General features: G+C 39.2%; 3 protein-coding genes and 1 long non-coding RNA gene across 6 annotated transcripts in view; 1 reads left to right on the top strand and 3 right to left on the bottom strand.

Annotated features, from left to right (window-relative positions):
• Positions 1 to 21689: 21689 nt before the first annotated feature.
• On the bottom strand, positions 21690 to 55389 carry ERCC8 (ERCC excision repair 8, CSA ubiquitin ligase complex subunit). Of its 3 annotated transcripts, XM_039567801.1 has the most exons (13): positions 55247 to 55389; positions 53120 to 53215; positions 52869 to 52970; positions 44555 to 44678; positions 42918 to 42999; positions 42232 to 42300; positions 38368 to 38434; positions 37026 to 37129; positions 35862 to 35986; positions 32093 to 32290; positions 28681 to 28724; positions 26069 to 26155; positions 21690 to 24397 (listed from the first exon to the last, which is right to left on the bottom strand). In XM_039567801.1, exons 1-13 carry the CDS (start codon positions 55321 to 55323, stop codon positions 24376 to 24378), a joined length of 1197 nt encoding a protein of 398 aa, XP_039423735.1. In that variant the 5' UTR covers positions 55324 to 55389; the 3' UTR covers positions 21690 to 24375. The 3 variants fall into 3 exon arrangements, with proteins under 3 accessions (XP_039423735.1, XP_039423734.1, XP_039423736.1); XM_039567800.1 differs by lacking the exon at positions 28681 to 28724 and having other exon boundaries at positions 55247 to 55388; XM_039567802.1 differs by lacking the exons at positions 28681 to 28724; positions 42232 to 42300 and having other exon boundaries at positions 55247 to 55388.
• An 86-nt stretch (positions 55390 to 55475) lies between these two features.
• On the top strand, positions 55476 to 119513 carry NDUFAF2 (NADH:ubiquinone oxidoreductase complex assembly factor 2). Its single transcript, XM_039567803.1, has 4 exons — positions 55476 to 55713; positions 93816 to 93905; positions 105775 to 105815; positions 119159 to 119513. Exons 1-4 carry the CDS (start codon positions 55587 to 55589, stop codon positions 119414 to 119416), a joined length of 516 nt encoding a protein of 171 aa, XP_039423737.1. The 5' UTR covers positions 55476 to 55586; the 3' UTR covers positions 119417 to 119513.
• A 730-nt stretch (positions 119514 to 120243) lies between these two features.
• On the bottom strand, positions 120244 to 122992 carry SMIM15 (small integral membrane protein 15). Its single transcript, XM_039567804.1, has 3 exons — positions 122900 to 122992; positions 122729 to 122785; positions 120244 to 122026 (listed from the first exon to the last, which is right to left on the bottom strand). The coding sequence occupies exon 3, from the start codon at positions 121997 to 121999 to the stop codon at positions 121775 to 121777; it is 225 nt and encodes a 74-aa protein (XP_039423738.1). The 5' UTR covers positions 122000 to 122026; positions 122729 to 122785; positions 122900 to 122992; the 3' UTR covers positions 120244 to 121774.
• A 9100-nt stretch (positions 122993 to 132092) lies between these two features.
• The window catches only part of LOC120411502, a 10283-nt gene continuing 3414 nt past the window's right edge, over positions 132093 to 138961 (bottom strand). The window contains exons 1-5 of the long non-coding RNA XR_005603834.1: positions 138390 to 138961; positions 137708 to 137793; positions 136600 to 136656; positions 135007 to 135198; positions 132093 to 133999 (exon numbers count right to left, since the gene is read on the bottom strand). The exon at positions 138390 to 138961 is cut by the window's right edge and continues 3414 nt beyond it. This is a non-coding gene — a long non-coding RNA (uncharacterized LOC120411502). The remainder of the gene's footprint in view (positions 134000 to 135006; positions 135199 to 136599; positions 136657 to 137707; positions 137794 to 138389) is intronic.

Below are 138961 nucleotides of genomic sequence, written 5' to 3'. Positions count from 1 at the left end.
ACCGGATGCAAACCAACAGCTGTAACACATTTGATGCCATCAACAGCTTCTTTCCATGCACTTCAGGAGCGAAGGTAATCTGACCATCAAGCAAGTCTGTGAGGGTTGGGAGAGAACAGAAATAATGGTTGACCTGTTCAGGGCAGGTAAATCATTAATGTGCATCGGGAAAAAGGCAGCATGAAGGAGACAGCTGTGCCCTATACTCACAAAGAAAACTGAGACACACAGCAAGTCAGAGACATTTACATTGTAAAAGAGGGAGCTAGCAGCAGGTTTTCTCAGTTCTTAGCATGTGAAAGCTGCACATGATATTTACTGTAAATTTAAGTAATCTTTTAAGTTCCCTACATGCCCCATCCAAGAACAGGACAAGACATAAACATAGACTCTGGAGACAGCTCACCGGACTTTACAAGATGCTAAAGACATAACTACTGGTGTATGATGCATGAAGAACTGTGCTTGCTATGAATAGTGATAGCCAATGCTCTACCTTATTTTTTTGCCTTACTAGAATCCAGGTAGCTCATATGCTTTAATAGTCTTTTAGAGATAAGTACTCTCTAGGACTGTATTTGAAGCCTTGAACAGCTGATCAGCAGGAGAACCACAGGAACCACTCCTTGGTCCAGCAACAGTGTTAGGTGCTTTTGCTGACACAGTACAAGGCAGTCATCCCAAGAACAACAACAAATATCTGCACACCAATCTTGAAGAGACGCAAGGGTAACCCAAATCTTGTTTGCAAGCTTTGCTTTTCTGGAGAACATCTGGTTTGCCTGCACACTTGTACCAGTGTTCTGAGTCACAACTGCCAAACTTATCCCAGGCAGGTTCTGCTGCAGGTGGCCAGTCTCCCACAGCTGTCACAAGGCAGTGTTTGGCAGCTGGATTGGCAAAAAAAGGACCCTCTATGCTCCTTCTCATTTTCCAGTTGGAGTTACTTTCAGACTCTGCTTACTGCTTGTTGCAGAAAATGTTGCTTTTTTTTTAATCCTCTGAGCCAGAACAGTGCCTTTCATGCAGCTGAGGCTTTCTGGTCATTTTTCTGCCTGGATCTCTTCCAGAACACCATGATGGACCCTTGTGTAATGCTGGCAGTGACTTTCCAGGAGCAGTTTCCACACGACAAAGGAATTCTTCCTCAGACATTTATCATCAATTTTGCTGTGGGACAAGGTGAGAAGATGACTCAGTCCTGCTCGTATCTCTCTGGATGAGCTGAGTTTTGCAGGGAGGTTCCCCCCTCCATCTGGGGACATACACTGCAGGTGACTGTACAGAAGTGAGTAGTCACTGCTGGGTTTGCATGGCTTCTTGGCATCACAAACAGGCTACTCCAGTATTGTCAAGTCAGCCTGTTTCAATAGTTACACGTTGACCTACATGTAGAGTTCCAGTTATGACATTTGAACAATAGTGAATTTGATGAATTCTTGCAATTATAACAAAGCTATTCAGATAGAGAACTTTCTGTGTAAACCCACCTGTCTCAAATAATGGTACTAAAACCGTTAGGTCCATAGAAAATTGTTTTGCTGTCATGCATCTGAGATTGATGCTAGGCAGGAGTAGTCTAGTAGGGTGAAAAATGACTTTTGCAAAAGTATAAGCAATAATCTTAAGTGTACAAAAAATGTCATGAAGGGGATGTTTAATAGAAGCAATGTCATGGTGTCATACATACATCATATACATATGTACTATATATATATTCTACTATGTATGTATATATTTTAAACTTTCTGCATAATGTATATAGTACAACACATATAGAATAACACGTATAGAGTATACTGTATATACAAATAAACTTAGAATGCATACACACACACATTATATAATGCACTTTATTATATACACACTGGGCTTCTCAAATGAAAACTGGTAGTGACTCACCTCTTCAGAGCGTATTGCTTGAATGCAGGCTGATTGCAACTCAATCTATACCAGGAAGAAAATTAAATCACCTGCAAAAAGTGCATTGCAGTCAATCAAAAAAGCCTGACTGAACATACCAAGAAAACCAAAGCCAGCACACCTGGTGAGCTTGTTCCCAAAAATCATAACCTTGCATCAGCAGATTTTTAATTTTAGTCTGCCCCATGTCTGAAAACAGTATATGGAAAAGAGTCAGTGGACAGTGGCTGTTCTGGATCCTACATCTTCCAGCTTTCCACAGCTGAGAATTCTAATTCAGATGCCATCTAGCAACTGTTTTAAATATTTTGTAAGTCAAATTTTACCTGTATGTGTTAGTGACAGGGATGGGAGCAAAAGTTTTATCCTGCAGGAACTCACACAGACAAAGCTAAAGGAAGTAGCAATCTTTTAGGGGTGCTGGAGGGCTGTGGGACCTGTTTGTTGTTCCTGGGCCGGAAAGCCTTACCTACAAGCTGGGTGTGTAAACATGTCTGGAAACATAAGTTCTTTTTAGAGAACAGGAACTCCATGACTCCAGAAGGATTCTAACATGTATCATTAAAAAACCCCCGCCAAAACCAAAGGTCAACAAAGAAGTGAATGCTAGCTTTGCAGAACACCTGCACTGTGCCAGTTAGGCTATAGTTGGCCAAGCTGGCAGGTGCATGCCATGCTGCAATCCACCAGAAGGGCATAGGAAGCTGTGGGAAGTTCAATAACAATAAGCTACTAGTACATATTACAGCATCTCCGAATCAGAATAATCAACAAGGATTTATACCAAATGAAAAGTTTGTCTTGTGCTTGCAGAAACAAGTGAGTTAATGAGGCAAGCAAAGACAAACCAGTATAGCTTATGGAAACTGTTTGGTGCTAGTGAAGATGTAGCTGTCTGTGTCATCCTCACATGCCATGTGCTGCACGACATCTGAAAGGATAAGAAAAAGTAAGATCTTTGGTGTAGGCTTGAGTAGGTAGGCTGCTGGTTTGCACTTTGAACATGAAAGAGACAGACTCTTTACCTAAAGCAGCATGTGATGACAGAGATGTGTAAATAACTCTCTCTCTCTCATACAATTTTCCTATTTCTTCACTAGTAAATCATCACACTCTAGGAGTTCATGGGCTGACATGTTCCTTGAACTGGAGACACAGGAATGCCTGTCAAAGAGATCTCTCTCTGCTATGTTCTGTGTCTGTGCAAAAGCTTCAGCTAATTTTGCCAGATTCCAGACATTTTGCTGTGAGAATGCATTACAAGGATGGTACACCTGTGTTAAGGAATGAGAACTGACCTTCAAATCAAAACCTTTGAGTTATTTTGTTTGTTATTTCATTCTCAGACCAACTAGGCTCAGGAAATAACTTGTAAGGCAACTCAGTGTCACAGTGAGAAACAGAAATCTACAAAACTTCTGAGGAATCCATTGAAAGCTCACCTACCTCTCCTTACTCAAAAGCTGACCATCTACTTTTTTCTCCTGTCCCTTCTCATATTTCTTGTGCCAGTGTCCACAAGGACTCCCATAAAAGCTACTAAATTGCATAACCTTGCTAATAGTGAAGCAATTTCTTTTCCCTTTCTCTGCCAGTCTTTGAGATATGAAGAAAAATGAAAGACCAGAAAAGGGAGCTTTACAATTAATTATAACAAATCCACAGTCCATTCTGCCTTGACAGATATGACATTTCTCAAGGAATGCAAAACTACAGTAAAATCATAGCAAGAAGTTACTTTCTAAAATTGTTTCTTGATCACATTACATGTGCCTAACAATACATTGTGGAAACCTAATCCTTTAATGGATTTTTATTTATTTATTTGTTTTTATAAAAACATTCTGCAGATGGGATTGGGAAGAAAGGCAGGAAAATAAAAGTAAAGAAATGCATAATCAAGGGAAAAAGGCATTCAACAAATTTCTGGGAATATGTTGCAGTTATGCCTGGTTGGAGTCCCCATCTGATTTCACACAAGTAAGGTTATATTTGTTCCCATTCTCCCCATGACAATTATGTCACCTGTGCTTGGTAAACAGGCCAGAGATTAGGAAGTTACTTCAAAACTGAAGATATAGCTGCTAATGCTCAAGGAAAGGTAAATCATGGAAAAATAGTTGTGCGGCAGACGTGCTGTTCAAGACACTCCGAAAAGGAGCTGTAGGCAAGATATGTTTCAAATGGATTAAAATAAGTACTGCCTCTTTCTTAATTATGGCTCCAATAAATTTAGAAGTGACCGATTTATTAAGTGTAAGAACTTGCTAATTTAGATTAATTTTTAGAGAAGATGCTAAGAAGAACAGGCTGGGAATTTCAACAAATTTTTAATTGTGTGGCATGTAGTTTGTACTGTGTTGTCATAGCTGGGTTCCACACACAAACAGGTTTGTTTTGAAACTGAGCATCTTCATTGGCAAAATGCCTGTAAGACAATTCCTGAAAAACAAATTGCATAAGCTAATTTCTAATCAATGAAACAGAAATCTTTGTTATATTTCACAGCTAATGACACTTCTGTGGTCTCCCATACGTGTAGTACTATCTCAGATCAGATATTTTAAATTAGGCTTTCAAAATTAAGGAGAAAGAATAAATGACAAAATAAAACCAACAAACAAACCCCAACCAAAACAAAAAGTGTGCCCAAACAATCAAGAACAAAATTCTCCACCCACGTACTTGTTTTTTCAGTAATTTTGCAAAAGGCATAAAGGGATATCTTCTCTTATGATGTAGAAATGTGGACACCCAATGGCTTTCCTTTAGGAAAGGATGCACTATGCAGGCCTGCAGTCACATCCACAACCTATTAGAATCACAAACCCTCAAAGAGTCACAAAAACTCACCGTCTTCCAGTGCATGTTCAGATGGCAGCTGTGCTGCAAAGTAGCACTGGCAGTCATGAAGAAAATGCTGGAGGAGTCGTAGATCTGTTTTAATCTCGAGAGTGGGAGAACACCGTATGCCACCCTCAGTGGGAAGGGCATTTATGCTTCTCTTTGGAGTGAGGAAGACACTGATCAGAGCAGTTAGATACTAACTGCATGGTAAGATCTTAGAAGGATTAACCTGAAGCATCTTAAAGATTTTTTTTTCTAGGACAAGTTACAGCCTTCAATCCCTTCAAATATTGAGCTGAAGCTGTGCAGGAAAGACAGCAAATAAGGAAAATACGTACAACAAAACTTTTGGAGAAAGTTAAGAAACAATTTCTTATAGAAACAGTATCTTTACAGAAATCAGACTTGAATTTCTGAAGAAGGAGGCTTTCAGCTTGACCTCTTTCCCCCATTATTTTGGGAAAACATTGTTTTTAAAGCAACAGGGTTCCACCAGACAATATAACCAAACATCTCAAAATTTTCTTTCTAAAGAAACCCAAAACCTTCAAGACCTTAAACATTGGCTGTATGCTGCACCATGAAGAAGAAGAATTTTCAGGGAGGAAAGCAGCTGAACAAGCTTCAGTTTCTGCTTATAGGTGGCATAGTGGATCCCCATCTTAGTTATGTCAGTGAGAATTTGGAGCAAGTTCATTGGTTCAGACAATTTTCATAAACTGTAATAAGCATCTGCCAGAATTTGCCAAGAGTTGGGATTATTGTATATTTTTATTCAGAAGGATAATGAAAATAATATTGATACACCTCTGTTTTGCTTAAGAGTGAGAACAAGCAGTAAGAATTAAACTAATAACTCATTCTGGTATCTCTTAATTTAATCACCTAACCCTGAAGCTGCAGCAAATCACACTTTCCCAGTATGAAGTGCAGCTGTTGATGCACTGAGTTTCTCCATTCAGTTATCCATCTGCCCAGTGCAAAATCCTGGAAAAATCACAGCTGTTACACTCAGCTGTTACACTCCAGATGGAGAAGATGACAAAGATTTCACCTCACAGTGTTGTTACCCAAACAAAAACCCTTTCACACTCAGTTCTGCCCATTGTCTTCTCCTTCCTCTTGGGCAACAAGCTCATCCCATGGAAATAGGTATCAAGACTGTAGTCCTTTCTTGCATCTTCTCTCTTTGGTGCCTTTTAAACATTCTCCAAAGGGTAGCAGAGAGTTTTAAGACCTCAACAAATCACATGCCCAAATAGCTAAGATGTACTCAGTATTCACTTACATAAAACTATCTCTAGCCTTCTCCAAACAAAGGATTCTGATCCTGCCTACATACTCCTGACCAGCTAAAACAGCCATGCATACTCTTCACTGTCTTTTCCTCCCAGGGGAAGAAGGCAGTGTTACAGAAACTTTTATTCCTGCATTTCTTGTTGTATCCCTCTTTTCTTTAACTTTTATAATCAAATCTGACATTTTCACAGGAAACAACTGATCCACCACAATGCTCCCAGCATGCCTGCCTTCCTATTGTGATTAAAGTTCTCCTTCTAAAGCATATGCATCTACATTTTACTGTCATGAAAGTTCACATAAACATACCTGAACTCCTTTTACTCTTCCCAGCTCAAGTGTCTGTAACCACAGCAACAATAAACCCAGAGGAAAGAACTAAAGCCTTCCTCAAGGACTGAGTAAACTCTCTTCAGTCTGCTAGCCTGACAAAGCTAAACTGTACTTTATAAGCACATGTCAGGAGGAGAGGTGACAGGAGAGGAGCTGACCCCATAAGGTTATCAAACAGTCGCTTGGGCTGTTATTTGTCTGTGTGTCAATCCACTTTGGGGATTTTACTGGCCTGACTTTATTATGGACTCAAGCAATACCCCTTTGCAGACCAACACAGATTCATTTACATTGCCATTATTATCCTTGATCTTCCAGAGAGCCATGAGAATATATTTTAAGAAGACACTACTAGCAGGCAGCACTACTGCTGATAGAGATGTGACATGCTTACAGAGATGGGATAAGTAGTCTGATTTTTTTACAAAGTGCTTGAAATTCTTTTATTCCATTCCACTCACCATAAATGGCACTTGGAACATTTCAGAACAATGAATTTTACAGATAAAGATGTCTTCTTAATCTGTCTAAATGAGTAAATCAGAGTTATCAAACTGAGGCTCCAGGCTTAAATATATTGATAGTTACATGACTAGAAAAAGACATTCTGTCCTGGAGAATCTGGACCTAAATCCAGTACTGAAGAAAGAAAACACACCAAACAAACTAGTGAAACATACAGTCTGAAATCAGAAACCAAATGGTTTCTTAAAAAAATAAAAAAAGACCATTATCCGTCTATTTTAGCTGAGCAATTAAACTTGTCCGCAAGAGACTTAAAATGCAGCGGGGCATATTTTTGTTACATCCCAGGCCTGTATTGCTGCTTAGGACCTTTTCCCAGGCAGACTTCTGTCATATTTCACAGCTGAATCTGGGGACATGTTAGGCAACTGCATGAGGCACCATTATGTCTTACTGTGTGCTTCACAGTAGTGTTGTATTTATTTCTCTCCTCCTACTCCTTCTTTGCTGTTGTTGAATAGATGTAGAGTAAAACATGAGAGGGGGAATGTGGCTTCATGACAAATGGTGCAGCATTATTTCACTTTTAGGTGTAGGTGGGAGCTGAGAAAAAAAAATCATAGAGTGGTTTGGGTTGGAAGAGACCATAAAGATCATCTAGCTGCAACCCCCCTGCAATGTGCAGGACACTTCACACTAGACCAGGTTGCTCAAAGCTCCATCCAACATGGCCTTGACACTGCCAGGGATGGGGCATCCACAACTTCTCTGGGCAATCTGTTCCAGTGCCTCAGCAGCCTCACAGCAAAGAATTTCTTCTGTAGAAGTCCTTTTCAGGGTGCTTGTTTTCATACCTCCACCCATTTTGACATGCCTTTACACTCACTCTAGAGTAACCACAGGCAAAGCAATGGGCTATAAGAACAGTTCAAACAGATTGGCTGAGATTAATGCAACTGTTTGCAATTGAATCTTATTTTAAAATCTCAACATTTCCCAAAAAAGCTGCACTTCCTTGATTGTTACCTCTGCATCAGTCTATGGACTGTTACGAGATAATACATAGTCTGATGTTTTTCATGTGGAGACATTTTGGGGGCTAAGTCTTCAGGGAAGTTTGCAAGTCCTACGTTCATGGAACATTTCTGCACCTCAGGTACTGTTTTCTCTGTGCAGGTGACACCCACAAACTCATAAAACTATGATTTCTAGACATAGGAAAAATTCAGTATTTCTAGAACTTAAAAATTTCTCTTAAACTGGATAGCAGAAAACTAATAACTTATGCTACTTGTCATTTCTGTGATTAAGACATGGCTTCTCAAGTATTTCTAAAGAATACTCTGAATTTTTCTGTTTAATCTTTTCCTTTCCTGACAACTATTGTTTTATAGAGAGACTTACTGCAGTTGAGGTAAACCTTTATTATATTTGTTGTGCTCATCTTTTCTGTTGAGAGATGCAAGAGAACAAAATGGAAATTCTAAACTTAGGTCAAGGTTTTCAGAGACATGTCAGGTTCTTGAATGCAGCTGAAATGTCTCTTGATAGATACAATTGTAACCAAAAAAAAAGGACTAAATTACCTACTATTGCTTTCTAGTCACTCTTCCCATTCTTAAGGCAGATTGTCTAGATTGTCTCTTTGTCAGATACTGAAGATGAGGAGAAGAACCACCTTTGGTTTTTCCTGGTGGCAATACTTTCATATATGAAGCCATACGGGAATAAATGCTCTTTGTCAGGACATGTCCCCTAACCCTCTGGTCTAAGATTCTGCAAATTGCAGAGAATACAGAAGGAAGTCATTCTACATACATATAGAAGTTAGTGCGACAACCACCACAACAAAAAAACAAATTAAAAATAAATAAATGAAAAAAACCCAACAACATTCCCTTTCTCCCAGTCTCTTCTTGGTTATCAGTTGGGTTAGTTCTTGTTCTCAGATATTTGGGTTTTGTCTCTGCTACGGGATCCATAAGCTTCCAGATCACAAATTAATATACAATAAAACTAATTACTTCTATTTTTAAGGCAAAAATTGAATACCCATGTTACAGTGCAGATACTGCAACACACGTATCAATCAACGAGGCCCATGGAAAAGAAATATACATGGACCGATTCTTGATAGCTGTTCCAGAGAGATGTTTATTTCCCCAGCCGCATGGCCGGGATCTGCCCAGGAACTGTTCCAGTCACGGGACCAAGGGTCCTTCTGCCCGCGCAGGGAACACAAACCAACCAATGGGAACGAGGCTGAGCAGGGGCAGGGAAACCCCGTGTCTGTGCCCTCAGGGCCCCTCTGCCAGGGCTACACGGCGGGGGAGGGACCCCAACACCTCACCCGTTTATTTTTAACAAAAAGAGATTTAGAACTTAACATTGAAAACAACTGGATAAACATAACAAGAACAGTTTTAAAACAAAACAAGCCACCCTCCTGAGTCTTTAAATGTCCAAACAGATTCTCTGGAACATCCTAAGGCTGACAGAAGGGAGACATGACTCTCCGAGCATGCTTTGTGGGGAAACTGACGCAGGAGAGGGTTTCTTCCATTTGTACCTGTTGGAACTCTAAACAACAATAGTTAATTTCTTCCCTCCCCCTCTTCATCCCCCACTCGGCATTGGAAAAGGATTTTTGGGGAAGCAATTGGCAAAAGCATGGTTTTGTGAGGGAAACCATGGGTGAAAAAACGGATTGGGAATACACTGGGGATAATAGGATATAGGGTAAAAGGGAACAGTGGGATTAGGAAAGGGAGACTGTAGGAGTGTCTTATAATGTGGATATTGTCTAACATGACTACAATTTTTAGCGCATATACTGCCTTTCACAGAAACACCATCAGGCCCAGTGACCTCTGCTGCTTGTAACCCTTTTCTACCTTGCACAATTTTGAACTCTACTACTTCTCTATCTCCTAAACTTGGGATGTATTTTTCAGGGTTATTCTTTTTAATAGCAGTTCTATGAATGAGTATGTCTTGCTGGTTGTCACATCTCGTTATAATACCACAATTTTGTTTAACATTATACCATTTTACTATTCCTAAAACCTTAGCTATGGTGATCTTTTCCTTTTATCGCGTGGTTGCTGTTTTCTGTCTCACTGCGTTTTTGCTTTCTCTTTCACTTTCGCTCGCTCCTGTATTGGAATTGCCAGGGCTGTCAGTGCTGCCGGGGCTGTCAGGGCTGCTCGTGCCTGCGTGCTCTTCCTGGGGTCTCATTCAGGGCCGTACGGGCTGGGCTGGGCCCCACCACTCAGCTCCCTGTGCTCCGTCTCCTCTGCTCTCAGCTGCGCTGCCGCTGCCTGGGGCCGTGTCCACGTCTCGGCCGGGCCCCCGAGCGACGACCCCCCCCACACCCTGCTCCAGCACATCGCTCCCACCGTGCCTCTCTCTGCTGCCGACACTGCGGCTCGCTTGGCTCTGCCCACGCGCAGGAACTGCCTCACTGCTGCTCGCAGAGCTCTCGGTCCATGTGGCCTGGGTTGCACGGTCCCTGAGCCAGGCTTCCCTTCACCAAGACACAGCTGACATTGCTCAACAGTCTCAGTAATTAAATAATATTCATGAAAATATTCTTCCATCGGCATATATTTTGACTCAGAAATTAACTGTGTCCAAACGGTCTTCCAAAAGTCTTTGGTAAGAATTAAATCCCAAGAAACATAGAAAAAGTTCTGAAACAACCATGCCAGGAAGTGTTTCAGTTCCTTTTGAACTTGAATTAAGCTAAAATTTACAAATTGTTGTTCAAGAATCTTTTTGCGTTTAAGATAAATGTCCATATGCAGCTCTGAGAGCCAAGAGTCTTTCGACAGTTCCTCCATAATTTAGAGAGAATATCCAAACCAAGACAAGAAGAGAGAGATCTAGAGTGGTTTTTACTCACGAATTTTCTGTCCTTAGGGATCGGTGTCTTGCCAGCATTTCACTACCGTTTGTTACAGTGCAGATACTGTAACACACATATCAAACAACAAGGCCCATGGAAAAGAAATATATATGGACCGATTCTTGATAGCTGTTTCAGAGAGATGTTTATTTCTCCAGCCGCATGGCCGGGGCTCTGCCCAGGAACTGTTCCAGTCACGGGACCAAGGGTCCTTCTGCCCGCGCAGGGAACACAAACCAACCCATGGGAACGAGGCTGAGCAGGGGCAGGGAAACCCCGTGCCTGTGCCCTCAGGGCCCCTCTGCCAGGGCTACATTGCACTGAAATTCCCAAAAAACCCCAGAAATTTCACAGTTCAGTCTAATTCAATCTAAATTGTGAAGTGGTTTCTACCATGATTTTATGATGAGATATAAATATATTAATATCACTAAAAGAGGACTAAGCAAAATGCCATGTAGGAAACTTTTCACTGATGTTGGAAACTGCTTTTCACCAACTTGTATACAGGAAAGGTCAAAATATCTGTTAATCCAGGTAAACTCAGATAAAGTTGTCAAGTTTTGAAAATCTGAACCACATTTGGCCCCCAAATTCAACATGTGTAGATACCTTTTGGAAAAATCCTGTCAACACCAAGGCATTGAGTGTCCTTGTCTGAAGCAATATTGTGTGATCTAAAATATTAATTTCAAAGCTTTGCTTTTCCAGCTGCACATGTACATCATTGTATTGGGTTTGTGTGTCCAGGTTCTGGTAGCAGGAGTGAGGGACTACAGGAGTGGCTTCTGTGAGAAACTGCAAGAAGATTCCCCCATGACAGAGAGATCCAATCCCAGCGGGCTCCAGGATGGATCCACTGCTGGCCACAGCCAAATCAAGAAGGAAAAGGAAGTTGTTGCACAGATGTTAATGCACTCAGAGCAGAGCAAAGTGAGAATATGAGAGGAACAGCCCTGCAGACCCCAAGATCAGTGCAGGAGTTGCTCCAGGCACTCAGAGCAGAGCAGAGTGAGAATATGAGAGAGGAACAGCCCTGCAGACCCCAAGATCAGTGCAGGAGGTGCTCCAGGCATCAGAGCGGAGGTTCTCCTGCAGCCCGTGGTGCAGACCATGGTGAGGCAGCTGTGCCCCTGAGCCCATGGAGATCCACAAGGATGGAGAGATCCACCGACAGGCCAAGGAAGAGACCCACGCTGGAGCAGGTAGATGCCTGAGAGGAGGCTGTGACCCCGTGGGAGGCCTGTGCTGGAGCAGGGTTCTGGCAGGGACTGGCAGATCCATGGAGAGAGAAGCCCACACTGGAGCAGGTTTCCTGGTAGGACTTGTGACCCCGTGGGGGACCCACACTGCCGTAGGTTCTTCTTGAAGGACTGCACCCTATGGAAAGGAACCCACACTGGAGCAGTTTGTGAAGAACTTAGCCTGTGGGAAGAACTCACGCTGGAGAGCTGTCTCCCATGGGGGACACTCCACAGTGGAGCAGGGGAAGGACTTTTCTCCCTGAGCAATGACAGGAACAATGTATGATGAACTGACCATAACCCCCATTCCTTGTCTCCCTGCACCGTTATGGGGAAGGAGACAGAGCTGGGAAGAAGAAAGGAGTGGGGGAAGGTGTTTTTAATTTTCTCATTATACTGGTCTGATCTTTTTAGTAATACATTCAATTAATATCCCCAAGTTCAGTCTGTTTTGTGATCTATGAGTGATCCCTTCCCAGTCCTTGTCTCAACTGATGAGCTTTTTGCTTTCTCTCCCCTGTTCAGTTGTGGAGGGGAGTGACAGAGCAGTTTTGGGCACCTAACATCCAGCAGGGTCAACGAACTACAATCACCCTTTCTAAAAGGCCCTTTTTCTTTTATGCCCTCTACCTGGGCCTGATTTGCTGTATTCATGCCTTTCCCTCTGTATACAGCCACTCATGCAACCCTCCTCTGTTCCATTCTGCAAGTGCACAAACCACTCTCAGAAAACTCAGTAGAAAGCTTTATTAAGATCAAAATCTCCAATAAATTGTGCCGCTGAAAGAAAGGTCCTTACACCCATTCATAGTTAGGGGCATTTGCAGCTCCCAACATTATGTGGCACGACATTAGCCTGCTTTTGTGCCTCCATGTCAATCTGGTAAGCGTGAACAAGCTATTGAAGCATTACAATAGCACAGTTTCTCAATGTGGCAGGATGGAGTCAAATGTCAGGGAAGTGTGTGCTTTTTCGCAGATGCTTTGCTGGTTAATCTTTAACAGTTAAAAGGCTTTTAGATTAGAGTTTATAAGAAAACACCTTATTTTTTCAAACAGGCTACAAGGAAAGGTGGGGAGGAGAATAGTCTGAGTAATATAAAAAGGGAAATGGATAAAGCAGAAAAAAAGGAAAGAAGTAACCGGAGCAGATGTAGTGGAAGAGTTTCCCTACAAACTCCTTTAATTATGCTGCATTTTATTTTTAAGAATCTACCAAGACATAAGAGGATTTTCATTCATGGAGAGCAAAAAAGCAATCCAATTCTGCACCAGACCTTGCTTTCTTGCCACCTGAGGAGAGGTGACGCACAGTAAATTTTAATCATTTTGAACTCTTTCACCCAGTTGCCAAGGACATCCCTGTAACCAACTGTACTGTCTTTAGCAGCCCTGTGGGATTCAAAAACTGCAAACACTGTGGTTCAAAAACTGCAGGCAGGCAGAGATAGCACAGACATGAACAGGGCTGACTGTCCCTGATTTTGTCATTTCTGGTAATACCTCTGTCTTCTTGAATAGGTGACAGCTCTGTCTGGAATAACATTTGGTGGATTTGGAATAATACAGAACATACTTGCAGATTTCTGTAGAGTCTAATCAAGGAAATCTTCTCTGGTTTGTGCAGCATGAGCTCAGATTTTGTAAGATTTGGGAGAACTGTTACTTTCCTCAAAACCTTTTTGACAATAGCTTTTAACAAAGCCAGGTGTCTCTGTCAAGGCACTGTAAAGCAATGCTACTTAGACAGTCCCTTTATTTCTTGACTAATTATCCCATAACAGTTTATAATAATTTATAATACAATTTATAATATTTATAATCTGTGGATGCAATAAAACACTTCTTTGCTTTTCTGCTAGTGTTAGATGAAGGTTTTCATCCTTTATGAAATCATTCATATGTTTAATGTACCTCTGCTAATAGTATTGTGTTGTTATGAGAACTGATACATTGAAGGGATTAAAGCTTTAGGATAGCAGAAAGGAAGAGGAGTGGATGATATGATCATGCAAAAGAAGCAAGGTCTAATGTTTTTCAGCTATGGTCAGTTGTCCATTTTCTGGGCTAACACTGGCCTGGGACACCCACTACAGTGGGATGGCATGGGATAGTGCTGAAAGCACAATGCAGAAACATCTTATAAATTAAATCTCAATTCTTCATGGAGCAGAGCTTGCAGCTCTGTACCATGGAAGCTTCTGTCTTGGACATGGTGACAAGAGACAAGGCAATGAAAACATTTAAGAGAAATTAATTCAGTTTGGACTAGTGAAATGGCATTTAACAAATCATGATATGAAAGCAGCAATGTTAATTTGGGTGAAGGAAGATCATCTACGAATGAGCATAAACAACAAATCTGACAGTTGGTCACATTGCAAAAATTACTACAAAACTGAGAAATACTTTAATATAGCTGTTAGTAGTAGTAGTGCTGATGATTTACAAAGATTTCTGTAATACTTCAGCTATACTTTTATTTAACTAAGTCTCTTTAGATGAACTAGACCTTGATTTATGTAATCACTTTTGTATATGACTGCAAGATTTTAAGAAGCTGCAGGTGACTGGGGAAAATAATGAACAAAAATCGATTATAAAATGAAAAAAATATTTAAATGCCAAGTTTTCAAGACAACATTTTCGACTGACTTTAATGAATAAATGCTCCAAGTGTGAAAACTAATGAGCTGCTTGTTCCCAGAAAAATATTGTACCAGGTCCAAGCGAGTTAACAAGCAGCCAGTGTTATTCCAGAAACTGCATGTATATGTTAATACTGGGTTATAAAAAAGCTAATGAAATCTCCCTCCCATTTTCCTTACACGGTGGTACATTTCTGCTCTAGCAAGGTCAAATGGCTTTCAGATCAAAGTTTTCATGTTCTTCTGGTCAAAACACTATTTGAACTAGCAAACCTCTATATGTATCTAAGCATGTAGCCAAATGGAAATCAAGAAGAAAGAGGAGGACACACCTAAGGACTGCCCAGGGAGGTTGGGTGATACTCCAAAAGCAAACAGAGCTACCAATTTTAAGAAGAACTTGATGAATTACATTGGATGAATAAAGGATCGAGGACTTTGGTGTACAGACAGGCCAGGATTATGCCCTGGCTTGGAGAGTGGTGTGGGCATGGCTATGTGCAGCAGAGAAAGGAGATGCAAATTAACAGAAAAGATTATGAACACCCTGCTGGAGAGAGAGGGAGAGGAGGCAGGAGCTGGGGACCATGAAGGACTTGCATTTAATTTACCCTAAATAAAGCAATGGAGATAGAGGGAAGATGGAGCAGTGTGAAAGGTGTAGCTTTCACAGCTGCCATGACCTGGGCCACACAGAGCAGGACTTTCACCTCCAGGTTTGGAAGACCAGGGCAACACAGAAGCAAGTGCTAGCCCTGGTGACGTACCACCATGTAGCATTGGAGGATTGCTGAACTTGCACACCCTATGTATCTTGTGGCACAAGTAGGGTTCTACCTTTTTATCTGTAAACTAGAATGGCTCCTTTGTTTCCTCTATGTGCTCGTTTTGTCTGGGGTAGAGTTAATTTTCTCCATAGTATCTATCATGGAGCTGTGTTTTGGATTTGCACTGGAAGCAGTGTTGATAACACCAGGATCTTTTAGCTTTCCCTGAGCAGTGCTCACGCAGTGTCAAGGCCTTTGCTGCTCCTCACCCCACCCCACCAGCAAGGAGGCTGAGGGGGCACAAGGGGTTGGGAGGGGACACAACCAGGACAGCTGCCCACAACTGACCACAGGGATATCCCATCCCATATGGCATCATGCTCAGCATATAAAGCTGAGGGAAAGTGAAGAGTGGGGAGGGGTATTGGTCAGAGGTGAGCAGTTTTTTTTATTTGCATCATCTTTCTTGAGTTTTAGTTCTATTAGTTTGTGGTTTGGTGTTTTCTTTGTTTAGTTGTTCTTTTGTTGTTGTGGGTTTTTTGGTGTGTGTTGTTTTTTTCTTTTTCCTTTTAATTACAATTTATAATTGTAATTATATTTTATTTCAATTATTAAACCATTCTTATCTCAACCCATGAGTTTTCTCACTTTTACCCTTCCATTGTCTGCCCCCCTCCATCCTTCTGGGGCGGGGGAGTAAGCAACCAGTGGTGTGGTGCTTAGTGCTCTCTGAGATTAAGCCATGACACTCTTATTTTTCTTGTGCCTGTCACACTTAGTGTTTGAGCAGTCTTTATGACCTTTTGACTTGCATAATTTTTCCTTTCTGGCAGGGAAAAATATTTGCTGGCACAGTTTTCAAGGCCACTAAAATACATAATAAACCTTCTTACTGATATGAGATGTACCAGTAAGACCTTTTACCTGTTTAGGGCACACAAAGCAAGCCTCCTGAAGTAGTGAAACCCATAGTCCAACACATGGGAATTCTGCTACACAGCAATATAATTCTTAAACCACAAGATTCTGCAATTATCACTGGTATCTACATTTAATATAGCAGCTCACTGATGAGTGTTATTTAAATTACTTTGATATACTTCATTAGTCAACCTAAACTTCAATAGTTAATCAGTGGCAGAACAGGATGAAGCAGCTATTTCAAACATTCATTTAGGCCCTCAGGTATATTAGCTGTCTGCAAAGCAATTAAGTGTTCTGGAAACTTACTTTATAAATAATGATGAATAGTGTTCAGATGTCAAAGTTCCATGCAACTCTAGAGACTACTTTTTTCTTGGGAAACAATTTGTGCACTACCCTGAGAGCATGCAATACATTCCAAGCACATGCCAAATGTGACCATTTCCCACAGATGTGTAGAACTGCTCAGTCTAAGGCTCCTGTTGCAGTAGTGACAGTTCAAAACCACTGAACAACATCAGACTGTTTGGACACTTAGCTTAACTTCAACTCGCATAGACCATAATGCACGATTCAGCTACAAAAATATATTCTCTGGGCTATATACTCCACCTGGAAGAACTAGTGAAGGGGAAAATCTATTATTTTATGAAGTCCCAAACCATTTTTTTTTCATCTTTGCTAGCATGAGAATAATCATCAGCTGATTTCCTGTGGTGTTACAGAACAGTGTAGGAGGTGATAGCAACAGTAATTAACTGTTGAGCAACACAAGACACTCCCTTCTAACTGCCACAAAACATGAGAACTTGATATTCTTAACATACACCCACTCTCTGGTGTGCCTTCTATCACAGCAAACATGGGCTCCCCGAACAGCTATGCTCACTGTGTCCTCTGACACAGTGTTCCTACAGAAGATAGGAAAGAAGCATATCACTAAAGCTCCATCTGTTGGGTCCCTCCCCTGCCGTGTAGCCCTGGCAGAGGGGCCCTGAGGGCACAGACACGGGGTTTCCCTGTCCCGGGTCAGCCTCGTTCCCCATGGGTTGTTTTGTGTCCCCTGCGCGGGCAGAAGGACCCTCGGGTCCCGGGATTGCTGCAGTTCCTCAGCAGAGCCCCGGCCATGCGGCTGGGGAAATAAACATCTCTGAAACAGCTATCAAGAATCCGTCCATGTATATTTCTTTTCCATGGGCCTTGTTGTTTGATAGTGTGTTGCAGTATCCGCACTGTAACACTATCCATCCAGGTGAACCAATGCAGCGTCCCCACAGAGGCAGATCAGCGTGTGGTGGGGCTGCTCACATCAGCTCAAGTTAACAGCTTTGTATCACGCTGTTGCCTGCAGAACAGACACGCCCTAAGTCTGACAAAAGGATTTTTTTTTTCCTCTCGTCTCTCTGTTTTCTTCCCAGGCTTCCCCCTTTCTTAAAATGGCAATGACATGTTAAAGATCCGTCATACAGACCAAGATACATTTGTGTGGATGAAATTAAAACACTGCAGTCAGGCATTAATAGCTATATTTCTTTCAGAGGCCATCCTGGACTACAAACAGAGATGATTAAGAATCTGTTTTAAATTTTATGAACAAATGGAACTGGCTGGCTACCAAGTTTAAGCTTATTCTTAAAACTGATCTCCAGCAAAATCATCATATATTCCTTAATTTATAATAAATATGTATTTTGAGCTAACTTTCCTAAAAATATGATTCAACATTTTCTTAGAAGGTTTTAATAATTCTGTTAGGACCTAAGACCTTTAGTTAATATAAAGTATTCTGCTCAATAATGCCATGCAATTATAAACAATAGGAAGGGACAATGCTCAGTATTTTCCTAATGTGAAGAGAACAGCCAAAAAATCTTTTAATAAGCCCCTTTTCTCTGCCTCCCGCGTTAATCCATTTTGTATTAACAAAGGCATATACATATAATTTTTGTTGCTGAATACATTACCCTATTCTTGCTTAAACATGTTACTTTAGATTATAAACATATGGTTGTAAAAATAACTGGTTGGACTGATTTAAACTGCTGATTATAATCTCCATTTTGGCATGAGGAAATTTATTACAAAACCTGTTTAGGACTGCAGACATATCTCTGCTTCACAGCTGTAAGAAAAGGGTGGATTTGCAATCTTCCAAGTGTACAGATCTCAGTGAGTGTCTGCAAGACTCCTCAGCACAAAGATAAAATGTGTCACTAAAAATATCTTGGTTTTTTTCTAACTAATTTGAAGGCAAATGGTGATAAAATGAAAATTAGGAACAATGCTGCATGCCTATGCAATTAAAATATTCTTTCATATGTAAATAGAATGCTGCCTTAATAGCTCCAAATATTTTTTTTTCAGTCTTTTGGGCTTAGTGGAATTTGGCAGGACTGGTCGTGGTTATGGGTTGCCAGCATGTTGGATGACATTGGTTAGCTGTCATCTGGGCAGAGCCTGTGGGCTGGTGGGTCAGGCTGACTACACACACCGATATGATTAGAAGGGATGAAGATGTGGGGAGTAGTTATGCACCTGCCTGAATTCCTGGCCACTCAGTCATCCCTTTTTATCCTCCATTCCCATTATTTTTATAAAACAGACTAAAAAAAAACAAAAATGGGGGAGGATAGAAGGCGGCATGTCCATTTCATAACTCAGCCTTAACCACACCAAAGGACTTTATTGATATGTTTTACACACTTTTGTTCAAGAGCTGGGTATTATAAGCACTAACTGCTGACCTCTGAAACTAATATACTGCCTTCAAGAACATCTCTCAGGTGTCAAAACCTCAGCACACGTCTTGGTGGCTAAGTGTGCAGCCAATACTCAAGCTCTTTCTTTAAGGACTGCTTTAATCATGTTTGCTCCTAAGCTTTACATGCTAAACCCCCCCTATTTGCCCAGTTTTTGTGGTTTAATTGATATGCCCATAGTGTGACTAAGTATTGCAAACTTTATGTGTACTAAGCTAGCAGTAGGCTTACCGATTCACTACGGCAGATCCTAGGCCAGTGTGCACTAAAGAGCTTACAATTCTCATCTACATGAACCAGACCCTTGCCTCCATGAAAAAATGAGGTAGGAACAAAACCAAGAACTCTCCTTCAATGGTGCCAAAGCAGAGGTATTTCAAATATTTTTATATCTTGTGTACATAGATATATGTGTATGTATACATTCAAGGTAGGACAAGAACTCTAATACAAGGATAAAAAAAAAAGGGGAAAAAACCACAACAACCAATCCTATTGATGTTGGCAAATCTAAGATTTCTTCAGGTTTACCTTGATGGGTGTCTTGGAGTGACTTTATGATGTGTATCCCATACCGCTGCCCTATGCCCAGAAATTAATTTTTGTGCCTTTCTATGCCTTTAAACTGAGCCTGAGAGGGGGAAGGAAAAACTGAGCAATGTTACAGTGCGGATACTGTAACACAATGTATCAAACAAGGAGGCCCGTAGAAAAGAGATATACATGGACGGATTCTTGGTAGATGTTCCAGAGAGATGTTTATTTCTCCAGCCACATGGCCGGGGCTCTGCCCAGGAACTGTTCCAGTCACAGGACCAAGGGTCCTTCTGCCCGCGCAGGGAACACAAACCAACCAATGGGAACGAGGCTGAGCAGGGGCAGGGAAACCCCGTGTCTGTGCCCTCAGGGCCCCTCTGCCAGGGCTCCATGGCAGGGGAGGAGACCCCAACAGAGCAAAACTTTTCCAAAGCAGTTTGCAGCTTGTTCAAGGTCACACAGAGATAGAGACTTTTTTTCCAGCTGGAGCAGGAGAGCGAGAGGGAAAGGAAGGACCCAGTTTGCTTTTCTTTCCAGCCAGCTTTCAGCAGGTATTTTTAGTTGGTTTTTTTTTTTTTCCTCAGCTCCTTTTCCTCCGGGGAGTTGAACTTCTGTTTTCCTGGGACTTCATTTTTTTCCTTTTCTCTCTGCTGGACTGTTTCAACATCAGAATACATTGGGAGGACTTTCTACCAAGACCTTGGCCCTGGAGGTGGGCCCACCACCCCATCCCAGCTCCAAGGAGGGGGAGAGAGAGATCTACAGAAGGACTCTGAAATTTTCCCCCAGGTTTCTCTCAGCAGAGGAGGCAGCTTTATCATTTTAGCATTATTATCCTTTTCCTGTGTGTTTGTTAAATAAATAGTTCTAATCTCTTTCACTTTCCTTCGAGGAAAATTTATTTTTTCCCAAACCTGGTGGGGGAGGGGTGGTTGTAGCCTGCCTTCTCTCAGAGGATTTATTTCTAAATTTGGCCAAACCGGAACAATGAAGTTCTTAAATTCTGGGTCCTATGCTGACTGAGAAAATCATTCTTGATTAAAAAAACCCAGTTGCCTTGTGAGAAGCCTGGCCTGACTACAAACCCAAACAATGCGAAAAAAAGGTGGCAAACTAATCCCTACATTTTAAGATTTGTCAGTCTGTGTGCAAGAGCTAGTATATCAGGGACAGAAAAAGGGCAAAGGGAGGTAAGCATATGGTGTTAACTCGTTATTCCCACTACTTGGGAGTTAGCTATACTGAAATTCTCATGTGCTAGTGCTTTCTTCCAGATCTGTGTACAGGAAGAAAAAAAGAACAAGGTTTTTCTTGGTTGTCTTAATATCAGATACTTTCTGAGCATCATAACCTCATCATAAATAATCAGAATTCTATCTTACTGCCTCCACAGAACTGAACTTCCACTTAAGCAGAAGGAGACTTGTCTTAGGCTCTTCTTATTTCTTCAGTTGGACTAGCTCAGTCTGACTCCACCTTCATTGTTTCCTTAGGCTAGAAGGGAAAGAAAACTCTTTGCTCTCTTGTAAGATCAAATAAATTCTCCTCCATCTTTTGATACTTACTGTATTAAGCTCAAATAAAAATCTCTGCCTTGGCAGACAAAGAAAGTCTTCTAAGCAATATTCAATTCCCAGAATGGCCTGAGAAGATTAAATTCTCGAGAATCTAAGATTAGATTCTCTATGTTCTCTGATACAGCATGACTACTAAATCCCAGTACCACTAGTGAGATAAGAATGTGGCTCATTCCAGCCTAAGTCCTTTCCTTAAACTTGTAACTTTTGCTGTTTTTAACAGCAAGAATCCAGCTATGAGCTAGTTGACTCTCAAGTGAATAATTTTATTTCAGTATGAACAGAGCAACCATTTTGACATCTGACTGGATTTTTAGACGTAGTTTTTTTCTGACTGATGGGTAAGGATGGGAAGTGTGATTAAGTCTATACCGATCTACTTGCTCCATTTCTGGTTCTGAAAGAGTTTTGATACTATAAAAATACATACCATAAGCATATAAGCAGAAAGGCATAAACAAAGGGGAAACCTCAGATTTAATTACAACATTTAACTTACACACAAGCAAGAGATTGCAGTTGCAACTGATATTGTTGGCTTAGTACCTAGTTCTTGGTAGTGAAAAATCATATACAATATACTTTCACTGCTCTTTAAAATTTTTCATTTTGAAGACACCAACACTTTACTTAGTAATTAAGTACAGCCACCATAAGAATGCAAATGATATAAAATAATTTTTTTTTTCTAGAAAAAGCTTAAATAAAAAATTTAACACAACTGCTGAAAACTAGAAGTACTGAAGGAAATAATAGCATAAATGCCATTCTTCAAAGCAGAATTTTCACAGAAACTGGTGTTTAGAGATTCTGGCTAGTACCAAGAGGTTTTAAACCTTGCTAACTAAATGCCACCAGCAACTGCCATTGTGTGGAAGGCTTGCAGGTGCTGGGTTGCAGAATGTGTCTGGATTCTTGCCCACATGAGAGACAGGTGTTTCTCATTTCCCTCATCAGAAACACCTCTCCTTCCAGCAGAGGACAACAGGCAAGAGGGAGAATAATACCACTGCCAACTGATATCAGAAGAGGATTTGGAAGCACTAATATGAAGAAGACAATAGTGGCCAGTAGGTGCAACAGACCCCCAAGGCAACTAATTTCTATTTTCAACTGTTTGAGACACTAAACCCAAAGGCATCTGGGTAAGAAGATATTTGGACAAATAATTCACAGCCCACTTCTTCTTGAGCTGAATCCCACACAGCATTCATTCATGGCGTAACTTAGGCAAAAACTGACATGTAAAAAGTTATTCGGCAACAGTGCATCACATCCCTCTCCCGATGTGATCTGAGAAATGCTCCTTAGGCCTTGGCCTTGACAAACAGCACCCAGACTGAGCCTCTCTTACCAGCAGAAACACTGTCTGCTCCCAGGAATTTATGATGTCTAACAAGCTCCTGTTTTTTAATGAACAGCCTGGGACACTTTTTTTACCTCAATAAGAACCCAAGTGGGATAATATTTTTTGTTCTCACACTTTCAAAGGAAGTTGCCAACCTGAAGTGTGGCCAGGATGGAACATTGTTATGACCAAAGCCCCCTCTCTTGCAGCCCTACAAACAGCGCTTCAAAGTGACACCCTTCGAGCTCTCATGGAGCAGCAGCTGTGACCAGCAATGCCCCTCTGAGTGGGGCCTCTCAGAGCCAGGGAACTCCCAAGCTTGCTGTACTCAGAGAATCCCTGAACAGTGATACCCCCAACTCCTCAAGGCTCCACCCTTCACAAAGGCATCTGAAATGGGTATGTCATTGCCTTCGAGGGGAATTTTTCACAGGTACCTTTTAGAGACCCTCTGTGTCTGTGTGCATGCAAGTGCGCATATTCTGTACCACATGCACAAGAAATGCTGCTTGCCTAGATTCCTAAGTATGTTAGAGTTATAAGTTAGGTCTGTAAGTAAGTTACTGTTTTGTTAGAGCAAATCCTGTATGAATCCTTTGCTCAATCATTTAACTTCAGTTATAAGTTATGTGGCATAATTTTTGGTTTATTTTGGATTGGACTGACTGACTCTGGATTTTTATTTGCTTTTCCTCAGTGTGCCCTTAAGAGTGGACCTTTCCAGTGAAGCTTGTGCTGTTGCTTTTATATTGGACCTTATTTTTACTGATACCTTTGCTGGTGATGCTTTAAGCAATCTGAAAACATTCTTTAGTGACAGAGACTACATTATGTCTTAAGCACAAACTAGTAACTTAGATGAGACAATAACCCCACAAAACTCTTCCCTTTCAAAACAGAGCAGGCATTAGGACCACAAAATGTTTTAGATGAAAACAGTTTGGAAGGATTACCTTCAATATTTTTAACTTGAAATGCGATCTACTGTCTGCCTTGTACTGTACCTGAATCCTGTTTCTGCCCAGGAATCCTTCATGTTTGCTAAGGATGTGTGATTCATACATAGAAGACTGATCTTAAAAACCTGATAACAGGAGCAACTAAAACTCTAAACTAGTTTTTATTCTTAGTTTTCTGCGGCAGATTCAGATATTAGATGATACGGTCACCATATAAATACTTGAACAGAGGATCCCAGCTATATCTCTTTCTGAACTGAATACTGCATTTATGGAAAAACATGCAAAATTGAAAATGCAAAAAGGACAGGCACAAAAATCTGTTGACTCCCACAGCACATAGGCACTTGAAAATGGATACAATCTGCTCCACCAAGACATTGATAGAAGTAAGTTAGAAGTATTTCTGAGCTAGTCCTCTTTCATGGAAAATCCTCTGTATCACAGGTCTTGGAAATGAACGGGTTATCTCCTCATGTACTAATGATAATAGAAACCACGTAATTTTGACTGGTCCCAAGGGCTTTTATTTTCTCTTTATCAGCTGTTCAACACTGAATAAAATATACCAATGTGTAAGTACAAAAGTCAGCAAGTATGAAAAAGTAGATTTAACTTTACAGTGACAAAGAAACACAGAGAACAGTGGAAACTTATTTGTGAAACACCTTGCTCTAACAGAACTGTACCTAAAATCCAGTTGTGATAAATCCAACAATGTCCAATTCTGTAGATAAAGTCTGTGAATGCAGTGCCTGAATGTCAATTTTATATCAGCTCATAATTTAAATTCAGCCTTCATCATCGCTGCTGCTCCATGCGTCTTCATATGCTGGATTTAAATGTTGTTGAGGCAGAGACTAGAGAAAATAAAAATTCTCAGTGTTTTGCCTAATTAAAAATACTATAATCAAATAAGGGTAACACTAAACGCAGTTTTAAAATGACTACATGTAGACAAACTATTCTGTCTCTCAGTACTGGATTACTTCTTTAGACATTCTGCTGATTAGAGACATGATAAATTATGAAAAGAAATAGCACTGTATTTAATTCCAATTTCAGCATAAATTATCTGGAGGACTGACTGGAAATATTACAAATGTTTGGTACAAAATATAACAAATATTATAACTGTGTTTATTGTGTGCCATTGTCTTAATTTAGGTCATAATATCCTTGGCCCATCATAACTGAGCACTACAGATTCAGGAAGCAGCCCTGGCCTCTATCCACATGCAAGAAATCTTTCTCACCTCAGCCCCACTAGGGTCCAACTAAAGGGTTTGTGTAGCTATGCAGTGGACTGAATCTCAGTGACTTAGGGTAAAATTTTTTTCTTTTCTTCTATTCGGCTTCAGATTCTGGTCATACAGGCACTCAAATGGCTATTCTAACACCTGAGAGGGAGCAGGAATTAGTGGCCTGTGGACAGCAGAACTGCTTTATTACAAAGACAGGACTCATCTGCAGCATTTGCAAACAGCAGCTGTAGCTTAACAAATTTCAAAACAATGGCACATATTACATACTGCCACTGTGTCAAATTTAAAGGAGCAGTTCTAATCAGAGCTAAGTAAATCATCTTGTTGCTGTGGGTTTGTTTTTGTTTTTCACACTAAGAAAAACACACAATAAGTTTACTCACATCAAAATTCTCACAGCAAAAATGTTAATTGCAGGTCAAACATTTTGGGTTTAGGGTATCAAACCTCTGAAACTACAGTTTTCTTCTCTGCTTAAGTGCAGGATAGTTTTGAAGTACAAAAACTTACAAAAAGCAAATGTTACAACTTTTTAATGCTTCTTCTAATTTCCCCATCTAAAATGGAACTATGCAGAAATTTTAAAAAGTGGAATTTTCATATGCTATGGGCCAAAACATTAATACACCCTCATTTTTCAACATCAGTACAGTTTGCCAGACTCTGATTCTGTGAATGGTTTCAGTTCCATAAAATATACACTTTTTCCCACTCAGGCTGTTCACTGAAATATTTCTTGCCCAGTTCTAATACTAAGAGAGAGAAAGTACTCTATTGGAAAACAATCTTACATATGATCCTCCCTGCAATCGCCCTGAACATCTTGCCTCAGGCACAAAATTATGTTATTTAGAAATTCCTTTATTATATCTTCACATCAAATCTAACTGCTTAATACACAGTATATTCTTAAACAATTTGAAATACAATCTAGCACCTTTACAATTCCAAAACAGCACAAACTACAGAAAGCACTTTGGAAATTAAGGAAGCAGAATTTGAAAGACCCATAGCCAAATGACATGAACTACTCTTATCTAAATAGGAAGCTAGAAGACTGCAAAAGATTTGACTAGGCCATCAGAGAAAACATCTTCTCAAGACCCTACAACAATCAAAAGACTGCCAAAAATAATAGGTGATTCTCCTCTTAATTAGGAATTGTTACAAATGTTGATGGTGAATCACATCATATTGAATTTCCACACAACCTCCCCAATTATAACAGCCATAAAAAAATACAGTTCGAACTCAAAAATTCACTACCTTTTCAGAAATATCATCAGGAACTGGCTCTCGTGGAGCTGGTATCCATGCAAGGATATTGCAGTCTTTGCTACCACTATAAAGTTCCTGTAAAAAAAAAAAAGCAAAAGTTACTTTCACACAAATGTACTGAATAGTGACATAGATACCATACTGGGCAGGAAAAAAGGTACAGAATCTCATTTAAAAATAAAGGCAAATAGTCGATTTCTAATTTATACTATAATCTGGATAAGCAGTACTTTAAATAATATGCCAAAATGAAATAAGTATGTTTTTATATTTTTTCCCAGATTGAGAACCAAAACAGCACAACCCACATTTAAATGATCTTTATTGCTTAAATACATTTTTCTTCTTCCCTCTCTCTTGTCTCCTGAAAAGATGCCTATTTTAACAGTTCGGAACCTTAAGAGATTGTTTATGGAGAAGTAAAAAAAACCTCAAAAAAACAACCAAAAAAAGGCAAATATTTTATTTTAATTAAAAACCAGGAATAAACCCAGAAGAATCAAGAGTCTAGTAATACATGTCAGAAAAGAGCATATGTATGGAACAAAGAAGTATTAAGTAAATGTAGTTTCACTGTGCCTAGGGAAGGAAAAGAACAAAGAGAGTACAGTGTGAGGCTTGTATCCTGTTGGGAAGGCATAGATCAGAAAGACCAATTTATTGCTTTTAATATAAAGAACTCTAGTTATTATGGTAATGACTAAGGACTGAGATCCCACTGCACAAGGCACCCTGCAACACATGGAAACAAACAGTCCTTACACCAAATACCTGCAAGTCAAATATATCTTCGTTTTCTTAGCTCTGTACTAAAGGAAATGCAGATTTCTATGTCACTTCAGGATGAGGAAATTTTGCTGATGAGAAAAACTAACACCATCTTTGCAGTGAATTTTGCACCTACAACACTTGCATTTTCCAAAGTCCTACTTAAATGAACAGGTATGAAATAGTCTCATATGCCTTCGACCTTGAATTATATTCCTGCCTGTTATATATGATGTCTGACAACACCTGAGTATTGTCATGTATTTAAACTGCCTGAGTGAAATATACAAAGTTCTTTCTGTGGTATTCAGGCTGACAGTATGAAAACCTTGCTTTAAGTATGCTCGCTTTTACACCTTAACTAGCAACTCTCTGCATATGCGCACATTATTACTATGTTGATTCAATGTAAGCTCAATACATTATCACAGGTCTGTCTTTGCAGTAAGTCTCCTATATAATTTATATATAATTCTAGAACTGCATGAATTATGTTGACATTTGGGGCAGAAACTTAATGCTCAATTCCTATAAACACTCATTTACTTGGGTAATCTTATTCTAGTGAGCTGCCATACTTCTCAAAAACTGGTCCTATGCATGAAGTTGTTCATGCATAAAACACATTCAAGATTAGAGTTTACAATTTTAAGAGAGATAACCTTACCTTGCTTAAAAGAACGTATGTACCTATATACCAAAGTATAGGTCGAATTCTGCTTTATTCTGTCAGCAGTACTCTACTTGGGCCTTCTTCTTTGATAGAATACAGAATATCACTAAGAACTTTGAAAGATCTTTCCATGCCAAAATAACCTTATGAGCAATGTCAAAGTGACATCAGCATACTTCCATTTAATCCTTCTTACCAGTTGTCTCACTTTCTGATCCTGGTATGGGGCAAGATCTTCAGTTAATATTCACTGCATTAAGCAATACTTACAATTATTACAACCTAAACTGGTGACTCACACCTTAAGTCAGTCAAAAGAAGAGCTAGTGACCTCTGTGTAGAATTATGGTACAATATACGACAGACACATATATTGCACTACAAACATGCTCTATCCATGTTTACGGTAGAATATACAGAAAGATTGAAAATAAAACCTGATTTAACTTTCAGTTAACTTTACGTAAGTTACTACTACTGGATTTGCCAAATACCTTTGCAGGTGTCACTAGCATTTCTTGAACAGTATGAGCAACTATAATTTAAAGCCAAATTGCCTCCTGTTGCATACCTACTATTTTATGACATGTTACTCATGCATGATGCTTTACTCAATTTCTTTTTCTGAAAGGGAAACACAGGTCTTCTTTGTTTACTTAAATCATTCTAAGCAGATAATATGGCACACTGGTATCTAGTGTATTAGATCCAACTGTAAACATCATCTAAGATATTGCACAATGAAGATTTTCTCTTCCACACCACCCTTGAAATTACTGACCTCCTATTAAATTAATGCCTCTTATTAAAGGGCCAAATTCTGCAGTTCTTATTACTCAAGCAGACTAACATCTTATTAACTTTACAGAGATATTTACATAGGAACAGTTTAGGCAAACAATAATATAGTGTATTTTATGGCTCTGTTCCTAGGATCAGAAAAGGCATACATACACATATTAACTAAAGCTCACACCATTCTGCGGAGACAGCTCCACACCATACCTCAAACATAAAAGGTATTACACACAAACATGCTAATTAATTTGGATAAGAACACATAAAGACTAGTATAATCAAATTGCAAATAGCTAGGTGCTTGGTTTTCAGTGCTAACATTTGATTATATGGTTCCAAGCAAACAGAAGACACTTCTTACCTCAAATACATAACTGGTGCAAAGTTTAAGCTTCTTTTTAGAGCCTATTCCAGTTATGAGGTGAAACAAAGATATCAAAATACAGTTAATGATCAGAAAGAACATGAGACACTGTCAGACACCAATATCAGTAATAAATTCTGAATACAGTAAAAAATAGTAAGAAAAACCTAAGGACCAGATTTGAGGATGGGTAGGACACAAATCAGTTACCAGGATTAAAGACAGCACAAAAACTTGACAAGACTGTTAATATGAAGAACACTCTTAACAATGACAGAGAATACTAGATGGAAATGGTCAGAACCGCAGAAAAGCTGTAGATCTTGTTTCCTATGAACAGTGTACAACAGTCCAATTAAATACTAACAAGTAACAAAAATGCTACAAAGCCATCTGCTACACATTTCACCAGTGGATACATAGCTTACACCAGAGAGACTTAAAGAATCATCAAAGAAAACTTCCAGCTTGCTTAAGTTAATAACATTTTGATAAGTATTTAAAAACTCCAAAGCTGAAACTGAGCATATATGCTATTCAGAAAGAAAGGAAAAAAAAAAAAGCAGAATGATATAGACATGAATGAACTGACATTTCCTTAATCTTAAACATGACAATGGAAAAGATTATTAAATGATTCAGTTACTGTAGAGTTAAAATAAAGGTATATAAATACCACTCAACGCAGTTTGCAGTAGAGCAGGTTTTGTTAAGCAAAATTGATTTTACTTAAAACTAGTAACAAAATACAAATGTACAGCTGTGAATAACTTTGCAGCATGTTGATTTAACAATACTTGAAAGAGTAAAATAAAACAGGTGACTATAAATTTTACAAACATTACATTCTCAGGAATGGAATTTTACTGGCAAAACTGTAATTTCTATTGGAATGTCTTGGTTTGAAAGACAGGTGTCTGCTAAGGAAGGCAGAAGTCTCCCTTGGAATGGCAGATGCAACCCCCTTCCCTCCAAGTTATTATAATTTTGAAATCGAGGGCTTTTAGGCAAAGATGTGGGAAATAGGAATAACAGTTCTTCACTAATATATATATAACCAGTCAAACAAACAGCAATAACTACGGCAGTAACAGTAAACAATCACAAACCCAGTCCCAGCCTTCTCGGCTGTCGGGCCCTTTCCCCTCGGGTGCAGTTCCGCTCGCAGCCGGCAGGGGCGCTGGCGGCTCCCGGTGAGCAGGGCAGGTGCGATGGTTCCCCCGCGGCTGCAGGGGGCGCTCCAGAGCGAGCTCGGGGAGCACGCGGCACCAGCGGCCTGGGATCCCGGGGAAGGATGGAACAAAGGCTTCACAAACCCCTGGGCAGCCGATCCCAGTGTCCGGCCGGACCCTCGGGAACAGCAGGCTGGAACGGCAGGGAAAGCACAAATCCCAGGTGGCAGACGAGGTGTATCCAAACGGGGAACCCCCCGGAGGTCTGGGCAGGCCAGGGCGAGCAGGGCTACAACGCAGCGAAGGCTCAAAGCAACGGCGGGGCAGGGCGGCCACGGCCCGGCTCCCAGCAGGGTGGGGAAGGAGGGCTTTGGGATCCTGGGGCTTCTCCAGCAGAAGGAAAAAGCAGCTGAAGAAAGCAGCCTCCCTCTCCGTCTGAACGCTGGAGACCAACTGCCCACGTACCCAGGTGAAACAAAAAACGTAGCCAGCTCTTTTGTTTTTCTTAAGTACCCAGCCATTTTGTTCCCCTAGCAACATGTATGGGGGAAATTCCTTTAACAGGAAAAAAAAAACCAAAACAGGAGAGCTCCTCAAACCCCAACATGGAATTACATAAAGACTGATGAATGCACTTAATTTTCTCACGATAGGATAAGATACCTCGAAGTATATGTGTGAACACAGTCAAAATAACAGTACCACTACCTTTGGTGTTGACACCCTGATTACAGCAATGTTGTTTCATCAGACCAACCATTTAATACAACTGAAAGCAAAGCATTTACAGAAAAAGAAAATCCAGTCACAGTTCTACAGTATAGAACTGAACTCTGAAAAAGGGTGCTTCTTAAAGAGAATTGGGAATCACATCAGATAAACAAATGAAGTTGTCGACATCACAAACCTCTAGATATAGTGACTGATGTAGTTCTTTCGTCCATACGCATATACAAGTGATCCTTTACCAGGGATCTTAAATGCCAAGGTAGAGACACCACATGTAAAACAAGTAAAACATGTTTTACACGGAGACCTAATTAGCCTCACCTCTTCAGTTTATCAAAAGGAACACCAAAGGTAACTTTATATAAACACACTAGAAGTTTTGTTGGGAAACTCTTCTTGAAAACACAAAGAGCTTTTCAAGAACATTCTGGAAAAGATGTGCTTTAGCTACAATGTGAATATTCCACCTTTCAGCTGATGTAGTTTCTCACTGACTATTCATATCAGAACTGCCTTCCAGGTCTAGCAAGGCCTAGCTTAGGGTCTATTGTGTGTCCGTAACATACCCGTAATTTTCAGTGAAGTCTGTGATACAGCAACATTCAGTCAAAGTTACTGGACTCAAAGCAGAAGCTACCAGAGACACTTCTATGACACATGAAAAGGTATTATGTGCCCCTTCTGCCTCAGATATTTCTGCCGGATACTCAGAAACAACACACAAGGAAGGAGGAGCTGAACATGAGGTACAATCCTTAACACATGAGGGCCACTATGTAATCCATACTATCATCCTTTCTGCTCTTGGCACAATACATGCCATATGAACAATCTGTTCTAAAGTATCTCACAACAAATTAACTTTTGTTATCCTTAACTCTTTTATTACAAGAGAAAAATACATCAGAGGGGAAAAGAAAAAAAGGCAGAGAAGAAAAAAAAAAGCTGTCAGCACCACAAGTCTCTGTAATGTTGTGGTATTTCTCAATTGAAATATCCTCAGATTAATTTAAGAATCTCTCAGCGTTGTCAACACTTTATCCTAAGTTTAACTACAGGCATTTGAGCAAGATCACCTTAAGCAAAGTACTTGAGAACCTTCTCAGTACTCACAGCAGTACTAATGCACTTCACATTCTTTCTTACTGTGGTTAGTCTCAGGTATCTCTGAGAAAGACAAATGACTCCTCTTCAGCCTTACAGAAAACAGGCAAAAGCCTTCATGCATATGATTTATTAATGACCACACAAGCCAAAAAATTACTAAAGGTATATTGAGAAGCTACATATGTGAGACAGAAAAAGCAGTGGAAGGAACCTAATCCAGAAAAAGTCATCCCAAAAACTTGACTAAACTTTTTTGGCATGACATGTAAGCCACAGAACTCCCTCTTATGATCTCTGATTAAAGCATACCCCTGAAAAATGAATGCTTTTAAAGTGCAAATGGTATGCCAATATGCATAAATATTCCTGTTTGTCTGGAATACTGCTTGTATTTTACTTACCTGAAAATGAGGTTGAAATACACAGCAGTTGACAGTACTATAATGTCCTCTAAGCACAGTTATCAGTTCTCCTGTGAAAACTGCATAAACAGCAATGGTACTTCCATATGGAACAAAGGCAAACTCTGGATTACAACCACAAGAGATGGCAAATTTGAGTCCTTTCCTACTTTCATTACAGACTTTCCCATAGTTCACCTGCAAAATGAATGATCACATAGAGTACATAGTCAGCTATTAAGTAAACCCACAGGAAATTATATGAAAAGGTTAATTTTACTTCATGTTTAATACTCAATAAAATTAATTTCAGGTTATATTAATATTATCTCTTGATATTTCAAACTACAGATGTCTATCAAGAGAATTATTTTTATGTCCATTAAAGTTCACTCCTGTTAATATCAATTTCAAGAGAGGAAAAGAAAGAAATGCCTAAAAATTAGCAATTCCACACTAAGAAATAGGATTTGCACAGGCTGTTGCATGCTGGATCTGCATCAAGCACCTAAATGCTCACTGAAATTACACATGGTTGAGGAATTACCACTGTTGTGGTTTAGGAATAGTATTTTCCAGTTTGGAAAATCTTTTGACTATAAGCTAAGAAATCTGTGAAGTCCATCAGGTAAATATTCCAACACAATACTATGGTTAGGTTCTCAATCCGTACTGCATCAATTGCTTGAGGCAAATATAGCATCAGCCAACCATGAGCCAGGCAAGAAAGAAGGTGACTTGTTGCTCCTTTTTAAAGTATGCTATTTCATAGCAAAGTGTAGCTATGTAAGAAAAATATAATAGAACGGAGAAAATCTCTCTCAACCATCATATAAATGCATACAAAGAGAGTTTAATTATCATAAAAGTAGGCTTACAGACTCACAGAATGGGCAATGCTGAAAGGGATCCCTGGAGGTCAGTCTAGTCCAACCTCCCTGCTCAAGCAGGGTGCCCCGGACCACACTACTCAAGAATGAGTCTAGATGGATTTTGAATATTTCTGAGAAATAAATATTCCACAGGCTCTCTGCTCAATCTGTTCCACTGCACAGTCATCCACACAGCAAAGAAGTTCTTCCTCATGTTCAGGTGGAACTCCCTGTGCATCAATTTCTACTCGATGCCTCTCATCCTATTGGATAGCACCAATGAGAAGAGCCTGGCTCCATCTTCTTGATACTCTCCCTTCTGACACTCATAGACATTGATGAGATCCAACAGGAGTAGGCCCATGTCTCTCTCAGCCTTTCCCCTTAAGTGAGATGCTCCAGTCCCCACAGGTCAACCAACACCTGTGACTTTGATGCTGCTTCAAGCTGTCAGTGTAAGAACTCATCCATTTTCTTCTGATCAGGCAGCCTGTAGCAAACACTCACAGCAGTGTCATCCTTGTTAGTCTGCCCTTTAAGTCTAACCCATAAACTTTGAACTCACACATCATCCTCTTCGAGACAGACCTTCATATATTTTGGGTGTTCTCCTACATAAAGGGCAATTCTCCCACCTCACTTTCCTGGCCATTCATGACACGGTTCCAGTCATGTGAGCTGTCCCACCATGTCTCTGTAACTATAGTGAGATCAAAGCCTTGTGACTGCACACAGGTCTCCGAATTTTCCCATTTGTTTACCATGCCACATGCATTGGTATACAGGCACTTCAATGAGGTATTTGAGGTTGATATTTTTTACATATTGAGAAGATACTTGCATGAGATCTGGTGCTTACATAGTTTGTGGATAATATTGCTTATTTTGTGAAGACAGTGTTTGTAAATAGTGACTGTGTTAAGTTTTGCTAATGCTAGCATTTTAAAGGCATTTTACTTTGCTGATAAAGAGCAATTAAGCTCCTTTACACAACAATATGAGCTGTAACACCAACAACTCCCAAGCAACAACACTATTCATAAAAAAGGCATGTAAAAAGAAAGAGAGGAGAGAAAGTTGAGAGAAGTTTATTAAATTGATAGGTTCTGTGTTAATATTCCTGGTTAGTAAAGGAACAACAGAAAGGAAAGGGTGCTGCGAAAACAAGAACTGAAGAAAAATGTTAAAAACTGGCTTTGTCTTTGAGCAAGCGAACAGAAAATCTGGTTTTTTAGAATCAGGATGTCCTGCTCCTTTTTGTGATAAAGGATGTATACAACATGTCTACTACTTCAACATTCAGTTCTCTTACTAATTGAAACAACCCATTAGGCCCCAAATTTCTTGTGTGGTTCATGGTGGCTGATGCTATATTTGCCTCAAACTTGGACTCAGGCAAGTGATATAAAATGGATTAAGAACCTGACCAAGATGTTGTGTTAGAATATTTACCTGATGAACTTCACAAATTTCTTAGCTCATAGTCAAAAGATTTCACAACTGGGATTTTTTTTTTTTGGTCTTAATTCTAGGCCTTCAGTTTTCGGTACAGAGAATGAAGATTAACACAGAGAGTTTTTCAAGCATTTTACATAAGAGTGACATTGTCAAAAGAAAATTGTATGTATGGCTTAATTTCTATACCTTTTGAAAGACAGAAAAAAATTATTTCGGTCAAAAGGACAGGCTAATCAGGGAAATAAAAGAACTATGTGAACTTGTATTACTTGTACATGCATTTATTTGTTTCCTGATGCCTTAAAATTATTTTAAGCAATACCTCTAGGCAGTGTGTGAAAATACAGTACTATGGACAATGTAACTCTTGATTTGAAAAAGCAAAGCAGGGTCAAGTTATTCCATACCGGATTAGAAAACTGTAAAATAGCCTATGAAACAAGTAAATGAACTAACAGGCACAGAAAAACAAAAAAAACAGTGATCCAGCTGGTAATAGGAGAGTGAACAAACTGTATTATCTACTTTGATGGTGATTTGAAGACAGAAAGATGTGTCTGTATGAGGTGCTGAGAACAAGCTGGCAAATATGGGTAGCATGGAAAAAAGTCTTTTTATTTAAATATCTATAAGGAATTCTTTTTGCTCTATTCTGAAACTAAGCAGCAGAATTAAAAAGATTTCTGAGGTAGAGTAAAAATTCTTCCTTTCCCGATAGCAATGACAGAAAAGAATTACAGTTGACTAAAATTCCATGGACACTGACTTACCTAGTATGTTCTTCTTTCAAAATAAACAAAGAAAACAGTTTTCTTTACTGAACAGAAAACTTAAAATAAGAACCTTCAGCACAAAAAAATCCACAAGTCATTGAAAGGACTGGAGTAGCAGCAGAGGTTTAACACATTTCCCACCCCTCATTCCTGCTGCTGTGTCATTAAGACACAAATCTGGAGGGACGGATAAAAAGATATTTTTAACACTGCCATGTACTCCACAGAAGAGATTCTACAAAAACAGAAAGAGTTGCAAGAAAGCCAGGCAGTCAGTGAAACTGTCAGGTATGGCCAACGGCTCTACAAATAGTACACTGGCAACTAATAGTTTAAAAAAACCCAAAACTTTCTACCAACAGTCACTGCTTATTAAAGTTTTTATTACTGTATGAAGTGTTTATAGCTATACTCTCAAATTCATGAACTTAGAGTTACCATATTCAATCTTTAAGTAGATCCAGGCATCTTTATACTCTTTATAATAAGTAGAAGAAAAGAAATCTGGAAGAAAAAAAAATTTTCACCAAATCTTCTAGTGATGAAATTAAGCAGTTACATCCTTTATGAAAATGAATTCGAAGTTCTACTGACAACAGCAGAAATTATAAATCTCTTAAAATTAAATGAAAGTAAAAATGTAACTGAAGTTCCTTGAAAACTTACTAAGGTGTTTTCTCCAGTGGAGCTGTTCCAGAGTCGCACCCGCTCATCTGTACCAATGGTTAACAGGTGAAGTCCATCATTTGTATAGCATAAACCATTAACTCTCCCATTGTGAGCAGTGTTTGCTGCCGGGAAAGAGAGCTGGCTCAGGTTTCTAGAGAAGAATTACTACTTTGTGTACATTTTTACTTCAGTGTGGAGCCCTTCAAGTGCTGTTTAAATGGTAACATGCAGTGAATTAATAATTTAACTTTTTGTTTATAAAAGCATCTGGCCAGCTAACAGGCACCAGCAGTGCTCCTCAGGGTGCAATTCAAGGGCCAGTTCTGTTCAATCTATCACGCAGTTGTTGATGCCCCCAGCCTGTCAGTGTTCAAGAGGCACTTGGACAATGTCCTCAACAACAGGCTGTAGCTTTTGGTCAGCTCTGAAGCAGTCAGGATAAGACCTCTCTGCATTATACTGCAGTACCCAATTTAGACATATCTTTTAGGTAAAAGTGTGACCTGCTTTTTAAAAATTTTATTAGAAAATAATTATTACCTGCTATTGGTTTTGTTCATATATATTTCAATAAATAAAATGCCCTAGTCTATATTAGTGATATTAGATTACCAAAAATTCATCTCGAACCTGTCAGACAAAAATAAAGTTGATAAGAAAGATGTTGTGATTGAACAAGTCACCATGTTATGCAAAGGAAGATATAAAATGCCACTAATTGTCTTTGGAGTTACATCAAATTTTGTTTTTCATTAAACAGTATTTCTCCTTTTTTGACTAAGTATTAGCTTTCTTTAGACCTTTTTCCTCTCAGTAATTTCTTGAATTTCCATCAAATTCATGGTTATACAGAGGCTAATACACAGCATAAATGAATTCTTCTACTCAAAAAAAGGTAACAAAATTTTCCTTTTTATAGGAAAGCCATTTAGAACAGATACACTGCTGTTGTTAAGGCAATCCCTCTAAACAAGATCCCAAACAACAAACGCTGACTCTATAACAGAACTAACTGAACAAAGCTGAATGGCCTCTGTTATGTACTAAGTAACAACTGGATTATCACTACACTCCTTGCTGGTCTTAGTATTCAAAACATTCATGCAATATAAGAATGATTCTAGTTACATATGAATTACCACCAGTTATATTCTGTATTACCTGCCTCAGAAGATGCTTTGGACTTTTCTCCATTGTGCTGATCAAGTGTACTCAGACATCCAGAAGCTCTCCTCACATCCCATAATTTTACTGTACCATCAGCACTAAGAAAAACAGATTTGCATAAATTAGGGGAATTGAATGCACCATGGCTCAGGAACTGTCTTTGGCCAACCCACCTGGCACTCCCCTTGGTCCAGCAACTGTTCTGAACCATTCACCATGTGGGCACACTCAAGTGAACAGAATTCCATTAAAAACACTTTCAGACTGACTTCAGACTTTCATTTACCGGTATTAATAACTATAACTGGTACACTATCAGGACCTAAGAGTGAACCTTCATCTGTAATACAATACACTTGTCTCTGTGATTACAACATACACAGACTGGGAATAAACTTGCTAATTCTTCCGTTGATTAAACTGTAGCTACAGGCTCCAGCGTTGTCTGTAATGGTGATCTGAGAACTTGGGCTTTTGCTATCACAGATCTATTGTATGACTGGTATAGAAGTTTTCTACAGGCAAACGATTTTTCATCTGCTACATCTGCTACAACAAAACAAACAACAACAACAAACCCACAAACAAACAAACCCCTAAACAACACACTGTTAAAACATTTTCCAACTTCAATGAGTCTTTCAGAAGCCTGACTTGAAAAACCGAAAGTTTGCAAATCTGGTATCAGGTTTCACTCTAAACTTATAAAACAGCCATTCCTCTCTGCAATTCAAAAGAAAAAAACCATGGCATCTAAAAATAGCAAGAAATGTCACACTCTAATCAAAAGCTAACATACACAAAAGTTAGAAAAAAGCCAAGAGGATTTTTTACATTAAAAATGTCTGGACAGAAAACAAAAAAGGCCCAGGAATATCAATGTACATCCATATTCACTGAATTACTGTAGCTTGGAAAGCTACTACATATCAGCTAAGCTACCCAAGCTACTCTCTTTGACAGAAGTAAGTGTGATTACCAGAATGGTAATTTGAGCCAGACATGTTTTACTTTATTATAAAACAGATTAGCGATGCACACACTCATAAACAGTAAGAAGCGAGTATCTCCTTAATATTCTACCATTTTCGTACACCTGTAGCTACAGTTAGTGTTTCAAAACTCAGTACAAACTTGCCATAAAAAAGCATGACTTGACCAGCTCTTCAGGTTTCATTTTTCTAGGGAGAAGCTATAAAACTATGAATAGGTAAAAGCCAATGAAGAAGATTAACTCTAGAAGTGCAGTTGAATTGTAAAAGGCCTGCATAAAAAATACATAAAATTTTTACCGACAAATATTTCAGTGCATGTAGCAGTTCACCAGCATCCCTACCTTCCTGTTGCCAAAATATATTCATGACGTGGGGACCAAGAAACTGCCAGCACTTCCTGCCTGTGACCTAAAAAATTACATGAAAAAGCTTATTATACACACCATTTTATGTAAATAACTGAAAGTAAAAGCAAGTATTCAGTTGTATAGGATTCACCAAGCCAGAGTAATAATTTGAATTGTAACACCAATTTGAATTTTGTGAAGCTGTATTATTTTGGGATAGAAGTTATTTCTCTTTCTTCTTGCTTGAGTGGTATCGCAGTAAGCAGAAAATGATACACACAGTATTACATGTATATAATTTTTGATAATAAAGATGGTTTTACCTATGCAAAACACATTACAGCACAGTCACAGCTTTTTGTGCAATACTGGTGTTCTCATACACAGAAGGAATTTGCCATTTATTTTTCTTCAAATCCTTCAATAATGTTCAATATAAACTGTATTTACCTTACATACTTACAATTAAAACTTTACTCATTTCATCCTTGAGAGTATTGTCCTGAATTTTTGGTATTTTTTCCCTTAACTATTAAGATATCAATGAAGTTGATGAAGGGTCTGGAGCACAAGACCTGTGAGGAGCAGCTGAGGGATCTGGGGGTGTTTAGCCTGGAGAAAAGGATGCTTGGGAGAACCTTATTGCTCTCTAAAACCACCTGAAAAGAAGCTGTAGCCGGGGGGGGAGGGGCCAGTCTCCCAAGTAACATACAACAGGAAGGAAGCAGCCTCAAGTTGCACCAATGGACGTTTCGATTGGCTGTTAGGATCCTGTATTTTCCAAATAAAATTCTGGCAGGAACAGGCTGTCCAGGGCAGTGGTCAAGCCATTACCCATGGAGATATGCAAAAGATGTGTAGATGTGGCACTTAGGGACATAATTCAGCGGTGGACTTGCCAGTACTGGGTTAACAGTTGGACTCAGTAATCTGAAAGGTCCTTTCCAACATATAGATACTTTTTTTTTTTTCCTTTTTAATACACACACACGCACACACACACAATTTAAAACTTGGAAAGTAATGTTAAATAAATACAGACAATGGGAAGGGTAAGATGTCCTAAATGGAAAGACTTCAATCATGTTTCATGTAATAAGAGAAGCACATTGTTGGAAAACAAACTAAATCATACAAATACATTTTTGCTAATGCAGTTTAGAGGCGGTGTGAACCATCTTGTTCCTCATGCACCTTCTAACAGGTGCTTTCCCGTTACCCGAATTAATCAAAGGACTCTGATGACCAGTATAATAGGAAAAATCTCCAAGATACAGGTATTACAGGATACACTTGGAAGGCTCAGGGCAGACAGATTTACTGGGATCCATTAATTAAACTACAGCCATGCATTTACCTCCACTTCGGCTGCTAGAGTTAGCCTGTGTGAAAATATTCATATGTATGGAGTCATAGGTTAGCAAGCTGAGTCTCGGAAGTGATGTTCTTCTTGCAGCTTCCCCCCATGACCTGACAGAACCTATCAGCTGGCCAGTTTGAATATGGACAATTCTTTAAGCCACTTAAAATTGTGACCGCCTCTGTGATACACGCTTAAGAATAGACAAACCCCCCACAGCTCTCTCTTGTTTCTGGTGCTGGGACAGGTGGCTGCAGTCCCATGTGGGGGCCAGCGGGCCCGGCCCAGGCCCTGCTCGGGCCAGGCCGGGCCGGGCCACGGCCATCCTGGAGCCGATGGGCCCTGTTCCACCCATGGAACCCCCCCCAACAGCCCTGCTGTGGGCAGCCCGATCAGCTCTCCCCCCTCTCCACTGCGATAAGCCACATTCCAGCTGCAAGGCCGAGGTGAGATTAACCCTTTTATTGCTGTGAAGAGCTGAAAACCTGAGGGAAGAGAAAGAGGAGATGCTTAAAGCTGAAATTCTGTTGTGAAGCTATGATATATCAGAGTATCCTGTTGTAATTTCATGAAGATATGGGGGGTGGAGTGTTCAACTCGTAAGCAAAAGCACCTGCGCTGAGATAGGCAGATGCTGACGCAGCTGTAATTTCATGAGAAGTTTGGACAGGGAGAGATGGAAGCGATGAGGACTTTTGCTCCAAAAGGGAAAGGAGAAAACCTCAATTCCTAGAGACGCTCCCAGAGACAGTCCTAACGATGAAGATGAGGAAGACCCTTTGCTCCCAGGGGAGGAGAAGGGCCTCTGTTCTCAGACATGAAACGCTCCCAGAGATGGGTGAAGAGAACTTTTGTTTCTGAACGGCTCAACCTCAAAATTGCACCCCAAAAACCTTCAAGAGTGGACCCTCGAAAGCAGTTGCAGGAAAAGCTGCAAGTCGGGGGAAGGGACTCACATGCGAGCAGAGAGACCTCTTCCTAAATGGACTGAACAATATTTGGAAGTGGGCGGCTGTCTCGTTGTGATAATGTTTTCATAGCATGAGCAAGAAGAGACTTCTCTTTCTAAATGGACTGAACAAGGTTATTATGGAAGTGGTAAACAGACTGAACATTTAAGGGTTGTCTTTTCACATTGTCAGTGGGAGAAGGGAGGAAGGTGGGGGGAGGGGGGGAGTTCTGAAGGTATGGTATAATTTTTTTTTCTTCTTTTAGGTCTGTTAATAAACTTCTTTATATTCTTTCAAGTTTGGTGCCTGCTTTGTGTTTCTCCTAATTCTTATCTCACAGAAGGTAAACAGTAATGAGTATTTTGGACCAAACCACTACATATGGTCAAGACACTACTGATGGCTTCAGTTCCGCAAAGAATTACTAGATTATGCTAAATCAATAACATATTCTCCTTCCACTTATTCCTCCAATACTGTACTTGAGGTAACAGGCTACTACAGGCTGTGTACAAAGACACAACAGAGCTTGTGCCTGGAAAGCATTAACTCTTGTGCTAAAATTAAGAAGCCCTGATGAAACAAAACAGCATCTTTAAAGAACTGTTTTTGTCATTGCCCTCTCTGGAGCTCTTGGTTCTAGAAACAGAATATGAGATGCCTGTTGTAGCTTATTCAGTTCATAAGAGTTTAATGGCATAAGCTCTGCATCACAAAAATAAAAATCACCAAGGCTCCTCTTACACTTAGCTGGCCAGTGAAGAAATAAAGCTGCATTTGCACATTACTGTGTCTGACCTAATGTTTCTCTACAATTTCCAGATCAGATCTGCCTCTGCTCTTACTCAGCTGGTTTGAAGCATCAAGATTTGCCTCCTAATTGTCTTCTCTTGAGCATAATTGCTTTTACTTGAGCATATACCAACACACCAAAAAGTACACATTAGAAAAGAAACACCAAAGGCAAATTCTCATTAAGTGCCAAAAGTAATGTATTATGGAACAATAAAACCTTATATTTAAATAAATTAGGAAAATGCAAAGGATTTGAGAACATCCTTTTATAGAAAACTTGTTCTACAGAAATCAGAAACTTCTAAACAAATCCATTCAAACACCTCCATGGGATATTTTGTTAAAAAAAGTGAAGTTTTCTTTTTGTTTTGGTAGGGGGTTTCTGTTCTGGGGGGTGGTAGGGAGTTTCTGTTGTTTTACTCAGTCTTTTTTTTTTAAATGGCACTCCATAACCCCCCAAACCAATGACTACACTTAACCATGTAATAAATAGTAATCAGTATTGATTAGATCACGAAAATGCTCAAACATCTGTAGTAACTGCTCATTGATTAATGTTTGTATTCTGCAATTCATTAGCACTAGAAAAACATCCAGAAGAACCTTTTGCCACTGTGTAACTTTCACAACTGGCTATAAATAAATTAGTCACGTTATTGACAAAGAATACATTGTATACAGTGTTTCTTTACTGGATTTGTTTTTACTCAAAGTAGTTATTGTTTAACATTTATGTTTCAGACTAAAAAGTACCCTGCAGAATGTGAGAACTGGATCCAGACTTCAAGTCACAGAGCTGTACTTTAGGGCTTTTGGTACCAACTGTAACAAGAGAAACAAAGACAGCTAAAGAACTCCCCTGCATTTGAGAGAACAACAACAAAAAAATCTTAGCAATGACAAAAAAATAGAAGAAAATTGCTAGCTGCATAACTGCTCATTCAGTCAGAGCAGTGCTTCTATTAATAGATTTGCATTTTTAGATCAAACAAATTTACCATGTAACAAACAAAATTTAGAAACTGGAGGTAGACAGGACCATACTTAGGAAACTTAAAAATACCTTCTCCAATATTTTTTTGCTAAACACAGTTAAACTGCGTACATGTAAGCAATACACAGATCTATTTATACAATTTACTATATTTGGATTTAATAACCTTTAAATGCTAACTTATGCAATGAAAGAATCTAATTATAGCTAAGAATTTTATCAGTAAGGAGAATTATTGATGCATTATTTCAGAAGAACAAATACGATACTCTCACTGACATCATCCAACTAATGGATAATGTTTTCTTTTATCAGCGAACTTACATCTTATGAAGACTTGATTTATGTAAAAATAAGACAGAGCAGGGGAAAAAACCCAAGTGAGTATTACTTATTACTATAAACCTTATCTATCTATATCTATATCTTTAAAACAGATACATACCTGCTATTAAACAATGCTTTGTAGCAACTGGAGACATGTGATGGCTATAGACTGTTCCCTCAAAGTGAAATATATCTGCAGGCTGATAATAAAAACATCAAATTAATGACAATGCAAGTATATTAGCAGAATGTAAATGCTCACCATTATTTTTCAAGTAACAGCTACAAGTAAGACTAATGCAATTACTACTATTTACACAGTAATAATAACTCTCCTGGTTAGAAACCAGATCACACAAACATCCCAAAGTAAGTCTGTTTCCAACAGTAGGACAACACCAGAGCTCAGAGACAACCCAAAAGAAAGACCAAGAAAATTGGCTAATGAGAAGTGTGAATGGAAATTGTTACAGTTATCAAAAATTAATAAAGCTAGTAAGTAAACAAAAAGGTTGTAGTACGGAAATAGAGTCAACCGGAAGAAGGCACTTAAAACTAAGTTTAGAGCCCCTTGTCATTCACAAATACCACACACTATTTTCAATTCCAAAAAAAAATAAAACACTTCCACATAAAACTATCTGCCTTATGAGTATTTAAAATTAATGGAACATATTTACTTTAATAAACTTTAATATTTACTTTGATAAGTACAATTGCTTCCAGGTAAACCGCTTTTGTTGTCTCATTCTAAAATACTGTATATGAAAAATCTCTTAAAACTGAGTCATCTGTACTTTCAAAAACACCATTTGGTGGCAGAACAGGTCATTAATAACCTTTACATGTACACTATGTCTTTCAAGGGATGCTTGCAGAACTATCTGGAAACATAATACTTAATTGTTTATGAGAAGATTTAGCAACTGCAAGCATAGGTTCATATCTCACAATTAAAAAAAAAAAAAAGAAAGAAACAAAAAAAAAAAGGGGTAAAATTTTGTCCTTTATTATGTCCCTAGGATGACATATCTCCTTTCAAAAAAAATTATTTCACTATGCCTGAAACAGCAAATAGTATCAATGTAAGTTCATTAATACATTCATAGGGAACAGGACAAACTGCAGTCATGAATTCACAGTTCAACAGAAGATATGAGGATTAGTCAGTCAAAGCAGCATAAATTCATAAATAATCTGTTTATTAATGTCAGTTACATTGGTTAGCATATTTTTAATGGTTTCTCTCATTCTCTACTGATTTTTAGAAATGGTGTCTATAGTGCTTAAAACAGCAGAATTCTGGACCTGGATCCTGCATGCCAAGACCAGTACTTCAAAAGCACTGGTTATTAGACACTGGTTACTCAAAATAAGTCACCTTGCTGCACACTGCCATTAGACTCAACAAACCCCACGAATGAACTGCAGATTAGACCTTGCTGGAAAGTTTACCCAGCAAAAATTCAACTAGCTCTATTCTTCCTCACAGCAAAAGCAGAAAGGAACTGTCCCAAGGGTTCCAAGCTCTCCTACGGTTTACACATTCAGGTCTTCAGAAATGGGCAAGTACACACCAAGGTGTGTACACGAATGCCAGGACCACACCACCCTGCTGCTCCGCCCAAAGTTCTAACAGGTGGTTGGTTTTCATCTTCTGGATGCATAGTCCTGTTCAGCTCTGGGAGAACTTCAGATATGCAATGAATAACATGTACACAAAGAAGGCTGCAAGCTGTAGAAACTCTCTCTTACTTGTAAAGTATTTGTATCCCATATTTTCAAGGTTTTATCAAATGAGCTGGATGTAAACATGCCTGTGTCATGAGGATACCACTGGACTGTCTCCACACTGAATTTATGTACATCAGGATGACTCCTAAAATCAAGGAAAATATTCCAACTGGTTAGAGTTTTGATAATCATCTTGCAGTTGTCTTGGTATTTGACAAGTTGAAAACATAAACATTTTTTAAAATTTGTCCTGAAGTTTTCAAGAACAATACTTTTGTTGGCTTGATTTTCATTCAACTAATACTAATTACTTTGAAGAGTCTTCATTTCAAGAAACCACAGATCATTACCTTTTCAAAATATGGTAACCGTAGCATGTATCTAGACACTCGAGACTGAAGCATAAAAAGTGTCTTTTGAAATGTTTAAGTTGCCATGTTTACAGATCTAATGTTAAATGTGAAGGCCTAATACTACAAACCATTTATGCTTCTTAGAAATGGATCCACTGAAAAATACAATCATGTATACAGTTCAAAAAATTCATTAGTATTAGTGAATAGTTACAACTACATAGTTATTGGCAATCCCTGTCTGCCAAAGTCACCAGAGAGCAGTAGGCTAAGTTACTGAGAGTAACTTATATTTGCATTCAGAAATGAAAGAGGAAGAACAATAGGAAACGTTTGACTGAACTGTGGATATTTACAGAATGCAATATAATTAATAATTAACTGTGGTACAAAGAACAGACAGCAGAGCCAATTTTGACAGCTCCAGGATACAGACTCAACTGACCAGGGTCCGAATAATACATGTCACTCAAATACCTGGTAGACCACTCCTATCTGAGCTGGATTCACATGGATCCAGCTTCAGGGGCCCAAAACCAGCTGTTTGCTCACTCTACCTTCTGCAATGGGATGAGAGAGAGCATTCAAGTGGCAAAGGTGTGAAAAGTTGTGGATTGAGATAAACATTTTTTAATAAATAAAAGGGAACAAATCAAAACAAACCCTACTCCCCCAGGAAAATAAAAAAAAACCAAAACAAAAACCCAGCCAGTGAAGCGATGCAAAGGTAATCCCTCACCATAGGCTTAAACTGCTACACGTGACATTTTATGGTATGGAATATCAATATGTCTCCGGTTAATCTGAGTCAGATGTTTCAGCTATGTTTCCTCACAGCCTATTGCCCACCCCCTGAAGGGGCAAAGTGATGAATGGTGAATGCCTTGACACTACCAAGCACTGTTCAGCACCCATTAAAACATCAGTGCATTATCAAGACTGGTTACAAGTCCAAAACATCGTACTATACAAACTACTATGAAGAAAATTAACTCCATTCCAGCTAAATGCAGTACTTACGACAAAACAGTTCAACTGCAGCTAGAAAAGGGCTCACGAGAATTCTTTGCTTCAGCTCTTACCTCTGCATTGTTCTCTCAAGTGTCCTGGCCTCAACAAGCAGTAAGTATTGGAGGGGATCATGCAAACAGAGATGTAGATCTTCAGTACTGCCATGGATACAAGTCTATGACTTCGGGATGTACCTATGCCTGGCCTAAATTTGTCTACAGCAGCATTGCATAACACTACCTTTTATAGGAAGGAGTGGGTCATCACAGAAGAGAACGAAAATCAACACCTTCCACCTCTGAAAGGAATTAAAGGAGACATCATCCCAATAGGATGCTGAATTCAAAATAACTAAATGCATGACAACAGTCTTACATACTGTTGTAAGCTATGTCAAAGTGTAGTGACTTACGCTGAAGGGAAAAAACCATATATACTTGTTCTTCTAAATATGAGTGTTGGCATACCTTTAAAATATCCCATCCAACACTTGTGATTTGTCTTTGAACAGACCCGAACTCTTGATTGAACTAGGGCCTTCAATTCAAAATTGCTGAAGTGTCATTTTTAACAACTCAGCCTCAGCCTTCTATCAAACTGCCTCCTCACACCTATAACATTGGTTCCTACTTAGTCAAGAATACAGATCAACAGTAAATGTTATTTAACCCAACGATCTGTTGATGCAGAATAATGTTTCCAATCCAACCAGCTTGCTCACTGCTCCTGAAAACCTCTTATGCAGGATGGACAGCATGTTTGCATAAACAAACCCTCATTTCTTCCAGGCAAACCAGGAGGGATGTGACTGAAATCCTGGGAAGAGGATGGGGAGTTCTAAATGGCATAGACTCTGATTTATTAAGGAACAAAACTAGTTACAGTAAGTAGTGACTTAAATAAACTGAAACACCTTGATCTTCCTTTTTGGCTTTGGGAACTAATCAATGGTTTCAAATGGATATATTACCTCAGTGGGAGGGGGTTAATGAAAAAGACCATCAATTGATCACAGATGCACTTAGCATAGTCCAAATCAATGTTTCTTTAGCTCTTACTTCTATCCAAGCTCAACTGTGGATGCAATTGATGACAGCTACAATCATAAGGGAAGGTGAAGAAACCATTACCTATTGAAATTTGAGAGGTAATTTGGGATAATACAACTGAATCTCAAAAGAAATTCCAGTTCTGCTGGTACTTAGTCAATTTTACCTGTGGTCCCATCAGCAGCACAGCCACAGCTTTTGTGTTAACAATACATAATGCTTCACTATATGATATATACCCAAGTCATTGCATTAGGATTAAACCACAATAGAACTATACTCATCCTCTGGAGTAGAGAGTATGGACCTAAAAAGATGGAAATAAATGGGAGACTACTGATGCCAACATGAGCATTGCAGGAGAGCAACAAGGATACATTTGTGAACGTAACACCATCAAAACCCAAGACATTTGTCTTGACATCGAGCAATATATTTCTCATTTTGAGATTCATCCTAATGAAAACTTGGAAACTGTGTATATTGGTAAAGGATGAGCTTGTATGAGACCCTCTTGTGATTTTCAATTTGTGGATAACATTATTGTAGATACAAGTAATCACTCTAATATTGTGCTATAACTTTGCAAACATTATGGAACGTAATTTTAGTTAATCAGCTCCTATTGTATCCTATTAAAATATTAGAATCTAATTATACTCTGATTCAAGATTGCAGCTTACTCCCATTGGTATGAACCTCATGCTGGTAAAGAAATTGTTACAGCACAAAGACCTGAGCTGCTAGTTGAAAACAAATCCAGAAAAATGAAGTCTATCTGGACAACAGGCTTCATTTGCTGTCCATAATCATGTGGAAGAAATAAATTATGTGATGGAGTAGGTGAAGAAAGATGGAGAACACCAGTGGTGGGACACCCTTTTTGGATGGTCACTAACAGCTACCAGAATTCTCAACAGAGTGCTTCACTCTGTTGTCGTTTTGTTGATGGTAACTCTTTTGCTTTTTGTTCTAATACTTATATTGTATGTTAAGGTTTGGATGATTATGAAACCATTCGCCTATTTGCTATCCCCACTAATACCAGATAACCACACACTAGAAACATATTAGATGATCCACACTGCATAAAAGTGTGAAACATTCTCAGATTCTATTTGGATATTGTGAAGCTTGAGTGACTAGTCATGGGTGGATTATGTGGAAAAATGGCTGGGGGTAAAATTAGAGGAAACTGAGAAGTCACATTGACATCCTAACAGAAGTTATAATGATACGGGAATTATAGGGTCAAGTGCAGTTGCTTCTGGATGGAATGTGGTGAGCATGACTGAAAGCTATTCCACAATGATTCTCCATACACACAATCTGCAACCTCAAGCACCTGCTAAGCAGCATGAAATGGGGGATGGAGACAAGACATCATGGCCAGGCACTGTTGAACTCCGTGCAGGGAGGGGTACTTTCTATCTGATAAACCACATAGCACCTGTCCACCAAGGGAGATAGGAGAAGATGTCTTGCTGCTGAACCAGCAACTGTGGTGAAATCACCCACCTTGGATGAACTTGGTTCATTATCATCTAACTGTAATACTAACACGGACCTCTATCCCAAAGTTCAGAATCACAGAATATTCTGAATTGGAAGACATAAGGATCATCAAGTCCAACTCTTAAGTGAACAACCGATACAGGAATCAAACCCAGAACCCTGGCATTATTAGCACCATGCTCTAATCAACTGAGCTAATTCCAAGTTACCCACCCCCAAGGTAAGATTGACCCTCATCGAGCACGCACTCTGCCTTTGATTGACTGTATCTTTAAGAGGAAAGGGAGAGAATTTTACACCAATCAGTAGCAAAGGTACAGTAACTCAAGCTCCAACTAAACATAATGGAATAGTATAGAAGTAAGTCAAGAATGGTGAAAAGCTGAGGAAGATTCCATCATAACTTCTGGGATCAGTTAACACAGTGATCCGTCTCTTCTTCCCCAGAGGGACACCTGTTGGTAAGAACCTTACTCTATGCGCGCTTTAGTAGGAATTAAATCCTGTCTGTATATTGGTCTGAACATGTTTTCAGTCAGAAACATCGACTGGCAGGCCTTCAACCTTAACCTGTCACAATTTTCTCTTATTAATAAAGAATGTTATTCCACAGTTAGTGAGTCCTTCATGGACACTGGCAGTCTCTGGCAGTGGGTAATATACTCAAATAAAGTGGGAAGCCCCACTGAGGTGTCTCTCTTATGCTGTTGGTGTGTGTCCCTGCACAAGGCCATTGAACCACTCCCTGATCCAGCAGGACTGTTCAGTGAAGGGTCCCTGTAACAGTGTGCTGAGGGGCTGGTTGGGCACAAAGATCTTAGCTTTCCCAGGGCACTGACAGACTAATCTAACACGAGGAGTTGAGGAAATCTTCCCTTTCTACATGACATCTATAGACCTGATTTAATCTGAGCTAATAAACCTTTCTGGTCACTTGGGTTGCTACAAACAAAAAGACACCTTTAAGGAGAGTTACCTGAAGCCAGCACTGACAATACTAAGCAAGAGGTATTGAGTGACTTTTGAGCTTAGTTTAATGATTCTGCATTGCTCCTCCATCTCTGAGGCATACCTTAGAATGGCCTGTTACTCTGGCACAGTGCTAAAAGTCAACAGATTTCATGCATTTATTCTTCAGGGAGGTGTGCTGGTTTTGGCTAGAGTAGAAACAATTTTCTTCACAGTGCCTACCATGGGATGCATTTTAGATTTGTGCTGGACAGAGCTGGTAACATAGAGATGCTTTTGTTATTGCTAAGCAGGGCTTACACAGAGCCAAGGCCTTTTCTGCTTTTCATACTGACGTGCTGGTGAGGGGGCTGAGGGTGCCTGGGAGTAGACACAGCTGGGACAGATGACCCCAACTGACCAAAGGGATATTCCAGACCACGTAACATCAAGCTCAGTATATAAAGCTGAGGGAAAGAAGGAAAAAGGGGGAGACATGTTTGGAATTATGTCATTTGTCTTCCCGAGAGACCATTATGTGTGATGGGGCCCTGCTTTCCTGGAGATGGCTGAAGCGGTGAATTAAGTCCTTGTTTTGCTTGTGTTTGCAGCTTTTGCTTTCCGTATTAAACTATCTCAACCCAGGAGTTTTCTAGCTTTTACCCTTATGATTCTCTCCCTGATCCCACTGGTAGGGGAGTGAGCAAGCACCTGTGCAGAACTTGGTTGCTGGCTGGGGTTAAACCATGGCAGAAATCAAGCTAAAAATCTTGATGACCTGCAGAGCCAGGAAATCAAGCCTGACTCAGAGCAAGCTTACTCCTGGAGAGGGATTTCTATGCACTGTGCAGAAAAATCTAAACCCATGGAACTAATTATCCAGTTACAATAACTGTAAGCGCACAGCACTGGACTGTGTTCACCTCTGCACCAGAACAATCAGTTCTACCATAATCCACAGGGATGAGGAATGAACTAAAAAACTCTTCAGTAGCTCTGCAGGAATCACCTTTGATCTGGCTAAACTTAGTAGTGGCTACACGCCATTCAGCCTAGTTTCATGTCTCAGGATGCACAGTATTCCCAGTTCATTCCATCTAAAGTATTTTCACCCATTTCTCAAAATATCCCAGCCTTTTCTGCCAAAGACAAATACAGAATTAATTCTGTGGATAGTAAGGGCATTGTCATTCATTCTTCCTAGACATGTTTTGAGTAGTAGAGACTACCTTAAAGATTATCTGTATATTATGTATATTATCTAGAAACTGGTACTGTTTCATTACTCTCAAATGCCAGTTTTTGTCACAGGCCAACATGAATCATATGAAACCAGTTAAAACTCTCTGTGCTGATTCCCAGGAAAACAGGGAAAGGTTTTTGTTTTTTTTTTTTTAATCTGCAAGAGTGGCCCTATATTCTAGATGAGAAACACAGGGTAAATCACAGCCTACCACCTGTAGGAATTATCTCTTTTGGTGTTCTAAACTATTGGATCATCAGCAAGTCCAGTTTAGGGTCTATGCAGAAACACCTTTAAAGAGCCTCTAGCAGAACTTATTCTTTAAGCAACTTTGAGACTAGACCTATGTTCTGCCCTGCAAACTTGGAAGACAGACAAACTTTCACAACATGTCAGCACTACTATATCCTTCAGAGATAGGAACCAGACAGTCAGAGGGAAAGTGTTTCTTAAGTATAAATCCATTTATTACGTCAAGAACTCTGAGTAATATTCCAAATATCTGAAGCTATATATAAACTGTAGCTAATTAGCTACAGTAAGTATTTGAAACATACTAGGAAGCTTGAAGAATACTAGGAGTAAATAACTGAGGCAAGAAACCTACTAAGGTAATTTAAGCAATAATAATCATAAGCCTGTCATTTAGAGCAGTGTCACACAAAATCCAATTCTACTAATAAAATTTATGCCTCAACTGGTAAGAAATAAAAGATGCATCTATGCAAATTAGCACCTAGCCAAAAACTAGACTACCAACTAACAATGCTCCTAAACAGAATCTTCAAGGATGGAATATTTCTACTGACCTAATTGAAGTTAATGATGCCATTATTTTAGCACAGATTTGACAGCTTTTATGTTGTACCTTCTTAGCATGAATTTCTTCAATTTGCTGCATCTGTTTCAGAAATTCATTTCAGTTTTGAGATTTGGGGACGTACAGTCACTATATGTTCTTAAATACAATTCAAAATAGGCTTGTGCAAGAAGCCCAGCCATCAACACTTACAAAACGCAGCAGTAGATTCTGTTCCTGTCCATTGGTGGTGATGTATGTTCTATTAGCCTTTTTCTTTCTTATGGTCCTAGATATTGTTAAGGCCTTTTATTGTTACAAATCTGTTCTGCTGTTGTATATCTGACTCCTGAGGACTCTGACTCTTAGACTTCAAATAATTTGTAGACTGGGAAAAAATAAGGGGAAAATGCAGCTACCAAACTTTTACAAAGTAGAATATCTCTTACTGTGAGTCTTACATGAAGTTCTAATCTACTAGATAACCCTACTATCCAAATAAAGGAAAAACCAGCTTTTGCTAGAAGACTTAATGTCTATAATAGAAAAATTTGTATTGCCTGCAAGGACAGCCTGACAAATCAATAAAGACTTTGACTCTTTATAAAGATTACACACAGCATGGTGGTACCCTGTTCTTTAGAAAAATACATCCAATTTTTTCAGTAACATATTTGTCTTCATTCAAACGTGTTCTTAAGAAGTTCTGTATAAATCACTTCTGTACCTGCTGAACACCTGATAAACTAAAAAAAGCTACTAGGAAAGCTGGAAACAGAGAGAGGGAAAATAAACAATTGCAAATAGGTATTAGATTTTTTTCTGAACAGATGAACGGGATTATGCAAGTAATTCTTCTGCTTAGAAGTATATTTACTCAAATACAAGCATTATATATATTTGGGGAGTACATGGAATATTTCTACAGCAGTACCAAAATGTCTTTCTCAGTTACTGGCATAGAGGCACCAAATTTCAACATGAAACAATAAGAAAACGCACAGGTGAAAAATTATGAACTAGAGGAAGGTTTGGGTTTTCTTTTTTTTCCCCACGTCTTCTTTTTCTAGTGTTAAAATACGAAGTTAGAGTACTAGGTGTGACTTTTTTTTGTGGTGTCTACAGCAATGTAAAACTGTCTAACTTTAGTTTCCATATGAGTACAATTGTTGTCCTTCATTTTAACTTTTGAAACTCCTATAGATTTGCTCAAACAATATCAGAGTCACTGCACATATATTGTAACTATTAGAGTAGACAAATTAAGAAACAATCTTTGCGACTAGCCTTCAAAGATTTCTGGCACTATTTTCTACAGTCCTTTTATCCTAGAAATAAGAACAGACATTAATTTGCAGGTTTAATTCTTGCCACACAAGGGGTATATACTTCGTTAAAAGACTTTTGGAGTACTTACCTTCCAACAGTAAAAAGTGCTTTACATGTGTAACTTGGTTTCCTGCTCAAGTTTTCAAGGTCATAAAGTACAATAACACCATCTGATCCACCAGATAACATGCTGAAAGTGTTAATAAGACACAAAAGTTTAAACACTCATAATCTCAATATGCTCAATGTAATAGTGTGTTCAACAAGAAAACAAATCCATAGTACCACAACACAGTGAACTACTTATGTACACTTTTACCAACTAAAGTATATACTTACTATCTTCCCTCAACAGGCTCAATATCGAGGGTGTTAATACCACTTCCATGTATTCTTTCCACATCTCTATCTTTATTTAATTCCAAACTTAGGACCCTACCCACAAAAAAAGGAAGAAAGAGAGATGAACAAGAACAGAATTATCAAATGCTACTATGTAGTTCTAAACAGCTGAAACCTAGTTACATTTAACTCATCCTTGCCTTTTTTTTTTTTTTTTTTTTTTTGCAAAACTACATGATACGGTGATAGAAATAAGTCTTGTGAAGTTGGCAGAAAAAATACTTTGTTGTTTGGAAGGTAAGAGAAACAAATACGTAAAACAGGCTCAAAGAAAAAGCGGAGCTGCTCTTGGGGTCAACACATTAAGCAAAACCTGGAATGTAATTTGACAGCACTGAGAAAAAGAATAATTAAGAACCTTGTAATCACAACAAATACTGGCTACTTTGAAGCTTCACCATGTAGCAGCCTTTCAAGCTTCATCCTGCTTGGAACTACGGACACCTAGTGGACAAATAGATTTAGTTTATCAAGTTTACAGTATTTCCTTTAATGAAACGAAGTTTGTATGCTACATTTTCTGCAACCTTAAAAAAAAACTAGGCTACCCTCAATGACGAAACTTCCAAGACAACCTTTTCTGACCTGCAATTCTTAGCTTGTATTTTTAAATATGCCAATATTACATAGTCAAAAAAGAGATATTCTGCTTCATTAAATCATATTACCTAGTATAAAATTTAGCGTCACAAGATCATCAGAGCTTTCTACAGCACCACTTTGTACAAACCACAATACCACCACCACAACAAAAACGTAACTAAGTAGGCAGCTGAAAAGCTGTGAGGCAGAGTGTCCCTACTTGCTTCAGCTTGAGGGGCAAAAAATCCTGATGTGAGAACCTTAGGTTGCTATGGGCAGGTCCCCAACATCATGTCTGTAGACATGCTATAAAAGCAGCAAGTCATTTAAGCTCTCTCAAAACTTGTTTAATATAGTTATACAAGAATTCACCTAGAATAAGAATTCTGACATATACAAGATACCCAATTTAAAACCTTTGAGTTCCTGATGAAATTTTAGGAAACAAGAAATCCCCCTGTGGAAATGTGTTAAAACATATAACTTTTAAAAAGCAGCTATAAATACAATCCACTTAATACTACGGATTTTTTTTTTTAAGTCAAAATTTAAAAGTTTAGGAAGGGAAATGCTAAGCAGACAATTATCCAAGTAAGGTTAAGTCTGTCCAGGGTGTTACTATCCTCAACAGTGAATTCTACATGAGTGCTGAGGGCACAGAGGGACATAATTTTGTTGTCAAAATGCACCCAGAAAGAAGCTTCCTGAATTAACCACAATTCATTTCAATTTTAAATATCTCTTCTACGATGATACAGCCCCATAAAGCCGTAAGTCGCCAACACAGATCCTCCTGATGGAATTGTGTGAGTGACTGAACGGGAGGTAGGCTTTATTGGATTTATCTTGAAATACAGCTGCAAAGTAAATTCTCTGATATTGAACTAACATCACATCATAACCTTTAGCAGGAGTACTAACAAATCCGTCTGTGTTGCCACCACTTCCCACAAAAACTGCTAGGAAGCTAATAAACCCCCTGCATCTAACTCTTCTTCAACCTGCCAAAATGCCGGGTTTGGGAAAAGGAAGGAGGAGCAGATGAGGGCTCATGAGCATTACAAACACCTGTTTCCTCACAAGCGGAGCACAGCCGCTCGAGGATTGAACCCCCTGGAGGAACCACGCCCACAGCAAGGGCAGTAACACCGAGCTGCAGGGAGTGAGGCACAGCTGACCGCGCTGTGCGCACTGCGCCCAGGGCGGAGTACACCGTACACAAACAGCAGGGCTGCTGACCCACGCACGCCACAACCCCACGGGGCACTCCGAGGCGGGTGGGCACGGAGAGCGGCTGGGGCGGCTGCCCGGCTCTTCCGCCCCGGCCCCCACGGACAGCCGGGCTGCGGCGGTGCAGCCCCTCACCCCGCCCCGGGCCGCCCCACCGCGGGCCGGGCCAAATGAGGCTCGGCGGCAAGGCGGAGCCAGGGGCTGCCACTCCAGGGCCTCCCCACGCAGGGACACCCGCCCCGGCCCCGGTACCTCCGGGTGCGCTCGGCCTGGCGCAGCCGCGCGGGGTCGTCCAGCCCGGCCTGGCGAGCAGCCATGAGCCCCAACATGGCGAGAGCGCCCGGCCCGTTCCGCGCCACGCCGCCATCTTGTCGCGGGCGCGGCCGGGATTGGCTCGGGGCGGGCCGGCGCGCGCCAATGGCAACCAGCGTTGCTGGCGCGCCCGACGCCCATAGGCGGCATCGGGCGGGGCAGGGCGGCGCTGGGCGCCCTCAGGCGGGACGGGGGCGGAGGCGAAGCGCGGTGCGTCCGCTGTGTCCCGTGTCACCGTCTCGGTGTCTGTGGGTGGAGGCCTTGCCGTCGGGATCCCGGCATGAGCCGCGCCTGGCAGGCACTCCGCGCTTTGCGGCAGCGCCTCGTGGGGCCCACCAAGGAGCTGGTGGGCACCGACCAGTTTGGCAACAAGTACTACCGGGTGCCCAAGCACGAGAGGCGGGCAGGTACGCACGGGGGCCGCGCTGGCGGCTGCAGGCGGGCGCGGGGGGAGCCGCGCCCCGCCCTCCTGCGCGGCCCCTCACCCGCAGCCGGCGGGGCGGCTGGACAGCGGCTGATAAAAAATAGTGGCTTGATCAGTAAAGGGAAGGAAAGTGCCTCTGCCGAGGGAGTCGAGGGCGGGCCCGTTCCGCGCATCGGGAAACACGTGCGGGTTTCTCAGTAGGCTAATGCCATAATAACCGTAAAGCCAATCACTGGAGGGTTTCGGAGCGCAGCCTGTACTAAGTTGGTAGGCAGGCAGTAATTATTTACTGTTCTTGGTAATTCAGAGCGCTTCTGCATATGCTTTTAAAAGCTGGAGTCCAGAGAAGGGCAGTGGAGCTGGGGAAGGGTCTGGAGCACAAGACCTGTGAGGAGCAGCTGAGGGAGCTGGGGGTGTTTATCCCGCAGAAAAGGAGGCTCAGGGGTGACCTTATTGCTCTCTACGACTTTTGCCTGACAGAAGGCTGTAGCCAGGGGTCAGCCTCCTGTCTCGGGCAACTTGTGACACGACAAGAGGAAATGGGCTCAAGTTGTACCAACGGAGGTTCAGGTTGGACATCAGGAAGAATTTCTTCATGGAAAGGGCTGTTAAACTTTGGAACGGCCAGGGAAGTGGTGGAGTCACCATCCCTGGAACTGTTCACTAAACAACTGGATGTGGCACTTAGTGCTGTGGTTTAGTTGACATGGTGGTGTTGGTCATAGGTTGCACTTGATGATCTCAGAGGTCTTTTCCAACCTAACTGATGATGTTATTCTGTGAAATTAATTCTTACATGTACATTTATCCCACTCCTGTAGAAAAACACTTTTCTAGGTTTCTGTCTTTATTCCAGGAGTGTGGATGCGCTTACTGTCTATGGATGCCTTTATTCTCTATGGATATGCTGCACTATGTATAAATAATGGAAGGCAGGTTCCCTGAAGATGGCCAGATGCACATGCTATAATGTTTCACAGTCCTCTTTCCTCTCCCTGCACAGGCTTGTTTATCTGCTTGCTGTACTGCACATCTTTTGTATAACTGCATCAGCTAGAGCATCCCGAGACTGTGGAGGTATTTTTACTTGGTATTCTTCAGAATACAAAGAGAAGCAGAAAGTCTGAGACTGTATAGTTACTTGACCAGTACACCTTCTTTTTAGAAACACATAATGTCAGTTGGAGTCATTTTCCCTTCAGAGCAGTTGGCCTGACCTCTTTTGCTGTGCAACTTCCTGAACAACTGGCAGTGACTTAAAGCAAGTGTCAGACAAGTATCTGGGAAGAAATTGTGAACGTCCTTTTGTCAGTAGTGTGTTTTTCCTCAGGGTTAATGTGCTGCTATAGTTAATATGCTTCCAGGTTTCTTGATCCTGCTTGCAACTTCTGCTCTTCTCACTGTTGGGGTTCATGGTGACATTGAGGAGTGTACAAAAGGCTTTGTCTTTTAGCAACAAGAAACAGTGAAAACTACAGTCAGAGTTCTTCTGTGTGATTGCTGCAGTGTCAGTCCCTATTAAACAGCTAAAAATTACTTCTGTCAGAAATAGTGGTAGTTTTTTCTCAATATTAGGATTTATGCTGGCATGCCTTTCACAGTGAAAACCAACTGCTGCAACTTTAAGGTTTACCTCTGTGTTTGGAACTTTAGGTGTAGTGCCAGTAGGAGGACAGGAGAGGTGCAATGTAGCTATTGAACTCTGCAGGAGCACAGTATAAGAGGCTTTTAAAGTTAGTAAAGAATTGAAATAGTTGTATCTAACACATTGTGGCAGCCCTTGTGTTTCCCAGTTTTTCTTCAGATGGACTGTAAGATTACTGAGAATTACACTCCACAGCTGAAGTTGCTCCAATTTCGCTTTGACAGGAAGGACTGGCTCTTAAATGCTCCGCACTTGCTGCTCTGGCTGTAGTCTGTGAGAACAGTACTTATGTGAATCTTAAGGCTCTTGCCTGAAGTCTGTTTCAGTTATACAGCTCACACAATGCAGATCTGCTGAATTATCAGTATTCCTCTGTTAGTAGGTTTTTTTCTCTCATTCTTCTGCTTAACTTTCACTTGATATGTTGAAAATTCTGCACCACCAGCTTGTCCTGACACAATATTTTACTGCCACCAGAAGGGAGGGATCTTCTCTTTTCTCTATTTTCTTTCTCACTGCTATCTTTTCACAGTCATTTATTTGATGTTGAAAATAGTTTTCTACTTCCTGTAGAAAACTTCAATAAAACAATAAAATAAAATGACTGATGAAGAATAAATTGCAAGCTGGAAATGGCACAGAAGTGGGAATGAAGTGGATAAACAGTTAAATGGCATAAGGTTCTGCAAGATGTCTTGAAACAGAGAAAAGCTGGAACTTCTACAAAGTGTCTAATAATTCCTAACCATACTTACCGTAGTTTTTTCTAACAGTTTACCCTTAAGCTTTTTAATTCCTCTGGTTTGACCCAGTCAAATGCATATTATCTGGGAAAAAATGTGTATTAAAAGGCAGAATAAGGAATCTGGCAAAGGCCTAATGTTTAATTCACTCTTCCCATTCTTCTCTTCCATCTTTGGCATCAAATTAAGAGAAGGCTTTTTACAAATCATCTGAAATTTGACATGCTGAGGAATAAGATGACATCTTCTATGTCAGTGAGTGTCAGATTATTCATAGTCGGTAATTTCTCCCTTATTCTTTTTTTATGTAATTAAAGAACAGGAGAGTTCATGTGGGAAATACTACTGCTATGATTTTGTGAAAATACGACTTGTAAGAATTCTGCTTATTTTCTGTACATTTGTCACTGTCCTTTAGCTTGATCTAAAAAAACCCTTAATCCCTCAGTATCAGCAGAATGACAGAACTCTGAAAGAAGCATGACTTCCACTAACAGGAAATTGATGGTGATTTCTTTTTATGAAAGTGATCAAATGTTGCTTTTTATTCTGTTGATTTGTCCTGTGTTGCAGTAGTTGCTGGTACTCACTGTTAGACATACTTGACCATGAGGTGTGGGTTTTAACAGTCATTAAGGAGAGAGGGAAATAAGTAGAATGAAAACAGCATCAGGCTTCAAAAAATTGTGAAAACAGACAGGAAATACTCTGTGAATGTCTTAGGAAGAATCAGTGAAAACTTACATAGGACATCTCATAGCTGTACCTCTTCCAGTGGTTAAAAGAACAAGTACAAATTACCTTAATGTGGATGAAGACCAGGAAGTACAGCAATAAATTACCTGGGCTAAATAATAAGTTTTTAGTGACCACAAAAGAAAAAAACCTCTGTGAGTCATATGAACTGGTATGAGTGCTGGAAAAATTGAGAAGCAGTGTCTCCTAAGTATATTCACAAGGTAGTGAGTGAAAACTGATGTGAAATTGTTGGTTTGAGAAGCTACATTCGTATCAAATTTTTTTTCTGCTTGGACAAACTTCAATGGTTTTTAGACCTTTTTGTGTGCAAAATTTAAGAATATGGGTTATGAATTTGCTATGCAGATGCATAGGAGGCTAGCAACTGTTCTTGGAGTAGTCTGAAATGCTACCCTGTCAGATGCAGGGAATCCACTGGCTGCCTGTCGAAGGCAGAACTACTCAAAAGTTTTTATGAGGCATTTGGATGAAGAACAATAAAGCATTTTTATTACATTTGCAGGCCAAACTGTGCAGGAGGAAATGGGAAGTAGCTGTGAGTATTTCATGGCAAGTCACTGTCAAACTGCCATACAATTCAACTAGGGGACCAGCTGGGATGAAGACATACTTATTTAAAAAGAAAGCATATAATTTATTGGTTAAAGGGTTCTGAGAACATGGATCTACACAACTGACAAATTTACTGTCGTACAGCATGTATCAAAGTATTGTGCTGTTACAAATTTCATATCTGTGACCTCTTAATTTGGATACCCGTTTGCTTCCTACATTTCCAGCTGACAGACTATCATCCACTTCCCTTACAAAATGGACTTCTTTGTGAATGTTCACTATTGTTTTAAGATACAGTTCTCCCTGACCTTTGTTGTTTGGGGTTACTTGGATGTAGGAGATTCTATGTCCATTAAATTTCCCCACACACTCGTTATTCATTTCCACTGTAATTTGTGCCTTTATTTCTGTGGATGGCCATCCTTACAGTGTCAATATAGAAATGATACAAAGTTTCATCTATTCCAGAGCAGGATAGTTCCAATTCTCCCTCAGGCTTGTGGCTGAGGAGAAAATTCATTCTGACAGTAGTGAAGTGATTACAGAAGGTTGCTGCCTTTGGTGGTGGTAACTAACTGTCTCTCACAACATTTTTGAATAGCATCCTGTGCTGTACAAACAGGGTCACACCTGGCATTAGTGGACTTTAGTAACTTTGTGAAGAAGTTTAAAGATATGGGTGGTGAAGGTAATAGAAATTGAGGAAGGTCTATAGAAGTTAAAATGTACACAGAAAATTTCTGATGGTCAGTTTTTAAAAGAAACTAGGAATGTAAAAGTGCTGAGAAAGCAATGCTCTCTTTTGAAGTGTTAAAAACAAGCAATATTTGTTGTACATTAGGAAGATCTGCAGCATGTATATGATTCATAGCTCACCCAGTGTCCTAACCATATAGAGACCAGTGCAGGGTGGGAACAACAGTGGAAAGAAAATGAGTTGTAGAGGAAACCAGTGAGCTGTTGTGCGCAGGTTTCGTTGCAAGGTCACTGCAGTGTGTCTGCACCATGCTTTGCTGTCTGCCTTATGGATTTAGGGAGGACTGGGTATCTCTAGCACGGTGCCGGGCCTGATGGCTTGATCCCTTTGTACTGGACTGGATCAATCAAATATTGCAGAAAGACAGTATAAACCAGACAGGTCTTGCTTTCTCTCTCTTCACTTAGACAGGGTAGGTCTATCAGGACAGGCTGGACTTTGTTTCAGACCAGCATCCCACCTTAAGCTGGAGGTGAGAGTAAATAGTAGTATCTCTGCCACCTTCTGCTTCAATCAAAAGTCATCTGATACCTTTCTTTTGGCCTGCCTTGGTCTTTGGCAGGGGTTTGGAACAGAATAATGGAGAGTGTGATGCAAAGAATTCATGGCTTTTTTTTCTGTCTCTTGTGAGTTGCGCTCTTCTACACTCAGTCCAGCGTCCAGGACACTCTTGGAACCTGGGGCCTTGTCGGTAGTAGGGAGTAGTAGGAGCAGGTCAGTGTATACAAGTGGTTGATGTTGAGTTTCTTTACACCTCCATCATCTGTGATTCAGAGAGTTTACTTAAGGTTAAATTTAGTCTGTTTTCCAGGACCGAGTATCTGCAATACAGACTTCGTAAATGTCAAAGGGGTAAAAAAATTGTTAGGTATATGCTGCAGGTATGGCTTTCATGTTGCCATGGTACCTAATATGCTGTTATTTTTTGAAATTTTTTATAAATGAGGATTTCTTCTTAAAAAAAGCAAGTTATGCACTCAAAAACTACTTCAAGATCCAAATCAGCACATGGTAAGTAGAGACAACACAGGATTATCTACAAAACCACACTTGCTTTGGTTCAAGTCACTACAGTAGATGTAGTCTCACCAGTATCCTAAGCTCTTGGATGTCCAGGTCAAACTCAAGATATAGCAAGTGTACCCTGAGACCACCTTTACCTCTTTGTCATCATAGGAAAGTTACCTTGCATTCCTGATTTTGACTGCCTCTGAGTAATTAGGTTCTTAGGAGAAGAGCCAGCAACTTGAACAGGTTTTGTTGGGATGAAGGGAATAATTGTGGAGATTAAAGAAGTGTCAGTGATATGCAAGTGCTGATTTTAACATGTGTTTTGCCTTCATTCAAAATGTTCTAATGAGTAATTGCAAAAATACATGAGTTTGCAAGAGTGTTGTAATTCTCCTGGGTGAATATAGAAAGGATTGGCATTTTGGAGTGGAAGGGAAGACAGATGTAAAATAATGCTGTTTCAGTCTGGTTGTCTTATTTTTCTTGAAAGAGAGAAAGTGAATGTTCGAAGTCCCTAGACTATAAGAATGAGCAGTCATTAGATTCAGTAAAGAAAGTAATAGCTAGAAATAGAAAAAGAGTTATGGAAACTAAGTGCCAATATAGAGTGAAAAGTTCCTAAAAAATTAACTGTTCTCTCAACAGGAATATGGGAGAATTCAAAATTAGAGTATTTAATTTCCTGAAAACATGAAACTGGAGATAAGGTACATTGTTTAATGTTTATCAAGAGCTTTGATTTTCAGGTGGGGGAAAAAACTATGATCTTGAAAGTCAGGTTAGACCTTCAACAACATAATGAGATGGGCTTATTTGAATGTAAAGATGGTTCTGTACTTAATGACTTTCTGTAAGTCGTGGGTTTTTACAAGATCACCTTAAAGTGATGACAGTGATAAAATATTACAACTACACCAAGCTTGTAATGAGAGGAATGTCCAGCATCACTCATTAACTCTGAGATATCTCTTCAGTTGGTTGTGATAAAAGATGGGAATAGGTGATTGAGTTGTAGTAATTGATGACTCATTTCAGTATCTTGGACAAGTATTTCACTAAATAGACTAGATTTATCAATGTAAGTAATTTATTTTTCTTATTACATAACATACTGTTGGCATTGCCATAGCTTTGGTACATGATTAATTGTTCTTGCAGTAGAACATGGAGTGATACTTAGTGTTCATATATTTTTAATTGAAAATCAAATTCCTCATGCAGTTTATGCATTTATTACAGCCAAATATATCTTGCTGGGAATAGTTGATTCCATTTCCATTGAAAATAATTTATAAAGACTCTTAATAACCAATTTATTATAAAAATGCAGGAAGATAAGGGGCCCTAAATACTTAAGATCTGGTATATAGTTTTTTCTTCAAAAGGCTGATTAATGAGCAGGTTATATTTAAACTTTTTCAATATCTTCATTTGTACTCTTATCTATTACAATGATTAAGAGTTTAAATGAGCATTGTTAAGTACCAGCATATGCAAATTTTTATAAGAACAGTAGGTCATCATCAGGAGGTCAGTTTATTTCAAACATTATATAGGAGTGTTAAAAGCATGACTTAAGTTTTAAAGTTCTCTTTATGGGAACAGCATACTCAGGTTTGACTTGATTTGGACCTTCAGCTTATCAGGAAATGCTGGAAAAAGCGCAAAGCCTTCTGTATTCCATAGGTTTTTATATGTTGCACAAGCTCTGCATTAGGGGCCATATGCAGCCTAAACTTCTGATGCTGTGGGCTTTAAGAAGGAAAGTGGTAAGCTAAAATTTCTCAATACTCTTATTAAATACCATTGAGAAATACATGTGGCATTACCAAGTTTCAGTTGTAAATTTTGTTGCTCATAATTGAAGGAAGCACTGACCTCTGTGAGAAACATTTTCTTCAGGTGAAATGCCCACTCACATTTGCATAAGCCTGTATCTTGTGCACTAAATTTTCGACAAACCAGAAATGTATGAAGAAGAATTCTATATGAAGAAAAGTACTAAGTATTCAGTTGCATTATATATATGTTGTCCTATATCTAGTTGAATTCAGTCTTCAGTGGAAGTATGTACACTTTTTAATGAAAGTTAGAAAGATTTAATGTTCTGTTGAGAATAAAGGAATCTTCTCTGATAGCTTTAGTAGCTCCTTGTTTTCTGTTTTGGATAGTAGCCTGTCACCTTCCTGTGCATCAGAGGTTTAGAGTAGAATTTCTACTTTTCTTCAAAATCTTGTATAAAATACAGTTTTTTATTGAAGACTAGACTGAAACATTCCTGTAATGCTTTACAATGAATAGTAGAGAGTGGAAGAAACAACAAATTTTCAAAGCATATCTTCAGAGATAAAAGCTATGGTTTTCTTTTGACTGAATGTTAGCTTCCTTGCTAACAGGAATGAAGTCTGAGGAAGAGGCAGAAACTGATAGTGATTGTATGAAGCATTTGTAAGCTGGTTGTTGAGAATTTCAGGTAAATAATATTACTGAGCATAAAAAGTAGTTTCTCAAGTTAGTTTTTCAAATGTTGGTGGAAAGCTAATAAAGTTTAGTTTTACATGTCTAATGTTAAGATACTAATGAAACACAGAATTTGAATATTGATTCATATATAGAAAACCAAATTTTAGAAGATTTAATTATCTTGGTTATGGAAATAATTCTATGGAGAAAGTGTGTGTTTGGTTTTTTTCTGGTACAGACTCTCACACCCCAGCAATACCTGGCATTTAGAGGTTTGTCCAGGTGGTGGCAACGTTGTTTCAAGAAGAACAGCAAGTACTGACAGCTCACTGAGTATTCCTTTCTGGAGAGACTATAGAATACAGAAACATAGTTCTAAAATAATTGTGTGTATGTATGTTTGTACAGAAATAAAACTTTCACTGCAGACTGCCAGTTGCTAGGACAGTAATTCTGGAATGACAAAACAGCTTTTCAATCTGGCTGATACATTACATAGCAAAGCAATTGCACTTTGAAGAGCTCATCGCAGATTATAAAAGCATTAATATTTGAAAAATCCAAGTTTGTTTGCAGTGATATAGAATCATAAAGGTATCAAAAAGACCTCAGAGTTCATTTAGTATAACCTATGACCAACACCACCATGTCAACTAAACCACAGCACTAAGTGCCACATCCAGTTGTTTAGTGAACAGTTCCAGGGATGGTGACTCCACCACTTCCCTGGCCGTTCCAAAGTTTAACAGCCCTTTCCATGAAGAAATTCTTCCTGATGTCCAACCTGAACCTCCGTTGGTACAACTTGAGCCCATTTCCTCTTGTCGTGTCACAAGTTGCCCGAGACAGGAGGCTGACCCCTGGCTACAGCCTTCTGTCAGGCAAAAGTCGTAGAGAGCAATAAGGTCACCCCTGAGCCTCCTTTTCTGCGGGATAAACACCCCCAGTTCCCTCAGCTGCTCCTCACAGGTCTTGTGCTCCAGACCCTTCCCCAGCTCCATTGCCCTTCTCTGGACTCCCTCCAGCACCTCAATGTCTTTCTTGGAGTGAGGGGCCCAGAACTGCCCAGAGCACTCAAGGGCATTGCCATAGCTTGGTACATGATTAAATGTTCTTGCAGTAGAACATGCAGTGATACTTAGAGTGTTCATATATTTTTAACTGGAAAATAAATTCCTCATACAGTTTATGTATTTATTACAACCAAATATATGTGTGGCCTCACCAGGGCCAAGTACAGGGGTACAATCCCTGCCCTGGTCCTGCTGGCCACACCATTGCTGATCCAGGCCAGGGTGCCACTGGCCTTCTTGGCCACCTGGGCACACCCTGGCTCATGTTCAGCTGCTGTCACCAGCACCCCCAGGCCCTTTTCCACTGGGCACTTTCCTGCCACTCTGGCCCAGCCTGTGGCACTGCCTGAGGTTGTTGTGACCCAAGGGCAGGACCTGGCCCTGGGCCTTGTTGAACACCATCGGCCTCAGCCCATCAATCCAGCCTGTCCAGATCCCTCCAATAGATAATGCTCCCACCCAACTTGGTGTCATCTGCCAACTCACTGACAGTGCATTCAGTCCCCTCATTGAGATCATCAGTAAGGAAATTGAACAGGGTTGGCCCCACTACCGAGCCCTGGGGAGCCTCACTCATGACCAGCCACCAGCTGGATGTAACTCCATTCACCACTCCCTGGGCTCACCTATCCACACAGTTTTTTGTGAGATAAGTGTGCCTGTCCAAGCCGTGGGCTGCCAGCATTTCCAGGAGGTTGCCATGGGCCACAGTATTGAAGGCTTTACTGAAGCCTGAGTAGATAACATCCACAGCCTTTTCCTCATCCACTGAGGGGCTCACCTGGTCATAAAAGGAGAGCAAGTTGCTCAAGCAGGACCTGCCTTTCCTAAACACATTCTGGTTGGGCCTGATTTCCTCATTCTCCTGGATGTGCCTCATGAGGGCACTCATGATAATCTGTTCCATATGTTTTTCTTTAGCTGCCAGAAGCAAACTGGCAAGAGGCATGGTATGTTAATCTCTCTGACTTGAAAAAACAGGAATTGCAATAAGTACCTGCCTGTCATATGGACAGGTAGTAACTTGCATATTATCTGGCCATTGCTACAGCCAGGTTTGAACTTCAGTGTATATGTTGGTATTAAACTGAGATGCTGATATTGTTGCAGTCTACCTGCTACTATTAACATTCATATGCTGTACGTTTGTAAGTTAATTATTGTGCATTTGGCTTGAAAAGCTGTTTTGATTCTTTCAGTAGAAATGTGTGGAGAGGTAATGTTTTGCGTGGATATCTTTTTTTTAGGTCTCTTTGCCAAAAAATCAGATAGTAAAACAACTTTAAAAAAATTTCCTTGTGTTAATAGCTCTCTTCTATTGTGTATAGAAAGAAAAAAAGAAGTGTAGTGCTAGAAAGATAGGTGTTTTTAATAGGTAGAAAAATCTTAGCAGAGTTTTTAAATCATGGCAATTTGAACAGCTCACACCTGTGGAGCTCGGAGTAACAGGGGTGAGAGTGTTGCAAACATGTTCATTATATCAATCAGGATTGTTGGCATATCATCGTGCCTGCTTTGTGACTAAAATGCCTTTTAGTTTCATTATTCTGAAGTACAAGGAGAATTTAACTTGCTTTTCTGGTTCCAAAGGAGGAAAAAAATCCATTATTTCTATGCATAAAAAGAACAAATCACCTACTCTGCGTAAAGTTTTAGTATTTCAAATCGTGTTGGGAAATAAAAGAACAGATTTTACAAAAGAGAGTGCAAGAATGTCAGTAGCAGGTACAGAAAACATTTTTTCTAGTATGTGTGTATAAATTTCAGTGGATTATTTACATGAATTTGGGTAAACAAGATTATAAATACTCTATATGTGCTTTGTCACTTGTGATTCTGATGTGAAAATTTTCAGTGTCCGTTTTTGCTGGTGCCTAATTTGGTGTATCTTTTTTAGAAATTGTTTGTTAAATCTTACTGTAAAATAAGACCACAAATAAAATTAAGCATTTAAATAAAAGCAGTGAGGCTATGCTGTTGTTTTAAAAACGGATAAAATAAAATGACAAAAAGCTTAACAAACGAGTGCAGCTGAGAAACCGCAGTAGAAGAGGTTAAAAGGAGCTGAATAAGGTTGACATGCTACCCTGTGGACTACTGTAACCTTTTAAAGTTCTCCTGAAGAATAGAGAAGGTGGTAAAGAATTAGGTCTGGCTTCTGCTTTGTGCTGTAAGTTTATTGTGTTCTTTTTAGATTTTTAAAGTAACAAGTTCTGTCACCAGAGGCTTTATAATTTTAAGGCCAGATTTTCAGATATAAGAACTGCTTTGCTTTGAGGAGAGGGAAGCATCAGTTTCATCCTCAGGCTGTGGGAACAGGGGTTGCACAGAAAGGAAGAACATCGAGAAATGAGTGTGACAGGTTGAGGGACTGGAAATGATGAAATAGAGAGGTGAGATCTTAAATTCTAAATGTCCCTTGTTTATGGCCATGTGTGTATGAAAAACAGCATGCTATTTCATCCTTCTTGAAGTGAAGAAATGATTTGACTAGCCTCTTTCATCCAGATGATCTGGAGACAGCATCAGCAGAAATTGCAGTCAGTATGAGTTTTAGAAGAGATCAAAGAAAGGGTGGATTCTGGCAGACTTCTCCAGGCAGTGGTCAGGGCTGTAGGAACTGAAAATGTCACAAGCTTTGGAATTTAATGAGCACATGTACTGATTGGTATTTTGTGTCTGTAAGAGGGATATTAAACTCCAAGAGGAAGAAAAGTTAGTGCACACAACTACAAACAGGAAGATAGAATGGAAAGATACATAGCAATATGCAGCAGGATGTCCACTGAACATAACATCCACTACAGATGTTACTGAACAAGTGATACTTCTTAGAGTAGAGGTCTATGCAGCAGTGGGGAAAGGTGTTGGAAAATTCTTTTAACTTTAGCACAGTAGTGTATGACCCCTATATTCATGGTTAATGCTTAGTTTTGTACCATGCAGTGCTTAGTACAAGTCCCAGAGGTCAATGTGGCCTTGTGCTAACTCCTTGTTGTGACTAATAAGTCTTGTGACACCTAATGCTTCATTGTTAATTTATATTAGTGATTAATATGTACTAGTTGATGTCTTAGTTTTGAGAACAGAGATAGAATGCTGGAGTAAGGAAAGATAAGAGAAGTGCATCATGACCTGACCACATACTTGAGATATTCTCAAGGAAAGAAGATTCATCAGAAGATTTGGGACCATAAAAGGGACTTTTGAGGAATGGGGTGTTCCCAAATGACCACAGAAGACTCCTAGCGAAATAAGTTTGGGCTACAGGAGAATCTCTGTTTTGGCACCTAGAACACCTTCTTACCCTCATTCTTTGCTTTACTTTGGTGTCTGCAGAGTTTTATCTCTCACTATTCTCACTCTTCTCTGGCTGCAATTTCATCTGTGCAATACGTTTTTTCCTTATTAAGTATGTTAAACCAGAAGTGCCACCAGTGTTGCTGATGGGCTTGGCCTTGGCCAGTGGTGTGTCTGTCCTGGAGACATCTGGCATTGCCTCTGTCAGGCATGGGGGAGCTTCTAACAGCTTCTCAGGGAAGAGAAGCTCCCTGTAGCCATCCCCTCCACTACCAGAACCTGGCCACACAAACCCAATATATTAGTGTATAGCAGTGACTTGTTATGGTCAAGAATACTTCAATTTAAAAGTTGTAACAGGAAGATATACTATGTAATGAAGAAATTCAGATAAGCTAATTGAACTCTTTCATATCATGTTTTGATCTCTGGATCATAATGTGCTACCCAAAGACTGATACCAGTCAAGGTGAAGGTTCTGCCTGAATCAGGGGAGGAATTCATCCAGGAGTATAGTTCATGTTTGATTCGTATAAAGGTTAATCATGGAGGTTGATAAGTAAATTTACTGCTGCATTGTTGAACTTAAGCCAGCTGAATATTGATACTGTTTCTCTGAATGTACAGTGCATAAGAGAGGAATTTGAAGTCTTGTCTTAATTCATCATCTTCAGTACAATAAATTGATACTCAGAGAAGACTGCTGGCTGCTTCTGCTCTTGCTCCTGTAAAGCAGAGTGGTCCTTGCTACTACTTTTTCAGACCAGCACAAGACCAGGCACAGCAAGTTCAGTGTTAGCTTAATTTGTTTGTGTCTAGCAGCTTTCTGTGTTCTCCTATTCCCCTATCAACAAGCCTTCATTTTGTGTTGAAAGGAACTAAAAAACCGATAAGCCTGCTTCATGCACGAGAGCTTCATGCTGTATGAGAGTTGTGAAAGGTTCAGGCAGAGCAAGAGAGAAGCCTCGGAGTTGGTTATTACCAGGAGACTGCAAAGACTGTTTAAATATGCCTGAAAAGTGCTAGAGTTGATGTTTACCCATGAGACCTTATATACTTGTACTTCAGAAGTGGTGGCTTTTCCCTGTGTGTTAGCTACAGCGCTGGTTAGTGTAGTCATCACAGTAGTGAAAAAATTAAAGCTTCAGATGGACTGATCCTCCAGAAACTTTTAAAAAAGGTTTAATCTGGTGTCAACAACCTCTTAATTGTGGAACTATGAATGTTTCAGATATAGTGACACAACTTTCAAAAGCAGTTGTAATGTATCTTTTCCTATTTTTGGTCAGTGAAGAAATGTTGGTTACTAAATGCTGGCTTGATTATGAGCAGAATCATCTTTATGCTTTTTCTTTTACTACATCAGGTTTTTAAAATGCAGACTTTGAATGTTCTTCTATAAGAAATTTGACGTCAATGACAGAATGTCCGTTGTCTTCCAGAATTTCACTTTTCTTTTTGCCATTTTTGCAAAATACCTATTGAGACAGTTATCTATTTAAATGGCTATGTTAATGCATGTGTTGTGTTTTGGTGTTTAACCCAATGTATAAACACAAACTGTGAATACATGATCTAGGCAATATAATAGAAACACTGGACTCTAAAATTGCCAAAAATTAAACTCCTAATGGTTCTATTTTCTGCAAAATTATTTGGCTATAGTAAAATTATCATCCATATTTATTTGTGTCATGAAGTAAATCTCTGATCTGAGAGTTAGTAGAGTCTAGTATTTCTGCCAAAAAACAGCAGAGCAGTCCTCTTCATTCCTCTGGCTGCTCATGTCTGCTTTCTAATACTCATTACAAGTGTTTGTGCAGCCTTGTGGTGAGTCGGTTGCCTGTCTAACCTAGTGTGCTGGTTTTTTTCAACAAGAGGAGTTACTTGGTCTGGTTCATGGCACAAGCTGTGTAAAGAGCTAAGAAGCATCCAGGGATGAGAACAATCCAGATCGGCTACTTTCTGTGGCTCCTCTAATTTGAAATGCTAGTTGAACTACTAATCCAGGTAATTCTAGTAATTCTGAAGAGTCAAAGGCTACATTTTTACCTATCTGTGGAGATTTGCAAGTACTGGTATTGTTTTTCTTAGTTCCTATTTGTAATAGCAATAGAACTTTGCCACTGTTGTCTTATACAAAACAAAAATCTAAAACCTATTAATGATTATAAAATAAGCAAAAGAGTAGTTTTAGAAATAAGTTGTGATTATTATCTGTTTGGGATATTTCTTTTCACTATTCAGTGTAATAGTTTGTATCTGTGTAACAGTTTCTTCAGATCAAAATGGAGACATTTTTCCATGCTATTAAAATGCACATGATATTTCTATATGGATATTTTCTATATGGATAATTTTAAGGAAAAAAGTTTTCTTAGTCTGTCCCTGATTTGAGAACCAAGAATGCAGTATCCATAAGCATTGGCATTGGTTCAGTGTAACGTACCAAAACTTCCTAGGTTGTTCTTGAAGTAATTAAGCGGGAGATGACAAGTAGTTTATGAAATCAGCTGGTTTTGTGACATTTTTTTCATCTCAAATTGAAAAGACATGCTGTGTAAGCAGCTTCTGAGCCAGAACTGAAAAATGGGCAGCTCTGGGTTTGCATCTGACCCAGATATGTAATAGCATGGGAAAAAGTCCAAAAAACTGGAGCCAGAATTTCTTGTGAACCTGAAGGTGAAATGAGGTTGACTCTGTTGATTAACATGAGTTTGTAATTAATGAAGGGGAGAGATCTTATTCATCCTTTACCTTCTCTTCTTCAAGCTGACAGTAGCATTCATGAGAACTGTTGCTAAGCTAGTGTAATTCAGTTGAGAAAGCTGAACATGTTGTCCCGTGAGTTACGAAGGTGGGACAAAGAAAGAAGGTGCACCTTTGAGCTAAAGTGAGGTGGGAGATTGGTGACTTTGGGTGGAGGAACCTAGAAGACTGCCAGGGGAGCTCGTGCCTCCTTGTGTAGCTTACTCCTTAGTGTTTCTGTAGGATTACTGGTGAGATTCTGATTTTTGTTTTGTGTTAGATTAAAACAGATCTCTTACATGAGAAAGAAGTAGTAATATTTGCTGAAATAGAAAATTTACTGTGATTTGTTGCTATGATCACACAGGGTTTTAGCAGGTATATTAAACAGTTTTTCAGTTCTGGAAGAAGCCATTTAACCCTGTCACAAGAAGGGAAGATTATAAAGTTGAGTATTTTAACAAGCTTTATATAAACTTTTTGCCAGTGGAGTCTCTACTAATAGGTCTGTGTGGTCTGTGCAGATCCTGTACAATGGTAAGGTAATGCTTCTGAAGAGGTCTTTGTCCATTCCAGACAAGGACTTTCCTCTGAGAGCAGGGAGGAGTTAGGAAGGCACAATCTCTTGGAGAGCATATTAATTTTTAGACTTTTGCAGCAGGCACAGTATTCCCAAAGTGACTAACTCTGTCCTCTGAAACAGACTATAGGTATTTTCAAAGAGGTGTAATTAATTAGTTTCTGGAGTAATTAATTGGTTAACTGATTGCTGCTGCTGTTGCTTCTGTGCAACAAGACAGTTCAGTACAGTCCGTAAGCCTGACTCTTCCATGTCCTTTGATTGTTCACATCTTCCCCTCAGTAAAAGAAAGGTGGCTAATCCAAATCAGAGTTAGAGGCCTTAAATACCTGACCATACCAGCCCACCAAAATAGTTTCAATGTACCAGAAAACCAGCAAGAAGTATGCTTGTTCTGTAAGTCACAAGTTAGTTGTTGCATATTAGATTTGCTTTAGTAGTGTTGAGGCAGCTGGTGAGCAGACAGTTGAAGTAAAGAAATAAGTGTGTCACCCAAGCACCTTAGAACCACTTACAGTTGCGTCTAAAAAGGAGAGAGGGCTTCAACTACTTACACATCCTGACCTACCTCCTGAGTGACAGCTTGGCACTGTCTCTTACTCTCTGTTTTTTACAAATTATGACTGTATCTCTGAACTTGTACAGTAACCTTTTGCATGAAGGGTGGTCACCAAACTATTTTGTAGTAATGCATTTGTGAGTTATTGAAGTACATAAGACGTCAGGTCTTTTAATATGAATTACTGCCTCATGACCTAAAAAAGATTGCATTGAATTTTACCACATAATTGATTAGGCTGTAAGTATTGTTTAGTTCACCATTCAGTAATCTGGTTTGTGGCAAATGTTTACAGCATGGCTGGTACTCTTTAAAAGGGTTTGTAATGAAATTGCCAGTACAAAGTTACATTACCTCTGGTAATCAAGACAAAGGAACTGGGGATTAAAATACATCAGCTTGCAGACTCTGTCCTCTTTTGAGGTGAAAGGGATTGTGTTCCTTCTCAAGTGTTCTTGCATCCCTGTAGCTGTATTATCCCTGTGCTCTGCACATGAAGGAAATCTTTCTCTAGTAGAAAGGTATGGCATAACAGGAGGCAGGACTGAAACTACCTAAATGTAAATGAACATTTAAGTGGAAATAACCTGCATGAGCTAGAAGAGAAAAAATTGATAATCTGTTACAGTAGCACAGTGGAAGCCAAAGACAGATTCAGTGTGATGCTGTATCCTGTTCAAATATGTGAAGTGCAAATGCAGGGCTTCTTCATAGATGGGTGAGGGAAGGAAGTAAGTTTTAACTGCTGTTCTGTAAAATTGTTTTTGGTTTTTTTTCTTCTGTTGGCAAACATGTCCTGAGATCAGGTCTGGCTTCAGTGTCTAGCCTCTTGGCTCTCTATGTGTAATAGATATATTAGATAAAATACTCAGGCATTACTTAATGATAAAATTACTCCTGCTAGATCATATGTTCTGCATGTTATCAAGTGTGAATTTATAGAGGCTTGTTGTGGTTTAACCCCAGCCAGCCACCAAGTCCCACACAGCCGCTTGCTCCTTCCCCCTCCAGCAGGATCAGGGTAAGAATTGGAAGGGTAAAAGCTGGAAAACTTGAGGGTTGAGATAAAGACAGTTCAATAGGGAAAGCAAAAGCCATGTATGCAGAAAAACAGCCATCTCAGGAGAGCAGCATGATTACTGAGAAAAATAAATGCCGTTGCTCCAAAGGTCCCCCCTTCCTCCTTTTTGCCCCTGCTTTATATCCTGAGCATGATGTCTGGACATGGTCTGGAATATCCCTTTGGTCAGTTGGGGTCACCTGTCCTGGCTGTGTCACCTCCCAGCCTCCCAGGAACCCCTGGTCTCCTCACCAGCGTGGCCGTATCCAAAGCAGAAAAGGCTTTGGGTCTGTGTAAGCTCTGCTCAGCAATAACAAAAACATCTCTCTATTATGAAAAAAAACACCTGCTGTAGAACTACTTCAAAATTTGCTGTACTGCTGGGCAAAGAACAAGAGCCATCTCTACTTTTACTTTATCTTCCTGGATATTACAGCGTGATTTTTTTCCCATCTGTGTTGTTTGAATTTATTTTCAGATTTTTATTATGCTTATGAACCACAGCAGTGTCTTGCATCTCTAGTAGCTGCTTGGTCATTGAGATGGAAGGATATCCTTTATCCAGAGTGTTTAAAGTTGGTGCCTGAGAAGAGGTACTGTAGATAAATTCGGATAGTAATGGCCATCCTTATTAGCAAAAACACAACCCACTCATGGTACAATTCTTATACTTCACGTCAAATAGAAGGTAAAGGAAAATTTTGAAATTACTTTGTGGATATTCATGGAGTTCTTCCATTTAGTGAAGGAGACAGAAAATAAATTTAGCTTGATTGATACAGACCCATATGTGATAGGACTCCCCCTGTCTCAGGCTATAGAAAGAGGAGAAGGGTACAGAGGAGACTCCTTCTTGCATAGAAGTTGGAAAACAAAGCACCTTGTAGTCCAAGTGAAAAACAGAAACCCTGCGAGGGTCTAAAGATGCAATTGAGTTCCCACAGTTCCTGACTAGAAAACCAATCTTTACAGCAGTGTTATAAATTCATGAGTAGGGTAGGATGCATATGCCATATCAAGAGAAAATTATGTTGCTGTAGTTGTGCCTGAATGGTAGATTTAGCATTGTGGAAAATCAGAAAAGTCTTACTGAAAATATCGTATGCATGTAAGATTATTTATGAAAATATCTCTCCAATTTACATGTTGGAGAGAAATCCTGAGTACCAGAAAGGAAGGAGGAGAATGATGGCATTCATCATGATTATATGGAAAGGGAGGATAATAAGACCTGGTTTAGACACGCTAATTTTAATATGAAGATCATACCCATATTTGGAGATGCCAGAGAGAGAGGGAGATGGTAAGACAGAAGGAGGCAGGACTAAACTCTTGGTAGAGAAGAATTTGTTTCTGTGTATAAGATGGGTGAACCTTGATAGGAAACTCAGCAGAACTGTGGAGGGTGCTTAGCTTGAATCAGAAGGAAATAGTAAAAGTAATTGGAGTTATGTTTTGGTGTCTGTACTACAAATACTTGTCTGAAGGGTGTTTGTGTTGCAAAGATTGCAGTGTCTCCAGAGGTGAAACACAGGAATACAAGTGGGGATGAAGGACAGGCAGTGCCATGAGGCACTTGCCTTGTAAGTACTGCAAGATAATTATTAGTTATATATATATCTGAGAGCAGCTGTTAGAAGTTGCTGTAAATGCAGTAGTGCGCTGGGGCTTTTCTAGCTTATCTTGCTGATGCAACAGAAAAAGCTGTAAACCAATGAAGTAGTATAGAGAGAAAATGTATACTGAAACTATAGTGAGAAAAGGTATGGTGGAGTTTTTTTGAAAGCAGTATTGTTGGCAGACTGTATAGAGGAAATGTCATGAAAGGCTAACTAAGTAAATATTGGCAATAAGATGAGAGAGGGAAAAGGCTTGGATTGAATCAGAAAATTTCCTCTTAATGAACATAGTTAGAAACAAATGATATTAAAAGGACTGAAAAGTTAAGAGAAACAGTCTTCAGTGGGAGCTTTGATGTTGGACGATGATTGGTATTTATGATTTGGTCCATTTATAACTAGTCTTGGAACCGGTAAAACAATTCAGAGGGGGAAAGTGAACAGAAATGTATTGGCACTTGAGATTTAGGGGAGTCTTATGCTGCAATGTCTTTTTTTTTCCTCTGCTCTTTGAGACTAAAGGAGAACACTCCAAAATGAGTTGCTTCCCTTTATAGGTTCAACCAATCCTTCCCTTTATAAGTTCAAGCAATTCCACCGATAAGGAATGAATATGAGTAGATATACATGAAAAAAATAACAGTTTACTAACAAGCAGAACAGCAACAGGCAAGAATTAACAACAAGTAACCACATGTTTTTAGATAAAAAATTGCTAAATCTCACAGGCTCACCCTAAATAAAGGGAGACACAAAATACATGTTTACCCATGACAACTGCCAGTATGAAATGCGGCTTTTTTTCCTCAAATTAACCCACTGTGTATTAATCTTTAACATTTAGTTTAAGTATTTCATAAATGTATAATGTGATATAATAATGTCATCTTAGTCTCTACAGCACTCCTTGTTTTTGGGATGGTGCACCTCTTCTTAGAAGGCAGTATCTTTCAGTTTAATTTGAATTACATTTTAGGTATTGGTCCAGTTAACAAACAATGAGAAATTCCATCTGTTCAATTGTGTAGAAGAATGTTTTATCTCTCAAGCACATTATCATTTCTAAAACTGGCAGCATAATCTGTTGGTTTTGGGGGTTTTTTTAGATTTTATTTAAACCAAGGTGACTTTTGGTAAAGTTTTGATTCAGAAAGAATCAAAAACTGACCTATCCCAAATTACGAGATTTTTTTCTGTCACTTTTGTGGCCCTGCAGTGGCCACGCAAATTATGATATGTATGCAGTATTCACTAGACTTTTAACCTACCTCCCCCTCATACCCTCGAGCTGTAAAAAGTATAGTAACCACTGTGCGTAATTTTAGTAACAATTCACAAGTAGCAATAATATTTTACCCCTTTTGACAACACCAGCGTATCTCTGAATAGCTGTACACGCCCCTTTTTCTCAGGCTTCTTTCTCAAGGCATATTCTGTAGTTTGCCTTCTGTCATGCTGAAAGAGCTTGCAGACAATGAAGGCAATATTTCTGTGAATTTAGGAAGTTTTGTGTTCTTAGATGGAAGTTTGTAATTTACTCAGTATTGCTTTATTTCGAGTCTTTTTAAAAGGCGTCCAGATTTATTTTTGAAGAGTTATTGGCATTCTGAAACTTTTGTCCTATGTTACTGTAGTTAAAGTTCACACAGTAGGTTAAATCATCACTATTTAATACTTTGAAGTGTTAGTATTTTAAAATTATGGTGTTATCCTGAAATCATATGTAATGGAAGACCTCATAACTGCTACTGAAATTGGAACAATTTATAGGAGGTAATTTCTAGGCCAGGGTGGATAGTCTGCATGAGTAAGATGGCAAACTCTTGGACTGACATTGGCATAATGGGGTTCTGGTGCATTTTGTAAGTGAACAAGTGGGGATGTGGAGATTCTGAGATGTTTCTGTAACATACTGAGTCATTTCTGTGCAATGAGGTTCAAGAATACATTGTCTCTGGATTTGAATCTGTAAGTATGTATGTCTACCTGTTTTATCTAGTTGGACTAGATTAAATGACTTCATTTAGATCAACTAAACTGGGGAGAGAAGAGGGGACTAGAATGAAGACTAAGCTGACTAAAAAAAATTGTGACATCGCTAATTAGGAAAAGGTACAGCATAAGGAAGTTGGCCAAAAGTATAAAAAGTGACCTAGAGTTGGCTCAAAGGAAAATATGCTATTGGATGCATCCAAAGATTTGTGTAAATGTGATGAGTAAAAAATGGCTGAAGATGAATGACATAAACATAGTATTTAATTCAGTGTAGAGAAAAAGAACCTGCAACATGTTGTAAAATGAAAGACAGAATGCAAAATATATTTAACGTGGACAGTAGAAGTAGTATTCATTAGAATATTTTTTTAAGTGTGATAAAGACCTAGCAAATAGTATGTCTTCATCTGACAAACAACGAAATAATGAACTGAAAAGAAAGTAACTGGTAGTTTCTTCAGTACAGTATTAATAAGTGTTAAGATAGATGGATGTTTCATAGGTGCTAAAGAAAATAAAAAGGTGAAAAAAATTGTTAGAAGACAACTTGCCTGATGGATGTATAGGATATGATGCTGGATTATTCTGATAGCTAATACCTTGTGTCATAGATAGGACTTCCCCTGTTTGCCTTCAGAAAAAAAAGGTGGATCTCCTATGCTTGCCTCTTTTGTTATTCCAAAGGTGTAGAAAGCCTTGAATGGAAGAATCCGTACAAGTTAGTCCACACTCCTGTTTTCTTTTTGCTACTCATGAATTTATAACACTGCTCTCCTTTCCATACTTTCTCTTTAGGGTGGTACTCTGAATCTGCTATTTGTGATGCATATTACAAGAGGAATTAAACTTAAGAGTCTTCAACATCTCTTTCTGCATTGTTGACTGCTAAGTTCTGTAAGACTCAAGTCCTTTAGGGAGAGAAGTTTGTGTAGAGGAGATGCAATGTCATAGAAAACCACTGTGGAACAGTTTTTTGATGGTAGTTGGTTAGTTGGGTTTTTTCCCTTTGTCAAGAGAAAATAGCAAATAACAGAAAGCTGTTTGAGCTAATCTTTGAATAAGTGAAAGAAAGACATTGAAACTTGTGCTAGTTTTAGTAGGGACTAGGAATGCAGCTGTAAGTATTAATGGGCATGGAAGGCTAGCATTTTATAGCTGATACCTAAAAATTGTTTAGTGCTTATCTTTTTCCTTTTACACCAAGCTTCTTGATGATTCTAAATTCTTTTTGTTGATCATCTTATTTCTGGAAAATATTTGAAAATTATACTTAACGTGTAGAATAACAGAAAAATTATAATATGTGCTTGATTATGCATTAATTAGCTGGCATCACTCCAGATGAGGCTTTCAAGGCTATCATAAATAGTGATATTGGAGATCACTGAGCAACATGATTATTCTTACAGTTTTGCAAATGGTTCAAAGATCTGGAACACAAGCATTTCTGGAAATTTGCACACAGATATCTATTATACTGAGAAATATTTTTTGAGAGGCTGGATATTAATTGTGTTTCCTTTTAATAGATAAACCTTGTGTATATTGGGGGTGATGCAGTGTTTTTATAGATGCCGTTATCTAAGCAATGCTTATAGAATTCTAGAAATTAATCAGATTTTGCCTGAGGGGTAAACTGACATTTCCATCTACTTTTTAATTTCCCTAGGATTTTACTGGGTTAATGTGACAATTTTTCTCTAGGTATCCATCAGGGACAGGAGAACTGTGATTCTGTTTCCTTCTCCCTCAATAGTAACAACTGTAACATTTCTTTTTTCCATTCTTGCTGATGTCCAAGTGCTTTTCCACAGGCTTTTGCTGGAGCATTTAGGTACAAGATTATGGCACTGGACAACTGGCCACTGTTGCAGTGTTCTTTGTGTATCACATCCCTGTTTCCTTGTCAAAGTGCCATAAACTGTGAAGGCCATGTAGAGCATATGAGAGTTCATGTTCCCAGAGAGGGTATGTGTTTCATGCCTATGTTGAATCAACTGACAGTCCTCCCAATAATACAGTTGTAACTACTGCATATGCCTGCTTTGGAAACTATTTATTGTTTGCTTCATAAGACTTGGTTAAACCTCACATCAATTTTCAACAAGATATTTTTTAAGTTTTTGAATGGAATTATTACATTACATAGGGACTGCCTTGCAACAGAATACTTTGAATGAGAAAGTAACCTTTTGAACCTTTTGGTTTTTTATTATTATTCACTTCCCTTTTACCTGCTTCCAATATTAGCAATGATTATGCTGTATTTTAAAAATCAGCTTCATAAGGTGGTAGTGCTTTCGACCTTTTTAGGCAGTCTTGCCATTTACAAACTTTTCTAGTTGTCTTAGGAAGAAGGTAAGAAGAAGGAAATCTTCATGAACTTCTATGCATGTATAAGTAGGAGGTGTTACTAAATTAAAAGTTTTTAATGTGGGAGGAAAGTCATGCAATCTGCAGGTGATGTACCTTAATGCCATAAAAGTTAAATTTTTGTTTATTTGTAGTGCTTCTGATACCTTGCCAAAATGTACTCTTAGTGTCATCCTAGGTTTATCTGACTTGTGACATTGCTACTGGATCCATTTTTTTTTTGTATCAGCAGGTGCCTGAATTCCCCTCCTAATGCAATTTTTTACACAGCATAAAGTTCTGAAACTGGTTTGCTCAGGGTGAGGGGTCTTTTAGAGTGCTGTTCTTTTTAAGCATTCTTATGCAATTGATATACTAATGACTTTCAAGGTTATATTGGAAGGAAAAAAGAAATCACACTTCTGCAGTGGCTTTACAGTGCAGAAGATAGCATTGGGGAAATACATAGAACATAGGATTTTATAGGATCACTTTATAGTTGGGTTTGTACTACTGTAGGTTTTCTTCTATGCAGCTTTGTGTTGCTTACTAACACTGTTTTCAATTTTCATTTACTTCCCTAAGTTTTGAATTACTTTGGTGTTTTCAGTTTTGGTAGGATGCCTAGAGGTTAGCAAGCCCAATTCCACACACAAATTGGAAAATTCTGCACTTTAATGTATTCAATGGAAGTTTAATCAGCTCCCTTTGGAAGTGCTTCAACACCCTGCATTTTAATAAAGTGTTATGGCCTAGAACTTGGAAGCTATAGATAAAATAGAAGTAATTGTTTTTGAGAAATGCTGAGGTTTTGAAATAATGCAAAATAAAGTTAAACCCTTAAGAGGCCAGTTATTATACGATGATTAATACAATTAGAAAGGATTCTTGGTTCTTGTACTTGGCAATTACTAAAGCAAACTCTTATCTGTAGTACTCTCAATATTTTGAGAAATAGAACTAGATTGTCTTGTTATGCCTACCTTCCTTTCTGGCAGGCTCCACAGATAAAAATAACCAATTAATATTCAAGAATCTATTATAATGAAAGCTATTATAATACATTCAGTAATTACCACTCTTACTACCTACCCTAGCAGAATTTGTAGCTAAAACTTGTGACTGGAAACCATGTGCGACAGAACATCTGCTTCACTATATGAAATTACTTGTATTAGAGGAGAGATTAGTGAGTGTCTTTGTTTTGCTGTTAAAGATAATAAATATATGACAATGTAAAAGTGAAATAAAGTCTCAAGATTATTTGATTTGGATGTTTTAACTCAATGAAACCAAACCAGAGTTCTGTTGAAATAACATTTTCAGCAAAGTTGGGGTGTTTTTTTGTCATGCTGGGCAGGGAACATTCTAAGAATAGCAAGTTTATAAGGGTGAGATTAGTAAGTGTAGGAAGCCCAGTAATTTTCCTCTGAGCAGCATGCCCCTCTGACCTGCCTGTTTGCCAGAGCATAAGATTTCACCTAACACCTAGTGCAAGTCCTTCTCCAGCTACATACCAGCATTTTTTCCTTGGGTCTTTTTTGGAGACTAACTTGATTTTTGACATAGACTAGTGCTCTTGCATATTTATTGTTTTTTAAATCAGCAAATTATACTTAAGAAACCAGTCAGGGAAACTGTATAGATCAATTTTAAGGGTTTATGATCAACTCTCAGGTCATTCCAGTTCACATAAACCAGAATGCAGGGCAGGTAACTGAGGGAGGGGGCTGGGAAGAGGGAATGACTCAGCTGAAGAAATGATGTAGTGATAAAAGAAATAGAAATTATAAAGTGATAAAACCTTAGTACATTCAAAGTCTTTTGCAACACAGATACTCTGTAGCTCACTTTTAGGTTTCTTTCCTCATTCCGATAATGAACTGAAAGTTTGGTGTATACAAAAAGAAGATGCCCATTTGAATTTTCTCTAAACTGAAAAACAGTCTTGTGTTTTAGAATGTGGTATTTGTCCTGAAACATCCAAAACAGTGTCATTCTTTTTGGTGATGGTGAAGTGCAGTTCAGTAAACCCCTCACCCATTCCACCACAGTATTTATCCCCAGAGAGAAGAAAACAAACAGAATGTCAGTTAGTTCTCAACTACATTAATAGATAAATCATCGTTAGTGAATTTCTCTGTGTGAATTTTTCTTACCTCCTTGCTATATAATAAACAGATTATTTAGTTGGCTTGCAAATTGGTAAAGTGGTGTTGTTTTATATATTTCATGTCAGTGCCTACAGAAGAGGGAAACAAATGTTTCTTTAAAGCAAAGTATTTGAACGGCTATAATATACTTGGTAGGCTATGTGTGCCTCCTAAGCTACTACAAGAAACAGTAATTGAATGAGAAACTTTATTTTGTTTTATTGTACTCAGAAAACAATAAACTGTTCAAAACTCTACTAAAGTTTTGATGTTTGTAATTTATGCATCTATTTTCTATTTTCCATCAACATTTAATGTAAGTTAAGATTTAGAAGAAACAAACTATGAACCATTTTGGCACTGTAGGAAATTCTTTAAGTTCTATTGCAACTAATTTCTGGGGGTTTATCACTGGAAAAATACTGCAAAATGAATAGTGGGTTCAAATAACTGATTTGAGAGTATTTGGAGTGTTTTGAAGGCCTTTCTATTTTTCTTCTAAAAAGAACAGCAAATGGAATCTAATTTTTTAATGTAAAATAAAGAAGAAACAGGCAAATTTTCGTGGGTTATTTTTAACCCTTTCAATGGCAGAGTTCAGAGGTTGAGAGAGAAAATTACTTGTCTCAATCTGGAGGGCACTATATCTGGGCTGGCTGTATTTTAGTGCAGCTCAAATTCTAACATGAGAAAATTGCAGAAATTTACAATTCAAAGTGTGTTTCATCAGGGAGAAATCCACAGATTGTTTTGACACTCAGTTAGAAATTCAGCAGGAAGATGGACGTCTCATGAAATTTGCAGATGCTGATTGAATTTATATTTCCATAAAGGCCATCAACAATAGCAGCCTGCAGGGGAAGTGGGGGGAAGAAGGACAAAACCTTTGAGGGTAGCATTTTTTCCTCAGCCCTATAGTAACAAATTACTTGTAATAAGGTCCTATACTGACCACGATTAAAGAGAAATATAGGCAGCTAGAAGGCAAAGATTTTTTCAGTTTAACTGATTTGAACTAAAAATGTCTGAATTTTGATATTTAAATATACATTTAGTCATCTGTACAGTATGTAAAATGCAACTGTAAATCAGAAGTGTCCTTAAACTGAAAAATAAGACTCTTACTGATAATTGCAGAAGGTTTATCATACTTGTAATTTGATTTTATAATAAATTCCCAGGATAGAAATTGAATAGTATTGAAATATAGTAAAATAGGTTATCTTTATTAGGAGTGAAAATCTCATCTCATCTCATCTCATCTGAAGCATGCTCCCTCTCATTCATACACATACACAGATAGGAGAAAATGTGTAAGATCGGAATTTATTTTTCTGAGTAACAAGTCTCATTATGTTGGCCATTTAAAAAAACAAATATGCATTCACATAAAACGAATTCATGTTATAAAAACAATTAGTAAGAAATGCCATTGGAGACAAATGCTATGATAGAACTGAACAAATGTATCTCTTTTTTGGTTACAAGATTTTGTATATTCCTGTCTCTTTCTGTTTTTATGGGAGTGTCCGGGGGTGATGTTATGAAGCCGCTTTATTCCTTAAGCATCCGCTCAATGCCCAGGGACGCTGTTTCTTTGGGACGGACCCGAAAGGGGCCGGGGCCGGAGCCACGGACCTGAGGGGCGTTGAACGGCTCAGCCCAAGGGCTCCGGGGGCTCGGCGGGGCTCGGGAGCGAGCGCGCCGGGAGCACTGTGCTGCTTTTCTGGGGTTCCTTTGTGTTCCAGCTGGCTGGGGAAAGGTTCTGTTGGTTTTTTTCTTGTTCTTTTTCCCTTCCCTCCTCCTTGCCTCCCTTCCCTCCTCACTGGTCGGGGGAGCCTGCGGGGGCGGCCCCGGCGGGCCCGCGGGGTGGCCCCGGCTGGTCCGAGCCCACGTGTCTGTTCCCTGTCCAGGAATTTGTTGTATTTTGAGGGGGGGAGGGTTTTATGCTGTTCTACCCTGTTTTGTTTGTGTGTTAATAAACAGTTTGGTTTCTTTTCCCACTTTCACTTCTTGTGACTCATTTGTCTTATTGACCGAGGAAAAGGGGAGGCCCTTTTCCCTTCGGAGGAGACACTCACTCTGGCTTGTTTCCTCCTGAAGTTTTGTCTTCAAAACCGACAGGGAGAAAGAGGGCAGGAGAGGGAAAATGTTAAATATTTCTGAAGTATCTTGTTTTTTGATGGAAGCAGTAAAGCAGTATCCTTGTTGTCAATTCGTTGACAACTTTGTTTCAGAATATCTATGCATCTTAAAGACTGTGGAGAAGTTCAATATTTAGGTGTGTTCTTTAATCTTGGTATTAGAGATTTCTGCCTGCAGCTCTCAATGCACTGCAAGGCGGCCACACCCACTGAGCTGTGCCCAGAAGCCTTTTCCTCATCGTTTGTAGTCTGCATTGGTGCCATCCTTTGCTGTGGTTAAGGAAGGTCAACAAATACAAGTTTTGAGGTCAGTAGACACCCAAGTGTTGCAGAAACTTAAGAAGGGAGTTCCCCACAGCTGGACAGTGCAGGGTTGTGATTTAGTATGGTGAGACACAAGTCGTGTGGTTTCGATATTTAAGAATTAAAGTTGCTTGTGTGACATCTTAATATAAAGACATGGGGATCACGTCTTAGCTGCTCACAACAGAAAGGAATGAGTCAGAATACTAATTAGGTTAACTGAGCAACTTTGCAATAATGGAAATCTCTGAGTGTCTTTATTTCTGAGAGCTTGCATTTTGGAGATTTAATTGATAAAGCGTAGTAGAGTAACTTTTTGATTTTACTACCAGTAGATTTAGGAACCTACTAGTCTTTGATGTACAAAGAAATGAAATTGTTTGGTTATAGAGTTTATAAGTATCACAGCTTGTGTTTTCAGTAGTTGCAAACTCTGTGTATCAAACACTTGTATTACAGTGTTACAAATTACAAGCTATACAATTCTAAAGGTCAGCATCAAAATGTGGTCTTTCTTCTTTTCTTTCAGTGGCGTAAGGGTAAATGCTTTCACATAGAAATTTTTGTATAAACTTACTGGCAGGTATTACAATAGTTTCACCTGGTGCTTTTAGTGGCAGCAAAATACTCTCAAATCAATAAGCACTCAAATAGGTATTTAAGTACTTGATGATTAGGTACTTATATACTGTGAAAGCACACAGAGCTCAGTTTTTTCTCTTTAGTCTACAATTTAGTTAAGATGGAACTGTGGAACTAGAACAGGGAAAAGTGTCAAGTGTGGACTCTTTCATTGCTTTTTGTGTATACATTTATTCTTTCTAACGTGAAAAGAGACCACACAAAGTCTGAGAGTTGAGTAGAAAAGTAAAAAAAAAAAAAATAACAGGTTAGTCCTTATTCCCAGCTGTTACACTTTAAATCTTTTTTCTGCTCAAATTAGGTTTGAAAGTGTATCAGGTATTGCTGCATTTCCTTGGGTATGTGAAGGCTTTTTTAAGTTTTTTAACCACCTACACCACTCTGAGCTCACCAAAATCACCTGAAGTATGGGGTTTTTTTCCAGATCAGTGTTACTGGAAAGCACCTTAACTAATGGGTGTGCACACACAGGCCAGCTTAAAGAAACAAATTGTTGGAAAGAGTTTGAAAGTAACCTAACAACATAAAGCTAGGGGGTAATCACAAAAAAAAAATCATCTGTTGAATGGTAAATGATTTTACATTGCTAGTATTAATCAACTAAATTATTGCTTACTAATATGTGTTGTTTAACATTGTTTAAAAAAGTACCATTACATTTGAAATACTTGTTTATCTTAGAACTCTAACCAAATAAACTAAACATTCTTTTATTTCTGTATAAAGATGCCATTTTGCAAACTTCAGATATAAAAAGCTGTAGAAGTGCATACTAACCTGAATAACCATGAAACTTAAGTTCCTATAAACATTAGTAGAGCATTCTTTCAATCTTTTTTTAAAAAATCATATTACTACTTATGCTTGCAATTTATTTCCTATTTTTTACTTCAATGCCTTTTAAATAAATTTTAAACGTAATGTTAAATAACATATGTTATACATTTATAAAGATATGTGAAAAAACACACTAGAAATTTACTGTAAGTATAAACACAAAAGTAAAGAAAAATACAACTGATAAACATAAAAAATCCTATTGTAGTCATATATCGGTTTCAAGTTAATGAGTCAGAAATATTTAGAAGCTTGTTTCTAAACTAGTTTGCACTACTTTTTGAGATATTTAATTTTAAGTATCTCCCTTTGAACCTTCACAAATTAGGAAACAAGTGTGAAAATGTGGCAAGATTTCTTTCGGCCTATTAACTGCCTAGCAGCTTCTTCTTAAGGACTCTAAGGTTGAAATGGTATTGTAATAATTAATCTAAATCATCAAGGATGAGGCATATCCTCTGTTGTTTTAGAACTGAGATGACAGTTTTCAATTCAAGATGTATAGTCCTATCGTATTATAGATACAGAGTTGTCTTTAAGCCCTCAAGTAATATTTTCTTTTTCTTTCTCATAGTAGAAGTAAGGCATGGTTTTCTTGTGGGGTAAGGTATTCAAACTCAGTTAGCTTATCTGAGTGAAAGCTTAAACTTTCAAGTTGGTAAAGAGTGGTAACATACATTTTTGGAACTCATTGCTGCAATATTTATCTGGTACATAATATTGGCATTTTGAAGCACTGGAACATTCTGTGACAGCATTTTCAGCTTTTTAAGTTCAATGTATCATGCATCTTTCCCAGGCCAGGTGATGTTCTTGTTCTTTTGTCTCAGAATAGATTTTTATTCCATCTCAAATTAATTCTTGAGGATTAGTTAAAGCTGAATCCCAGGAGTCAAGTAGGAACTTCAGTATTGTTTTATAAAAACATGAATATAATATCTGGGTGCAGAAGATGGTTGCCAGATCCCAGGCCTATGGTTGCATTCTCAGCTGGGCAGCAGTGCCCCTAGGTGCACCCTCTGGTGCTGTGGAGTAGTGTCACTTGTCATGTTGGTGTCTGTGCCATCACAGCCCTTTAGGTTGCTAATATCTGAGATCTGAGGGAGAAGAGTCCCTGTTGCCACTTCACCCCGTTATGTCAACTTGACTGCCTCATCTCGCAGGACTTAGCTTTGCCATGAGGTTATTTTTGAAGTACAAAACTTCCTGTTAGATGCAGCTCCATGATGGAACAGAAAACATGTTCTGTTTTGGCACTCTGTCAGACTCTACTGTTCTGTGTATTTATTTCAGTCTTTGTTACTGATTTCATTTCCTTGAGCTTTTGGCATTTCTCTTGAATGTAGCAGGCTGCACTTAGCAGACATCCCCACAAATTGTTTCTTGTTCAGGGTCTTGCTGTAGTCACTTGTCCTGTTGTATTGAGATTGCTTCCTCTTTTTTCAAGGAAGACCTCCTTCTCTTTGTCAAGATCCCCATTAACTTGCCTGGGGGGCTGTCAGACTGCCAGTATCCCACAGATGGTGTTCTGGGAAGTCTACATCAAGTTTTGACCCTATTCTCTGGTATTTCTGCATGCACACACATACACACACCCCTGCCACACCAGCTCCTTTTTTTTTCTTGAGCTTTCCCAACAGTATTTCTAGTTTTCTTCCTTAAAGCTCTGTTGTAACCCATAAAGAGTAGCACTTCCCCTGTTGGATGACCCAAGAGGCTTTTTTGAACAAAACACCAGTATTCAGCATGTCTACTGATTTTTGCAAAGGGGGCTGGAGCTCCTTCTTTTTCTACCCAGATTTCCAACAACACCATCAATTTCAGAGCCATGTTGGTATGTTTAGAGGGGCACCACCTCCACCTTCTTGCTGTGTCTGAAATATTAGGACCTCTGTTCGGTCATATCTTGCGCAGATGTCAACTTTGCAAGAGTTTTTGTGTAATTACTATATAGGTGTGAACAAGCAATTTACCTACAGCAGAAATGTATTTGTTGTGTTCTTTTGACATATCTTCATCCCAGTTTTTCATCTAACTCTCTATATGTGAGACTCCTGTTAGCAAAAGGACCAGGTGGGGTTGTATACATATACACACACTTCTCTTAAAATAGGCAGTCTTGTAGTACAAGTGCAACTTCAGATGCTACTTTTGTAATTTATATGATAAAATGAGCAACACATAAATTGTAGAATGAAGAATAACATTTAAGGCTCTTTGCATGTTTGTAGGATATGCACATTAGTGAATTGGGTAATACATCTCAAGGACTTCAGCTAACTTTCTTCAGAAGTTGCGCTGTTGGGTTGACTGTGGTTGATATAGATGAGTGTTCTTCCCTAACCTCCACAATAAAAGGCAAACATAGTAAAATAGTAGTACCAGTATTCTTTAATCCTTCAAGTACAGTACAGTATTAGCTGGAACTGTGTACAGACCTCACCTCTTGTATAAGACTGAATTTTCTTTGCAAATGTCTCACCTGTATTGCTTTTGTAAAATTCATTAAAATCTACTGAAACCCAAAAATAGCCTTAGTACCCTGAGAATGTATGTGCAGCTAGTTTAGTAATTGCATTTATTCTGGAAATAGTGGAGATGGTAAATGAGTTTTTGCAAAGGATTTGTAATTGAAATGTAGTGAATCATCCAAACCAGTCCATAACACCGCTGTGTTGGGTCATATTGCAGAATGGATGTTCTTCACAGCTGTGTCTTTCTTTTCATTTTATTTACAATTCATACCCTTGCTGTAATTTACCCATTTCTCCTCCCTTTATGACTGCCTTTTTGTTTATCTTTCTGCATTACATTTTTATTTAAGAGTACAAGTTATTGTGCTATTTCTACCTGCTTGCTAAACTCCCTGTATACATGCTAAGTTCCCATTTTAAGCTGTTTTTCATATATTTACAAAATAAATTCAGCACTTCATTCTTGGAGTTATTCACATTTTGACAGTAATTGGTGGAAAAGTGTTTCTTGAATCTGATAGACCAAAAGAAACCAAAAGAACAGTTGGGAGAAAGCTTCTTCATGGCAGACCACTGAGCTTCCATCAGCTCTCCAAGGAACTGTCATTTCTACTACTATCATTTGCACTTGTGTTCCCAAAAGAATGTAATGCTGCATGATTCTTGTAGGCTTATTGTAGACTCATTTACAAAACAATGATTCTTTGTAAAGACATGGTATGTATTGGGCTTCACAGATGAGGAGGAAGACATAAGGCTTTCCAAGTGAGCAGGGTGTGGGAACTGGTGGCACTGCATCCTGCTGCCAGATTGAGAGAGCTCAGGGACTACAATGACAGTGGGTATTTAGCAGAGGGATTTGTCTGTCCGTTGAAGGAAATTGTTTCTCGAACAAATGTTATTTAATTTAACTTCCACAGTCTAAGATACAGCAGGTTTTCAAAACGTAAGATTTGTGTGAAGGTATGTAAACTCCATGGCCACTGATCCCAGAGGAAGTTACTGACGTTGTCAGCTGGCAGTTCTTTCGAGAAGTGAAAAGGGACTGTGATGTTTGTAGTGTATGTGAGTCTTTCTTTGACAGTACATGTTCCCAAAAATGGAAGCAATTGCCCTGGCTTGAAACCTTCAATAGAAGTCTAAAGAAATGTCTTTTCCTTTGAAAAGAAAACAGTACTTGCAGACAACTCTGAAAAGCCAAATGTATTGTTGTTAAGATGTAAATACAAATAGCAAAATTTAACCACAATTTTTGACCATGAATGCCTGGTACTTACAGCTTTTTTGGACTTGCTCAGTCAGCACTGAACAAGTTTAATATTGCTTCATCCTGCATTGCTGTAAAACTGGAAATCACTGATCCTGGTTCATTTGAGGTTAATGGAAATCAGAACTATAGAACATCTGTGGCCTTGCCACTCTTAAAAGTTGAAATGTGTTTCTGTTACGATTTTATAAAGCAGAAAGCATTTTTGATGATTTCAAATGTATTAATTGTTGGAGAAAATATAACTACATCTGTAAGTGTTAGATGTTAGGTACAAATACTTAACTTTTTTGTATTTCAGAATACTGTATTGATTTATTTAAAATATTTAGGTCTTTCCTAAGGTGAAGATAATTATTGCAGAAACATTGTAATTCTGACCACGAGGTAACTTGAAGATAGTCATCAGTGAACAGACTCCCTCAGCTAAAAATCTATGCAAAGGAAAGATAGTGCCTTTCATAAATTAATACTTACCTTTAAAAGGGTTGCCTTTTCACTTTCTTCACAACAAACGTATTTCCCTTCTTCAGTGGAGATGAAAACTTTGGATCTTGTTCTGACAGTGATGGGCTGTTCCTGCAGCCTGTAGCTAAGTAAATCTACATTTGTTAGTGCTGGAGTAGTTCTTCCTCTGCTTTGTATGAAGAACTGCTCATAGTTCAGTTGCTTTGGTAATTTAATTACTGCTTCACATTTAGCAAAAACTGCAGTTTATTTGGTGGTTAACAAACAGGAATGAAATGGGTGACCTATTCTGTGAGTATTGTAAGATACTGCAGAAAAAAATTTTAGAAACCTTTGTTTGGAGTAGGTGAAGTTTATGTTGTGTTGCTGACAATTAATTAATAGTCTGTTAGTGAATGAAGTACAATATAATCTCTTCAAAGCACATAACACTTAAGTAAAAAGGTATGGTTTAAAAATGTTTCTTTCATCATGAAGTTTAAAGCACTGCTAGGCAACTGGAATTCAGGCCATTTGCCTTGAATTCACAAAGGTTGCATGTTCAGTCTGTGCATTTAAAAACCAGAATCTTAGTGGAGTGTTTCTTCGATGGACTCTTACCATACAGACATTGCAAATCAGCAAGCCAAAAGAGTCCTGGTCCTGAGTTCTCATGAACATCTGATATTCATTCAGTTTGAATGGGGATTGTTACTTTAACATAGTAGTGTGTGAGAGGGAGATCCCATTTGCATCTGCTGACTGCAAAACATGCTAATACTTTATAGCTGGCAGGGGCTCATGTTCAGGTACCAAAACCATCCGTTTCCCTGTTGCTGGTCCATATTCTGCTCTCACTGATTATATGCGCTGTAGTGTAGGAACCCAGAGTGCCGAGAATATTTCTCTGCCTTTTTTTAAGGGTTCTTACCCCCCTGAACAACACTGTTTTAGCTTCAAACCTTGGAAAAAATTACCAACAGTCAGACAACAACTAGAAAACACAGTGGTGTGAATTAGGTGATAGACTACTGTGTAAGATTTTCACAGAGTGAAAAATTTAGAGGTTTTGGACTTCTCTTTATAGTAGATAGATAAGAGTAAAAAATATCAAAATGGAGGATTGTTGTTGTTCTCTAAACCTTCTTCTTCTACTACTACTCCGTATTCTGCAGTAAAAGTAGTTTGGAATGATTGGATAGAAAATTCTGCAGTTCCTATCAGTGTTACTGAATAATTGGTAGGAAAGTGAAAATAATGTACGTTTTTAGTAACTATTGGTTAAAATATCTTTAAAAGGCTGTGTAAATCTTGATAAAGAGTCAGAAGAAGCTCTCACTCCTGCTTTTCTGTGCTCTATGATGTACCTGGGTCACGCTAGTGGCTCTGTTCCTCTGATAAGACTTAATAAACAACTATCTGGAAGCATTGAAACTCAAGGAAAAGTCTCGGTTTATCTTTGAAGCTCCTTGCAAGAACTTTCAGCAAATTCTCTCCCATCAGGAGAGACTTGATTTACGGCACGGTAAAGTGTCACTGTAGTTTGTTTAGCTGTACACATTATACAAATTGGTGTGAGGGTTAACAGGAAATATTTTTCAAATAACGGTTTTGTAAACAGTGAAAATCAATCTAGGGCTGCTGAAGATCTTTAGAATAGTGTGTATACTTTTGTTTTTAGAAATTGATATCAGAATAGTAATAATTTGGTTATAGAACCCCACAATTTTGGGATTCATTATTTATTTTCATCTGGAAGGTTCTTCCATGGCTTTTTCTAGCTGTAAATACATATATGTCATATTTAGTGACTGCAGTGGAATAACTAGGATATTTTGCCCAGAGAAGGACTCTTCCTTAGAAGTTACTGAAATATAAAAATATTAATTTTATTACATCTATGCTTATCTACTGTTAACCATGGGTTTTGTTGTGCAAATATAGCCTAATTTCTAGGCTCCTTAGTCTAAAGATAACGCTGTAGAAATTTAGAAACTGGTTCATTACACCATTGGCTACCCTGTTATGTTTCACTGTGTATTTCCTTTGCTGGCTTTGGCTATGCCCTTCTTATGCCAGCAGGCTGCAAAACTTCTGCTAAACACTTTTGTTTTCAGGCTTTTATTCAAATCTGCTTCAGTCATGACACATTGGTTTTTGGATGGGCTGGGACTGACAGGTTTAGAGAAAATATGTGAAGTAAGAAAGTATATAAATGTAACATATGTAAATACTGTATCACTTGCTGAGCGATCTGTCAATTACTTAGGCTTCTTGGCCATTTTGCCTGCTTGAAAACTCCTGCAAAACTGAAAATCTTGGCTACTTTGGTGTTCAGTGTAAACAATGTTGTAGCGGATATTCTATGTGAACATTCTGTACATCTGGTAAATTCTTTCTGAAGTGACCTGCTTTTTGTTTTAAGACACAATTGGATATACTGTGTTACATATATAATCCCAACTCGAAGCATTAATGGTTCTTCAGTGTTTCTAACATCCAGTGGTCACATGAAAATGAGGTTAATTTTAATTTTAAAACTGTCCTTGGTTGGTGATATTTTTAATTGCTTCATATGTATGCTCTTACAAGTGAAGTTTTGTGCATTGCTGCAGCAAAGACCCCAGTATTTGTTTGAAAACACGGGAATTAATTAATATGAAGCAAAACAGTCAATAAAGTCGATCTTTAGTACGAAAAAACCCCACTTCCCTGAACTGTAAAAGGTTTTAATTACATCTAAAGAGGCCTCAGTGCAATCTTCACTTTACAAAAGGCTATGTAAATTATTTGTCAGTGGTGGTCTGCCAAAAAAAACCTAGGGGACAAGGCAAATCAGACAGTTGAAGTTAATTAGTGTCATGTGTGCATCACATGTGCAGAGAGGCTTAAAAGCCACCATCAGTACACAAAATAACACATCTGGGAAAGAATTTCTGAGTTTGGCTCTACAGTATGATTTGACTGTGGGATCTGGAGAATGAATTTTTATGGAAGTTTTATGAAAGCTTGCAGCAGAATAAGAAGTGGAATATTTTGTTAAATAGTATCAGTCAGAAGTTGTGGTGGCAGTTAGAAATAAAACACTTCCTCATTATTCTTTCTTATGGCAGTTTATTCAGATGGTGTAATACTCAAATTATGGACGGTTTTTTAAAAGGTGCTGTTCTAACAGTAAAGTCTAGTAACTTTACAACATTGGAGAAGAGAGTTTTTTCTGAGACTTGTATAGGAACAGCCCTAATTAGATACCTGTTCAGCTTTTCTGGAAATCTTCTGTATGGGAAGAAAGTAATTCTGTAGTTTTGCTTTGCTTTGTAGATAAAGAGTTTAAGAAATTAAATCATCAATGATATTGTTGAAAAAAATTATATTAAAGCAAGATATGAACTGTAATTTCCTCAGGATATAGGAATTGTATAGTTATAAAACAAGTATCTAGCATACAGCTTTCAACACTGATTAAAAGTATCTAATTTTAAGGATGAAGGCATGCTACACACTATTCTTTGCCTGATGGCATGTCTTGAAAGAATGAAAATGTTTCATTGCTTAAAAATTAAAATATAAAGCTAAAGAAGATACTTAGAAAAGGAATTTCAGATTCTATACAAGTTCTTATTTTAGTGTATTAAATAATAATGTATAATAGAGTGGACTTTGGCTACTAATGGTTCTAAGTCTCAACTGGTATCAGTTTCAAAGTAACTTCAGTTGAAATACTTGTTAAAAGCATACTGAAGGAATGACATTAATCACTTCATTATGAAATGAAATGTTTTATGCAGATATCCTTTGTGTTTCCTCAAAATGTCAGATTTCTCCGTATCAGCACCCCAGGAAGAGAAAAAGCTGGTAGAAAGAGCCTAGGGAATATTGTTAAGTTTTTCCCTATGAGGGATGGGAACCTTGCATATATTTCTAGTACCTGCTAATTTAAAAAGCAAATTAAGATATTCCTTCTCTACGCAGTAGCATAATATCTGACAGTCAGTCTGCTGTGCACCACCTTACTGTTCGATCTTTTGAATTCTTCTTCTTTGGTAGTAGTAAAATCAGAATGCGGGATGTAGATTTAGGTTCCCCACAGCGGCTCCCCTTTCAATATACTGAATGTTCCCTATCAGATTCCAACCTACTGGCTCTGGGTTTTTAACAAAGAAAATACTTAGTTTATAGGCAGTTGTGAAAAATCTCACAAGCATGAGGCAGTTGCCAATGACTGGAGACGCTGTGGCCTGACTGCTTTGCAAGCCTAGCCAGTGATCTTTGAGTGCTGTTTTTCGTCATCAATAATACAAGTCAACTGTAGAACATGGAAGCTTTTTTTGAAATTACTGGAATATAACATCTCAAGTTGACGTCTAGATGGTAATAATTTTCTCAGTATTTTAATCTTCCATTTTTGTCCTGTATATATCATTGCACTCATGTGAATAAATAGAGTTCTTTCAAAATAATAAGGTGAGTAGCCATTATAAATTCATTTGAAAATCTATACTATATAATACATATTATATTAAAAATATAATGTATCATATATAATATAGAATATAGAACATATATACATGCCTTTTTCTTTCTTTTTTTCTGCTATAGGGCAGATTGTACCAGAAAGAAGATTTGTAGAAGCAGTTAATCGTGAAGCATATCAGTATCAAATTGGTGACTTTCCTGCAGAATGGGAAGGTAAATATTTTGGGTTTATTTCAAGATAATTTTGCCATTGAATGTAGACGCTGTATTTTTAATGAAAGCCTGACTATGTGAACAAGTTGTTTGTTATCTTTCATTTTAAGTAAGGCAGGCTTTTATTTAAATGCATAACAATGATGAATTCTTAAAGTAACCTCTTTAAAAATAGGATAAGTTTTGCTTGAGAAGTCAGTACTTAATAAAAATAAAACCTATGTGGACATGACTTATTCCTATTAAATGTGAAAATATTTGTGCCTGTGGAGGATCTGATTGAATAACCGGCATGAAATGCATTGAATAACACAGAACTTCTTATTGTTCCTTCAGTGCAATATTAATATGTAGGTCAGTTGAGTTATTGGTGGCACAGTGATGGGGCTTGCTTTTTTTATGGTTTTTTGGTTTCCTATATTGGAAACAGGGTGTCCAACTCTCTACTAGATTGTATGAGGGCTCTCTCTAGTAGAGAGCTGGACACCCTGTTAATAATTACCCAATTTATCCCTCTACTTCTGATCAAATTCTTGTCTGAAAATTTGGGATACAATAAAAATTTTAGGGAAGTTAGAGCATTTCCTTAGGATTAACTGATCAGCTCTTGAAGAAAAAGAAATGAGAGGAGTGTATGTCAGTCTTTGAGGTTGGTAGGTGCTTGAGCCAAGTATGGGGCTAAACGTGTGTAGCAAGTTCGGTTTCTAACCGGGTGGAAACACCAATTTAGTGTTGTGGTTTGGTCCAAAATACTCATTACTGTTTACCTTCTGTGAGATAAGAATTAGGAGAAAAGCAAAGCAGGCACAAAACTTGAAAAATATAAAGAAGTTTATTAACAGACCTAAAAGAAGAAAGAGGGAAAAAAAAAATCATATTACACCTTCAGAACACTTCTTCTCCCCCCGACCTTTCTCCCTTTTCCCACTGACAATGCAAAAAGACAACCCTTAAGATGTTCAGTCTGTTTACCACTTCCATAATAACCTTGTTCAGTCCATTTAGGAAGAGGAGTCTCTCTTGCCCATGCTATGAAAACATTATCACAACGAGACAGCGCCCGGGTTGGTTCTCTGCTCGCATGTGAGTCCCTTCCCCCGACTTGCAGCTTTTCCCACAACTGCTTTCGGGTCCACTCTTGAATTACTGGGGTACAATTTTAAGGTTGAGCCGTTCAGAAACAAAAGTTCTCTTCACCCATCTCTGGGAGCATTTCATCTCTAAGAACAGAGGCCCTCCTCCTTCCCTGGGAGCAAAGGGTCCTCCTCATCTTCATCTCTAGGACTATCTCTGGGAGCATCTCTAGGAACTGAGGTCTTCCCTTTCCATGTGGAGCAAAAGTCCTCATCGCTTCCATCACTCCCTGTTCAAACTTCTCATAAATTACAGCTGCTTCAGCATCTGCCTATCTCAGCGCAGGTGCTTTTGCTCACAAGTACAAGTTGAACGCTCCACCCCCCATGCCTTCATGAAATTACAACGGTACTCTGATATATCACAGCTTTACAACAGAATTTCAGCTTTAAGCATCTCCTCTTTCTCCTCCCGCAGGTCTTCAGCTCTTCACAGCACAAAAAGGGTTAATCTCACCTAGCCCTTGCAGCTGGAATGTCACTTATTGCTGTTGGTCACATGATCTGTGCCGGGCAGCGGTGCAGCTTTTGGCTGAATCTTGGCTGCACTGGAGAGGGGGAGCCGGGCTGCTCTGACTGCCCACAGCAGGGCTCTGGGGGTTCCACAGGTGGAACAGGGCCCATCGGCTCCAGGATGGCCGTGGCCCGGCCTGGCCTGACCCGAGCAGGGGCCTGGGCTGGGCCTGCCGGCCCCTGCACGGGGCCCGCAGCCACCTGTCCCAGCACCGGAAACGAGAGAGAGCTCTGCCCGGGCTTTGTCCATTCTTAAATATGGACCACAGAGGCGGTCACAATTTTAAGTGGCTTAAAGAATTGTCCATATTCAGACTGGCCAGCTGATAGGTTCTGTCAGGTCATAGAGGAGCTGTAAGAACCCCTTTGCAAGAACATCACTTCCGGGACTATGCTTTGCTAACCCATGACAATGTGACTTAAAATCCAGTGTAGAGGGATTCCTTGCGGAACAGGGGCATATGATACCCCTGGAAAGATTGGACAGCCCAGGGTTGCTGAGGAAAAACCCCTGAACTGGCCCCTGGTTTCAGGCAAGCCTCGAAAGCACCTGGCTGCAGGCAGCCCTGAAAGTCCTTGGCAAAGTTATACACTGGTCGGCTCCCCCGCGGATTAGAGGCCGTCTAGAGGGACTGGGCGTGAATCTTTGCAAAAGTAGATATAAGCTTGTATAGTTAAACAATAAAGGGGAGAATGATGCTCGAATCGTATCGGTGTATGTGTTGTTACTCCGGCCAGCTCTCCAGCACTCAGACCCCTAGAAATCCAGGACTCTGAAGCATAAGCAAGGATTCCCTGAAACAGTACATAGAAGCTACCCATCACTCAACTTGCTTTTTGGAGAGAAAGATACCTTGACATCTCCCAGAAGTTGGTAGGTTTAAAGCAAGCAGATTTTAAGCAGTATGTATTTAAGCTCTGGAATTCCTTGTTGTTGAATGATTGTGCTTGCAGGAAGTTTGCATGAGTTCAAAAAGAGATTAAAAGTATTGGTGGTAGAAAAATTGTTTTTATACATAGGTATTACTGTGGTTTAATTTGTCAGTCAGCTGCAAATTAATTGAGTCTACAACATGTTTTGAGGAAATGTCTTGGTATACTTGCTTTACCTCATTCTCTTCCCATTAGGCCTCATGCTCTTCTCTGAGGGAGGTGGTACTGAGCAAAGAGAAAACTTCAGACCCATCATATCCCTTCATGGAATCAGTAGAGAAATAGAAAATGTTCTCATCTTGTATTTTATCATTGTCATTACACGAAATCCTAGGATTTTTGCTGTGATCAACTGAGGTTAGTATTAACAGCTGAAAGTTTCTGAAAGGTGTTTCAACACTATTGGCAGTGTTTGCCAGCTATGGCAAAACCACAGTATCAACATTTTCTGTCTTTACTGCTGCAGTACCCACAGTGGGTTAGCAAGTCTTACCCTAGTTGTTCCTGGTTCTTTGTCAGTCCAAGGTAGCCATCTTCTGAAGGAGAACAGCTACCTGATAAGCTTGTCCTGTAAATCATCTGGTGCTTGAATAGAGATCTGTTTATCCAATTTTCTGAAGGTCTTCTTCCTCATCCAAAAGTTCTCTAGCCACCAGTGCTCCTCTTAATTCTCTGTGACTGTCATGCAAACACTGCATCACAGACACTGAGAAACATATATGAAGCTTCAGGTAACTGCTTTGCTGTGAATGAATTCTCATCCAGGACAATTTTTAATACTCTCTGTCTGCACTTGTGTCTTGGTTTGAGAGATAGGTGTCTGCCAAGGAAGGCAGGAGCCTCTCTTGAAATGAAAAATGCAACTCCCTTCCCTCCAAATTATTATAATTTTGAAATTAAGGGGCTTTCAGGCAAAGATATGAGGAATAGGAACAGCAGTTCTTTACTAATATATATATATATATATGTATATAAAAAACAAGGCAAACGAACAACAATAACTACGGCAGTAGCAGCAAACAATCACAAACCCAGTCCCAGCCTTCTCGGCTGTCGGGCCCTTTCCCCTCGGGTGCAGTTCCGCTCGCAGCCGGCAGGGGCGCTGGCGGCTCCCGGTGAGCAGGGCAGGTGCGATGGTTCCCCCGCGGCTGCAGGGGGCGCTCCGGAGCGAGCTCGGGAGCACGCGGCACTGGCGGCCTGGGATCCCGGGAAGGGATGGGACAAAGGCCTCACAAACCCCTGGGCAGCCGATCCCGGTGCCCCAGCAGGACTCTCGGGAACAGCAGGCTAGAATGGCAGGAATGAGCACAAATCCTGGGTGGCAGATGAGATGTATCAAACTCAGGAGCTGCGGCGGGAACCCTGGGAGGTCTGTGCAGGCAGGGGGTGCAGGGCTACAGAGCAGCAAAGGCTCAAAGCAGCAGCAGGGGCAGGGTGGCTGCAGCCGGGCTCCCAGCAGGGCAGGGAAAGGCTGGCTTGGGAGTCCCGGGGTTTTCCCTGAGGCACCTGAGCAGATGGTGAAAAGGTCCCTCTTTTAGTGAGGTAGGGTGTTAAATAGGGTCCCAGTGTAACAGCCGCTCCAACGAGCAAGCTCCACTCACAGCAGAAGGAGGGCAACCAAAAGCAGAAGCCTGCAGTGCTGAGGACATCCATCCACAACTATGGCAGCCTCTCTCCCTCTGAACGCCGAGAACACCAGCCCACCAGAAGCTGCAGCCAACCCCCTTTTTGCCAGTTCAAATCTCGTGGCATCCCCCCACCTTACACGAGAAAACCCCAGGTGAAAGAGAGTAGCCAGTTGGACCCCTCCTTCTGTGGCCAGGTCTTTTGTTTTCTCCCAAGCACCCAGCAACTTGTCACCCCAGAAACATATATGGGGCAAATTCCACAAGAGAAAAAGAAAACAGAAGGAGAACTCCCAAGACCCCAACAACTTGGCTGGAATTAACAGGAAACAACATGGACAGTCAGACTGTCTCACATGGGTGTGGACTAATCATGCTTGCACAAATGGTCTTAGACTGGTTCAAGCAAATTGCTATCCAAACCCATTGCTTCGTACTGCTGGGATCTATGTAGCACTAAAAAGACTGCTAGATCTCTCTTCAGAAATGTAGCACAAATCCCTGTGATTTGTGGTGCCTGCGAGGTTGCAGCTTTTTGGGAGTTTACATGTGATGAGACCTTGAAGTCAAATGTCACGTACCCTCATGGGAATATGGACTTGCCTAAAAAGCTGCAGCTGCCAGACCTAAGATAGGCTTTTCAAATCAAGGCATCCTGTTCAGGTTTGGTTTAGAGAAGAAACGATGAACTGGCCATTCCTGTTTTTATGAACTATGTTTACAGTTTTATTGCTTAACTTCTTCATCTTTGTTACTATGAGGTTTTTTCTTTGTGATTTTGTCAGCAAATACAAAGAATTCACAGAGGAAAGGAAAATTTGCAGTTTGCAGATTGAGTACTAGTCTTTTCCTCTAGTCCTGGTTTTGGCCAAGGATGGCATTAATTTTTTGCAAAGGCCAGGAGAGGGTGTGGCTGAGGGGGTGTCGCCAGAATCCAGATGTTATACAATACCACCTCAGATCAATGCTGGGAGTAGGGGAAGGGGATTCTGGCTTCTGAGAAAAAGGGTGTGGCTTCTGGTTCAGAAAAAACATGGCTGTGGTCATCTCACATCACCCTCAGTGAGCATTTTCCACATAAATTACCGTCTCTTTTGTATGCTTTTGTTATTAGTATTAATATATGTTTGTTTCCTTATCTCACTACTGTTTCCAGTCAATTGTTATCTCACTCCATAATCTTTGTCTTTTGTGCCTCCCATCCTCTACCCCAGCCACCCTCAGTGGGGAAGGGTGGAAAAGGAGGCGAGAAGGGGCAAGCGGATGACAGTGTGGTTTGGGGAGCTTTTGTGTGAGAACCAAATTGGGCAGTACCATTCCTCAACCACAACAGTACTGCATTTCTCTAGAAAGATGAGAATCATGCATGCTTTTTTCCCCAGTGCAGAATGGGTGTGTAGTGTATGCTTCTGAGAGGTAAAGGTGGGAATTCCAGAAAAAAGGCTAACCTGTACTTTTTTGTCCAATGCTAGTCTAACCTTTGGAAATGGTTTTGTAGGTGTAGAATTTTAAAAAGCCAAAACTTGTACTTCTGCTGTGGGTATAGAAGCTGTTTGAAGAACTGTTATATCTTTGCTACATATTGGGGTGTGAGTTAGGGATGTAGGATGCTCTGAATTTCAATTCATCACTACTTCTTTTTTGCCTCTTCTAGAAAGAAAAATTCTCAATGAGTTAAAAATGAGAAGGAATGGAAAGTGTAGGTAGTTCAAATAATACTACAGAAGCCAGTTATGTGACTAAGAACAGTTTAATTCAAGATTTTTAGCCACTCTTTGCTGAAAGGCTCATCACATTTCTGTCCCAATTTTTTCCTCCTTAGGATTGGTCTAGAAGTTTCCCAGGCCCAAAGGACCTGTGCTGAACTTTCTATCTTCTGTCCAGACTCTTGAAATTTTCATTACATTCTTTCTGTGGGTGTTCATGTTATAATTTGTGCTATTATGGATGCTGATCATTCCAGCAAATAGACTGAGACTTTGCAGAAGGAAATACTTGCTGTTTCCTCTGAACAGTAAAAGATGAATATAAGGTTAGAAGCTTATTTAATATTTCTTACTTTATTTGCGCTTTGCTCTTGGAATCTGTTGGGCACAAGCTTACACCTCCAGGGGCCTCTTCTCCAAACCCTGTGTATGTACTTTGACATCCATGGCCTCTGCTTAAGTTTTGGCTGGCTCTCCTTTCTATCCCTCTCAGGGTTTTCACTTTTAGAACTGTGCTGAAGAGTCTGTTTCCTCTTCTTTTCTTGGGACGTGTAGAGAGGTGCTTTTACCTGTCTTTGTTCTGCCAGGACTCAGGTTTTTTTACTTGTGGACAATTCTTAATGGCCACCTAATTTAAAAGCAGTCATCCCAGCACCCTTCCCCTTTCTTAGTTACCCTACACAACTGTATGACTGACTGTATGACTAGAAAAAGAAACCTCTTGTGACCAAAATTAATAAAAGTACCGTCCCTGGAAATACTTACAGGCATTACTTGTCTGAGGAGACCTTTCACAAAACCAGGGACAAAGGACAGTGTAAGGAGCGGGAACAGGCTGTAGTGAAATTGGAAGAGGGTGCAAGTTAAATCTCATTCTATACCTAAGACATTCAATTTGGATAGCTGGTAGCCTAAGGAACTGATTCTGGTGCTGTGTTTATCAAGTTTTAAACATGTAATAAGGTAAAGGAGACCAAGTAGAAAGCTATAAAGCATCTTTCAGATCATAGACTTAATCTGTGCAAGCTGTTTCTTTGACTCTGGAAAGGGTATTTGTGTACTGATCCTGGGAGCTTACTGAATACAGGGCCAAGGGTTTACTCCTGAAGGACTTGTCTGGAAATTTCATCCTAAAGATGTTTTAAGGACTCTGTGGGATTAAATTATCTATGTTCTCAGACCTGTGAATTTTATGAAAGTTCTGAAATGTCCATTAAGGCTTTTGTAAAACTAAAACAGAATCCCTTAGTGTTAGCCCTTTGTACACATAAAATTCAATTAATTTTATTTTTAAAAATCCAAAAGTGTATTTCCTGTTGTACTATAATTTTGAATTTAGAATGCAATCCATATGTATAATACAAATATTGCCTGGATTTGTTTAGGTGAAGTCTCTTACATTTTGCTTCAAAGTGGGAGTGCCTACTTTTCCTCAGGCAGTATGGATGCACGCAACAGATAGCATTTCTGTATTTTAGTTCTGAATGTTCACCTACTGAAGAACGTGTAATTTACCTCCTCAGGACATGTCAATAAGTGCTCATGAAGGGAGATCTGTAATTTTACATACCACAAGGATTCAGGAGATGGCATGCTTCATGCTGTGTATTATTGCCATCTACTCTTAATCTCTCTTTTCTTTTTCTTGGTAACATTTAGAGATTACCAGGAGTCTTAATTTGCATGTTCACTTTTATGGTCATTGCAGTGTGTTATCTGCCAGTAGGAGTCTTATGGTTCAACAAAAATTTCATGCATACTAATAAGAATGCAAATGAGTGCTGATGAAAGAATGCAGATGTTTCAGGTTAGGAAATGTCCAGCTTACTTGCAAAATTCCTTTCAGACAAAGGTGGAATTAAGATGAATACATCCAGATAGAATTAGAAACAGCAGTTTTAAATGGAGGCAATGATTCATTTTGTCAAAGCTCTGCAGGGCAGGGAAGATGTTTTGGTTGCACTCTGTACATATGTGTTACCTTCTCTGCCAGGTTTAAAACATCTTGGATGACAGTGGTGAACGCATTTTGTTTTGTTAGCTTGGGGAATGGGAATGTCATGTAGAAATTTTCCCCAGCTGTAACTATCAACTTTTAATTAAGTATATGCATGTGTGCATATGTTGTTCAAATAAAATGAAATAAAGCACCTACTTACCTTCTTTCCATCAACAAATATTTGACTGTGATATAAAGCTGTTCAGTAATTTAAAAGTGCGTTCACCAAAGGTGTAATGCTGATCATAAAGAAAGGTGCAAGAGCTTTTTCTTTACTCAACTGTTTTGGATATATTTTCCAAAGAGAATGCAAAATATCTAAACTTCAATAAATTATTTACTTGGATTTTATTAAAGCTAGTGCTAACTCAGTAGCAAATTGGTTATATTTTTGTACACCTTCATTCTTCCTTTACTACCATGAATTTCTCTTACACGTGAGTTATAAGGTGCTGGTGCTTTTCTGAACCGTGTGTTGGGTGCTCAAAATTTTATCGATAACTTAAAAATCAAAGATTTGAAAGTCTTTTAAGAATTTCCCTATCTCAAAGAGAAACACATGAAAAATGGTGAGATTTAAATATATGAGCCCTCCCATTCTTTGGGATAACCCAAAGATTAAGGAGTGGTCAGGTGAATTATTAGTAAAATGTACTGCTTTTGAAAGACTGATAAAACTATTAGATGCTAAACTGCAGTATGCTAAAATACACTGAATTCAGATGATGTTTTCTTTGCATTTAATCTTGTATTGCATCTTGAGCTTTATGAAGAGTATTTAAGAAGTGGATTTGCACAGAGGAATATGATAATGTTAAATCTAACTAACTTCATCTTATGGATATAAAAAGGTTTTAGTACATTTTCTTACTGTATTTCTCCCTCAGCCACATGGCAGTGAAGAAATCTTTCATTAAATAATGACTTTCTTAGGCACTTCATTAGAGATACTAAAATTATTTCCTTGTAGTAATTCAGAAAATAGTATCATTGTTTGTGCCAACAAGTTTTATGTACCGTTAAGCTGAAAAAGATTTGGACTCCTGACATTTATTAGAAAAAAAGGAAGGTTGATAGCTCTTATAAAACTATGCATTCAAGTGTTGTTAAAACTGGAAAGAAAAAGAGCACAATGTTAAAACTGTGTGTATTACTTATGTATTTAAATAGATACAATTTTATTATGGAATGTTTGCTATGAGAAATCTTCCTAAATTAAGGTTTGTTTCGTTGCTTTTGAGTGTTGGTAGTGAGTTCAGTTAATGAATGAAAATATGTTGTGTAATGCTTCTGACTTCACAGCCTCTGTTCACAGGACATGTGTTATTGTGTTACCCTTCACTGTTTTGTTTGCAGCTTGTTAAATGAGCTAGATAATTAAATGATAAAATCTTTTACTAGAGTTATTCCATTCATCTGAAAATCATTAGTCAAATAACTGCTAAAAGTCACAGGTGCTCTGGAAAGAAATCTGTTGTAACGTTTATATTTCAGCAATACTTTTTAACTGCAGCTTAATTTTTGTAGTATTTCAAATTTTTTCTTTAGGGATCAGTTGTTGTAGTCATCTGAAGTTTAAAATGCAGCAGGTGTTTTAAGAAAATACTGGAATTTCAAAAAAAGTAAATCAATTTTTACATGCTGAGAGTTGTGGGATTGAAAACAGTGGTATTATCCTTCCATCGGTCAGAAGCAAGGCATGGCAAGGTAGAAGATGATATTTTGTTGAAAGTAATGTGTTAAATTTTGATGGTTTAAAGCTTTAATTTCTATGAGACATTTTGAAGTACTATCTTTCCTTTTTTTTTCTCCAGCTGTATCTTTTACTGTTTAGTGTCTGGTATACATATCTGAAACCTCTACTATTTTTTTGCTTTTTTCTGAATGATGTTGCTAAGTATTTCAGTATTCTGAAGCTGTTGCTACGTATGGACATAGGTAACTTCTGTCAGGAGGAAAGGCTTATGTGGTAAGATTTTCTTCAATAAAATTGTTGGTTTTTTTACAGAGTGTCTGCAAGACTGCCAGCTGAGAAGTGGCAGTCTCAGTTTAGTCTCTGATCTTTCCAGATTTTGCACTTTGAAATCTTTGTAAAATTTAAATGCCTGTAAGTACTACAGGTACATGTAGTTCTATAAATCCTATAATTCTATAGATTTAATAGAAAGTCGCTTAGTTGTATTTTGAATTACCTTAAGGGGCTGTTTTTCTTTCCACTGATATAAAACTTACAGGAAGGGTGATGTTGACTGCTCATAGTTCTGTCACTTGTCCACAGTGGCAAATTTGGATCTATTCTTTGTTAGGCCTCTGAGAAGAGCTGACAGGGACTGCTTTTAAGAAAAGTAGTTTGAGAAAGATATTTAAAAGTACATATTTTCAGGAAGTGGCATCTGATAGACAAGAACCAAAAGTATTACCTTGCTTCATATCTTTACAGGTATTTTACCATTAAACTTTAGCATTAACCAGTGCCCATCCTTGCTAAATTCCAAGCTGTGTCTCCCTTTGTTCATATGTTAATTGGAAGCTATTCTCCCTAAAACAACTTGCATAATGCTGCTGAAGCCATGGTGTTAGTGTTTCACCTTCTATGTAATTGTATTTTCAGAAGTGAGATGATGCTATGACTCCGTGCAGATTTTAGTGTCTTAGACTAGTCTAAATCATTCCCTGGTTCCCCTCAAAATACAGCACAGATGGTATTAGAAAACTAAAATTCGGAAGAGTTCCTTCTTAAAGCATTTCTGAAACTTTATAGACGGCTACATGTGAGGCCAGGAATTTGAGTGGGTTATAGCAAAATGTTATTTTTGCTCTAATTTTCAAGCATAGTAACAAAAATCTTAATTATAAAAGCAAACGTATGAAATAACATTTTGCTGTGTCCTCAGCACTTGGAAGTGGCTTTCCGTATGTTTGTCATTCTGTTCATTACTGGCTACTTGTATTCTGCTACTAATTAATTTAAAAAATATGAGCAGAAAAGACAAATGTCATTGAAGTATCCAACAAGTACCTACCAATAGTGTGAATTGAAAAGGCATGAAAAACTGCTACAGTAGTGGTATTTCTAAAAAGTGGTGTCAGGTAATTCCTCTAAATAATGTAATAATGTAATAGTTGGAGCTCTCTCCTTTAATTCATCGTCGGTACAAAGTGACACCTGTCAGCATCTACAATGGAGTCTCTATATTGCTGCCTCCCAACAGTCCCAGCTAACAGCAGTGTTAGTGATGGGAGTGGGCATCTATCTACAGATTTTGTTCAGAAAACCTGAGCCACAGGACAATTGTTCTGCTTTCATTCCTCCATTCCTCTGCTGTCTTTTCCAGCATGAATTGACTGAAATGGAGGGATCCTTCTCCCAGGCACAGTACTTGCCCCTCCATGAAGTGGATAATCCCCCAGAGCCACAGGATGTGCTTCAGTCCAGGCTCTGCAATCCCTCAGTCAGGTCTGGGGCTGTACCTTTCATACTCGTAAAGGAATTCTACCTGGTAGTAACATAAAATGTTTTCAGCTTTAAGAAAGCCTGAAGCCTGTAAGAATCCTTTTTCTCCATAGTGGTCTAAGGCTGTTCTTACTTTTCATTGGTCAACTTGTCATTTTCTTAGGGTATACCTCAAAGCTGTATTGCAAGCTCAACAATAAACCTGTGCCATAAGCCCTGCTTTTTAAGCCCTGTTTTGACAGCCAAGGTGATATGTAAACTGTGCCCAAGGTCTCCACACAGAGTTGACACCATCCCCTACCTCTTCCTTCTCTAAAGACTGAGTATTGAAACTGGAAATAACATCTTGTGCTGACATTCTGGGAAATGACATGGCTTGCCAGGTTGTGGCAAATTCTATTATAATTTTTTCATAAATATTTGCTTTCTTTTACAAATTCATAGTAATTTTGAGTTTTGATACTGTTTGTGATCTTTGAAATAATCAATTTGATTTTTTTTTCCAGCATGGATAAGAAAAAAGAGAGAAGATCCACCCACCATTGAGGTGAGATGAAATGTCTTTAAATTTTCAATTGTTTTAATGAAACTACCATTAATTCATTTATAGTGGACTCATCTGTGCAGTAATCTGTCACTTGTGGGGAGAATTTAGTATGTTCCTTGCCTAATTGATGAAAATACACACTGGGTAGGTATCTAACACTTAGAAAAAAGGAAAATAAGTGGAAATATAAACTCCATTATTCATTAGTCATTATCTGTGTCAATTCTTTTAAGATGGTATATGTAGGTTCTTTAAGATGATCATGACCATTGAAAAGTCTCTTCAATTAAACAAGTTCTTAAATTATTGCTATGACTTTTTAATTAATGCAAGGTTTTTTTCATTGTGGTTGTTACTAAAACATAGGTTTCAAACCCAGCTGCCAGTGGATTCATCAAAACAGGAAAACCAATTGCACTAACATTTTAGAGTGCTAATGAGGTGTGGGAGTTACAACGACGTCTTTTTCCATAAGAGAAAGCAGAGAAATGTCCAACAGTGTCTTCCATGCTGATGAGTTTGTAAAGCGTTTGCAAACAAGTTTGACTGCTGATCTGTGTACGCAGATGCATGCACACACATACATGACTTGCCCAGCATTTCTACTGCAAGTTGCTTAAGCACCAGCTAGGAATGAGAGAGAAGATAAGACACTGTTTGCTGCAGAAGATTCAAAATGACACCCACAGAGGCAGATACCTGACTTGCATCAGAAATAACTGTGTCACGTTCAGTGAAGATATGTTGGCATCTCCAGCCATTTGGTCACTGAGATCTTCTGGAACATCCTGGCCTGTGAAAAGTTGTCCTGACTTCCTGTGTGTTGAGATGACCTCAGGAAGCTTGTCAGCTTATGCTGACAAACTGTAACTCATTGAAACAAGCTCCCACACAACATACAGCTTTCAACTAATTCTCTCTGCCCTTCTTTCCCACTTGCCACTGAGTCTATAGAGACAGTAAGGGCTATAATACACCTATGAATGAAAGAAGTTCAAGTTAAATTTATCCTAAAAGCTATTCAGGGAAGTAATAAATGTGAGTTTGGATTTTTTGTTTGTTTGTTTTGTTTGTTTGTTTTGTTTGTTTTTATTTTTTCCCCTTCCCTCCCCAATCTAGTTACTTACGCAGAGTCATGAAACAGTTGTTCCATCTAAGTTTGGACTGACCTCATTATAATTACTTCTGGCTTATACCAACTGTATGAAAACAAGCTTTATTGTTGAAATTACCAATTAATGTGATACCTGAAGATGGGAGGTGTCTTGGTTTTTGTTCTATCATTTCTGTGAGCGAGGCTGCTGTGGTAGTTGCTCTGAGGTAAACCTGCTCCAAGGCAGGCAGCCTTGGGTCTGGAATTGGTGCAATAAAGCTCCTTCTGGCGCTAGAGATGTTGGTTCATTTTTGAAATAGGGAGCAAGTCTCCACAGGTGAGAGAACTGTGGAACAATAGTGTTCTAAATATTTTACCTTCCAGAAAAAGCAATTTATGGAGAGTGAAAGATTGCTGGGACTGATGGTGCATTCAGAGTTACAGGACTGCTTATATTTTCAGATTCATGAGGTAATAGATCTGAAAAATAATTTAGCAGCAAGGTACTTTACCTGCAGGGCTGTGCATTGATGTTATCACAGAGCAGAAGTGATAACCTAGGAATTTGAAAATAGTTACCTTTTTTCAAGTAATCTCTAAATAGGTATTTTCCCGTGTAAGAAAAAGTTGTTCAAATATATGTATGTTAAAAATTCGTGCTAATATTGTGAAAAGAGTGCTCCAGTCATATTTTTAATATGTGATAGTGAAGCCTAATTTTTTTCTCTCTATTACAGAGAATAGTGTGGGACACTATGTATGATCTACTTTTCTCCAAATTTGAAACTGGCACAAACCCTTACATCACCATATCATCACAAATATAGTTATAGTAGTGAAGTGCATATAGCATATTGTTTGGTCCCTATTTGTAGGGCTGATTTGCTTTAGTGTTTTAGCTACAGAAACTTCACTGGCTGCTATTCCATATTATATTCCCCTTTTAACAGTAAAGATGGTACGGTAAACTGCTGTTTGACAGCTATGAAAAAAGGGAGTATTTGTGGCATATTCCATGTTGGAACCCTGTATAACAAATCTCCTTGTTCTTTCATGTATTTCTTGTGAGACCAGACTATTTCTGAAAAAGGAGGTAAAGCCCACAAGTTTTGCATTTTTGCTTTAATGACACTTTGCTCTCAACATATTGTAACAACCCTAAAGTTCCTAAAGCATAAGTTTCTGGAGCTGTGCCTATGTTCCTACCTTTGCAGTCTGTAAAACTACTTTTTTGGATGGTTTTCCTTTCTTTCCTGTCCTTTGTCCTTCACTTCTTTTTTCTTTGTAATATCAAATGACATATGTTAAACCTTATTAAAATTTCTGTTCCACTTCTGTTAGCCTAGCATCCCTTTTTGAATCTTACATTTGAGGATTTTATATTTGTCTGTCTGATCTTTGATTGAGCTCTTGGCTATTGATGATAGAGGTTGCCAAGCTGCTCAGGCTACCAGGTTTCATGATGAGGTTTATGATGAATTTTTAATTGAAAATACTGGAGAGATACAGCTTCACAAAGCAGCTGGATCTTACTGATCGCACTGATGACCACGTGTTGGGAACCAATGGTTTGGTAAATACTGTAGGCTAATAAAATATCATTCATAATCATCAGGACATGTTGGTCATTTAACTGAGAACAAATGTGAGTTGTTCTGCCTCACCAGTGGTCAGAGTAGTTGGGTCATGACACCAGCTAAATCTGTTGATGATTTTCTTGAGACTTGATCATGTTTTGTATTCAGGCCATTAATTCTTCCACAAACACCTAACGGATCTTATTTTGTTTGTTTGCTTGTTTCCATTATAAATCTTTCACTTTTGCTCGGAAGTTGTTGCTTTACCTCTCTCTTTCTTTAGTTTCCCTCTCTCTCTTTTTTTTTTTTTATGGAAGAATACTCCAAGTCAACTTGTACAGTGTTAGTTGTACCACAGCCCTAATGGTTTCTTTCCTCCTTGTGCCCCCTTCCCTTTTTCTTCATTTTTGAAGGAAGTCACTTGGACTTCTGTGTCTGGCCAGACATAACTCATGAATGCTGCTCATCGCCTTGGTTATTTCTAACCTAGCGAGTTCCATAAGGAATGTTAGTGCTGGAAGGTTTTAAAGTCATCTTCTGGGATACTGGTTAACAGTTGGTTGCCTTTTGATTTTTTTACAGTTGGAAATATGCCAAGTCTCAACTCAGTTGTGATAAGGGTGATAACCTGACAAATTAATGCAGATGAAGTTGTTTCTTATGTTCTGCTTAAACATACTCTGTTCCTATGGTAATCAGGGAATCTGTCTTGATATAGAATTCTGGATCATGCCTTCGCCCTGTCTGAGCATGTGTACAGTATGTGTGTAGTACATATACTCTTTAATAAAACATGAGAGTCTGTGCTTGAATATGTATATTTTTGCTGTACTGTAGCATCCTGTCATCTGCCCCTTTATATGTATATTGAGAATGATCATATATGGTTCGCTGAGGAAAATCATTACCTTTATTCCTGAGCAGTTCTAAGTTGTATTTTAACCAGTTTAACAAGTGATGAATGACTAGGTTGATTAATACAGTTCTTTATTGTGTATATAGAAAACTAGATGTATGTAGCAAGTGTTTTGGCAAATAGGAAGTGTGTCATTGTCTAGGGACCTTACAGTTTTAAATTAATGAAAATGTTTTAAAGGCTGCTAATATTAAAATAATTTTAATCAAATGCTATTTTGTAGAAGCAGATTTAATAATTTATCACTTTACATGCATATTAGTTCACCTGCTAAGCTTTCATGTTGTCAAAATTTGTTAAGAAAAGTTGTCTTGAGATACAGCGGTTATTTTATAGAAAGGATGCTCCATTCGTGCAAATTATTTCTTTAAGAGGCTATTCTCTTCCATTCTTTGAGCCATAGTCCACCTTCTGTATGGCTCTTCCAAAAATCTGTAAGGTAAATGTAAATGTGCTGTCTTGCATATGCTCCTATCTCCTTCTGACTACAGACTTCTCTATTGACTTTAAACATGGCATCTTTATATTTTGGATTTTTCACATCTTGTTTGGAAAGGAAAGAAAAGATACTCATGGAAGACAGGGAGGAAACCTTGTTTCTTCTGGCCTTTCTGTACCTAAATTATATTTGATTTTTTTTCTTGTTTCAGAGGGCATCAGATTTGTAGAGGCTTTTAAAGAATTCTGCAATCTATAACACAAGGTATCTGAATGTATTTAGAAATCTAACCCTTATTTTCTCCTATAACAGATCTTATAGCTACACACTACTTCTGACAATGTCCTGAGGTTCAAAGGTATCTGAGATACTTGGCACTGTTTAAGGCCATGTCTGTATAATGGAGATAGAAATAGAGTTACAGATTTTCTTGGGGTGTCAGAAAACTAATGAGGAAACTTGCAATTATGGCAATGCTGAGAGAAACTGGTATGGAGAGAAATGTGGTTTATCTCTGAACCCACCAACGTGGTATCCTGCGAGTGATAGATGTGAACCTATAGTAACACATGCCTGTGTACACAGATCTTTGTACTAGATAGCACTTCCCTGTTGATACAGACACTGCTTCCTCTGTAGCACACACTGGGCTGCACAACCACCAATCTCAGTTTGAACTGAAACCTCTCTGTTGGTCTGTATGCATGTGTGTGTTATATTAATATTTCATGGGAAGTAGAGTAGAATTGCATGTTCCTTTAATTAGCATCAAGATCTGAAAATAGTTTGAAAACCACAGTAAATGACTGCTTTTCTCTTGCAGTATGTACTTGTTACACAGTAATAAATTTCAGTGGGTTCTGAATTGCACAGTTGGATAGAAAGTGAAATGTTAAAAAAAATTCTGTGATGACGCCTCCATTCTTTCAAACTATTTCTAGGATTTCCATAATTATCTGTTTTGACAAACTCCTTGTCAAGGGAGGAAAAAACATACTTCAGTGAGTTGTAATAAGCATAAGGTTTCTTCCTCCCACCCCCTGAATTATTAAATTGAAATTAAATTCTATTTAGTTCGCACAATGCATACCCACTCTCCCCATTTGTTTGATCGTAAGTATTATTTATTTGAGAGATGGTATGATCAAAAGTACGTTCAGTTATTAGTTTACCCAGAATTCACATTCCTTTCAGCAGAATGGAATGCAGTTTAGAAAAATGCTTTGTTTGACATTGTTGGGATTGCATGTTACAATTCTGCCTCTGTCTGCTTTCAGATGCTTCAGTTGAGAAGTTGTAAAATGAGAACACTGACAGGGAGATTGTACATTCTTACATAGAGACTAGGGCTTAGCACATGAGTAGTTTACTCCTGAAGCCACCAAAAGCTGCACAGTATGATTTACAGTTTGAGGAAAAAATATTTAAAAAGCAGAGGGATAAACATGTCACTGAGCAAAATATTTCCCACTGTTGTTGTCCAGAATCACAACCAGGATTTGGGCCATATTCAAATAACTTAGGTTGCATTAAATAGCATTTTGCATAGTAAATTACACTTGATTCCAGAGAGGATTATTAGTCAGTGCAAAAGGGCAGAAAAACTTGACGATATAAAGAACTTAGATACAAAGACCTTAAATAGAAGGGAGTAGTCATAGAAGTCAATTAAAAAAAAAAAAATCAAGCGTTTGCAGAAGCCATCATCTTTTAGATTTTTTCCTCCTGTTTGTTTTAAATTTCTCTTCAGATTTGAAATATAAGTGCTTGTCAACCTCCACAGAGGTATATTGGGGCACCAATTTGTCCCATTGCTTCCAGGTTGCCCATGATGCAGATTTTAAGGCTGCAGAGCAAAGAGCTGCTGCTGCTCTTCCGTTCCTATCCTTGTGGGAGGGAACGCATGGAGCACTGGCTCTGTGTCCTAATTCACTGACAGCACAGCTGAGTGGGGATGGAGGGCAAAGTGAAGTGTACCAGGAAAAGGGCTGGTACAGAGTACATCATATGCAGATGAAGGGGAAAGCAAGGACCAAACTGAAACTGAGTCACAGCTACAGTTCCTTTTTTACTTTGTGGGGATCAGGGCTATGCATTGCCCTTTATTCAGGGCAGAGTGCAGTGGTGCCAGGTAGTTTGTGGTTTTTGCTGCTTCTACACAATTTCATTGGTGATCTTGAATATGTGTGTAGATCTGGACAAATATCTTTGCAGAATTATAAAAATAATTCAGGCACAAACTCCTACTGTCTCCATGTGTTTGTGATATGCTTTATAGTCCAGTGTCTCTTTCTTTTGCCTCTTGATATGTGTTCTTGCCAAACACGTGTTACACTGTGGTGCCCTAGAAACTATATCAGCTCATGCCAGAGATTCTGTAGTTCCTAAGTAGTACTACAGTATTTAGCACTGCTTGCCTGCAGATTTAATTTAAACAAAAATTACTGTGAGTTAGAATTAGTATTTAACTGATTTATCTTGGTAGTAATGTGGTATTAGTACTGCATTTGAAACTAGATACTGCAACTGATCAGAGATTTGCTCAAAAACTGAACCTGCATAAAGCAAATCTTACATTGATTTGATTAACGTTTGTTGATTGACCAAAGATATTTAGTGTATGTTCTTTACAAAATTAGCAGTCAGTTGAGTCAGTGTTTGATTTAAATAAGTATTTTAGCTAATCCAGGTAAGGCCTTCTATTTCAAACTGCTCCTCTGTTTTTGCCATGGAGTGACAGCCTTTCATTTACCACATTATTTCTCATTCCCAAGCTGGTACTGCTAAGATCATGTTCAGTTGCTGAGTTTTCAAGACCTGCCCTGGATCAGAACATTCAGTGCTTCCCAAAGATGAGGTCCGCTCTCTGCCTCCTACTCTTGAAATATGATGTAATAGCCAGTTGTTTCATCTTGCTTATTTAACTTGTCAAACTGGAAAATGAAGTTTAGTTAACTAGTTTGGTGATATTCTAAAAAATGGTGATACAGCTTAACGTCTAGCATTTTGCCAGAGTTTTAGTTAATTTGACAATGAAGAAAGATTCTGACATTTTAAATTGTCTTACAACAATCAACCTTTTTAATACTATGCTAAAACTATTTTTTAAATTCCATTTGTTATTTTTTAAATTTTTGTCGATTTGTAGGTATGAATTTTTAACAGCATTCTAAGTTCAAGTTCATTCATGATTCAATCTAGACACAAAATGCAAGTATTCTATGAATATGCACTGTCTACAGTTCAAAGATCATTAATCTGTCCAGCTGTTTCTCAGTTCTGGCATCAAACAGTAACTAGCTAACCCTATTCAAATCGAGTGAAATCTGTCCAGCTGTTTCTCAGTTCTGGCATCAAACAGTAACTAGCTAACCCTATTCAAATCGAGTGAAATTATGAGTATTTCAACATATGTATTTAAAGATAACTCGGGAAGTTGAAATAGTTTCTAAGACAACATAAAGAAGCTATTTATTTCTAGTTTATCAATATACAAACCTATATGAAATGAAATGTGATTTTTTTCTCAGAATTACTAATAAATAAAACCCATGTAATTAAAGGGTTAGGTCTAGTGTCTTTAGAAAACCTTCTGGAAAGTGCCAATCTGTTAAAATAACCTTTAAATCATCCCCCTTAGGCACTGTACATTGGTACTGCATGTCTAGCCGCCTGCATCCATAGTGCTCCATTCCCAGCTTTGTGCTCCGAAGTTTGAAAATGCTCTGTGGGAGGCAAGTGCTGGTGTTAGTGACGGCTGGCTTGAGGGCTGAGGGGGATACAGTGAGGGAGTAAGAGTAGGGGAGGAGTGGTTCCTCAGGCTGTGGGGTTCAGCAGGTGCTGCAGGATAGAAGGCGTTCAGTGCCATTGTTTGCCTGTGGAGAAGTATAGCAACAGGTGTCCAGCCAAGATTGGTCACTACTGAGCTAGACCCCACCTGAAGGAATGAGTGAGTCTGGATAACCCTCTTTTGTGTTCATGACGTTTTCCTTCCAGGAGGAACTAATTTTATTCATTCTGTAAGGCTACTAGCTTATTCAGGAAGTGGAAAGAAGTTACAGTGTGGGAGTCTTTACAAAGAAAAGAACACTGCATTCCAAATATTGATCCTACAAAGCAGGTATTCCAGTAGTCTTGTAGGCATCTAGAATCCTTCATCTAAATTTTTCTCCTTGTATGGAGTGGAGGCGAAAACAATTTCCATGCTGCAGCAGCAACTTTGTGATACAACTCAGCTGCCAGAGTTACAGGAGAGCTTTGAAAAATACATAGTTTGCAACAAAAGTGAAAATTTCATGCCAGTGGCAGGAAATACAGCCCGATGACTTCTGCAGAAACATCCTTGGAAGACAGCAACATGTCTTGGGTTGTGTTGCTACTATGAGCAGGCCATCTTTCATTCTTTGATCATGCAGCTGTTAACCAATACTAAGATGTCAGATTATATGCAGAAGTCAGCAGTTTCTGGATGAAAAGCAGCTGCCTCAAACTCCACAAAGGGCTGCTTTGGTATTTCCTTAATAATAATGTTCTTCAAGAAAACCTTAGACATCACTTTCTTAAACTCTGCCTTCCTGAGGAGGGAAGACATGCAGCTCCAAATGTTAGAAGCGTTAAAAACCTCATACAACTTAAAATAATCACCAAAGCTGGACAACCTGCAGTGAGTAAAATATCTTGGTTTACTTTTCACCTAAAAATAAACTGTAGAACATGTAGTTGGACCTAGCTTTTGGCATATCATGTGTATCCCATTCATGTGTAATGTATGCTGGGACCTGATGCATTTCAAAGTGAACCCCTGCATGTAGGGATTTCAACTGTTTGAAAATGTGGCTGGATATCTTAAGGCATTTTTTGTTTTTTTAGTTTTGCAGCATAACCTCAGTTCTGAGATTTCTCTTTTAATAAAAGTGTTGAAGGACCTTTCTGATACTCTTAATATGCCATGTACTTCCTGAGAACTGCTGGTTCAAAGGGCTTATATAATTTATTTGTACAAAAAGACAGTGTTGGAAGAACAAGCTAATCCTTAGAAAACTGCAGCTGTCTGGTAGATACTATGTTCTCTGGGTTGGATAGAAAGACTCTGTATTTCCCTTAATGGTCAGCACACATTACATGTTCACGTACTTATATTTTAGCAGAAAACTTACTGGGGGGCAACTTATAGTGAAGATAGCCATCTTATAAAATACTGTGATTCTTCTTGGAGGAGGATGAAAGATAAGTGTTTTGAACCTGACAATGGAACTTAAAAAAACCACAAACAAACTAACTTTTAGCCCTCAGTTACTTTTTGTAGCAGATCAGAGAGTAAAGGATTGGTTAGCAGTGGAGTCTCAAAGTGAGAATCTATTTGACCCAATTTTTCTAACATGCCAATTGACCCAATATTTCCAATTCATATTTTCTTTAATTTGAGCACAGGATCCCAGTGATTTCAGTGTACGTGTTAGTGGCATGAATTTATTGCCAAAAATGGATGTCTACAGATACTTCATAGTTGAAAAATTTTTGTCCTGGTATGAATTGTATAGAAAATTCTGAGTAAGTCACTTCAGTTTGGGGTTTTTTTCTGCATTGACTGATAAAGATAATTTCTTATGTTTTTCTTTTTTCTTTTTTTTTTAAGATCCACTTTTTTATTTTACTATATCGCAGCTATACTCTGTCCACAGAAAGCTGATTAAAAGAGCCTTATTTGAGTCTGAAAACCAGAGAACAATTATATATCAACATTTAAAATGGACTTGGAGCATCTGGAGTTTGGTTACAGCTTCTCTTACCTGACTATGATAACTTCATGTTGAAGTAATCACTTGAAGAGATTTTAAATTAATAACAGCTGTTCACAGTAAGGAAATTATGTTTGTTTAATAAATAATTTCCTGTGGTTTTAGCAGAGACAATGATGTGGTCTTCAGTTATCACAAAGGTATTTGACCTTGTTTCTTTGTAGTGGTTTAATACAAGCACCATCCACTTGAAATCAATAAGGTCATGGTGGATTTACATAGACGTGTGGTAAACAAGGATAGAATTGAGAGATGCCACAAAGAGGTCTTGCTATACTGACTGTTGAAAACTTGAACTTGTTATGCTTGGCAATATTTCTATTTGAGCATGTGAGAATTTTCACCCCTCTTCAGTTTGCAAAGTCGTTTGTGTATTACTTCTGTATTTCCATTCAATATTCCTGTGCGAAGGGTTCTGCCTTTGCTCTGCATATCTGTGAATTTAAGTACAGAGGCAACTAAGAACTAAGAAAGGAGTTATCTTCCATGGTACCTCTAAGATAAGGTATATTGGGTTTGTATGGCCAGGTGTTGGTAGTGGGGCAGCTACAGGGGTGGCTTCTGTGAGAAGCTGCCAAAAGCTTCCTCCATGTCTGGCAGAGACAGTCCCAGCCAGCTCCAGGATGTATGTGGCTCTGGTCAAGGCTGGGCCCATCGGAAATGGTGGTAACGCCTCTCTGATGATATATTTAAGAAGATTAAAAAAAAGTTTTGTGGAGTTGTAACTGTGCTCAGAGAAGAGCAGGGTGACAGTATGTGAGAGGAAGAGGCCTGCAGACAGCCAGGTCAGGGGAGAAGGAGGGGCAGGAGGTGCTTCAGGCACCAGAGCTGAGGTTCCCCTGCAGCCTGTGGTGCAGACTATGGTAAGGCAGCTGTGCCCCTGAGCCCATGGAGATCCACAAGGGAGGAGACCCACGCTGGAGCAGGTGCATGCCTGAGAGGAGGCTGTGACCCCGTGAGAGGCCTGTGCTGGAGCAGGGTCCTGGCAGGGACCTGCAGACCCATGGAGAGGAGCCCATGCTGGAGTAGGTTTCCTGGTAGGACTTGTGACCCTGTGGGGGACCCACACTGGGGCAGGCTGTGCCTGAAGGATTGTTTGGGGTGGACTGTTGCTCATGAGATGGACTCATGGAAGTTCATGGTGAACTGTCTCCCATGGGCAGGATCCCATGGTGGTACAGGAGGAGGACTCCTCTCCCTGAGCAACACCAAGAACACGTGACAACTGACCATAACCCCCATTCCCTGTCTCCCTGTGCTTGCTAGGGGAAGGAGACAGAGCTGGGAAGGAGGGAGGAGTAGGGGGAAGGTGATTTTAAGATCTTATTTTACTTCTCATCATCCTGTGATAGTATTGAGTCTGTTTTGCCTGTTACAGTATTTTGGTGTGTGATTTCTCATAGTCCTTATCTCGTGAACTCTTCATTATATTTTCTCTCCCCTGTCCAGCTGTGGAGGGGAGTGACAAGCTTTGGTGGACATCTGGCATCCAGCCATGGTCAACCCACTGTATAAGGTTTTCTTTAAATACTTTAAATACTGTCTTTTAAAGCATTCTTAGGTATTCATAATTGCTATTTCAACTCTTGGTGGTATCACAGGTATTTTAACACCTAAATTCCTAAAATAATGTCATGGTCTTCTGCTCATGGAAAAGGGTACTAACATAGTTTCTCCTTAACTCTTCCCATATACTTGTAATCTGGAGAAAATAATTCAGCCTTTTTCTTCATTCTGGAGGCCATCTCTATCTATCTACATGGATGACTGGAAGGTGATCAGGAGTAGTCAGCATGGATTCACTGCAGATAAATCAAGCTTGACCAACCTGAATGACTTTTATGATGGAACAACTCCCTGGATGGAGGAGGGGAGAGCAGTGGAACCTCAACATCAGCAAGGCTTTTGACACTGTCTCTCACAACATCCTTGTAGGAAAACTGAAGGGGTGTGGACTGGATGAGTGGACAGTGAGGTGGATTGAGAACTGGCTGAATGGCAGAACCCAAAGGATTGTAATCAGTAGCACAGGATTCAGTTGAAGGTCTGTCACTGGTGGTGCCCCCAAGGTTCAGTACTGGGCCCAGTATTGTTTAACTTATCACCAGTGACTTGGATGAAGGGACAAATGCCTCCTCAGCAAGTTTGCTGCTGACACAAACCCGGGAGGAGTGGCTGATACCCCGGAGTGCTGTGCAGCCCTTCAGAAGGACCTCAGCAGGTTGGAGAGATGGGCAGAGAAGAACCATCTGAAATTCAGCAAAGGCAAATGCCAGGCTCTCCACCTGGGGAAGAACAACCCCAGGCACCAGCACAGGCTGGGGCTGACGGGGCAGCTCTGCAGCGAAGGACCTGCAGGTCCTGGTGGACACCAAGCTGTCCATGAACCTGCAGAGTGTCTGGTGGCCAAGGAGGCCAGTGGGATCCTGGAGGGCACTAGGAAGACCATTGCCAGCAGGTGGAGGGAGGTGATCCTGTGCGTGTACTCAGCCGTGGTGAGAACCTCACCTGGTTCTGGGCTCCTCAGGACAAGAGAGACATGGAGCTCCTGGAGCAGGTCCAGCAGAGGGCAACGAAGTTGATTAGCAGCTGGAGTGTCTCTCCTGCAAGGAAAGGCTGAGAGGACTGAGGAAAAGGGGAGAAGAGATGACTGAGAGGGGACCTGATCAATGTCTATCAGTATCTGACCGTAGGGTACCAAGAGGATGGAGCAAAGCTCTGCTCGGTGGTGCCAAGCAACAGGACAAGAGGCAATGGGCAGAAACTGATGCACAGGAGTTCCACCTGAACATGAGGAGGAACTTCTTTACTGTGGGGTTGACCAAGCACTGTAACAGATTGACCAGAGAGGCTGAAGAGTCTTCCTTACTGGAAATAATCAAGCACCATCTGGACACAGTCCTGTGCCCTGGGCTCTGGGATGACCCTGCTGGAGCATGGAGGTTGAATGAGGTTGGACCAAATGACCCACTGCACTATCTTCCAACCTGACCAATCTGTGATTTTATGATTTTAATTATTTATTTTTTAATCTTGCACTAGTAAGACCCCAAAGGTTGCACATCTGTTTCTCCCAAAACTGTACCCCGAGGCACAGATACCTAACACCACAGGCATAGTGAATTACATTAAGAGATGCAAATGATAAATACCTGTAAGTACCAACTCCTATATAGGAAACAATGCAAAAAGTATTATTATTTTCAATGTATTTTCACATTTATTGATGACTGTATTTAATTTCTTAATTTCTTCTTTTTGCTCCAACAGAATAGCGAAGTGGACACTACAATGCAGTTTTGCTTCAACAAGATGATCCGGACATTAAGAACATTCTAAAATAGGGTTGAATTTGCAGTTGTGGGAAACCAATTAATTTTGCCACGTTTTATTTTACTTAAATACCTGAAAATGCAGTTTATAAAATTAAGAAAAGCCATGACTGCTTAAAATGTTTTATTGCAACACTGTATTGCATTTGCTTCTGACTTATCTAATTATCTTTCTACTGTGTTCTTAGGAGATTCTTAGCAATGAAAATTATAGAGAAGAAATGAAACAGAAAGTCAAGGATGTATCTGAAAAGGATAAGCTGCTTCAGGCCAAGGAATATGAGGAAGGACTTGTTGCTGAACCAAGTCATACTCAGGTCAAAGGCCACGCATCTGCCCCTTACTATGGAAAGAAGGAGCCCTCACAAGACCCCACAAGCACTGCTAATACCTTCCAGCCAGGGGCCTGGATGCCACCAGGCACTGGTAGTAGTCAAAATAAATAAGCAATTTAATGGACAGATACTGCTAATGGATAAATATTTTAACAGAGAACATACACAGCTGTTATATACAAAAGTGCAATAAAGTAGTATTAAAGCAGTTGCGGGTTTTTTTGCAGAATTATTTGAATAGGCTGAATCATGACAAAGTATTGTAAAATGTTTCGGTTTAGTGAAAAACAGGATGTGTAACTAAGTTTGGTTTTGACAGTTGCTGTTCATCAGGTTACTCTTGAATTCACAGTTAAAAGACTATCTAAATTTTCTTAAAGTCTAAATTGGCTTTTTCTTTGAATAATAATTTAGTTTAAAAACTGTTCTTGATGTAAAAATAGTAGTTAGTACACTCACATTCTCCCAAACCTTGGCCAAGATGTCTCTTAAAAATAAATCCCTTGGCAGTGCCAGTGTGGTTTCCGTTGGCAAGCAGACAGAAAAGTTGATTTCATTAACAGGAATCACTATGACACTGCACTGATTACGCACTGTACTCACTGTAGAGACATTCTTGTAACTTAAAAACCAGTCAACATATTTCAGTAATGTTTGATGTGCAGACAGCAATCTGCACAGGGTAAAATCAGTTAAACAACATAAAACTGTTATAATAGAAGCTAGAATATTTGATAAAGCTCCTGGAAAATAACACTAGGTGTGGGACAAGGGACTGTCAGGAATATTAAAAAAAAAATTAGTTTTATTCCTGGTGTATCCATGGACTTCCCTAGATGATTAGATCATTTTGGCCATAGTTTAGATACATGAAATGTGCAGATTATTTCCTTAGAGATGATATTTGAGAACTTCAAATAAAAACAGAGACCACACAATTTTTTTCAAAAAGTATCAAATTTATTTATGGAGTGTATCCCTCATCAGTTCTCCTCCCTGTGTTTCAAGCTATGTAGGTATCAAAGGTGGAACACATACATATTTGACAACACTTCATACAAAACATGGAGACTTAATCTCACATACTTATAAAATGCCCAAATGTCGTATTCTAATAATGCTAGCTTTCACCAACAAAATTGAAATGGGATCAACTTCACATTTACTTAAAGTAATTTCAGTTAGACTCCCCACTTCTGATCCCCCTTGGTGTCAGCCAGCTCTATAGGTCTCTCTTCATTTGAACAATGGTATTAAGGTTTTATTTTTAAACCTGATCAAAGAGTAGCTGCTAGAATGCACAACTCCGTGCTGCTTTTCAGAAATACGCAAAATGTAAAATTTTAATGACTGCTACGAGCTCGGCCACCACAGACTATTATTAGAAATTAGGCTTTGAAAAATTAATCCGTTCTGTTAAGAAGAAATGAATTGGAAATAAGGTTAAATAATTTTGATGCATTTGCAACACAAACCTGACTTCTTTAACTATTTCAGCATCTTGCAACCTGTAAGGCAGCCAAGTTTCAAGGGCCATAAGAACAAAAATCCCACCTAAACTCCAGTCTTAAAGGTAGCCAGAAGGTTAGCAAGCAGAACTACTGTCACCAGCTTGTGCATCATCCTTGCACAGCCATCTGCTGTAGGTCTCTGGGGAAAAACACTAGGCCACCTGGGTCTTTGGTCTCACTCCATTTATGCTATTCTTTGAGGCATAAAGACTTTATGAAGGTAAAAACAAATCTGTTACAGGTGGAGTGTTCAGGTGATTGTTAGGGAAGACCAAACAACATAGTACTGCATTTTATAGAACGTGAGTGCCTTAAGAGAAATGAAGCTAATAAGAACAAGCAATCTGTTTCCTAGAACCTGGGCTGAAGTTAAAGGCTGTTGATGGCTGGTAGTTCAGGAAACAAGAAAAGCTCAGGTACATTATTTCTGCAGACAAGCACCACCATCAAAGACACTGCAGCAGCCACTGTGGGCACACACAGCCATATGCAGTGACCTTAAAAAAATCAGTCATGTCTGCTATCTAATGCTACAGCTAGCTTGTCTCTACAGCTCTTCTCAAGGTATGCCAAAACTTACATTTCTGTAATCCAGTTTATTCACATTTTCCCCTACATTTGACAATTTTAAGACACTTGTTAAGTCATAGCTTGGCTAAGGGGAAAAAAAAAAAATCTACCTCCAGAGCCACCCAACAGGTTAATTTTTTAATTTAACATGCGAATTTAGAAAAGCAATCTCCACTAGAATACAAGTAGTAAATATAGTGACTCTAACAAGTGTCACTTGGGCAAATTTTAACACAAATCAGCAGGAAAAAAAATACACTGGAAGTATTAAATTTCATACTTCAAGAAATAACAGGATCAAGTATCAAAGGACAGTTACAACACGAAATGTAGAAGTATTTCATTTAAAAAGTGGATTATTTGCACAAGGAAGGCCATTTTTGCCCATTTAATCCTTCTTTGTTCGTTTGGCTTTTGCAATGTTCTCCTGGCGTTTCTGTTTCTTCTTTTGCTCTCGTTCCCTGGCCTCAATCATTTTTGCAAGCTTCCATGACAGCGCTGCACTAATTACAAACAGCGGCGTGAGGGCCAAGATCACAGTTGTGAGAAAGCCATAGGGGTCCTTGGCAGCCCACTCCACGATGTACTCAGCCCAAGCCTTAATATCGAACATCTTTTCTGTTTTGCTATTGGGAAAACCCTATGGAATAATAAAAAAAAAATTTCTGAGTACTCAGAAAAATAAAGCACACATACACAAGAACCAAACACAAGAAATTACACCTTCACGTGAGGAAGAACTTCTTTATATTGAGGGTGGCTGAGCACTGGAACAGGTTGCTCAGGGAGGTCATGGAGTCTCCCTCTGGAGATATTCAAAGCCCACTTCGACAGGTTCCTGTGTCACCTGCTCTAGGTGACCCTGCCTTGGCATTTCAGTTGGACTGGATGATCCCCAGAGGTCCCTTCCAACCCTAACGATTCTCTGATTTTAATATAAGTTGTCATTGTTCACTATCAAAGGACAAGACCATTTTTGCTGGAAATTAAAAGCAGTGCATAGTATGTGAAAGTATAATACAAAGCATTGACCCTACGTTAAAGTTCAGTGCTTATAGAATAATTAGGCATTTAATCCAACAGAGCTGCAAATGCTGCCAAGGATACACTCTAAATGGAAAAAAAGTGCGGTTTGCGGTTCTCTGGAAGTGAAGGAGAGGCAGTCTCGCTGGTTCATCTCTCTGTAGGTTTCACTACAGAGGAGGCGAGGGAGCCCCGGCAGTGCTTTGGGTACTGAACTGGCGGCAGTCGGGCAGCCCAGCCCACCGCAGCGCCTCCGTGGCGAACGGCCCGACCGCCTCCCTCCGTGCCTCCCGCCCCGCCCCGGCCGGCACCGCCTCACCTGCGGCCCCGGGCACCCTCCGGGCCTGCCGAGCGGCGGAAGGGCGAGCCGAGCTGCCTGCGGAGAGAACACACGGGCCGTGAGGGGACGGCGATGCCCCCCCGCCGCCGGCGCCCCCCGCCCGAGCCGCGCTCCCGGGGCCGCCCCCCGCCCGCCGCTGCCCCGCGGTACCGCGGCCCTGGAGGGCTCCGGGATTCCGAGCGGAAACAGGAAGGAGGCGCCTGCCCCGCCCAGCCCGGCCGGGCGGGAGCGGGGAGCAGAGCCCGCCCGCCGCGGGGGCTGGAGCGGCCCGGCCGCGCCCCGGCCGCAGCTGCCTCTGCCCGAGCCCCGCCCGGAGCCTCCGCGGGGCGGGCGCTTCCATGACGAGGAGCGGAGGAGCTCGTCAGTCCATTAAGAAAAAAAGCTGTAAGCCGGGAAGAAGGCGTTTCCGAGGTACCCGGATGCGCAGTTCACGACGTGGAATACCCTGTGGAAGCTGGAATGCCGCTCGCACCAGAGCTGGGAGCCCCGTGGTGTCTCCGTGCGCTCGCCCCTTTTGGGGCCGCTCGGGTGTGAGGAACGATCAGGGTGAGACCGCGGGTACCTTGCCACTACTTCGGCAAGATGCCAGCTGTATGTCCTGGTCCTTTAGAGACTACTGACCCACTCGGGTGGGCACACCGTGGCTGTTCCCGGGGCTACGTGGCCGTGCAGGAGCCGCTGTCTGTTGCACTGCTCCCCACTGGCCTGACGTCAGCAAAAATAGTTAGCTGATCTCGGTTTATTCTGAGCCTTTAATATGCTCATACTGAAAAATCAATCAAAAAATGTCATCTGTTGCACCAAGCCTTCCCTTCTCCCTTTGCACAGACACACAGATGTGAATAACAGCTTCATTATGTTTCCAGTGCAAAGGGTAGATTAGGATATTAGCTTAATACATGAGAGGATCTTGCAATCACTCAAATTGTATTGATCAATTCAGGATCAGTTCTCTGTACTATACCAACAAATGCCACCACAGCATTCTGCTTTCATATACCTTTTCTTTATGTGAATATTTATGTTATTTCAAGGACGGAAAACAGGCAACTAAAAATATATTTTGTTAGAGAGTTATTGATCGGACACCTGACTAATAATCTAAATTGCTTGTATATCGAATGCAATTTTTTTGCTATGTGGAAAATTGCATTATTTGTGCATTTTTATTCAAAAAGTGTGTGTCGTGTTCAGTCTGTTGTCATATCTTTTGAGGATAGGATAGGACAGGACAGGATACGATACGATACGATACTCCTTTTGAAACGCACCTACAAGCATTATCTGGTACAACTGCCTGACCACTTCAGGGCTGGCCAAGGATACAGCATGTTGCTAAGAACTGCACCCTGAGGAACACCGCTGGTGGCTGGTCACCAGCCAGATGCAGCCCCAGTCACTGCACCCCTCTGAGCTCTGCCCTTCAGCCAGGTCTTCACCCAGCACACCGTGAACCTGCTCATCCCACAGCTGGGCAGATGTCCAGAGGTGACTACTGTGAGAGGCAGTATCAGAAGCCTTAATCCAAGATTAATCCATTAAGAATCCTTAATCCTTCCTAAATCCAGGAAAACTACATCCACCTCCTTCCTTCACCCACGAGGCAGGTGACCTTGCCATAGAAGGGTATCAAATGAGTTAAACAGGGCTTTCCTTTTGTGAAACTGTGTTGACTCTGCCTGATGATTGCATTGTTCTTTAAGTGTCTTTAAGTCTTTCAACTGCAGCCAGTGTGATCTTCTCCATAATTTTTCCAGGTACTGAGTTTAGACCAACAGGTCTTCCTGGATCTTCCCTCATGCCCTTTTTGTAAATTGTGATGATGTTGGCTAGCTTCCAGTCCAGGACCCCCAAAGACTCCAAGATCTTTGGTAGCTATCTGTACATGTATCTCTGTACTTGTGTTACTCAGCCATTTATGTGAGCATTAAAACTCTAGAGAAGTTATGGGTCCCCATTTGGTCTGTAGTTTGTAAATCTTAGCAAAATATAACAACTTCAATTTACTGGATCTTAGATACTGTTTCTGAGATGTTGTATGTAATAGTATTGCAATAAGAAGTTTTTGTGTGCTGTGTAGCTAAGTTAAAAGTAGGTGGGCCATTACGTAAGTATATCCTATTTCTGGTAAAATTGCGTACTCGGCAAGAGGGGACACAGTTACATTTCTGATGCTTGAATGAAAAATTCAGATACATCTTCCAAAATAAGCACTGACTTAGCAGCTATATGCAAGCTTTTTAATATAACCACTGCAAAATTAATTTCCAGTTCCAGTCTTTCACATAATAGAAGTTGTCTCATCTGTCTGTCTTTCAATGTCTTTTCTGCCTTATTGTTTTAAAGAGGAAAAGTACCTTATTCATTGTGGCAGGGAAGAAATAAAAGGCAGGGATTTTTAATTCACTTTTCCTATAAAACAGATCTTATGTAATTACTTTTCCGGCTGTCCTTCTCCCCCTAATAGCTTATGAAGCTATTCCTGGTGATACTGGCAAAGTAGTAAAAGTCTTGTACACAATAATTTTGCTCCTTTTAAGATCTGTGAAAACACATGGCTAGGTAGAAAAGACAGGCCCAGACTACCACCATGACTGAAAGTTGCAGTGAATCTTTAATCGGAATGAAGAGAGGTTATGGGAATGCTACCAGATGGGGAGGCTTCATTTGTGGCTTGCACATTACCAAATTCAGAATAATTCAACCATGAGGCCATGGTAGATCAGGATACTTGTTTTGGTTTTCTGAATTAATCAGCTGTTGTACTTTAGGTAGTCAAAAAGAGAAGAGAAATTTCAGCATTAACTAGCAAAAAACAGCACAACCCTTAGTATACCATCAGAGTGCTTTAAAAGACCACATTAAGCATGTGTTTATGTTAACTGTAGTTTTGTCACTGAATTGCTACTTTGCAAGTCTGCACTTTCTTTTACATCTAATCTAGAATTCCTTTAAATGACCCTGTTATTTTATTTATAGTCATGTATGTGCCTGAGTGTATTTTAAGACAGTCATTAATTTTGTATCTGTCAGGGAAGGATCCACTGATGAAAGATCATAAAGAGTGAGTAGGCAGAGAAATGGAAACAGCACTCAAAAAATCCAGAAATAATAAAATAAGATACAATGCTGGGAATGTAATACAGACATGTAAAATGGGAGAGTTACTTCCATGAAAGCAACACACCAACAGTGTGAAGGGTCGCAACAACAGTGACTGAAGGGTCTGTGAAGTGTTTGGTTGTGTGTGGTGAAGACAAGCTTTGAGTAAATGTATTCATTTCACTCAGATGTGTTGACATGTATCAGTAGTCCAGAATCTTCCTGCTAAATATATAAGGAAGCTGCTAAATATTTCACTCAGTGAAATCTCAAGCTACCCTTCTATCATTTGTACAGTCTGAGGATAAACTAGTTCCTTGAAGCTAATTTTTTTCTACATACAGCATGAATTCTTCAGTAAACCTTATGTATATTTATTAATGTTCTGGGCATGGTGTACTCCACTTGCTGAATATCTCTGTTTCTAGAAGACCTAGGTGGAATTCTTGTGCCATTACACAATGGTGGGGTTTTTTAGAGTTTTATAAAGTAAATAGACTATTTATTTTTTTCTCCAGCCTGTTAAATATCTAAGCTGTGAAAGTTTTATTGGCAGGGTTTTGACCATGTATGATACACTCACAGTATGTGCCAGCCAATAAACATTCTGATTTTTACAATTGTACTTAAGCCAACAAAACTCCTTTGCAGCACTGGGGATTAAGGATTCTTTTTCTGATACAAATCTTTGAGAACTTTGGTGTTTCATGTTTAAGTGGATTTGCAGTCTATTCTGTAAATTGCATGATCAACCCCAAATATTTGTAGTTTGGCTATCATTCCTAACAGTTAGGTCTGAGTATCTGAGACAAGAGTAGTGAAAATCATGATTAATATTGCTGCTGTACTTAATTCACTTCAAACAACCCTTATAAATTGTTCTCCTCCTATATATATATTCAAGGACAAGACATGTTGGGACAGTGCATTATCCATAGGTTAACATGCTGCATGCTTTTGTATCCTTAGAAGGTAACAGAACATACATTTCTTTAATATTTGATTAAAGAATGATTAAATGCTTCTGTACTCTAAGTGGATTAATTTATGTAATGGCATTGTTTTTACTACTTTTGTAATAAATAACTGAAGAACTAAAGTGTATCATGCCTTACTCTAGCCTTCATTTGTCCCCACTATAGGTCTTATTACAGTTCAAAAAGGAAAAAGAATTATCTAAGATAGATAAAGCAGCTATTTGACATCTTTTCCTCTCCTGGATCATTAGTCCATTCTGTTATGGTCACGACTGATGCAGGTAATAACTGACTTCTAGAACTGTGGATTATTTTAAAGGGAAGGTGAGAAAAAAAATCATTATCAATACAGCTTTATAAATTCTCAGAGCTTTTCCCAGAGGTAGTTTAGTGTAGCAGGTCAGATAAGAAATGAGAATCAGAGGATAATATACCAACTGTGACATTATGCCTGGGCTGATTTGCAAAATTTTAGCCATCGCCACAAAAGTCTCACCTACATTTGAACAAAGTTGAAAAGCTGGAGAAAGATTGGTACCTCTGAACAGGCCCTCCACAATGCAAGTCATTCTCTGAAGCTGCCTGCTTAGGCTCACAGACCATGGAGGGCCCTATGGACTGAGGATTAAACACCTCAGTGAAATGCCAAATTGAAGTGCAGGGAACACAAACCGAACCCAGTGAATCAGCTCCATGTATAGTAAGTGCTAATATTTATTCACCTTCTTAAAATACTTTGAGGTTCTTGAATTAGTTGAACTTTTAGGATTCAGGTTTTCCTTGATTTTGTAGAAGCTTGAGTTTAACAAGCCATTTATGTCTATTATAAAGCTATGTGCAAGTAAGGGTTTTAAACACAGCCTTTTCAAGTTCAAGGAGTGGAGTTTCATTTCTAAAACTTCTTCTATTTATGGTCTTACTCTATTCCTGTTTATAGAGGTTGGTATTTCTGGTGTGCAGCTAGACATCTCAAAAATGTGTACAACTGAGTTTATTTTTGTGGCTTGTTCAGCAGATAAGACAAAATTGACAAGAGTAATTGACTTTTAAGTCTTCAATGACATCCCTTTTTAACATAACCGACATACACTGTAAGGTAGGACACTTAGAGTGTACGTAAGTCCCTTGTACGTTCTGAGAACTAGAGAACAGGAACCACGCTTCTGTCTAACCATCACATTTCATCATGGGCGAGCTGAGCATGGTTATTGTTTTCATAGTTTCTTTCCGAGAGCAGTAAGAAGTAACAATACTGTTTCATAAAGTGTTACAGCTGCTTTCTGCAGGTCACACTGTCCCTAACTGGAGCTGAAAAATGTCCCAGGGTAGTGTCTGCAGCAACCTCTTTTCTTGAATCATCATGATCTGCATATTACATAAGAATGAGTTCCTGATACCTCAATAATAATAATTGTGCTGTTTACTGTTTCAGTACTCTGAAGTGTTCATTAGATAGTCAGAGTACATCTCACAGGTGTTCTACTGTCTTTGCTAAATTCAGGTTCAAATAATACATTTTCCTCAACAAAATGCCTTTTCACAACTCTAGTGATTTTGATTCCCTTCTTACAGGGCACAGGTAATCCAGGGTAAAAGTGAAGTTGGAGGCTCTTATAATAGGATATGATTTAATGAGTCAGGACTGCTGTAATAGCAAGGCACCCTAATGCTAATTCCTTACTCATTTTTGCGCAACTAGACCTGATATGCTACTGTGTGTTCTACAGCTGTCGTTTTCCATCTGAACATGGCAGTACCTTTCTTTTGTTTATGCGTGTTTATACAGTTTACACTTTTTATAAAGTGCTGTGATCTCTCTGCTGCTGAAAGACACTGTATAAATCTTCAGTATTGATAATGAGAGCCCATTTCAGAATTAACTTTGAAAAGTAGTATATGCATGAGTTACTGAGATTTGAAAGACAGCCAGCATTGTTGGCTGCTTCCTACTCTATCTTATATGGCAAGAAACTGTTGTCAGTGGAAGTGGGAGTCTGTACCTTATATGAATTCTTAGCTCTGTGGAATGGAATGCTTTAGCAATCTGTAGCATTATGTGTACATCCCTCCTGCCTTCTGCTAGTCAGTAAAGGAGTCTTTAGCAAAACAAAAATTCTAATATTCTAATAATAGTTATCATGCTAGAATTAAAACACCTAAAGTTAAAAGCTTTTCAGCTCATTCTTAGCAAAGAAGAATGATTAAACATAAAGAAACATCCCCACAATTAGTGTATTTAAACATCAGCAAGTGTTGATGCTGATTTTGTTGTCTGAAGCACCTCAGCCTCATGATCAGATATTTAAATGGTAACTGCATGCTCAAAAGATAATCAGAAAAGTAATTCCACTACTGTGGAATTTGTACTCATTTATTTCTTCCTCAGATTATAGGAAATAATGTTCTTATAAGAGCCTTCACAGCTGAGAAATCTCACTAACATAAATTTACCTTTATCATAACACTGGGGGTCAGTTTTTCAAATGTAAAAATGTATGTTCTTGAAATTGAATTGTTCATGACACACTTACCAGTTTGGGTAGATGTCAGCTTGTCTGTCCTTGCCAGTGCCAGGTCCACTCCTAAGTTTCAAACTTATGCAGTATTCTTCTAGAATACTATCACTAAGCTAAACTTGTGTTACCTAGATTGTCACCAAATACAGTAGCATTCATCTGATTTGTTTAGAATCAGCTCGATAGAGTAGCTTGCAAAGCTCAGACGGCCAAAAGCTGCTGTCGGATGTTTCACCCTGCAACAAAATCAGGTGCTTTCCCCTCAATTTTTTCTCCATTCTAAGGCATAGAAGAGCAGTAGATTCAAACACTCATCTGACTTCTTGGTAGCAGAAATTCTATATAAGAGGTCAGGTACTTTTAAAGGTAGAGCTATTCCTTGATGTACTCATGATTTTTAAGAGCTCTACCCACAGGATTAGCATGGGAATTTACTCCAAATCCTCCAAGGGATCCCTGCCATACCGAGCAGGAAGCAGCGAGGGCAGGCCACCTTAAGGACAGGTGAGCCAGGGGTGAAAGCAGGCAGGACACGGACAAGGATGCAGTCCCACAGTATCTGAGCACAAAGAGCAGAGCAGGTCTAGTGGTGGCATCAAGGCTCAGCTCACAGATCAGACCACCAGACAAGCCTGTAGTGATGAGACAGTCCAAGATCAAGCCAGAATATCAAGTGACCAGGTCAGGATCAGAGCCAAGAGCCCAGAAGGTGGAAGACCAAAGAGACTGAGAGCAAGAGCCTGAGCTTAGAAGCAGCTCTACAGCAAAAGTGGACAGGACCCCACTTCCTACAACTTTTTGTCACACCACTCTTTCTGGGCACACCTCTGACTGAAGGTCACAGAGCTGCATGAAGCCAGTGGTGAGCTTGAGCCTTAGGCAGCTAAATCATAGAATCAGAGAAACAGAGAATATCTCCAGTTGGAAGGAAGCTAGCAGGATCTTTGAGCCCAACTCCCTGCTCTTCGCAGGACTGCTTAAAACTAAACCTAATGATGACTAAAAGCATCATCCATGTGCTCCTTGAACTCTGGAAGGCATTTTGCCATGATCACTTCCCTGGGGAGTCTGTTCAAGTGACTGGCCACCCTCTCAGTGAAGAACCATTTCCTAATGTCCAATCTGAACTTTTCCTTAATGCAGCTTGTTTCCATTTCCTTGTGTCCTATCTCTGGGGACCAGAGAGAGCAGATAAGGACCATCCCCTCCACTGCTCTCCTGGAGGAAGTTGTAGGCTGCCAGGAGGTCACCCCTCACCCTTGTCTTCTCCAAGCCAAAGAAGACAAGTGAAATCAGCTGCTGGTCCTAAGTCTTACCCTCAGGATCTTTCACCATCATGTCCACTCTCCTCTGGACATGCTCTAATGGTTTGATGTCCCTCATATATTGAGGTGTGCAAAATTTCAAACAGGACTTGAGGTGAGGCCACAGTTCCTGGAGAAGAGGTATACTTGGGGCCGTAATAAAGCTTGGTATTCCAACTGCAGCTCTATTTAATCTCAGTTGCCTTCCTTTTAATTTGTCTAGAAAAAAAATGAAGATCCATACCAGTAGTTTTGGCCACAGTAAGATGAACTGTTCTGCCCATAGCTGATATAAGTTGATAGCTTTGGCCAGTAACAATGGGGACCAGCTTTTTATGTGAGGGACCACCACTCATCTGGATTTATGTTTGTAATTGCTCTGTAACAGTTGTGTTGAAATTACCTGGTTTAGAAACATGCTTGAGATAACCTGTTTACGGTGTTTTTAAGATTAACTGCATAATTTTAGAGAACTGGGTGAGGAAACAATTACATATGCACTAATGCTGGTAGGCCTTTAGGGGAGGCAACCACTTAATTGAAACCGACTGTGGCTAGATCAGAATGTATGAAATATCTGTACATATTTCATGCTCTAAAAATCCTGGGTTTGAAAATTAAGACTAGAAATTATCTTCTGAGTGGATTAGTCTTATCACAAGCTATTGTGTGAAACTGTGTCTTCTAATACTTTTGATAAACTCATCAAATTCAACCTCTAAATTAATTTTTCTTGTTGGAGGGTTTCTGCAGAATTTCTTTATTTTGAAGGTTTTTACCATTTAAATTTCTGATCTGATTTATTTATGGCTAGTTTATAAATTGGTTGGTTGGTTGGTTTTTATGCCAGCATCATCCTCTAGGTTCACAGAGTCACAGAATGGTTGAGGTTGTAAGGGACCTCAGGATCATCTAGTCCAACTTGAGCAAGGGTCACCTAAAGCAAGATGCTCAAGATCATATCCATTAGGGTTTTGAGCATCTCCAAGGGTGGAGACTCCACAACATCCCTGGGTAATCTGTTCCAGTGTTTGGCTGCCCTCGCAGTAAGAAAGTTTTTTCTTACATTGGAAGGGAATTTCCTGATTCATGTTCATTGCTGCTGGTCCTGCCTTCGGGCACCAAAGGGAAGAGTCTGGCTACATCTTCTCTGCACCCCTTCTATTCCACCTGCCAGCTATCCGTACAGACTGATAAGATCCCTCTGAGCATTCTCCTCTCCAGACTGATCAGTGCTGGCTCGTGCATCCTTGCTTCACATGATAAATACTCCAAGCCCTTAATGATCTTTGTATATATTTGCTGGGCTTACTTTGATCTCCTTGTCTCACTTGGACAGGGGAAAGTAGAACTGAACACAACACTCCAGATACCCAATTTTGTCATCAAGACTTTACTTTTTATGCCAGACTTATGAATGAAGAAAATGAAAAACCACAGATTATCAAGGTTAATCCATTCAACTAGGAAAATTTTAACTTTATTTTTCATCACTAAATGTTGCCACCTACCATTTCTTTACCTGCAATGAGCCCTATTTTTAAGCAATTTCTTTTGCTTACAGAATTCCTTTTGTTTAAAAACATTGTGTTGGTTAATATGTATATTTCCTAAATTGTAATTCATGTCTTCTTCTCTCATTAAAAAATGTTGTAACTAATTAAAAGCTAAATAACTTATTAACAGGAACAGAGAAAGTATGAATTTTTAGAAATTTTTAAAGAAGTTTTACTAGACGTCCCAAAGTCAAAAATTAGATGATACAGTCTAATTTACTCTATTTAGAGAGAAGATTAAAGCCACTCTTTCAGAAATAATATGTATCAAGAAAGGGAAAACTAAGCATTAATTCTTATTCTAAGGCAGAAGATAAGAATTACAGAAAGGTGGTAAGACAAGGAAGCAGATGAGCTTATAGCCAGCAGAGTTCAGGATAACTGGGATGTTTGATTATATCTTCTTCTAGTGAAAGAATTGGTCCAGGAAGGGTTGACATATTTAGTAAATATTTAGTAAATATTTATTATCTATAACGGGTCAAGAGCCTTGTTTATGGCCTAATATATACGTACACTTATTTAGTAAAGGATAGGACAGATTTACATATCTCAAAAGGACCCTTTTACAGGGAAAGAATGATTCTACAAAAAAGCTGATTCAAAGAAATCTCATAGCCAGAATCAAACAGCATGTGGACTAGGTGGCCTCAGGGGATTGAATATATTACATATTTAGTGAATATTCTATTAAATTGAAACCAGTGGTCCTAGTGATAACAATGCCCACTGATGATGGCACCTAAAGAAAATTTTTGTGTCCTATACATAGTTTTTATTTCCAATTAGAAAACATAATGTTAACACTATTGCTTTTGAAACAGTGTTAGTCAATAGTATGTTACATTGTGTAATGATCCTCCAGATTAAGAAACAGGACTTTTTTGTGAGCCTGTTTCATTTCATTTCCCAACAATGATATCTTTCATCTAGCTTGGGTGATGAGGTAGGTGTTCATGCTCTGTGTCATACCTCTCCAAGTTGTTTATTCTGTTATTGTACACATTATATAATGTTGGCTGGAGAAAGCCAAGGGCTATGGCATCCTTTTGAATGGAAGTGTTTCATGATGTGTTTGAAGACTATGATTCAGCCTAGCCTTTTATATCATGTGGATACTGAATTACCTGCGCTCACATTTCAAGACTCCCTCAGCCTAATATGACACAATGCCCTTGATTCTGAGACTTGCCAGTGAGCTGTGATTAACAAAGTAACACCTGGATGACTAGGGCTATTTTTACATTCAAAGTTTTGCTTCATTTCTGTCCTTAAATTTTATGCTTTTTCCTCCAATTTGCTTCTGAAAGGGAAGCCTTTTCTTCCCTGCTCCCATCAGGCATGCATTATAGCAGACAATGTGCTTTCTCCAAGGAGAGATTTCACTTCATCAAAAATACCAAGGAAATATTCCAAAAACCAGAAGGCACAGTTTTTCCTGCTCTGATTTAAAAGCATTTTTCACATTAGTCACAGTCCTTTTCAAGACAGGGAGAAGCATGGCCCCTAGTTTTCATTCTTAAAACATTTTGAACCAATCAAGTATATTTATGCTCAGTCCTCAAGTTTAACTTTTCCGTGCTTCTTGTGTTTATTTAATTGCTCAAACATTTCTACAGGAAATTTTGCTCTCCCTGTTTTGGAACAGAGAACAGAAAGATATGTGAATTCTGGTGGTTCCCACAAACTGCTCCAAGCACTGGAAAGATCAGCCCTCAGACTCATTGGTCAGATGAAGGATATTCATGACTCCTAGTCCAGTTCTGCCTTGCTCATGAATTTCCTGTTGACTTCACTGGAAAGAGAAAGAAAATGACATTGAGGAGCATAATGCAAATTGTATACTCACAAAATCATTGCTTCCATCAGTCTAGGAGAGGCAGGCATTGAATTGTTGGGCTTTTTTGAAAGCTGCAGCTCTAATTTATACCATAGAAGAACCTGCATAAAAAAGAAGTTGAAGGCAGAGGAGAGGGCTGTGTGAATTGCTTAGAGATGATTTCTGAATTTCATGTTGGGCAAGTGCTTTACAAAATGCCTGTGCCTCAGGGAGCCAATAAATTAAAACAGATGCACATAACCAAGACAGGTAGAATGTGTAGGAGGACTTCTTCTTTGCACTGCACTTTCCTCAAAAAGTACTGAATACTTGTGTCCCAATCCCCTGTACCAGGGATTCAGATTAGATCCCTTAATGCTGGCAGTGGCTGACCAGTGAGGAGATATTCTCAGGTGATATTTTCTTTCTTTAACATTCTGGTGGTGCCAGAGAAGTATAAAACAGCTTGGAACTGCGGATTGGGATGCCATAATGGTGAGTTTGTTGATTCCTTCATAGGAAATACCTATATTAATATTCCCATAAATCATAGGTAGAAAAATGTGTGTAGGTTAAATATCACCACTTTGCTGCCATGTACTTGGTATTTGCCCTTTGGGGACAAATCAGCAATCCTTCCTAAGAGGTGCTGATAAGCTACACACAATCAATTCTGATTTTTTTTCAGAAATCTTCAGTCCTGATTCCAGTCTGTTTACTGGAAACAACTTTTAAAAGACTTTGACTTTCAATCAGCTATAGGCTGTGCAAAACTATTGAAAAAATTTATTGAAAACAAAAAGTTTATTGAATGCAACATAGTAAATGCAAATGTAACAAGTTACTGATTTCATGAAATGGTACAAGTTTGGTGTTCACTTAAAACTAGTTTTTTATTATCTGTCCTTTGGTTTTTTGAAACGCTGGCCAGTTCAATACTGTGCTCAGTAAGCATGGAAAGCACATGAGGTTCTGACATTTACCTTCTACATTTGGGTGCATCACTTCATTCACCATCTCTGAAATATTTTCTTGTAGGCAGGTTGCACTTTGATCTTGGTTGCAGTTCTTATATAATTGGTGTTCAGTACAGAAACTTCTGTGATTGTAGCTTAGCCAGGAGTTCTCCCATGGCCCCACTTCTTTTCTGGCTGGGGAAGTCTGTAGCGAGAATGCTATAAAATGGTATGTGCCGATGTGTTATTAAAGCTCTAATTTTAGTAATGTACAAAGTAGGAAATGTCAAACTTATTTTCACAGGTGTCTCTTCTGCCATTTTTCACTTTTACACCATAATAGGGTATTGAATTGCATAATCCCAAAACTTCAGATACCAAGATGTAGCATACCACAGTCAAAACTGAGCTGCACTGTTGTCTGTAATGAGACATGCAAATATATAACTAAATGCATATATGTTCATATATAATGTACACATATGTACATGTAAACACATATATATAAACAGAACAGTGTTCTGTCATGCTATATTTGGGGATGTGTATTGTATAGTCATGCCATATAAAAGAACACTTAATAGTAATGTCTACCACAGCAATTTTAAAGGCACGTGGAGTTATCCAGTGTGAACACCAGAAGGAATAGATTTAATGTCTATGCAGAAACTGGAAAACAAGAGAAAATTTAATTCTATAAGCACAATTCGATCGAAGCTTATTTAAGAGGGACCTAGTTCTATCTACATTCGTATCTTCTTTAATGCCTTTGTATTTTGTTTGCATTGTATAAAGGAGCCAAAACATAGATACGTCTGTTGTAGTTAGTATTATTGCACTTATGTTAAAGGTTCTTATTGTTTTGATTTTGGTTTGGAGGGAAAAGCTGTATGTAATTATTTATTACTTGTCTGGTTAACAATCAGAATATAAATACAATGCACTAAATTAACTCACAGGCTGCTGAAACGAAATACAACTCAGACCACTTGAGCTTCCAGACCATTTCAGTATTACTTTAGCATTTCTGTCTGAATTTTTCTCAGTTATGATTTGTTACATTTGAGAATATTATTCTAATTGACCAAAATTCCCTCAAACATTTCATGGAACTTTTTCTTGTAAAAAAATGAAGGACAACATAGTGGAATGCTTTCTTTTTACAGTCTACATTCATTTTTATTTGTTGATTTGATTTCTGTAGCACCAATTTGATTTTGTAGTGTATAAGGATAAACTCTTTAAATCACTCGTGAACCCTTTAGTAACACAGTTTAGTGCTTATACTGCTAATAGTTTAGAGAAGCTGCCAGAAACCAGTCAGAGCAGCAACATGCCCCTAGATGTGTCTGGCATATTTGTGTATTATTTAGCAAGTGCATTTATTTGGGACTCAATTATACTGTGTGGTTTCTCATGCGATCTTTGTTGTGGAACAATTAAAAGATGTGCAGTGACCCACCACTCTAAGCACCTGTCAGCATTTAGCCTGTTGAAAGCACACAAGGTTTCAGTGAATATTTCAGTTCATCAGAATTTCCTGCTGTTGATGCTCCTATTTACATATTCTCCCACAAAAAACAAAGACACTCTGGGGACCAGTTATGAAATCCCACCTACATTGTTCTTCATTGTGTCCAGCCCTTCCACCTCTCAGGCCGCATCCTCTTTGAACGCCTGCAAGACAAAAGGAACTAAGTAGCATACCTGGAATGTTTCTAAATCCAGGGACTAATAGACCAGAGTGGGATTCAAATCCCAGATCTTAGGGCCTAACCTGAGGAGTACTTTGTTACTCCTGAACTCCCAAGTAATTTGGGAAGTGTCAGACTTGGAGCTCTACTTTTGGACCACATCTATCTAACATACCTAGTGATAACATAAAAGAAATATAAAAAATGAAATAAGGGATGTGTAATTCCTTTTTCTCAGTATTGCTTACCAGTCCTAATTCTGAAGGCCAGAAGACTTTTCTCTTCAAACAGAACTGCATCTTCACAGAGAATGTATATATTATAAAATGTTTTCTGCTTATTAAACACAGCTAATTAAACTCATTGTTTAGATCTTTAAAGGGGAGAACTCTAAATGAAATAGAACAGGAGTAAGAATATGAAGTGTCCATCTGAGAGAGACCATGATTTTTCCTATTATTTGACTGAGATTTATTCTAGAACATATGATGCAGTTGTGAGGGCCAAGTGTTCGCCCTGCACTTTGGTCCAATACTGCAGATGTGTTCAGAGACTGTGGAAGACACATTCTTCTTTATGGACTTAATTGAAATATCTAATTTCTTACACCTTGCAGCCTTTCCTAAGAGTTATAATTAGTATTACTGTCTGTGTCTGGCTCGGTGGCTCACATGTGGGCATGCACAAACGCACGGCTAGCTTCAGTATAAAGTCGGTGACAAAGAGATGGGAAGGGTCTTTGCGTGTATTCCAACAGGAGCATTTGTTGTTTCTACACTGTCGAAGGTTACAGAGGCAAAGGCGAGAACAATGCCGATCTCAGGGGTTTTACCCGGGGGCGGGGAAAAGGCAGGACTAGGGAACGGGAACCAATGGGGAAGCTCTAGGGGAGTGACGAGAGGGTAAAGGCTGACAGCCAACCGGGGAATCCGAACTGGGATAGATTCACATAACAGAACAGTGCATCCTGGGAGAAGCTTTTCTGGTCACTCTAACCTTGACCGATAAGTCTCTGGCACCAGAGACTGTCTTACCAAGAGCTCTTTCTGTCCCTTGTGCCACAGGCTAAGCAGCCACCACAAATTAGAGCCTTGAATTTCCATCTTTTTCAGAAAATTTTCTGAAACAAATAATTACATTAGTTCAGGGCAATTACACTTTGCCTAAAGCAGGAATTGAGAGGAATGTATTTTGGGACAGTTTTTATTTAGGTAAATTTTGAGGAAGGACATGAATTTTATTTTTTATGTTTTTATTAGCTGTGTATTCTTCCATATGAAAGACCATGTACAACTACTACCAGTGAGTCCAAGTATTTTTATTGTAAAATCTTTGGTACAAGCTAAAAGATCTCCTTTCCTAGGTGAGATTGCCACCAGATTTTTACCAACGAAATAGCTGGATAGTTGGAACTCATCTATTTGTGACTGTCAGTATAAAATAATGTGGGATAAGCGTGGGAATTAGTCTGTTTGCCGACACTAATATTGTGTAAATTTATATTTACATCTTCTGCTTCCAAAGTGAATTAAAGGCAGCAGAGCTCAGTTTTGTGTTGGATGCTAAGAAATTTGAAACTGTCATAGCTTTTCAGTCCTCTGACAAATATCCAAATAAACTTATTTTTTATGACAGGCTAGCTTTCTAACACATTTTGCTGCTATATTGACAAATGCTGGCCCAGGTGAAGGGCAGGACCTATGTGCTAGCACTCACCCATGCATACACCACTGCTTCTCTCCCTCCTTGAGCCAGAGAGGTTTCTTCAACACGCACCTTTTCACGTGCCAGGGCATAAAGAGCAAGTAGAGCGGGGAAGAATTGCCAGTGTTGGTAGTGGCTAGCTGTTAAATTTGTTTGGCAGTAATGTCAAACTATATTATCGGTAACCCAGCCATGGAATTCATCTGTCATACAACAGGAGCACATCAGGTCTTCTGTATGCAGTCCTGTAGGGGATGAGATAGATATGAGTCTCTTAGATAGCAAGAATAATAAAGAGCAACTGTACTATACAGCAGTATTTTCAGATGGTGGCCCATGGGACATCTCTAGACTTTAGGGCACATCAGCAAAATCTGATTCCAACAGTTGCCAATCCTTAGAATAGCTCTAGGTTGTAATGTCACTCAGTAAGTCTTTTGTGTAACCCAGTCTGAAAAGCTTCCAGAGGCTCCCACCTGAATTGGCTCTGCCAGGCATCATAATATTGACCACCTGCATTTTCATCTCTTCCGAGCAAATGGGTGATGCTGCCAATGATATTGAGGAGGTCAGAGAAGGCTGGT

This window comes from Corvus cornix, chromosome Z, assembly GCF_000738735.6.
Source record: "Corvus cornix cornix isolate S_Up_H32 chromosome Z, ASM73873v5, whole genome shotgun sequence".
NCBI lineage: Eukaryota > Metazoa > Chordata > Aves > Passeriformes > Corvidae > Corvus > Corvus cornix.
Note: the sequence above shows the minus strand (reverse complement) of the source record. Positions and strands in the feature narration are given on the sequence as shown.

What these genes read in the sequence shown, in the direction of transcription:
- ERCC8 (XM_039567800.1), bottom strand. Translation starts at nt 55,323, where the DNA reads ATGTTGGGGCTCATGGCTGCTCGCCAGGCCGGGCTGGACGACCCCGCG. An exon ending in CAGGCCGAGCGCACCCGGAG is followed by an intron (nt 53,216 to 55,246) that starts GTACCGGGGCCG and finishes TTTTGTGGGTAG; the next exon opens with GGTCCTAAGTTTGGAATTAA. An exon ending in CAGTTCTCACATTCTGCAGG is followed by an intron (nt 38,435 to 42,231) that starts GTACTTTTTAGT and finishes GTAATTTTTTAG; the next exon opens with GTCACAGGCAGGAAGTGCTG.
- SMIM15 (XM_039567804.1), bottom strand. Translation starts at nt 121,999, where the DNA reads ATGTTCGATATTAAGGCTTGGGCTGAGTACATCGTGGAGTGGGCTGCC.
- NDUFAF2 (XM_039567803.1), top strand. Translation starts at nt 55,587, where the DNA reads ATGAGCCGCGCCTGGCAGGCACTCCGCGCTTTGCGGCAGCGCCTCGTG. An exon ending in CAAGCACGAGAGGCGGGCAG is followed by an intron (nt 55,714 to 93,815) that starts GTACGCACGGGG and finishes TTTCTGCTATAG; the next exon opens with GGCAGATTGTACCAGAAAGA. An exon ending in AAGATCCACCCACCATTGAG is followed by an intron (nt 105,816 to 119,158) that starts GTGAGATGAAAT and finishes CTGTGTTCTTAG; the next exon opens with GAGATTCTTAGCAATGAAAA.